Source organism: Cannabis sativa, chromosome 6 (assembly GCF_029168945.1).
Source record: "Cannabis sativa cultivar Pink pepper isolate KNU-18-1 chromosome 6, ASM2916894v1, whole genome shotgun sequence".
Classification (NCBI taxonomy): domain Eukaryota; kingdom Viridiplantae; phylum Streptophyta; class Magnoliopsida; order Rosales; family Cannabaceae; genus Cannabis; species Cannabis sativa.
The window spans coordinates 70,175,667-70,280,184 of record NC_083606.1 but is presented as its reverse complement, the minus strand read 5'-3'; the positions used below and the strand labels follow the sequence as shown (position 1 = coordinate 70,280,184).

The 104,518-nt window shown below is 33.1% G+C and overlaps 3 protein-coding genes and 1 long non-coding RNA gene across 5 annotated transcripts; 2 read left to right on the top strand and 2 right to left on the bottom strand.

Annotated features, from left to right (window-relative positions):
- Nucleotides 1-4,242: 4,242 nt before the first annotated feature.
- On the bottom strand, nucleotides 4,243-4,584 carry LOC133039385 (uncharacterized mitochondrial protein AtMg00810-like). Its single transcript, XM_061118271.1, has one exon. It carries the CDS (start codon nucleotides 4,582-4,584, stop codon nucleotides 4,243-4,245), a length of 342 nt encoding a protein of 113 aa, XP_060974254.1.
- A 9,615-nt stretch (nucleotides 4,585-14,199) lies between these two features.
- Nucleotides 14,200-37,692, top strand: LOC115724676 (S-adenosyl-L-methionine:benzoic acid/salicylic acid carboxyl methyltransferase 1-like). Its single transcript, XM_030654016.2, has 4 exons — nucleotides 14,200-14,346; nucleotides 14,940-15,344; nucleotides 36,312-36,578; nucleotides 37,201-37,692. Exons 1-4 carry the CDS (start codon nucleotides 14,272-14,274, stop codon nucleotides 37,564-37,566), a joined length of 1,113 nt encoding a protein of 370 aa, XP_030509876.2. The 5' UTR covers nucleotides 14,200-14,271; the 3' UTR covers nucleotides 37,567-37,692.
- Nucleotides 37,693-58,055: 20,363 nt separating this feature from the next.
- On the top strand, nucleotides 58,056-90,450 carry LOC115724674 (probable caffeine synthase MTL2). Of its 2 annotated transcripts, none has more exons than XM_030654014.2 (4): nucleotides 58,056-58,219; nucleotides 58,341-58,748; nucleotides 78,924-79,079; nucleotides 89,964-90,450. In XM_030654014.2, exons 1-4 carry the CDS (start codon nucleotides 58,145-58,147, stop codon nucleotides 90,318-90,320), a joined length of 996 nt encoding a protein of 331 aa, XP_030509874.2. In that variant the 5' UTR covers nucleotides 58,056-58,144; the 3' UTR covers nucleotides 90,321-90,450. The 2 variants fall into 2 exon arrangements, with proteins under 2 accessions (XP_030509874.2, XP_030509873.2); XM_030654013.2 differs by having other exon boundaries at nucleotides 78,924-79,187.
- LOC133038908 (uncharacterized) lies at nucleotides 88,514-89,590 on the bottom strand. The gene is made up of 2 exons (XR_009688502.1): nucleotides 88,853-89,590; nucleotides 88,514-88,708 (listed from the first exon to the last, which is right to left on the bottom strand). It is a non-coding gene; the product is annotated as an uncharacterized LOC133038908 (long non-coding RNA).
- Nucleotides 90,451-104,518: the final 14,068 nt, after the last annotated feature.

Sequence of the window (104,518 nt, the reverse complement as noted above, 5' to 3'; positions counted from 1 at the left end):
ATATATGACTTAAAAAAAATCAATATACGGAATTGTGGTAGCTAGTCCACTCAACAACAATTAAGAAAATCAATTGAGACGTTTAAGGAAAACATGTCTACATGATCGGCTGGGGTTTATACTAAAAAATATATCGGCATGTAAGCTGGTAGAGAGAGAACATGCAGTGGCGGAACTATGTTATTGTATGGGGTGGCCATGGCCCCCCCTAATATTTTGGGGAATCATTTTTTATATATTTATAATTTATAAAAATTAAATTTAGTTATTAAAGAAATACAATTAGTTTAGTTTACCTCAATGTACATAAATAGATGGTGTATTATTATATAGGGTTGTATAGATGTATTTTATTTCTTATATTAATTTAAAGGCTATGTGTAGAATTTGTCCCTCGAATTAATACGGTTATCAAATCGTCTTTTAAATTTATTTACTATTCCCTTTGAACTATGTCACAATGCTGAAATATAAGTCTTCTAATAAGTTTTATCCAATGTTGCTAATAAAATAGTAATGAGAATTGTGTGTTATTGTCACATAAGTGCCACAAGTATAATTTAAATAAAAAATAATTTAAAATTTAAGAAATTTATTTTCTTATCAATAATTTTTAAGAAAATTTAAGATTAATTTATTTTTATTCATATAATTTAGGGTAAATACTATTTTGGATCTTGTATTTTGTAAAAAGTTACTAATTGGACTTTCTATTTTATTAAATGATAAAATGGACCCTATATTTTTTGAAAAATGTACAAATAGAACCCTGAATTGATTTTTTGTCAAAATAAAACTTAATAATAATCTAATCTAAATATGTTATAACAAATCTAGTTACATTTTTTGTATCTGTTTGTGTTAGAAATTATCTTAAAGTTAATTATATTAAAAAATAAAATTGTTAAAAGAGTTCAGGTCCTATTTTACCATTTTAGAAAATATAGGGTCTATTTTGTCATTTAACAAACATAGGGTCCGAAATAGTATTTATCCTATAATTTATAGGTAATAAGAAAATATTTTTTAAAATTTTAAATTAAATATGTGACACTGACAATAATATATCAAATACATTGACATGTTTTAGTAGAAAATTTTTTAAGGGGTATGATACGATCATTGATCATTGTAATAATTCAAGGTTATAAAATTTTTAAATAGCCTAATTTTATTATTATTTTCTAAAAAGAAAAAAGGTAAAATTACAATTTTCTTGACCTTCATGTTTGGCCCCTCCTTGGGTCTTTGTCTAGTTCCGCCACTGAGAACATGTGAACATTCGGTTAGGTTTTTCAACGCAAATCCGAGAGGTACAATTACGACGTAACACGTAAAAATATGTGCATAAGCCTAGCATAGTACGAAAAAAATATAAGTTTAGGCACGACACGAAAAGTATGAATTTAAATATGACATGACACAAGATAAGCTCGAAGACAAACACGAAAACTACACGAATATAAAAATCACGAATTAAATATAATTTTTTGTATCTAAATTAATTATTTATTTAGTTAAAAAAAAATAAATCTATTTTTTCAAGGATAACTAAATTATTTTTTAATATATATTGTGTGGTCATTTAATATAATTTTTTTAAAGAAAAAATAATAGTAATGTACTAATTATGATTAACATACTAAATTATGTATATCCTATTTAAATTTAAACATCTATTGCAAAAGAGAAAATACACTTGTATAAACAATTACTCGTATTTCATCCTGTATTCAGACCCTCACAACTTTTAGGGCTCGTTTGGAACGCCGTATTAGGTCGTATTGTATTGTATTGTATTATATTGAATTGGATTATATATCATATTTTTATATAAAACTATGTTAAACTTTAATTTATACTAAAATATTATATATTTAGGTGTACATAAAAGTTAATACCACATATAGTTTTACATAAAAATATTACATAAAATACAATTCAATATAATACAATACAATACAATACAATACGACCTAATACGGCATACCAAACGAGCCCCTAATAGTTTGTTCTACCTAATTTGATCGTTCGCACAATTTAAATGAAGTATTAATTTATAATACGAGTGTTCATGATTTAATCCAATCCATTAAATATTTTTTACTACTAAAAAATAGTATATATATCTTCAATTTTTTACCAATAAAATAATTAAAATTCGAAGACAAAAGTAAAGAGAAAAAGAAAGAAAATAATTGTGAATCTTTGTCTAATGGTTTTCAAAATAACTAAAGACATAAACCCTAAAGACATAAATAACCGAAAATAAAAGTCTTCAATAGTCTAACCCCATATCAAATACTGAAAATCCTAAAACATAATCTATAAATCCTTATAATCTCATATCTGACACCCTCATTTTTTTTTCCTCATATCTCTCAACGAAAAAATGTACACTATTATTTTTTCTCATTTTTATTTGAAATATTCTACTACTTTTCTCACCTAAAAACACATACATACATTATAATATTAATTTATTAATTTTGAGGGACATTACTTATTATTAGTTTTCTGAAAAGGCCCAACGTTATTCATATGATACTTATAAAAAAATGTTTTATTAATTTGTCTGCGTAGACGTGAAACATGCATGGTATGGTTATATAATTTGAATTAATTTTTTTAGTCTGCGTAGTGAATTATTATTATTATTCTTGAATAAATGATCAACTAATTAAAAATTAAGAAATCACCAAATTAATATACTATTTTTTTCATTTTTTTTTTAAATTTACTGTTTGGGTTGGTCCGGTAGTTTTTTCGGTGCTTTTTATGTGGATTTATTATGTGAATTTTAGTTACGATTTAGATTGCATTGTTTAGTTGCTGAGGATTTCTATGTAGAATTCTGTAAAAGTAAAAAAAATAGAAAAAAAAAAAAAAAAAAAACTATTTTAAAGTGTAAAAATAAAAAAAAAAAAAAAAAAACTCTTAAAATTTATAATTTATAGTCATGCATGACTTTGAAGACAACAAGAGGAGTGCTATATATATTAATCAAGTCAATTAAATATTGTTTTATTTGCTTTAAGTATAATTATTATTTAAGTAGTTTGGAGAATATCCTGTTTATATGGAATGATGTGATTTATTGGAATAAAAAACAAATGAATTACATTTGTATATATATATATATAAGAAATTAAGATTAATATATATGCGCATGTCAAGAGTACGTACGTAGTAAGATTTTAACATTTTTTTTTTCATGGGAATAAATAAAGCCCGATCGAAGATATATTTATATAACTTTTGGAGCATTAATGTGTAGGTTACATTAGAAAACGATATTATTGATCAGCTGTGAGTAAAGAAACAAGAGGAAAAGAGTGTACTGCTGTATATTGCAGGTAGGTGGCTCAATTAGGCCTACTGTTCTATATTGATATATTTATAACAAGAGGTTAATACAAAGAAATATTACAGCTGAGGGAAAAACCCTTGGGACCACAACAGGTGTCAATCAATTACAAGGAATATATCCGTTACACTAACAGAATAGACTAGGACAAAATAGCAAAACGGAAATGAGAATCTCTTGGCCATTAGCACCTGATTAGAGTGCAGCTAATAGTACCATTACTCTGTTATTAGTTTCTTAACACCACCCCTCAAACGCAGGGGTGAGTTTGTCACTCCTAGTTTGTCAATGAGAAACTTGAATCTTGAATGTGTAAGACCTTTAGTCAGACAATCGGCAATTTGTTCATGTGAAGGAACATATCTGATCTCAACTTTCTTTTGTAGTACTTTATCTCTAATGAAGTGAATATCTAGCTCAATGTGCTTTGTCCGAGCATGATACACAGGGTTTGAGGCAAGTGCGCTTGCACTCATGTTGTCGCACCATATAACAGGGACAGCTGATGGTGTAAATTTCATCTCTTGTAATAAAGACTCAAGCCAAGCAATTTCAGAGGCCACTTGAACAAGAGATCTATATTCCGATTCTGTGCTCCATCGTTCAACAACGGATTGTTTCTTTGAAGACCATGTGACCAATGTTTCCCCATAGTATACACAGTAGCCTCCAACTGATTTTTTGTCATCCGGACAGCATGCCCAATCGACATCACAATAAGCAATGATAGGCAGTCTGTCACTATATTTAATATGAATACCGTGATGCATTGTACCTTTTAAGCACCTTAGGACCCTCTTTTTTGCACTCCAGTGTACAGATGTTGGACACTTTAGAAATTGACTGAGTTTATTTACAGCAAAAGCAATGTCCGGTCAAGTGTGAGTAACATATGGCATTGCTCCAATTACACTTTGATAGGCTGAGGGGTCTGGTAGTTCTTCACCATCATGAATGGACATCGGTTTCCCACCTGTTATGGGTGTCGGGCTTGCCTTGATGTTGGTCATCTCAACACGTTTGAGTAAATCAGCAGCAAACTTTCCTGGGGATAGATAGATACCAGTAGCATCAAGAAAAACCTCAATGCCAAGGAAATAATGTAGTTCCCCCAAGTCATTGAGTTCAAAAGCTGTGTTGAGTTTGGTGATGAACAACATCAATTCCTTAGAGTCATTCCCAGTAATTATGATATCATCTACGTAGATTAATACCATGATCACATATTTGGGTGTTTGTAGCATGAAAAATGAAGTGTCTACCCGAGAATTGATAATCTTCCAGCTAAGAAGTGTGTTTTTGAGTCAGTCATACCAAGGGGACTATTTTTATACAATGATTTCAGGAGCTTGCACATATGGTCTGGTTTCTGTTTGTCTTCGAACCCTTATGGTTGATTCATATAGACATCTTCTTCAATCTTCCCATTTAGGAAAGCATTGTTAATGTCAAGCTATCTCACTTCCCATCCCTTTGCAATAGAAACTGTATGGACAACTCTGATTGTTGAGGACCTAATAACAAGGCTAAAAGTCTCTCCGAAATCAAGCCCAAGCCTTTGATGGAACCCCTTGGCTACCAACCTTGCTTTTAGTCTTTCAACGAAGCCATCTGTGTTGTATTTAATCTTGTACACCCACTTGTTTCCAACTATATACTGACCTTCTCGTCTTGGAACTAAGACCCAAGTTTTATTTTTGATCAAGGCTTTATTCACTTCTCCCATAGCTCCAGTTCCATCCCTTATGTGCGAGAGCTTCAAAGACATTTATGGGTTCTTCAAGATGCGTATTCCATCTGGTGTGAGTTAAGTACGTTTTAGGCTTGAACACCCCTGCCTTTGATCTTGTTACCATGGGATGGCTCGGCTGTAAGGCAAGTTGTTCAGTCTGTGGTGAAAAATGTTGTTGAGATGCACTAGAACTGACCGTTGTTGCTGGTGAAATGGGATTAGTAGCAGTAAAATCTAAATCAACAAATAGATTATTTGTGAGATCTACCTGATCTGGTTGTGACTGATTTGACAATACTGGAGTTGGTGCTACTTGAGAAGCTTCAAATTCTTGTGTTGTACCAGCCCTGGATTCATTGATAGGGTCACTGTTGGAGAGTATTGGCTAATCTTGTGGTCTTGGCTGGAAGATAGAAATTAAGTTGAAACCAGGCAGTTGGTGTTTAGACCGTAGTTTCTTTTTCTTTCTGGTAATTGTTTAGAAAGCCAGTTTGGAAAGGGAAATCCTGCTCATTAAAAACAACATTCCTAGATATGTATAACCTACAATTTGAGCTTAGACACTTATAGCCTTTGTGAAATTCAGTGTACCCAAGGTTGACACATTTAGTAGAGTGGTATTGGAATTTATGAGACTGATAAGGCCTTAAGCATGGGTAGCAAGCTGAGCAAAAAACTTTAAGAAATTAATAATCAGGTTTCTTTCCAAAAAGGACTTCAAGAGGGGTTTTTCCATATCAAAACCGGTGTTGGTAGTCTATTAATCAGGAAGACAGTAGTTTGGAATGCATTTACCCAATATCTCAGAGGCATGATAGCTTGAGCTAAGAGGGTTAAGCACATTTCGACAATATGTCTATGCTTTCACTCTACTCTACCATTTTGAACAGATGTATGTGGGCAAGAGTGAACAAAAAGGATACCATTTTGTTCCACCAAATTACTAAATGATTGATACTCTCCCCCCAATTAGTTTGTAATTTCTTAATCTTCCTTTCAAATAGATTTTCTACCATGTTTTTGAACTAGGGTTGTACATCGATCGGTTTGGGCGGTTTATCCTATATATTTTCCAACCCAATCTAAAGTTTGGGCTGTTAAAATTTAAGTGCAACTCGTCCAATTTTAAAAAAAAAATTGTAAACCGACCAACGGTTTGAGCGGTTAGGTCGGGTTAACCCGCCCAAACCGGGCAAACTTTTTTTTTTGTTTCAAAGTCAATAAAAATTAAAAGGATAAATTTAAAATATTAAATTCCACCAAAGCACAACACAATATATATATATGACTTTGAAACTAACACTTAAGTATATAATTTTATATTATTATATATTTAATCATTTATGTTATATATAATAAAAACTAAAAAGTAAAAAATAAAACATAAAAGCTAAAGTTAGGTTGGTCGGGTTATTCAGTTTAATTGGGCGGGAATTTTTTCAGGTTATTTTGGTTTGTAATTTTTATCGGTTTTTTCGGTTCGATTGGGGCGGTTTACAAATTTTTTTGTACAGCCCTATTTTGAACTGAATGAAAGCTTGTAATGCATCAGATTTAGCCTTAAGTGGGTATATGTTGTGATAAATCCAACACGCAAGTATACGTATCGTTTTAACAAGTAATACTCAGGTAAGTGAGATCGTTCCCACGAAGACTGTAGCTAAGTACCAATCAATTGAATTCTTGTTTCTATTTGGTAGAATCAATAATTGTTGGGTTTTATGCCCTAAATAAAACTCATTTCAATATAATCAGATTTACTTATTAATATAGATCAGAAATAACATTTAATGTTGCATGGTTCACATGATTTATTTCATGATTATATGTACACAATGTATAAATTCATCTGAAATCCTTTTCACATACCTGATCCTGTTTATTGTGCTGTCAACACATTGGAAAGTAAACATGACTATGTGAATAAAGTTTCCTAGATTTATCAGACACAGGGTTTTACTGATATGATAATCTACAACAGAGTTTACTTGCATTTGGGGAAATGTTATGTTCTTTCCAGAGCATTGGTTAAAGTAAAGCTCAGGTTGGATGCATGGAGTATGCATCGGAAGGGACCGATATTGAACTTTGACTTAGATTTATTAAACTTACCGTAATATCTATTCAAGTCAATATCGCCTAGTTGATCCTAGATCAAATGATCTTAATCCTGTTATGTTTAGGCTCAATCTCAAGAGGCTATTCGTTTTCTTTGATTTGTTAGTTAAGCCTACTTTTAGGTCAGGGTGATACGTACATTTTGGGAACACGGTAGTGCAATTGAGTGGGAGCGCTAACATAAACATGGAATCTATAGCTTCTATCTGGCGAATAGTAAGTAAAGGATGATCTCCTTCGAGCTTAACCAAACGAAAAGAAATGGTGGAGATCTCATTTCACATAAGCTGAAATATCATTTATACGGGGTTAAGTATTTTAAGGATTAAATACATTGTAGGGTGTAACGGTAATCTAATCCCTTTACAGTGTAGATCATTCATATAGAGGATCATTGATGAAATTAGGATTATAACAATTGATAACTAATGATGTGTCTATATGGTGGAACATATAGAGCATTCTATATACTGAGAGTGCAATTCTAAGCTCTATGCGTGGATTCAACGAAGAATTAATAAGTTAGTGAATTTTAGTAATAAATTCTTGATCTGCTTATTGGAAGCTCGGTTATATAGACTCATGGTCCCCGCACTAGTTGAGATAATATTGCTTGTAAGACTCATATAATTGGTTTTGATTAATCAATTATAGTTGTCAAATTAGACTATGTCTATTTGTGAATTTTTCACTAAGTAAGGGCGAAATTGTAAAGAAAGAGTTTTAGGGGCATATTTGTTAATTATGATACTTTGTATAGTTCAATTAATAAATATGATCAATGACAATATTATTTAATAATTATTTATAGTTATTAAATAGTTAGAATTGGCATTTAAATGGTTGAATTAGAAAATTGGCTTTTTGAGAAAATCAGATGCAGAAAATATAAAACTGTAAAATTGCAAAAAGTGAGGCCCAAATCCACTTTGCATGGCCGGCCACTTTTGTAGGGAATTTAAACTGATATTTTCATTATTTTAATGCCAAATAATTCAAACCTAACCCTAGTGGAATGCTATAAATAGATAGTGAAGGCTTCAGGAAAATTACACTTGAATTTTCTATTTTTCCTTCAGAGAAAAACCTGAGCCTTCTCTCTCCCTATCTGGCCGACTACTCCCTCTCTCTTTCTTCCCTCTTAAATTTCGAAATTCTTAGTGTGAGAGTAGTGCCCACACACAGCAAGTGATACATCAACCATAGTGAGGAAGATCGTGAAGAAAGACTTTCAGCAAGAAGGAGTTTCAGCACTAAAGAATCAGAGAAAGAGATCCAGGTTCAGATATTGATAATGCTCTGCTACAGAAAGGAATCAAGGGCTAGATATCTGAATGGAAGGAGTCATATTATTCCGTTGCACCCAATGTAAGGTTTCCTAAACTTTATATGTGTTTATTTCATCGTTTTAGAAAGTTTATATTTAGGGTGTTAATCAACATACTTGTGAGCAGTGGCGGACCTAGAATTTAAAGTGAGGGGGGACGTAATTTTTTATTGTAAAAGGAGGGAGGGCATAAATAAATTTAAAAAGAAAAATATAAAGTGTAGTTAGTGGGATTTGAACCTTTACCCTCTAACCTATTTGCCATCTACCTTAACCATTACACCAAGCTTACTATTATGCCTATAAATATCATCTTTTAATACAAATATATGTTGTAACTAATTTAAATACATATACATTTTTTTCCCGATTTTTTTTTCAGGGGGGGCGACTGCCCCCCCTCGCTACAATGTGGGTCCGCCCCTGCTTGTGAGTAGATCTAAGATCCTGGTAAAATAATTTCCAACAATAATAAGGTTGAATAATTAAATAACTAAAAATTAAAAAAGCAGGATAATAATAATAAAAAGTGTAATTAATTATGGAGGAATATTTAGGGAAAAGAATCATGTTGATTTAATTACCCCATTATTAATGCTAATTACTATTCTCTTTCTCAATGTGAATGACAGATTATAAAATTTAACCTAACTTATTGTTAATCGATCGAGAATAAATTGCTGAATGTATGTAAAGAGCCTCATTACTATTAAGAGATCCAATTTCTCAGTTTTAAGCCAAGACACTATTGAAATACATTACTACTACAAAATTGGACTTAGAGGTAATTTTTAAGGTCTTTCAGCGTCGGTTTTGGCTAAATTCGCTACCGACGCTGTTCCAGGCGACGTTGTAGGTTAAGAATAACCGATGCTGTAGGGACCCTATAGAGTCAGTTATTATGAAATAACCGATACCGTAGGGTCCCTATGTTAGTCAAAACATGAATTGAGTATGTTTGAAAATAAGGTCTTAGCTTCCTTGAGACTTGAATTAGACTAAGTGCGAGTTTTTCGAGAGGTGGGTATCTATATACTGCCTCCAATAAATGATTACATACGTAATATACTGGTAATTTGGTCTTTCCTTCTTCTCGCACTAATACTGCGCTTATTGCACTTTCTAATATTGACAAATACACAAACAGGATCTCGCCAGTCACTGGCTTTGAAAGTAATGTCGGATTTGATAACTGTTCTTCAATCTCTTGAAATGCCTTCTCACACTATTCTGTCTATTCAAATCTTTCGTTGTCTCGCAATACGTTAAAAAATAGTAGACACTTATTTGTTGATTTTAAAATGAATCTATTTAATGCTGCCATTTTTCCAGTCAATGATTGGACTTCTTTTGATTTTTTTAGTGAAGGCATGTCGAGTAGAACTTTTATCTTTTCTGGATTTGTTTCAATTCCTCTCGCATTCACTATGAAGCTAAGAAATTTTCTAGAAGAAACTCCAAATGATCACTTTTTTGGATTTAACTTCATTTTGTATTTTCTTAGGACTGAAAAACATTCTACGAGATCGACTGTTATATTATTTAATAATATAATATGTAGATTAAATTGTGGTGATATATATTATTATGTGAATGATATATATTAGGTGTTTGGTAAATAAATTGTGTAACATATAATTTATTTAACCTAAAATTATAAGCTACACACTTTGTAATATGGAGAGGAGTTAGAAGATTAATTATTTTTGTAACTTCTTTTGGTTGATCATATTTTGTGTAATAAAAGAGATGTTACACAATTGATGATGGAATTCAAATGTTATGAAATATAGTTGTTACAAACTATATTAAAACTCATTTATATGAGAGAAATGAGGTGTTGTGTATTTAAATTCTAAATGATCACCTATACATTATAAAAAGGAGGTTTTTGGTGCTCATTTGAGAGTGAGCTGAGATCAAGTTTTCTATCAAAAAAGCACATTGTTAGAAAACCTTAAGGCTTGATAATTTCAAAGCTATTTCCATGAGAGTTCCCTTAGTGCTTAGAGATAGGGGAAATAAGCTTTTGGACAAAGGTGTAATACCTTGTTCAAGTCATGGTGATTCCCACTATTCTACATTCAAGGTTGTAAGTGAGTGTATTCATATATTTATATATATATATATCTTCTTCTACTTTTTTTATATATAATATATATAGTGTATATATATTGTATATTATGTATTGTAACATTTATTTAATCTCTTTGTTGATCCTTCTATTATTTTATAATTGAGTTGTACTTATTTTGATTTATCTTTCATTGTAATAATATCTCTAACATCGACTACATATAGTCTTGGCTTTTTGCCGACTTAACCAACATGTTGTCCAGATAAACGTTTATGTTTACTCTAATTTGGTGCTCGAACATTTCATTCACGAGGTGTTGGTACTAGATTCTTTTGTCCGAACGACATGACTTTATAATAATACAACCCCATATTAGTAATAAAGCTTGTATGCTCGTGATCAATAACATACATTTTTATCTAGTTGTATCTAAAATATGCATCCATAAAAAATATGAGTTCATGGCCTGCAGTGGCGTCGACTATATGACCAATCCTAAACAATGAAAATAATCTTTCGGACATACTTTTTTTTGAATTAAGTGTTTATATATTACAATGCATAACTTAGGACTCGAACCCAGGACCTCCAACACACACACCCTCCTATAGCCACTTGACCTAGCCTCAAGTGATTCTTTCAGACATACCTTAGTAGTTGAAATATATAACTTTTTAGATGTGAACTGAAAATCAATAATAATTTATTATTATTATTATTATTATTAATTATCACATAAATATGAATTTGGACCACTTCAATTGATAACCATTAATGGAGCTATATATGTTAGGCTAATTATTTCTAGCTAGATACCGCTTAATTAGTTAGCCATAAATTTTAGTAAAGACATGTATCTATTATAATCACCACAAAATTTGTGATTAAAATAATAATAATAATAATAATAATAATAATAATAATAATAATAATAATAATAATAAAAAAAAAAGGTTAGAGCTAAAAAAATAATATTAGGTTTATAGGTAGTAAAAAAAAAGAACTAGTCACATTTTTAAGGTAGGAGGAAGGTCCACGTGAAATCTTAGGATAGTTAAAAGATCATAAAATAAATCATGACAATATTAAAAATGCATGTTAATTTAACGTCTGTTTGTCTTAATTTTTTATTCTTGTTGGTTTAATCATATGAAGAAAAATAAATTAATTAACATTATATTGATCATATAAATAAATCACATGAAAAAAATATTAATCCAACATAATTATTATTATTTACAATATATTTATTGGTAGAAGATATTTACGAGAATCGATTAACATATATAATATTTACAAATAAACATATATAAGTTGTAAAAATTGTAAATATATAACAGTTAGGCTGATTCGACAATGTAGCCCTATAAAAAAAGTACACTAATACATTTCTGTCTGTTTCGGTATTCAGAATAATTTTTTAATCGATTTTTTTTTTTCATATCACGTATGTTATAGTTATTTATTTAAAATATGTTACAAAATTTTAAAAATTTTAAATAGCTTATAAAATACAAAGCAATGTTCAAATTATTTATTTCATACGAGCATAACTAAAAGAGTTTGTTTTCAACGTGTTAAATTTTTCTAAAGTTTTCAAAAAATTTAAAGGAAATCTTAAATAACTGCAACGTACACGATCATGAAAAAAAATTAGATTAAAAAATTCTGCTGGATGCCGAAACAGATTAGGTACAACAGTGTATTACTTTTAAACGGTGCATTGTAGAACTAAAAAATAAACCACACTTCGCATACGGTTGTATTTTATTTTAAAATAATTAAGTCATAAAATTATACTAAATTTAAAATTTTTTATATTTTAATATAATTTTTCATTAGGATTTTACTAAATTGTTTATTTTTCTGAACTCAGACTAATATATTAATATCTTCGCACGTTATAGGAAAAGAAAATTAAAGATTGAAGAATAAATCATCACACAAAATAAAAATTTAAAGGAAGAAAAATAATTTGTAAAAAAACTTATCATATGATTTTACAACCATTGTCATGACCAAATCTTATTTATATTCACCACTATATTCAAATTCTTGTATCTTATTTGTCATCATTAGATCACTCGTAGTCATCGATACATTAAAAATCATTGTCATCTTCGCATCTTATTTATAGTTATCACTATTCTTATCAATAAATTTGCTTTGTACATGAAACAAATCGGCAAATAAAATTACCACTCACTTTTTCTACTAATTTAATTGTTCTGTTATAGATTAACCCTAAAAAAATTTGGAGATAAAAGATTGTCAATAAAATATGCTAGCATTTAATATATATTAATAAAAAATAATTACTTTTCTTTTCTTAAAAAATAAAATAAAATAAATGCTTCATATTGTTGACACAATTAAATATACTAGAGGCAACCTACGTGCAATGCACGTTTTGTTTTATTGTTCTTTTCTGATTTTTATTTAGGCTAATTGTGTATAAAATCATGATTTTAAAAAAAAAAAACTATTAAATTAAATTAGAAAGTCTAGAATAATAATTTGAAAACATCCCATAAAAAAAAATAAGTTACTCTTGTTTTAATAAACGGCTTCGGTTTCAAAATATATATATATATATTATGTATGCTATGATTTAATCGATAGTAAAGAAGAGATAGATATTTTTTAGGTTTAATTATTTTTAAATTTTAATGAAAAAAAAATATCAAAAATTGGGGATATGCGGTTTGTTAGAGAGATATGAGGCTAAGAGAAGTTTTTTAAATTTTAAAAAAGAATTATTTAATATTTTAACATTTTGAAATTTGAAATCTTACACGATTAACAAAAGATTGTTTTATTTAAAAAAAGATTGTTTAATTTTTTGGGTTAATTATTGGGTTTATTTGTTAACGTTTAACGTTAACAGTCTGTTAAGTTAATCGTGTAAAGCTAAATAAAAAAAAAAAAGAATCGTTAAAAAAAATCGTTAAACCAACAAATGACGTTAGATAGGCACTTTTTATATATAAAGATATAATAAATTATTGTAATATATGAGTTTTTTTTTTTTAAAAAAAAAAAAAGAAATTAATTATCAATATTGGTACCAAAAATATTTTTTGGCAACGGTTTTTTTTATAATTAAAAAAAGTAGAAAAAATATTTTGATTTTGAAAGGTATGCTTGGATGATAAATACTTATGAGAAACAATAATAAAATAATTTAAAAAATTATATACATACACACTTTGTATTTTTGTAAGTGTTCATTACACATAATTTATATTATTATTTAAAATATATATTTGTTTATTTTGATATTTAAATTATTATGAAAAAAAATATTACTTGCATTACTTTTAAATGGGTGGAGTGTAGAATTTTCCTAACAATTATTATGTCTACTACTTTGGCTATGCAATGAAATGGTGGCCGGCTTTAATTACCAGATTCCCATTTATATGGAAATATCTCTTCTTTCATTTTTTTTTTTAAAAAAAAATATATGTATGAAAGCATTAGGTATGATCCTCTAACTATCACATAATTTATTACTATTTTTTTAAAAAAAATGAAAAAAATAAAGCTACCACTATAAATAGAAGGTCCTCAACACATGTGTGGGTACTAATAGTAAAGCAAATGCTATATATAGTATTATAACATTACAATATTGTTAAATATTAACAATGGAATTGGAGCAAGTCCTCCACATGAATTCTGGTGTCGGCCAAACTAGCTACGCAACCAACTCCTCTCTTCAAGTATGTTCTTTCAATCTTTCTATATAATTCTGTTGTTTCGGGTGATCATTTAAGGTGTCGTTTGGTAATTTTTTTATTTTCTAATATTTTAATCATAAAATAAAAGTAAAATTTTTGTTTTTGAAAATTTTGTTTTTAAGAAACAAAAATGCGTTTTGTAACCACTTTTATTTTTCAATTTTAAAAACAGAAAATAAAAGTGTGTTCTGTAAGGTTTATTTTTCATTTTTATTTTTTGATTTTATTTAAGTCAGGTCTAGGTCGAGGATTGGATTCGGGTTTGGGTTAGAGGCCAGGTTCAGCGCCAGGGCCGTGAGGGGATCTGGGTCCGGGTCTGATCGGAGAGTCCAAAATATTGATTAAGAAAAAAAATCTATTTAAAAATAATTGAAAGTGATTTTTTTTTGTTTTTAAATTTTGATTCGCATAAAAAATGAAAAAAGTTTTATAGAACATGTTTTTGAAAAATATTTTTACTTACACAATTTTAAAAACATAAAACTAATTAAAAAAGTGTTATCAAACGTCGCCTAAGTAATGTAATTTTTTTATTTTGTGGTTTTTTAACTTTTACATTATTAATGAATATTTAGAAAGAGGTGATGTCAATTGTGAGACCAATACTTGAAGAAAGCATTAAAGTGTATTGCAAGAAAGTGTTGCCAAAGTGTTTGAGAATAGCAGATTTGGGCTGCTCCTCAGGCCCCAACACACTCACTGCGGTCTCCACCATTTTTGACATCATTGAAGCCTCTTGCCAATCTTTGAACATCAACACACCAACTTTCCAAGTTTTCCTTAACGATCTTCCTGGGAACGATTTTAATGCCGTCTTCCAATCTTTATCGAGCTTCTATGAAAAGCTTAAGAAAGAAAAGGGTGACAAGTTTGGACCATGCTTCATCACAGCTATGCCAGGGAGTTTCTATGAAAGGCTTTTTCCAGACAATTCTATACATATTGTTCACTCTTCTTATAGCTTGCAGTGGTTGTCTAAGGTTAGTTTATTTTAAATTTAATCAAATTTATTATTTTTATCATATTATAGAGTCGGTCTTAAACATAAGTAGGGTCGGTTATGAGTTAAGGTAGGACAAGTTTGTGCCTAAAGTCCACGCAGTCCAAAAGTAAAAGAAATATCTTTTAAAAAAATACACAATTTTATTCGTTAATAATTTTTTTTAAAAAAACATCTTCATATCCTCTGAACAGAAGTCTATTACTTACTTATTTTCCTAAGGTTCAATTACTCTGCTTTCAATTTTATGAAAATGCTATATTTTTTTTTTTTGAGAAATGCTAAAGGGCACTATCAGTGGCTAATATTTTCCTACGTGTCAATATCGCTATTACTGCAATTAAGTATTGTGTCCCATATAATTTAATATAATAATTTTTATGGAGTATCGCTAACGAATCACAAAGTAATATATTAAAAAATTGCTAAGCACCACTAATACCTAATAATAATACTCTCTTCTATTCTATCCACAAGTCTCAAAACTTTCAAATACTATTTAAGTGGCTTGTTAATGTGATAGTTGTAGACTAATTTGCCTCACAAATTTATATGTTTTTTCTTCACTCTAACACGTTTAAAAGTCAAACTTTTAAAGACTATACTAATCCTTTTCTTTAAGTCTCTATTTTTGAATTACACAAATGTCCTTCAGTTATCTATTAATTTTGAATGGTTACAATATTTTTATATAACTTGTTATAATGGAATGTTATATTAAATATTTAACCATAATTGTTATATTTATTAGACGGTTGTAATTAATTTAAAATTTATTAAAAATAATTATTAAATTATTTGTAACTTTATATTAACTTAATTTTATTTATTTACTTAAAATAAAAAAAAATTATAAATTTTGATTTCTAAAAAGGTTTTAGTTATATTTTAATTAAAAAATTAATTTATTTTAAATATATAATTATTAATTTAAGTCTAAAACTAAAAATTTGATCCGTTAGTGATATGTTATAGTAAGTCATAAAATAATTTAACCATCATAGTTATATTTTTATTGTAACTATTAAATACACAACCCTCCATATACTAATACATGGATATATAATAGTTGTATAGCATGACCAACGATAATGGTATGAAAGGTGGGCTACTGCACAGGATCCAAAAAAAAAAAAATAAAAGGTCAAATATATATTTTTTTAATGCCTAATAATTTTTATTATAAACCTAAATTTTGAAGGGGCTAACAATTTATCATTAGTCACTTCCATCCCAATTTCCAAAGTCCATTTTCAATTCTATTGATGCTTTTAAGTAAAAAAATAAAATATATTACTGCTATATATTTATTATTTTTTTCAAACTTTTTATATTTTTTGTGTTCTATTAGAATTAATAATAATTTTTATAATAGCTGAAGTTTTTTTTGTGTTTTATAAAATATATAACCGAATGATAATATTTAAAAATATTATTTATAAATTATATTTTTTTTGTAGGGGTCAAATTTTAAATTAGAATAGGGCCTCCAGAATGTTTAAGGCGGCCCTAGTTTATAGCAAATATTATTAATATAGGATCTTTCATATTATATTTTAAGATTCATAGCAAAAAAATATTAAATTTATTTTAGTTCAAATCTTTATTTGAGAGAAGTTGCTGAAAAAGTGATTATGAAAATCATATTAAAAAAAATATTGATATATAGCCTTACAATAAAAAAAATGATAAATAAGATTATATGTAATACTAAAATTTGAGATATTGCTAACTTCAGCATAATAAATAAATAAATATTATTGGCACAATATTTACATTAAAACTTTGGATGAAAATTATTTATAAAAAGGAAAATAAAGAGTAAAATATTAGTTGTTAATAAATTAAATATGTTATTATGTTATGTGGTGTGATTTTATAAAAAAAGAAAAATAATAATAATAAATTAAATATGATAATATTGTGATAAAAATATTGTGTATTAAAGCTAATTGATGATTCATAAGAAATTTGTAATTAAAAAAGTTATATTTATTGATGTGTAAATTTTGATACAATTTTTAATATTTGTCAAATTTGACACAAGTTTCCAGAGGTAGGCTATGAAGAATCTTTTTTTTTTTTTGATCAATAAGAAAACTTCATTAATCACACCAAAACCAAACACTCTCACGGCTCTCCAAAGGAGACCAACCTCACCCCTCACTTAATTACAAATCAATCTCTTTAGTAGATCTATCTCCACTTTGGATCCATTCCTATTCTTGAGAAGATACAATCTATATTTCACATCTTTTTTAATTTTGCTAGCTATACAAGTATTTGACATCTATATAGGATCTATCTCTTGTGGCAGGTATCCCACTTTAACCTGCTCACAAGAGACAAACTCACTATCTTTCACATACCAGTAACTGATACTTGTTGTGCTGTTTGTGGTTATGATAGTGACTATGAAGAATCTTACTATAATAGAAATGTGCTAATTAATGTGATTAGTATATGGCAAGTTAGTTGATTAGTAAGTGGAGGGATATTTGAGTGTAGTAGTTAGGTGTAGATTATGTGGGATAGGAATGTGTGAAAATGACGTGAAGAAATTGGTAAGAGTTGCAACCTAAAGTGGAAGAGAACCTAACTCTCCAATTCCAAAGTATCCAATACAAAATATTTTCTCTATGTTTTTTTTTTTTGGACTCTATTGCTCTTAATGTTCTTTTAGATAATTGATAGGAAATTCCTATCATAATGGTGTGATATTTGTATGCCACTTTTATCCCCACAACATTATAAAATTACATTGATTAAAAACAATTTAGAAACAAGTTTTTTTTTTTTTTTTTAATTTTATTTTATTTAAAATTATTACTGATTTAATAGTAGTATACATCATAAGAAGCTTGTACGGTGCACCTAGGAGGGTGCACCAATGTACCTTATACTGTTTCGACATTTAGGGTTTAAGACATCTTACAACATTTTGAGAAATTCTGAATCATTCACAATATAAAAAGTAGTATTAATAAAATAAGTCTATATAATGTTCAATTTAAAGGTTTGTGCTATATAATAATAAATAGGTATTTATAATTTGCACTATAATTAAGATGTAAAATTTAAATTATATAAAATTTTGTTAAATTATTTTTGAAATAAAAATTAATAAAACAAAAGTAAAAATAAATTGAAACAAAGAGAACTAGTCACGTGCATAATCTAGTATTTTATAAAAATATCATATTTTGCATATACAACACCAATCAAATTTCAAGCGGTGTATTTAAAAGTGCAGTATTAGAGAGTTTCATATTGCTAATGTGTGAAAAGATAATATAATATATAAGATTCATGAGCTACTCCTTTTATGTTGGATTTTTTGCCAATTAGTTCCGAGATGGAACCCCTAACGACTATCCGATCCAAAATAAAATAAGAAAAGTCGATCCAAAAAGTAGAGCCAAAAGTAAAAAAGAATCACTTATATATAATTCGGGGATAGTGAGCCAAAAAGAGCCACCAACAATCCAAAAAAAAAAAACGATCCAAAAATTAGAGCAAAGAGAGCTACTTGTGATTCAGGGATAGTGAGCCAAAAAAAAAATCACTTGTGATCGAGCTGTCCATGAGAAAATTAGAGAGTCACACATTACTGATGTGTAAAAAGATAATAGATTAATATATAAGATTCATAAATAACTCTTCTCATTGTCAATTGGTTTGTTTTTTTTTACCAATTATTAGTTTTAAGATGAAACTACATACATCTTACAATTCTAACATTCAGCTCAATAGTGTGTTGAGAAAAATACAAATTATTAAAATAACACTACTACAAAAAAGGGTATTTTTGTCAGTTTTCAAGTGACTAAACACAATTTTTATGAAAATAATAATTGCTTAAGTTTTTATATAGGAGACCTGCAACGTCCCCGCTTCAAGCCTCCATTGGGCCCTTACACCCACGGAATGAATGGCTCTTATACACGAGTACGCCACTCTGGCTGCTTCCTGGACTGATGACTAACCCTACAGACCAACACGAGTGTTTTCAGCGTGCTTTGTCCTCACTCACACGCATCCTGGGAAAACTTCCCAGGAGGTCACCCATCCTTGAAATTGCTCCAGGCCAAGCACGCTTAACTGTGGAGTTCTTTCGAGATGGGCTACCGAAAAACAAGATGCACCTTGTTGATATAGGTAGTACCAATCAATCCATTTAAGCTCTCTTTAACTGTGTAGTCCCATACCTACACAGTCTCAGAATCATCCCACTTGACCTTCCCCAGGCGATGTGGGATTGCACAGCTTACCCTGTATTTCCCCTTACGGATCACGGGACTACTGACTGTCACAATCACCCCCCCTTACGGGGTCCGACGTCCTCGTCGACCACACTTCCAGCTGGGTTAAGGCTCTGATACCATTTGTAACGTCCCCGCTTCAAGCCTCCATTGGGTCCTTCCACCCACGGAATAATAGCTCTTATACACGAGTACGCCACTCTGGCTGCTTCCTGGACTGATGACTAACCCTACAGACCAACACGAGTGTTTTCAGCGTGCTTTGTCCTCACTCACACGCATCCTGGGAAAACTTCCCAGGAGGTCACCCATCCTTGAAATTGCTCCAGGCCAAGCACGCTTAACTGTGGAGTTCTTTCGAGATGGGCTACCGAAAAACAAGATGCACCTTGTTGATATAGGTAGTACCAATCAATCCATTTAAGCTCTCTTTAACTGTGTAGTCCCATACCTACACAGTCTCAGAATCATCCCACTTGTCCTTCCCCAGGCGATGTGGGATTGCACAGCTTACCCTGTATTTCCCCTTACGGATCACGGGACTACTGACTGTCACAATCACCCCCCCTTACGGGGTCCGACGTCCTCGTCGACCACACTTCCAGCTGGGTTAAGGCTCTGATACCAACTGTAACGCCCCGATATTTTGCCTTATTTTACAAAAATACTATTTTCATGCATAATTTGAAAAGATAAAAAAAAAAAATTAAATACAACAGTGGATTTTTTTAAAAAAAAATCAAAATGCAACAGAGAAGGATCCTTCATTTGTAAAACAAGATACAGTAAGTAAATAATTTTAAATAATGCATTTCCACTGTGTTAGATTTATCAACTGCTTAAAATAAAACTAAGGCACCACCGGCGTTCTAGATCGTTTGTCCGCCCGTAGCCGCTCACAGTATACGTACAGGCCGACCACCTGCTCACTATACATACTTCCCTGTCTAATACCTGTAGGGGGAAAGTAAGGGGGGTGAGCTAAAAGCTCAGTAAGGAAATGCTTATCAAACAATACCATATAATATCACACATACCATTAATGTATTTATTAAGTTTTAGCAATATCACACATGCTCTTTTATAACTATAACCAAATAACTGTACATATGGAAACCTTTATCATACAAGTCTATATTATTTGTTCACACCGTACACATATACAGAGATCATAACTCCAATATCATACTCATAACATAATCATATCAATACTATAAATAATAATGTCATTATCACAACATTGGCATATCATAGCCATTACTTACATAACCCGGGCCTAGCCTGACCCTACAATATCCTGGGCCTAATCTGCCCATATAATAACATGGGCCTATGCAGCCCTACCATTGTTATAGGATAGGGTATCTCTATATTCAACAGTAACATCACTGTATCATACCCACCATAACAATGTCATACACGAATCAGACAAATGTAGGGTAGGGTATCTCTACATTCAACGGCCTTATCCCGTATCATACCCCACCATGGCCCCTCATTTGTACCTGAGACGTTAGCATACAACATACAACATACAACATACAACATACAACACACCACATACATCATACAACATACAACACACAAATCGTACCAACCATAACATATATCGATTCACAAACTCATATTGTGTCCATACCACACATTCTCAGTACTATATACACATTCATAATAATACATCACAAATAATATTTCAATAGACAAATAATTTAAATTATGCAGTTCAACCCATAAAAACTACTTAATTTTCTTACCTCAAATCCCGCTGCTTAAGAGTTGTTATCTCGTCACTACTACCTATAATAAGACATGGGTCAAGGCCCTAATATTAAAATTCGTACTCTTACAGTACAGCAGAAAGATTACTATTTTTGACCAACAACTACACTAATTCAGTAAAAGTTGTCTTCATAAAAATTATAGAAAATTCCATTTTCTTTCCAATGATATAAAGATCATTAAAAATGGATTAAAACTCAGAGAGTTATGATTGTTTTACTGAAACTATTTCTGAGAAGGAATATGGAGTAACGAATTATACGACTTAGCAAAAATACAAACTTTTTGCATTGAAAGGTTCAGAACTAGAAGATAACATCTTCATGAAAGTTTTAGGAAATTAAATTCCCTTTCCAATGATACCAAAATCTCTGAAATTGGAATTATATTCAAAGAGATATTACAATTTTACCAAAACAGTTTTGGAAGAACAAGATTCAAGAAACGAATTACATGATACAGAAGGAAACTAACTTTTCGACATAGTATAAGTCCGAATTTACGAAATGTTTCTTCATGAAACTTATGGAAAATTGAATAAGCTTTGAAACCATATATAGATCATTAAAAATGGACAAGAATTGAGAGAGTTATGGTATTTTAAGTGAAAGTACTTTTTCTGGGAATATGAAAAAAACGATTTACAATAATATCAGAAAGATGATAATTTTCGGCATAGAATATCACCGAAATGGTGAATAGTTTCTTCATAAAAATTTTAGATCATCGAATAAGCTTTCTAACAATATAAAAATTGCTGGAAACGGATCAATATTGAGAGAGATATGACTATTTTACTAAGACAATAATTTTCAGAAAAAAAATAAAAAACGAGATTTCATAGTTTAACCTAAAAGTTCACAACAATAAGTGGAAGAACTCTCTTACCTCTTGATGAATCTTCTTAATCAGTGCTAGATCTTGAAATCTCAAATTATTAGAATGGTGATGATGATCTCAATGTTATGTTGATGAAAATCATGAGTTGTTTGGCGAAGAGAATGAAACAAGAAGGAAAATTATAAATCTTTGATAGATAGCGAGATGGATAACTTGTAGGGTATAGGATTTTATGAGTGTCTTCTCTAAGAATTGTATTCAGGCTGAAAGAAAGAGATTGAGATTGAGTTTTATTTTTCTCAGGTTAGAGGCTCTGCATATTACGTATCAAGAATGTGATAGATTTAGGTTTTATAATCTAATTAAACCCATAAAAGAAAATAATAAAATAACCCCTGTAATCTAATACTAATTTAACTCTAAATAAAATAATTAAATAAAAATCTTATTTGTTAGATATTTGTTAGATATAAGTTTTAAATTTGAATTTTAAAACTTAGGGTTTCTATACTAAACTTAACTGGTCGTCACTTTGTACCTTAATTTTGACCCCAATAAAGTTAAAATTACGATAAATCTATTTCTACATAATTGATAGATCTTTGAATTATCTTTCCAACGCCACTAAAATCACCTCAATCCGAGCTCTAGAACTCCAGATATGATCGTTTTAGTAAAACAGTTTTTAATCCTGCGAATTTATCCAAACCTACGAATTTTTAACATTAATTCTATAATAATGTTATTTAATATCACTTATACCATTAATTAAAATCCACTAAATAATTTATAAAACCCTAATAAACTTTCATATTGGGCTTTAATTAAATGATTACCTACCTTGTAAAAATACCATAATATGGAGTTCTAGCCTAATATATGGACTGTATTAATTGAATTGTTCTCTTGACTGTAACGTCCCCGCTTCAAGCCTCCATTGGGCCCTTACACCCACGGACTAATGGCTCTTATACACGAGTACTCCACTCTGGCTGCTTCCTGGATTGATGACTGACCCTACAGACCAACACAAGTGTTTCCAGCGTGCTTTGTCCTCACTCACACGCATCCTGGGAAAACTTCCCAGGAGGTCACCCATCCTTGAAATTGCTCCAAGCCAAGCACGCTTAACTGTGGAGTTCTTTCAAGATGGGCTACCGAAAAACAAGATGCACCTTGTTGACATAGGTAGTACCAATCAATCCATTTAAGCCCTCTTCAACTGTGTAGTCCCATACCTACACAGTCTCAGAATCATCCCACTTAACCTTCCCCAGGCGATGTGGGATTGCACAGCTTACCCGGTATTTCCCCTTACGGATCACGGGACTACTGACTGTCACAATCACCCCCCTTACGGGGTCCGACGTCCTCGTCGACCACACTTCCGGCTGGGTCAAGGCTCTGATACCATTTGTAACGCCCCGATATTTTGCCTTATTTTACAAAAATACTATTTTCATGCATAATTTGAAAAGATAAAAAAAAAAATTTAAATACAACAGTGGATTTTAAAAAAAATCAAAATGCAACAGAGAAGGATCCTTCATTTGTAAAACAAGATGCAGTAAGTAAATAATTTTAAATAATGCATTTCCACTGTGTTAGATTTATCAACTGCTTAAAATAAAACTAAGGCACCACCGGCGTTCTAGATCGTTTGTCCGCCCGTAGCCGCTCACAGTATACGTACCAGAACTGACCCTGCTCACTATACATACTTCCCTGTCTAATACCTGTAGGGGGAAAGTAAGGGGGGTGAGCTAAAAGCTCAGTAAGGAAATGCTTATCAAACAATACCATATAATATCACACATACCATTAATGTATTTATTAAGTTTTAGCAATATCATGCATGCTCTTTTATAACTATAACCAAATAACTGTACATATGGAAACCTTTATCATACAAGTCTATACTATTTGTTTACACCGTACACATATACAGAGATCATAACTCCAATATCATACTCATAACATAATCATATCAATACTATAAATAATAATAACATTATCACAATATTGGCATATCATAGCCATTACTTACATAACCCGGGCCTAGCCTGACCCTACAATATCCTGGGCCTAATCTGCCCATATAATAACATGGGCCTATGCAGCCCTACCATTGTTATAGGATAGGGTATCTCTATATTCAACAGTAACATCACTGTATCATACCCACCATAACAATCTCATACACGACTCAGTAAAATGCAGGGTAGGGTATCTCTACATTCAACGGCCTTATCCCGTATCATACCCCACCATGGTCCCCCACTTTACCTGAGACGTTAGCATACAACATACAACATATAACATGCAACATACAAATACATCATACAACACACAACCTGAAACATACAAATACAACATACAACATATACAAGTCATACAACCATAATTTATGTATCAATTCACAAAGTCATATTGTGTCCATACCACACATTCTCAGTACCATATACATATTCAAAAAAACAAATCATAAGTCATATTTCAATACATAAAGAATTTAAATTTATGCAGATAAACACATACAAAACTATCTAATTTCCTTACCTCAAATCCCGCTACTTAAGAGTTGTTATCTTGTCACTACTACCTATAATAAGACATGGGTCAAGGCCCTAATATTAAAATTCGTACTCTTACAGTACAGCAGAAAGATTTACTATTTTTGACCAACAACTACACTAATTCAGTAAAAGTTGTATTCATAAAAATTATAGGAAATTCCATTATCTTTCCAATGATATAAAGATCATTACAAATGGATTAAAACTGAGAGAGTTATGATTGTTTTACTGAAACTATTTCTGAGAAGGAATATGGAGTAACGAATTATACGACTTAGCAAAAATACAAACTTTTTGTATTGAAAAGTTCAGAACTAGAAGATAACATCTCCATGAAAGTTTTAGGAAATTAAATTCCCTTTCCAATGATACCAAAATCTCTGAAATTGGAATTATATTCAAAGAGATATTACAATTTTACCAAAACAGTTTTGGAAGAACAAGATTCAAGAAACGAATTACATGATACAGAAGGAAACTAACTTTTCGACATAGTATAACTTCGAATTCACGAAATATTTCTTCATGAAACTTATGGAAAATTGAATAAGCTTTGAAACCATATATAGATCATTAAAAATGGACAAGAATTGAGAGAGTTATGGTATTTTAAGTGAAAGTATTTTTTCTGGGAATATGAAAAAAACGATTTACAACAAAATCAGAAAGATGATAATTTTCGACATAGAATATCACCGAACTGATGAATAATTTCTTGATAAAAATTTTAGATCATCGAATAAGCTTTCTAACGATATAAAAATCGCTGGAAACGGATCAATATTGAGAGAGATATGACTATTTTACTAAGACAATAATTTTCAGAAAAAAATAAAAACGAGATTTTATAGTTTAACCTAAAAGTTCACAACAATAAGTGGAAGAACTCTCTTACCTCTTGATGACTCTTCTTAATCAGTGCTAGATCTTGAAATCTCAAATTATTAGAATGGTGATGATGATCTCAATGTTATGTTGATGAAAATCATGAGTGTTGTTTGGCGAAGAGAATGAAACAAGAAGGAAAATTATAAATCTTTGATAGGTAGCGAGATGGATAACTTGTAGGATATAGGATTTTATGAGTGTCCTCTCTAAGAATTGTATTCAGGCTGAAAGAAAGAGATTGAGATTGAGTTTTATTTTTCTTGGGTTAGAGACTCTGCATATTACGTATCAAAATGTGATAGATTTAGGTTTTATAATCTAATTAAATTTATAAAAGAAAATAATAAAATAACCCCTATAATCTGATGCTAATTTAACTCTAAATAGAATAATTAAATAAAAATCTTATTTGTTAGATATAAGTTTTAAATTTAAATTTTAAAACTTAGGGTTTCTATACTAAACTTAACAGGTCGTCACTTTGTAACCTAATTTTGACCCCAATAAAGTTAAAATTACGATAAATCTATTTCTACATAATTGATAGATCTTTGAATTATCTTTCCAACGCCACTGAAATCACCTCAATCCGAGCTCTAGAACTCCAGATATGATCGTTTTAGTAAAACAGTTTTTAATCCTGCGAATTTATCCAAACCTACGAATTTTTAACATTAATTAATTAAACTCACTAAATATATTATAAAACCCTAATGGACCTTCATATTGGGCTTTAATTAAACGATTACTTACTCTGTAAAAATACCATAATATTTTACTTTCGTAGTTAATACAACTTTAACTCTCTCTAAAAAATTGGTACAACTACTCTAAGCAATAATATCAACTCACTAACAACACAAAGAAACAAGATAATTATCCTCGCTCAATTATTATCCAAAAAAAAAAAAGAAAATTAAATACTATTTTAATCTGGATATTACAGAGGGAGAGGAAGAGTTTTTTTAAATTTTTTTATAACTTTTTTAGATGTTAAAATATTTTAAATTATTTTTTAAAATATTTATATCATTAATATTATGTAGACCAATAAAATTTTACTACGTGTATACTTGTACATAGAGTGATAGTCTACTTTGGCACTTAGTAAGCCAAAGTGGACGGAATGAGTACAAAACAAAACGATTTAGCAAATTAGGGAACTAAATCCCCAAAATATTAGTAAAAAGAATTGATCGTATCAAACTTGTGGTTGGATAAATTCAATATTATGGTATTTTTACAAGTCTAATATATAGCTTTTAGTGTAGAATACTACACCAATACAAGAAAACAATTCAATTAATACAGTCAAGAGAATGAGAATGACCAAACTAAACAATAAAACTAAAATCAATATCAGAACTAGAACTTCAGAAGAGAGCAAGAGAGACATGATCTGATAAAACAACCTTTAACAATGGTTGCTTTCTTTATTGAATCTCCAAAGAGATTTTACATTTCGAGACAAGAGAGATTAGCCTAACATCATTACAATTTAGCTCACATGAGAGGCATTGATCAAATACACAATGCACTCTTTAACACCCCTCCCACTCTCTCATAATACACTTTTAAGTTCAGTACAAAAATCAATAGTGGTGATAGGCCTCAGACTAACACAAAGAAAACTAACTTTTAAGATGCAATTACTAACTGCCTAGACATGTCAGCAAGACATGTGGACAAATCTATTTGAGTAGCTGAATCACACAACAAATTCACCTTGATTTTGTTTGGAGTAGTTGTGACAGCTGTTCTTATGAATTTTCAACAACACTTATCAATATTTGGGAGTTTGAAATAATGTCTAAACTTCTGTAAGATCACATTCTTGGTCAGTATATCATCAGCATTTAATGCTGAACTCACTACTATAAAAATCAGAAGTCGCAACGGTCCTATAAATTCTTTTTTTAGGGGACCGTTGCTAAAAAATTTAAGTAACTGTTTAAAATCGTCGGGAAAAATTAGTATTCCCGACGGTTTATAATAGTAATTACAGGTATAGACAACAGTTTTGATTGGAATTCATAAATTTATTGGGCCCTTATACCTGCCGTTTTAAAAAACTGTTGCCTATACTATAGGCGACGATTTTAAACCGTCGGGTATAAGGGCCCCAATAGAAAATCGTTACCTACTTCTCGCCACATTTCTCACGTGTCCACCTACTTATTTTCTATTTCTCACATGCCCATCTACTTTTTCTCACCTATTTCTTCTCCTTTTCTCACTCCCTAAAACAAAAATCTTAACTCTCCAAAATCCCACCCACGCCTCCGCACCATCGCCCTCCTCTCTCGTTGTCTTCCTCCCTCTCTCGATCTCCCTTTCTTCTTGACTCTCTCGTACCCATCGATCTCCACCCACTCATCCTCCCGTCAGTCTCCCTCTCCTCTCCGTCGCATATGTCGGACCACCACCACCTCCCGTCGGTGTCCCTTTCATCTCCGTCTCATGTGTCGGACCACCACCACCTCCCGTCTGTCTCCCTCTCTCTCCAAGCTCGGTATAAATACATTTATTTATTTATATACTTTTTTATTTATTATATATATTTATTTTGCTATTGTATAAATTTAATGTGTTTAAAGTTAGTTGTTATTGTAATAAAATTAATTAGTTGTTTTATTTTAATTTAGGTAAAATTATAAAACTAATGCAGGAAAAAAATAGGGGAAAATATAGATTTTTACATTCCCAAACGGTTTTAAACTGTGTCCTATACTATAGGCGACGATTTTAAACCGGTTTTAAACCGTTGCCTATAGAATATGGCACGGTTTAAAACCGTCGCCTATACCCTGTTATAGGAGACGGTTGTAAACCATCGGGAAGTCCACATTAGCGATGGTTTTTAATCGTCGCCTATTTTGCATGTTTTGCGACGGTCGTATAGGCGACGATTATAGAAACTGACGGAAATACTTTAAATGGTTGTTTATAGTCGTGTCTTTTTGGCTTGAACTTGACCTGGGCAACAATGTCTCTTATAAAATGGTACTTAATGTCTATATGTTTTGATCTTTCATGGAGCATAGGATTCTTAATCAAGTGCAGAGCACTTTGATTATCCCAAAAGATATCCACAATTTTTGCCTTGAAACTAATCTCTTGAGTCAAACCCTTCAACTAGAGAGCTTCCTTGTAGGCCTCAGTTGTTGCCATGTGCTCAACTTCAGTAATTGAGAGAGAAACTACCCTTTTCATGTTAGACTTCCAACTCACTGTGTTTCAACACACTCAAAATACAAAACCAGTAAGTGATTTACTTGTGTTTATATTGGTTGCATAATCATTGTCAACATAGCCATACACTTCAGCTTGTTGACCTGATTTTCTTCTAAAAACATGTCCCAAATCTGTTGTCCTTTGGACATATCTTAGAATCTATTTGATAGCTTTCCAATGAGCCTCTCCAAGATCAGCCAAGTACCTAATAACAACACTTAAGGCTTGTGCTAGATCTGGTATAGTACAAACCATATAGAATACATCAAGTTGCATACAATATTAGTATAGGGTACCTTTTCAATTGCCATCTTTTTCGGTTTGTGGACACTAAGTTTGAGACAATTTGACATGTGCTGCCAGAGGAGTGGCTAAATCTTTGACCTTGTCCATCTTTAATTTTTATAGTACTTTCTCCAAGTAATTCTTCTGATGCAGCTTGATTATACCTTATTTCGGTCTTTCAATCTCAACTCCCAGTATTCTCTTGGCCCTGCTAAGGTCTTTCATCTCAAATTAACTGTTCAACTGCAACTTTAGCTTGTTAATCTTTATTTTTTTTCCCACTATCAAGATGTCATCAACATATAACAACAAGAATATGTTGTTGGTAAAATAGACACTTGGATTGAAATTGCTTTTGACAAAACCAATTTGAGTAATGAATTGGTCAAATATTTTGTTCCCTTTTCTGGGAGCTTGCTTGAGGAGGCAAAATTCATCTTGGTTTTCCATTTTCAAATCCTTTAGGTTGTATCATATAAATTTCCTCTTCAAGTGAGCCATGTAGAAATGTAATTTTTACATTCATTTGTTCCACCTCAAGCCTATCCACGATTGCCTAAGCCAAAATTACTCTAATTGAGGTTTTCTTGACTGTTGGAGAGAAGATTTTAGTGTAGTCTATGCCCTCTTTTTGAGTGAATCCATTTGCTATAAGCTTGGCCTTGTACTTGTCCTTCTCTACCCAAGGATTCCCTCTTTCCATTTCAAAATCCATTTGCAACTGACTAGCTTCTTGCCTTTTGGGGTCTATATCAATTTCTTGTTTTGTAACAATTTGGGCATATGCTATAAAATTAGTATATCCAAGTCTTTTTGGTGCTTCGATTTCTCTTCTTTCCCTATCTCTAGCTAGTTAATAACTCATAAGATTTCCAGTCTCATCTATGGCTTCAAAAATTTCACCTTCATTTGTTTGTAGCATTGGTTCAGGTATTACACCAGATTGATCATTCCTTCCCTTTGTTCCTTCTTACCACCTGAATCTGTGCAACATGATCAGTGGTGACATGTTGAGTTATAGGGGTTATTCTCATTGGCATTTCTTCGTCTGTAAAGAGAACATCCCTTCTGATTATGAATCTTTTGAAACCAAATTCTAGGCAACATAGCTTATAGCCTTTGACACTAGTAGGGTAACATGAATTTGATGGCTCTTGGCTCCAATTTGTCTTGCCTAATATGGGCATAGGCAGTACATCCAAACACTTTCAAGTGTTCATAGGACTGTTTTCTTTCTGTCCAAATCTCTTGGGGAGCTTTAAGTCTAAGGCTACTATAAGACATCTATTGATTAAGTAACCTTCTGTAGTAACAACTTTTCCCCAAAATTTCTTCTTAAGCCCAACTCCTTTGAGCATGCATCAAACTCTTTCAATGAGTGGTATATTCATTCTCTCAGCTAATCCATTTTGTTGAAGTGTTTTCCTTAATTTCTTATGCCTAGCAATGCTTTCTTGTGGACAGAATTTGGTGAACTCATTGGAACAATACTCAATACCATTATCTGTCATCAGATTTTTCACTTTCCAAATTTTATTTTATATCAACTTTCTCCAATTGATGAATATTTCTAATGCCTGATCTTTTAATTTCATAAGAGGAACCCAGATCTTTCTTGAGTAGTCATCTACAATGCTCAAGAAATAGTTTGTTCCACCTAGGTTTGGGTGTATGTAGGCTAGAGGTTCTATTGCGATATGCATTCCCTTGCCAAATTTTACCCTAAAACTCTCTCCCAGAACACATTCCTCACAGAAGTCTAATCTCCCACTTAATTTCCTTTGAGTAGACCTTGCTTTATGAATTCTTCAATTCCTCTCTCACTTACATGCCTAAGCCTTTTGTTCCAAAGTTGAGTCATATCATCATTGCTCTAAGCAACTGAGGTAGTACCACTTACTGATTTTCCAGCAAAGAAGTAAAGATCACCTTTAAATTCTCCTTTCATAACCAATAATGAACCATTCATAACTTTCATTATGTTGCTCTCAATCTTGATGACACAACCATTCTTAGCTAGGACTCCAACGGATAACAAATTTCATCTTAGATCAGGAACATACTTGACATTTTGTATTGTTCTGATCACACCACTATGCATCTTTATTGTGACAAAACCAATTCCTTTCACTTGACATGCTTTATTAGCTCCAAGTAATACAAAATCACCTAAGCATTCTTTGAAGTCTTGAAACAACAATTTGTTATTACACATATGAAATGAGCAACTAGGGTCAAGATTTCATTCATTACTTGAACTTTCACTTGCCTCCAAGAGATCTGTCGAATCATATCCATTAGAAACCACACTAGTTTCTCTTCTTTCTTGACTTTTATCTTGGGTTTACTTGTTCTTTAAGTAGTAGCATTTAGACTTGTAATGCCCTTCTCTTTGACAATAATTGCAAAACTTCCCTAGTTTGAATTTAGACTTTGGTTTATGGCTGTTGTGACCCTTGGTGCCATTGTTTCTTTTATTATGTCTTTGATCTCTATGATTAGTTTCACCTCAAAAAATCAGAAGTAGTCCTTCACCTCCTAGATCAAATCTCTCTTTTGATCTTTTCTAAATTTTTTTCAAGCTCAAGGTTTTACTTCTGCCATTGGAAGAGTATCTTTTCCTACAAGATCGTGTCTACAAAGTGTTCATAAAATGTAGGCAAAGAACTGAGTAGGATTATGCCATGGTCCTCTTCTTCAAGCTTTACTCCTATGTTGTGTAATTCCAAGATTTTGTTAAAATCATCAAGATGCTTTATGAGTTCTTTAGCATCATCCATTCGTAGAGTATACATCTTTATCTTCAAATATAATTTGTTTGCCCAGAATTCTTCAAGTAGATTGCAGCACGCTTTTCCTCACTACTAAAAAAAGGAGTTTAGGCGACCGCTATTAATAGTCGAATATTGTATTATTGTCAATTCATAAGATCGACGCCTATGCTACCATTGCAAAACCTGATGGAATAGACATAGATTCCAAACAATCGCTAAAGAGAAATAAGCAACCATTTTAAAAGGTCTCTAAGGAATGCTACTATTTTAAACAGTCGCTACACCTTTACTTTTGGATTTTGAATCGACACACCCAGAAAAAAATAACAGTAACCGATCTGGTTCCCTTGCTGCAACACCAAAAAAATGACAACAATCAAACAACCCATACAAATCTCATCCTCTCTCACCATATACATTAGATCTAGAATATACATATATATATAAATATATATTTATAAATTTAATTACAAATTCAAAATATAGATACAGTAAAACCTCTATTTAAGAATACTCTATTCAAGAATAACCTCTAATTTGTTATAAAAAAATTAAGTCCCAATTTGAACCAGTTATAAATAAGAATAACCTCTATATAAGAATAATTACATCTTTACATATATTTTGTAAATTTATTTACATAAAATTAATAATTTTATTCCAAATTGTAATATATATATTAACATTATATTTACTTTAAAATAATTCTATTATAATATAGTATTAATAATTATTTATTGTTATTATTGTTACATTGATATTTTTGTCTTAATTGTATTCTTGAATAGAGGTTCTATTGTATATAATTAAATATATATACATAAAGAGAGATGGGAGAGAACTTAGATTGTCGAAGACGGAACCACCGACGACGAAGGGAGTTGAAACTGTCATATTTATTATGCCCAATAATCGCCACCAATGAGAGTAGATCATCGAAAAGCCACCTGTCACTACAAAAAAATTGCTATTTTTAGTGACAACCTTTTAGTCACAACATAAATTTTTTGTGACTAAATATAACTTTTAGTCACAACAAAAAGTTACTTGTGACTAAAATATATCATTTAGTTACAAGTTGTCACTAATTTAGTTTTAGTCACAATAAATATTGTGACTAAAAACACATTTAGTCACAACAAATTATAATTTTTGTGACTAATACTGTTAGCCACGGATCTTTTAGTCACAACACAATAATGATAATTTATAATTAGCCACAATTTTTTTATTTTTAATCACAAATTTTAGTGTGACTAAAAATGAGATTTTTTGTAGTGTGTGAGAAAAGGGAAACAACAGAGAGAGAGAGAGAGAGAGAGAGAGAGAGAGAGAGAGAGAGAGAGAGAGAGAGAGAGAGAGAGAGAGATACCTATTATTGTCTCTTAAGCTTCTGTTTAGGAGGAGATCACCGTGAGAAGTCACATTGAGGTTGAATTTGGAATTGAGCTGAGAATTAGGAGAAGTGAGTTTAAGTGAGATTGAGAGTGAGAATGAGGGTTAGAAAAAGATAACATAAGAAGGAGGCTAATGTGAAGAGGGATATTATTAAAGTTAGGGTTATATTCTTTTAAGGTTTTATTTTATAAGGGCCAACCCATCTCTCTCTCTCTCTCTAATATAACTAAGTTAGCATTCGTTTATAAATGATGTTAATGCCTAGCGTCGATTTATAACCAACGCTAATGAGGGTCTTTTGTCGTTAGTTTATACCACACTCTATTTTAATAGTGTCGGTTCTAAAAAAAACTGACATTCAAACTGACAGGAATTCCGATTTTTCTATTAGTTCCTACAAACCAATTGTTGTTTCTTTATTTGACACTAGCTTCTTGAAAAACTTCACCCTCAAGACTAAGTAAGATTGCACTGTGAAACTTTTACTGCATGTAGCTTTCAGATCAATGGCTTCAGCAAGTCCTTCATGCACTAAGAGTGCTTTCATTTTGATTCTTCAGAGACTGAAGTCATTGTGGCCTATGAATTTATCAACTTCGAACTTTACACAAGCCATTCTTGAAGCTTTCTTGAATTCCTGCACCAGGTTCTTGATGATTTGAGCACCGAGCCCACTTGTGGTGTAGAGCACTATACCAATACAAGAACATAATTCAATCAATGCACTCACGAGAATGAGACAAAACTAAACAATAAAACTAAAATATAAAAGTTAGAGAGAGAGAAAGAGATTGAGATGATAAAACAACCTTCAACAATGACTAGTTTCTTTATTTAATCTCCAAAGTGATTTTACAATTTGAGACAATCACTACAAGAAATGTCACTTTTTACCAGCGCATTCCGCAAACTGCACTGGCAAAGAGGTCAAAGTTTTACCAGCGTACATTTGCAGTGGCTAAAATCTAACTTTTACCAGCGCATTTATGCGCTAGGATAAGTCATTTTTACCAACGCTTTTCATTTTATGTTGGCAAAAATTTTAATACCAATATTGATTTGCCAAACCCATTTTGCCAACACATCACAAGTAAATTATATTTTACCAGCGGAATACCAGCTTTTGCCAGCACAAAAATGTGCTGGAAAAAGTGACATTTCTTGTAAGTGAAGAGAGATTAGTGTTGGGACTCGTTCTTCTATTTTATTGGGCCGCTACCTCACCTTGACTCTCACATTAGTATGATATTGTCCGCTTTGGGCCTAAGCCCTTACGGTTTTATTTTTGGACACCTTTCCAAAAGGCCTCATACTAATGAGAAGGTGTAATACTTATATCCAAGACAGCTCTTGTATATTCTTCCAATATGGGACTTGGGTTGATCCCCAACATTCCTCCCCTCAAACCAAGGACCACATACTCGTGGCCTCCCTTTCAGAAAAACCACCTTATGTCGTCATTATCACCAAGAGAACTCATCGCATGACCATCACCTTTGTCAGGAAGACTTTTGACACATGTCCTAACACCGATCAACCACTACAAAAAACTGTTACTTTTAGTGACAATTTTTTAGTCACAACATAATTTTTTTGTGACTAAATGTGACTTTTAGTCACAACAAAATGTTACTTGTGACTAAAACATAGTATTTAGTTACAAGTTGTCACTCATTTAGTTTTAGTCACAACAAGTATTGTTACTAAAAATACATTTAGTCACAATAAATTGTAATTTTTGTGACTAATACTTTTATCCACTGACCTTTTAATCACAACATAGGAATCATGATTTATAATTAGTCACAATTTTTTCACTTTTAGTCACAAGTTTTGTTGTGACTAAAAGTAAAATTTTTTGAATTGTCCATCTTGTACAGTCGTAATCATCAACGGAATACACCACTTAACTACCTCAATATCAGATAGACTTTCAATACAAGACACCATATAGATCTTCAATCGCGAGGTCGTCACGCATTGAGGGCTTCTCCGACACATAGCAAATGCAGCCCACTATCCCAGTGCTCCTAAACTTTTGGCTCTAATACCACTTGTCGGGCCTCGCTCTTCCACCTTGTCGGGCCGCTATCACCAAGGGAATGCGCCGCCTAACCATCACCTTTGTTAGGAAGACTTTTGACACAGGTCCTAATACCGACTCCATCTTGTACTGCCGTAATCATTAACGATACACGCCACCTGACTACCTCAATATCAGATAGACTTAATTTCGATACAATGCACCATATAGATCTTCAATCGCGATGTCATCATATTGAGGGCTTCTCCCATACATCGCAAATGCAGCCCACTATCCCAACACTCCTAAACCTTCGACTCTGATACCACTTGTTGGGACTCGTTCTTCCACCTTATCGGGCCGCTACCTCACCTTGACTCTCACATTTGTATGATATTGTTTATTTTGGGCTTAAGCCTTCACGGTTTTATTTTTAGGCACCTTCTCAAAAGGTAACACTTATATCTAAAATAACTCTTGTATATTCTTCTAATGTGGGACTTGGGTTGATACCTCAATTAGTCTAGCGCCATTACAATTCAGGTCACATGAGAGGCATTGATCAAATATATAATGCACTCTTTAACACCCCTCCAATTCTCTCATTTTACACTTTTAAGTTTAGTACAAAAAATGAATAGTGATTACAGGCCTCTATATATAGTACCCGATTAACACTAGGAAACATGTACAAAAAAAAAAACTAACTTTAAGATGCAATTACTAAATTCCTAGACATGTCAGCAGAAAACATGCATGTGGACAAATTAATCTGTCCGAGTAGTTGAATGATATTATTTTGACATGATATTTATTTATTTAATTTCAATAGTAATACTAATTATTAATTTATATATATATATATATATTCTACTATAAATTTTTAAGGTTCCAAAAGGGTTAGTTGATGATGAAACTGGAGAAGCACATAACAAAGGAAATATTTACATTTGGAAGACAAGTTCTGCTGTGGTGTTCAAATCATATTTGGATCAATTCCAAATTGATTTCACAAATTTCTTAAGATATCGTTCAGAGGAAATGGTGAGTGGTGGTATCATGATATTAACTTTCATTGGAAGTATTGATCAAAGTAATTCTCCTAAGAGTATTTATGAAATACTGGGAAGGACACTGAATGACATGGTCAAAGAGGTAATACATGTATTCTTAGATTTATTTATTTAGTAATTTAAATTAATATCTTATTAAAAAAAATTAAAATATATATAGGAAAAATTGTTAATAGTATAACCTGTTACATTCTATGAAAATCGGTTTACTTTATACTATTTTTCACATATTTTTTTTTTTATAATTTTATCCATAACACAACTGTTTTGAAAAAAAAAAAAAAAACTATGTTTTTACACACATAAACACACACTATAAGAAATAAGATTTTTGCTAGAATAATATTTTTATGTTGGCAAAAGTTGGGTATTGTGCTGGCAAAACAGATTTTACTTTTACCAGCATATTTTAATTTGCACTGACAAAAAGGGTTGGCAAATCCGTATTGGTATTGAAACTTTTGCTAATACAAAACGAAGTGCTGAAAGTAATATTTCTTGTAGTAACATATAAAATGAATATACATATATTTCTTGTAGTGACTTTCATTAATTTATTGTTTTAGTGAAATGTGATCTACCAAACAATTGAATATATCTACACATATTAACTAAATATTATATATTAATTGTGATTTGTAAAATTATTAAATTTAATTAAATGAATATACATATACATATGACCCCCCCTATTATATTTTCAGAATATAATTGAAGCAAAATGCCTGGATAATTACAACGTGCCATCATATTTTCCAAGTGCAATAGAAGTGAAAGGTGTGATTGAGAAAGAAGGATCTTTCTGTATACAGAAGCTTAATACTTTCGAAATAGCTTGGGATGCAGGCTTCACTACTATTGAACATACTATTAATAATAATGAAAAACACAAAAGTGGGAAATATGTTTCTGATTACATAAGAGCAGTTATGGAGCCTATTTTGGTGAAACAATTTGGAGAAACTATAATGGATGAATTATTTAATAGATTTGCTAATAAGGTTACTGAGTCTATGGCCAATGAAAATTGGAATTATGTGAACTTAGTCATTATCTTGACAAAGAATTAGTAGTCATGTTTAGCCCTAGAATAATTAATCTAGCTTCATTTTGGAGAACTTTATTACTTCAAGAATAAATAGTTGGATGTACTTTTTTTTCTACTATTACTACTTAATAAATTAGTTACTTGAAGTTATGACAACTTCGCAAATTTTTCTTTAAATGGTTTTTGTTTAAAATATTTTCATCAATTCTTATAATTTTTTATTACACATATTCTGTCAACTTATGTACTAGGTACACCTAAGGTACGGTGTAATTTTAAATGAAGAAGATGAATATGATTGTATGATATATATTTTTATATACATACCATCCGATCTAATTTAATTAATTTAGTCATCCTATTGATTCAACATCTATTGGATGTTGGATTGGATTGATTATATCTGTTGGATGTATTTCATATATATTTATTAGTTTAATTTGAGTTTATTCAATATTTTAGACCTCTCGTACTTTTTAGATCGGATCGGATCCATCTAATATTTTAAATCTAGTATGTATAGGCCGGATTAGATTGGATCCATCCAATCCAAGAAAAAAGGGTAAATTTTAATGTTAATTTTTATATATACACATATATATTTTACGTATAACAATATAAAATTTAATTACTCATCCAACTAAATAAAAATATTATTTAGTTCAATTGGATGTTCGATATATTGGATTTTTGGACACTCTATCCAACGTCCGATCCGATCCAATTAAATATTCAAAAATAACATCCAATACTGTAATATCTAGATTAAAATAGTATTTAATTTGTTTTCTTGGGATATTAATTGTGAGAGAATAATTGTCTCATTTATTTGTATTGTTAGTGAGTAGATTATTGCTTAGAGTAGTTGCACCAATTTTCTAGAGATAATTAAAGTTGCATTGAATACGACAATAAAATATTATGATATTTTCATAAGTAGATAATCATTTAATTAAAACTCTCAATATGAAGGTCCATTAGGGTTTTATAATATATTTATTAGATTTAATTAATTATATAAGTGGTATTAAATAACATATATTATCTAATTAATGTTAGAAAATTCATAAGTTTAGAAAAATTTGCAGGTTTAGAAATTGTTTTACTAAAACAACTATATTTCAAGTTTTATAACTCCGATTGAGGTGATTCCAGTGGCGTTGGAAAGATAATTTAAAAATATATAAATTTTGTAGAAATAGCTGTATCATAATTCAAAATTTTGTTAGGTCAAAATTAATCCCTAAAGTTACGAGATGAAGAGCTTACAATTTAAATATAAAAGTTAGATATTTGTTTGTTTAATAATTTGTCATATTATTGTTATAATTATTATTATTATTTATAAAACTAAATCTAGGAGTGAGTATAGTATATATTTTATTCAACCCTAAAATTATATTGTTCTATTCTTTCCACCCGTATGAGCAAGACTAACCTTAAAAGTTTTCAAGTCATCACCTTTCCATTACATCCTTTAGCCAAATCTATAGACCCCTTTACTCTCATCTTTTATCACCATCATCTCATGTCTATTGATCTAAGCAGCTTGAAGTATTTTAGGTAAGAAACTTTAAATTTACTCATTTATTAATCAGAATAGGAGAATATTTGTAAGTCTCATTTTCTTATTTTTTTTTTCAGAATGAAACATGTCTTAGTAAAAGTGGCATATCTCTTTAAATACTTATTTGATTCTCGCAATCTTGGTGCCTATAGAAAGCTTATTGAATTTCTCATAATTCTTATGACGAAAGGGTTTACTGAATCGAAATTTATCTATGTCAAAAATTAGTATTTCTACGTTGTTTGTTGTAAATCATTTTCTTTTTATATTTTCTATAAAAGTTGTCTCAGTAAAACCTAAATATCTCTCTGAATACTGATTCGATTCTAGCGATTTTGGTATCGTTGAAAAGATAATTTGATTTTCTAAATGTTTTATGAAGAAACCATTTACCAATTATTTATTATTTTAAGTCAAAATTGTCATTTTTTCTAACGCAGATTTTCGTTAACTAAAATTTGAGCCTAATAGTGATAATCGCACACAGAAAAATAAAAACAATAAAGTAAAAAGTATGGACACAAGGGATTTTTAACGTGGTTTTGTAGTTAAAATTCAGCATAGTCCACGAGTCAATCTTATTAGATTTCTAATAGTTTTTCTTTTTAGGGCCTCTTTCGTATGATTTTTTCATCCATTTTTTGATCTTACTTGCCACTATTTATAATCACATAGTATGCAGTTAATTACAAAGTTGACTGTAATCTTTACAATATTTTTCCCCTGAAATCATGGAGTTTGATTACATATCACGTAGTATAAATGCGGTTATTATTTGAAAATCACAGAGCTGTGATTTTTGCGCTTTTACTGGGTCAAAATGATCGTGTGTTTAAACACGCCTTTAATTATATTTTTCTGGGTTGTCTCGACGGGAACTTGGTTCAAATAATGACCTTGACAGGGAGCTAGAATTTTTCTTCTCTATCTTTCCGAGGTCGATTATGTACACCTTGCTACCTCTTTGTATGAAGACTTAATGATTCATCCTGACTCGGTTTATCTCGTCAAGATTAGAAGTCTCGCTGAAAGATGTTTGAAGTTAACTGGTGGGAGTTATACGAATGCGCCTTCCTATAGCGAGTTAGGTCTCGAGTCCACCTGACTGTTATACTTAGTTTGTGCATTATATGCTAAGTGTTTTCACAGTCGATATGCGTCGCTTTAGCCTTCCCAGATGTAATGAGGTTGATGCATCGCTTAAAGCATCCAATGACATATGGTTTCTCGTTAATATGCTAAACAACAGTTTGTATATCTTTTCCTCGCATAAGACCTTATAGTCAGTGAGTTGCAAGTATACTCTACTACTTATGCGATTAACGAGTTATTCCATTAAAAGTGATTTTGTCGATCCATATTCCCTTTATCTTGACATGTGTCCTCTACTGAAATGGTAGCTGAATTTCGGGTATAATAATTTATTGTTGTAGTCTAAAATTGGCCGTTTGCTTTAGGATTTCTAAAAAACTGTTTTGGTAAAATATATGTATCTCTTACGTTATAAGTCCAATTCTAAGGATTTTAGTGTCATTTGAAAGGAAATTCAATTTTCTAAAACTTTTATAAAGAGATTATTCTCTGATTTAGAATATTTCAGTGTCAAAACTTCATATTTCTGATGTCTCCTGTGATTCGTTATTCTATATTCTTTCTCAAAAATTATTTCAGTAAAACTGTGATAACCCTCTCGGTTTTAATCTATTTTCAATAATATTCAACATATCATTAGAAAGATAATTGAATTGTCTATAATTTTTATGAAGGCAACCTTCATTGAATTCATTTAGTTGTTGGTAAAAAATAATATTCTTTCTATTGTATTGAAAGAGTTAGAATTTTAATGTTAGGGCCTTGATCTATGTGTTATTATAGGGAGTAGTGACAGGATAACAATGTCTTAAACAACGGGATTTGAGGTAAGAAAATTAGGTAGTTTTGTATGTATTTACCTGCATAAATTTAGATTCTTTGTATACTGAAATATGAGTTATGATTTGTTATTATAAGTCTGTATATGGTACTGAGAATGTGTGGTATGGACACAATATGAGGTTGTGAATTAATATATATATAGATTATGGTTGTTATGACCTATATATGTTGTATGTTGTGTGTTGTATGTTGTATGCTAACGTCTCAGGTAAAGTGTGGGACCATGGTGGGGTATGATACGGGGTAAGGTCGTTGAATATAGAGATACCCTACCCTGCATTTTACTGTCATGTATGAGATTGTTATGGTGGGGTATGATACAGTGATGTTACTGTTGAATATAGAGATACCTTATCCTATAACAATGGTAGGGCTGCATGGGCCCAGGTTATTATATGGGCAGATTAGGCCAGGATATTGTAGGGCCAAGTTAGGCCCAGGTTATGTAAGTAATAGCTATGATATGCCAATGCTATGGTAATGACATTATTTTTTTATAGTATTGATATGATTATGTTATGAGTATGATATTGGAGTTATGATCTCTGTATATGTGTATGGTGTGAACAATTAGTATGAATCTATATGATAAAGGTTTCTATGTGTACAGCAATTTGGTTATGGATATAAAATAAGGTGTATGATATTGCTAAAACTTAATAAATATATTAATGATATATGTGATATTGTATGGTATTGTATGATTAACATTTTCTTACTGAGCTTTTAGCTAACCCCCTTACTTTTCCCTACAGGTATTAGACAGGGAAGTATGTATAGTGAGCAAGGTGAGTTCTGGTGGTGCCTTCATTTTATTTTAAGCAGATGATATAGAACGTCAGTGGTGCCTTCATTTTATTTTAAGCAGATGATAAATCTAAACATATTGAAAATGTATTATTTAAAATTATTTACTTTTTCGCATTTTATTTTACAAACGATGGATCCTTTCTCTATTGCATGTTGATTTCTAAAACCTATTGTATTTTAAAGATTTATCTTTTCAATTCATGCATTTAAAATAATATTTTTGTAAAGTAAGGTAAAATATCGGGACGTTATACATACGATCCGACCACAATTGGACATCTAATGTTTGGCAATTAATTTTAATTTGATCTGTTGGTTGCCATTAGATTGGATGATTTATGCACACCCTTATTTATTGGTGTATATGTGGAGAATGTGAAGATTTAGAGTATTGAAGACCTTTATTTTTGGTTATTTATGTCTCTAGGGTTTATGTCTTTGGTTATTTCGAAATAACTAAAGACATAGGTCCACCATTATTTTATTTTTTTCTCTTTACTTTTGTCTTTGGATTTTATTTTTTTTATTGTAAAAAATTAAAGATATACACTATTTTTCTTGTAATAAGAAGTATTGAATGGATTGAATTAAATAAACACTCATATTATAAATTAATACTATATTTAGATTCTGAGATAAAGTTCGAACGATTATAATTAGGTAGAACAAACTATTAGGTGTTGTGAGGGTCTGAATACGGGATGAAAATAGGTTTATATATTTTTAACTAATAAATAATTAATTCAAATACAAAAATAATTAAAGTGTATTGTAATAAAGTGTTGCCAAAGTGTTTGAGAATAGCAGACTTGGGCTGCTCCTCTGGCCCCAACACACTCACTATGGTGCCCAACATTTTTGACATCATTGAAGCCTAAAAAACTGTGTTTTTGCAAATGTCAGTTGTATATAAGAAAATATAAAAACTGTAAACGTTTGCGACGAGAAAGTAATTGCACTACGGCAAAAGAACGGACGGGAATATAAAATATTTGCAGAAAAATAAATAACTTAACACAAGAGATTTATACGTGGTATCAGTGTTCTCACGAACACTCCTAGTCCACGGGGCCACGCCCAGAGAATGAAATCAATTAATAAAGTATCAAAATTACAAAGACAATTGACTTAAACAAGTTTAGACTCCCTCTAAAGTATTGCCGCAATCATTTGTAATCCACTTTATGAATCTAACTTCTTGAAACACCTTCAAGCCCGAACTCCCTTCGTCTTTGAAGTGTGAGTGCTTACTTCCTCCCGAAGTAAGGCTTTAGCAAGTCTTCTCCCGAAGACCAAGTGCTTACTTCCTCCCAAAGTAAGGCTTTATCAAGTCTTCTCCCGAAGACCAATCTCTTGTTCAGTCAAGTAGTTCTTCACAACCTCTAGGATAGAGTAAGAACAGAAATAGAACAACTAGAACCTAGGTGAACAACTAGGCTCTCACAAAACAAAAAAACACTCTCTTCTCACAAATGATAAATGCAAAAAATGAATAATGGAAGAGGTAATTCGAATGGTTGCTCTCTAGGCTCTATTTATAGATCATAGAAACCAAAGAGGCAACCACAAGATCGAATTAGCAGCTGTACAAAGACTTTCCAAAAACAAACACGATCTGCTACATCAGATTCGGTTCTTGTGACGAAGCGGATACGCAGAAACGGAAACTTACTAAAATCGGGTCCGATCTTCTTTCAAAGCTTGATTCCCGCCAAAAAGCATTAGATATTCTGATTGTATCAAGATACAATCGAAATTAATAAGGAAAAGGCAATAATCAAAGTTTCCCTTAAAAGGACAACTTTCCAAAAGAGAATTCCTTCTCTTTTGAGAAGTTTTCAACAAAGGAAAGTTCAGCTGAAAGTGCAACTTTCCAAACAAGGAAAATGGCAACTAAAAACCGAATAAGAGAGGTAAGATTTCGAAAATGAATGCATAGCACTCTTACCATAAAAAGGAAAAATTATTTTGTCACCTAACTTGCCAAAAAAGGACTTTACAATCTCCCCCTTTGGCACTTTAGATGAACAAAATAATTTTTACCATAAAGTACCTGCAATGCAAAGTTAGCAAGAGCAAACGATACTACTCCCCCTGAGTAACACAATCGAATATTACAATAAAAACAAAGAACATGCTAACTTTAAACATTAAGGTCACAAGTACTAACAAACCACAACTCCCCCTGAAAAAAGGGTCCAGAGTTGGGCAACAAAAACCAAAAAATAAATATCTCTCCCCCTTTTTGTTTATCGGAGTGCCAAAGTAAACAAAGAACAAAAATAGACCAAAGTGTAATTAAAAAGAAACAAACTATAACACTTTAATTTTTGTAGAGTTTAATCAAGGTGGACAGTTGCCTGGACATGTCATGCTGGACATCAGCCATTGCTTCAAGACGAGTGTACACATTCTGAAGTTCAGACTTGACTTCCAGGAGCTGCGGCGGCGAGCCTGAACTTGCACCGGCGAAGCGGCGACGGCACCAGCCTTTGGCCGTTTTTGGAACACACCATCAAAATATTCAGAAGGTTGGAATGTAGGGCCAGTGATGGGAGGCTCAAGTGTTTCATGTGCTTGGGCCACATTCTTCTGAGAGGATAAAACCTTGTAGATTAGATTTGGAAATACAAGTTTGAAGGTTGGCTTTTTACCTCTTCGAAAGGAGACAATCTGGTTGAGTATATGAGAGGCTAGATCAATGGAAGTTCCAGAGGTGATGCGGTATAGGAGTGTAGCCACTTCTTGAGACACCACGGTCTTGTTCGAATTTGGAACCCAATTGCTTAGTGCAAACCGCATAAGGGAAGCATGAGCAAAAGTGAGGTGAGTAATTCGAAGACTCTCCCCTGGTTTCAATTCTGAACGAGCACCAGTGAGTTCAGAGTGCATCAAGTCACGATCCATGGACATCACAGCATTGGATACATTCTCAGGCAATTGCAGAGCCTGAGCAATGTCCTTTTCAGAAAATGAGAACCAGTGACCCCTAACATACACTCTTCTATACAGTCTAGAGTTCTCATCAAGGAAATCATCAGTAAGATTAGCATAAAATTCTTTAATAATGTTAGCAATGAATCCAATAAAACCAGTAAGAGTGTGTTCCCATTGATGAAATTGAATGAACTTTACAATACCATAAACACGATGGGCATGCAAATCATAATTCCTCTCACTTTCAAACTTACGAGTTGCATAAAGATTCCAGTCACGCTCATTGTCTCGATAGTAAAAAGTTGGACAGCCAGAGATAGAGGAAGGGATATTACCAGATGGAGGATCTTCCATGGGCTGCTTGCCTTTGGCGACGGCGAGAGGCCTTTCTTTGCGAAGCGGTTTTGAACGAGGAGGCTCAGGCTCGAGTTCTGTGTCTTCACTGTCCTTCTCAGTATGCAGAGATACTGATTTGTCTGAAGAGACTTCCATTGGATCCTCTTCTTCTGAACTGGAACTCGAGGAAGCCGAGGGAGGATTAGTCTTGAGTTTCTTCTTGGCTGGAGGAGCAGTCTTCTCTCGAGATTGAGAGGCTTGAAGTTCTTTCTTAGCCGAGGCTTGCTGGGCTCGAGTTCGAGTGGAAGGGCTTGTTGGAGTGGTGCCAGCCATTGATGCAGCAGGAGGAGGAACAGCCAATGGAGGAGGAGATTCCTTCGAGGATTCAGAAGAGGAAGTCCAGGTGCGATAGGGCCTTACCGATTTGCGAGCTACTTGCTTGGGTGGACGTTTTGGCTTCACGGCTTGAGATTCACGCTGGGGAAGCGATGAATCTCCAGGCTTTGCAATAGCAGGAGGAGGAACTGAGGCAGCAGGGGGAGCACTAGAAGGAGTTGGAACGGTTTCTTCTAATTTTTTAGAGTGCCCTAGATTCTTGGTTCTCACCATTTTGAAACTGAAAGAGAAGATGAATAGTGTCTGATAGAGAAACAAGAAAGAGGGTTCGGGTAGGTGGTGAAATAAGTGACAAAATTTGGTTTATATAACCTTGGAATCAAAACAAGAAAGAGGAAACCAATTTTGAAAATTCAAATGGTAACCGCCAGCCCATGAACCAAAAAAGGAAACCGCCCACTTCTCAACTCCTTTTCCCTTTTTTTTTAAAAAAAATAAAAGGAAACTAGAAATGCCAACAATTTTTTCCAAAAATAAATCAATCTTTCAAGAATAAAGACACATTACCATATAAAGATTAATCTTTACTTGGAAAAATATCATAATAAATCAAAGAAAGAATGAATGTTGATACTTACCATTTATGCACAAGATTTTCCTTAACCCAAGAAGCAAGTCACACGCCTCCCTCATTTTATTATTATTATTTTTTTATTTTTTATTTTTTATTTTTTTAAAATAAAAACCGAAAATAAAGACAAAGTGTACAATAACTATATGTGATTCGAATTAAGCAAGTAAATCAAATATCATTGACAATTGACAAAATAAAATACATGTTATGCTTTTAAGGAAAATAACTAATTAGTATCTCATGGAATAATCATACTTAATTGATGTTGATGAAAAAGATATGCATGTTACTGAAAGTTGTGAACCAGGATTTATCAATTTTAATTTTAATAGAGGAGACTTACAGATTTGAACACACTTGTCAGGCATAAGTGTGTGCAGTGTAAATAGGATCATTGTCCTTGGCAAGATTTTTCATTTTCGCCTTTTTCATATTGATCCCGCAACTGGATGCTTTCACACCATACTGAAGGTAGCCCTTTTCTATGGTAGTGCATCCTCATCATACTTGCTAATTACAATGTTCCAGCTTACTCATCAGATGACTTTCACACTTCAGTATGGGTAGCTCTATTCCAGCAAGGGGCCTGACAAGCATGAAACAAAAATTGCTCAACTCTGTATGAGAACATTATTTAATCCCAGACACAAATAAAGAGTAACATGAATCTTTTAACACAACATCACAAAGTATGATCAGACTGAGATCCTAACTAATTATATTCCAAAAGCATAAACATGATTTGTCAAAAACAATGATAGAAGATTAAGAGCTAGAGAAGAATCACACAACACTATTGTACACGAATGATGAACAGATAAAATTAAACAATGCAAACTCCCAAAGACTTTCTGAGGGAGTCAAAACGACTTGCATCTAGGGCCTTTGTGAAAATATCAGCTAATTGTTTTTCAGTATCAACATATTCTAATTGCAATGATTTATTTTCAACAAGTTCCCTAATAAAGTGGTGTCTTATATCAATGTGCTTTGTTCTAGAGTGTTGAACAGGATTTTTGGAAATATTTATGGCACTAGTATTGTCACAAAAAATAGTTAAAACACCCAAATCAAACCCATAATCAATCAACATTTGTTTCAACCACAATAGTTGAGTGCAACAACTGCCAGCAGCTATGTACTCAGCTTCGGCAGTGGATAAGGAGATGGAATTCTGTTTCTTGCTATGCCAAGATACAAGATTATTCCCAAGAAAGAAGCACCCTCCACTTGTGCTCTTTCGATCATCAGCATTTCTGCCCAATACGCATCACTAAAACAAGCACGATTTGAATTGGTATCTTTCGAGTACCAAATTCCATAATCAGGAGTGCTATTAACATATCTAATAATCCTTTTTACGTGATACATGAGATTCCATAGGATTACTTTGATATCTAGCACACACTCCCACACTGTAACATATATCAGGACGACTAGCAGTTAAATACAAGAGACTTCCAATCATGCTACGATAGAGTGTAGTGTCTACCTTTACTCCATTCTCATCTTTTGTTAATTTCAGAGTGGTGCTCATAGGAGTACTTACCTGCTTAGCCGATTCAAGGCCAAATTTCTTGACAAGGTTCTTAGCATACTTGCTTTGAGATACAAATGTACCTCCTTCCATTTGTCTCAACTTGAAGACCCAGAAAGAAATTAAGCTCACCAACCATGCTCATTTCAAATTCACTTTTCATTTGATCAACAAATACCTGCACTTCATGGTTAGATGTAGAACCAAAAACTATATCATCAACATAAATTTGAGCAATGATAAAATCAGATTTTATATGTTTGATGAAAAGAGTTGTATCCACACTACCTCTGTGATAGCCATGAGAAAGTAAAAATTGAGTCAACCTTTCATACCAAGCTCGAGGAGCTTGTTTCAGACCATACAAAGCTTTTTCAAGTTTGTATACATGGTCTGGAAATTGAGGATCTTCGAATCCTTTTGGTTGCTCAACATAAACTTCCTCATTCAAAATACCATTTAGGAAGGCAGATTTCACATCCATTTGAAACAATTTAATATTGAGAATACAAGCAATACATAAAAGTAAACGTATTGATTCTAATCTTGCAACAGGAGCAAAAGTTTCATCAAAATCAATACCTTCTACCTGAGTGTACCCTTGTGCCACCAAACGAGCCTTGTTTCTTACAATTGTACCGAACTCATCACTTTTATTTTTAAACAACCACTTTGTTCCAATAACATTTATACCTTTTGGTCTTCGGACCAAAATCCATACCTTGTTGCGAACAAATTGGTTGAGTTCCTCTTGCATTGCATTGAGCCATTCCTCAAAGGTCATGGCTTCCTTCACATTTTTCGGTTCATATTGAGAAACAAAGCAAAGAAAGCTGATTAAATTAATATACCTTCTGCGAGTTACCATGCTTTCTTCAGGATTTCCAAGGATGAGATCTTTTGGATGATTCAGTTTGACTCTGGTGCTTGGTTCTTTCTGAATAGAGTCTGTGATGATGTTTGGATGAGTCAAGATAGACGGTTCTGGTTCTCCAGTTTCAGTTGCAGCAGCAGATTCGTCATTTGCAGCATCAGCAATAGGTTCTGCTGCATCAGGATCTGCTGTTACAGCTTTTGGAGGAGTATCCATGAGACTATCTATCTTGGCTTCTGTGGAAAATTCTGAAAAATCTCTAAAATCATCAACAACCACATTAGCTGATTCCAAAACAGTTTGAGTCCTCATGTTATAAACACGATAAGCTCTACTGTTTAAGGAATATCCAATAAATACACCAACATCACTCTTAGCATCAAATTTACCAATATGCTCACGATCTCTATAGACATAACACACACATCCAAAAACATGAAAATGACTTACATTGGGGCGCTTACCTTTCCAGATTTCATAAGATGTTTTTGAGGTACCTGGACGAATAAACACTCTGTTTATTATGTAGCAAGCTGTGTTAATAGCTTCTGCCCATAATCGCTTTGTAAACTTCTTGCTATTTAACATCACTCTTGCCATTTCCTGCAAAGTTCGATTCTTCCTCTCAACGACTCCATTTTGTTGAGGAGTTTTGGGAGCTGAAAATTCATGAGTTATACCTGTAGACTTGCAAAAATCATCATACACAGAATTTTCAAACTCCTTACCATGATCACTTCGAATTCGAACAATTTTCCCTATATTACAACCTTTCTCAACTCTTAATCTCAGACAAAGAGTTTTAAAGGCATCAAAAGTGTCAGATTTTTCTCTTAAGAAATCTACCCAAGTAAAACGAGAGAAATCATCAACACACACAAAGATATATCGTTTACCATTCAAACTTTCAACTTGGATTGGACCCATAAGATCCATGTGAAGCAATTCCAATACCTTTGAGGTATTGATATCGACACTGAGCTTGTGAGTGATGTTTAATTGCTTTCCAAGTTGACACGGTTCACACTGACCGTCACTTTCCTTACCAAGCTTGGGAAGACCTCGAACAATACTGCATTTGACAAGCTTTTTTCGTGTTTTTAAAATTAATATGCCCAAGCTTGGCATGCCACGTATCCGTGGTGTTGTTGATAGCTGAGTGACAAGTAAACACAGGGGTTAGAGTGTAACAGTTATCATTGGATCGAAATCCTTGCAAGATACATTCATTGTCATCATTCAGAACATAACAATGATCACTATCAAAAGAAACAGTAAACCCTTGATCACAGATTTGACTAATGCTAAGTAAATTAGCCCTCAGTCCTTCAACTAACATCACATTTTTCAGTCTAGGTAACCCTTCAAAATTTAGAGTTCCCATACCAACAACTTTTCCAGATAAGCCATTACCAAAAGTGACTTCTCCACATTGCATAGGCCGAATGTTAGTCAAAAAATCCTTGTCACTGTCATATGTCTAGAGCAACCACCGTCAAAATACCACATTTGAGATGCAAATAGCTTTATCGAAAAACCAAACTAGACACTTCTTTTTCACCCATATTTGTTTCAAACCTTTATGTTTCTTTTGAGATTTTTTCAAATTATCAAAATAATTTGTTTTAAACAGGTTGTTCAATGTGAAACATTTAGGTCTGATATGTCCTTTTCTACCACAAAAATGACAAATGGGAACAAATCTTTTTACCTGAGATCTTACCCTTTTCGAAAATCCTGGAGATTTTGCAGCATCAGAAGCTGTTCTTGCTGCCACAGGCTGTGAAATTGTTACGACAGAGTTTGTAGCCTCACGGTGATTCGTTGGAACACTAGATTTTACAAACTTCGTGACTCCAGAGCTTTCCATTCCATTAGAACCAAGGCCTGCAAAACCTCTCTGACCTGCATTCTGAGCTTTTTCAAAAATAGAAGATCCAGGATTAAGCATTTGAACATTTTTCTTAAAGTTTTCAAGTTCCTTCTTCAATAGAGAGATTTTTTCATCTTTATCACAAACACTTGTCTCATATTCTTTTATTTTCAACTCACACATTTCAATCTGATGAGACAATTTTTTATTCAATTTATTCAACTCTCTATTTTCAGAAGCAACCTGAATCCATTTTTCATACAAGACTTTGTATGATTCAGCAAGAGATTCTTCATAGATTTCAGACTCATCTGAATCTGATTCCTCTTGTTTGGTGGTATTATTCAGACATACCAATCTATCTTTCACCTGTGAATCACACAACACATTAGTCATAACAGAGGTTAGGGCAACATTTTCAGTAATATCTTCATCACTTTCGGTTTCATCATCACTCCAAGTGACATTGAAACTTTTCTTATTCTTTTTCAAAGAGTTTGCACACTCAGATTGAATATGCCCAAAACCTTCACATTCCCTGCACTGAATTCCCTTTTTGTTAGAGACATATGGTTTAATGAAAGTATTACCTTTTGAACCTTTCGAAATATTCTTTTTATTTCCCATCTTTTTCATATATTTCTGAAAATTCTTAGTTAATAAAGCAATCTCATCATCACATTCACTATCAGAATTTTCATTATCAGCAACTTTCAAAGCAATACTTTTACCTTTATCAGCAATGGATTTGGGTTTGTCCTTTTGTTTAATCTGTTGATTTAATTCAAAAGTACGTAAGGAACCCATCAATTCTTCCACTTTCATAGTGCTAAAATCTTTAGCTTCCTCCATTGCCAAAAGTTTCGTATCAAACCTTTACGGAAGAACTCTAACAATTTTTCTCACAAGAACGAGTCATCGAAGCTTTTCTCCAAGAGCAAAATATTCATTAGCAATGTCAGATAATTTTTCATAGAATTCAGTTAAAGTTTCATTATCAGACATTCTAAGCTCATCAAATTTAGTTTGAAGCATGATAAATCTAGATCTTTTCACATCAGAAGTTCCTTCAAACTGAGTTTGAAGAATCTCCCAAGCTCCTTAGCAGAAACACAAGATGATATAAGTTTAATGTAACGCTCACCTACACCATTAAAGATAGCATGCAAGGCTTTGCTATTGTAGGCAGATAGTTTATCATCTTCAATAGACCATTCCAGTTCAGATTTTATAATAGTATTACTGAAGAATGTCTCAACTGGAGGAGACCAGCCTGATAGAACCATTCTCCACGCCTTCTCATCTTGAGATTTGATGAAGGCTCTCATTCTAACTTTCCAGTAAGGATAGTTAGAGTCATTAAGCAATGGTGGTCTAGAAATAGAACTTCCTTCTGCAAAAAATGACATTCTAACAAAAACGTTATAGGACCACACTAAGAGTTTAGTGTCCCGCTCTGATACCAATTGAAAAGCGTGTTTTTGCAAATGTCGATTGTATATAAGAAAATATAAAAGCGTAAACGTTTGCGGCGGCGAAAAGTAATTTCTTACAAAAGGCGAACGGGCGAGAATATAAAATATTTGCAGAAAAATAAATAACTTGACACAAGAGATTTATACGTGGTATCAGTGTTCTCACGAACACTCCTAGTCCACGGGGCCACGCCCAGAGAATGAAATCAATTAATAAAGTATCAAAATTACAAAGACAATTGACTTAAACAAGTTTAGACTCCCTCTAAAGTATTGCCGCAATCCTTTGTAATCCACTTTATGAATCTGACTTCTTGAAACACCTTCAAGCCCGAACTCCCTTCGTCTTTGAAGTGTGAGTGCTTACTTCCTCCCGAAGTAAGGCTTTAGCAAGTCTTCTCCCGAAGACCAAGTGCTTACTTCCTCCCGAAGTAAGGCTTTATCAAGTCTTCTCCCGAAGACCAATCTCTTGTTCAGTCAAGTAGTTCTTCACAACCTCTAGGATAGAGTAAGAACAGAAATAGAACAACTAGAACCTAGGTGAACAACTAGGCTCTCACAAAACAAAAAAACACTCTCTTCTCACAAATGATAACTGCAAAAAATGAATAATGGAAGAGGTAATTCGAATGGTTGCTCTCTAGGCTCTATTTATAGATCATAGAAACCAAAGAGGCAACCACAAGATCGAATTAGCAGCTGTACAAAGACTTTCCAAAAACAAACACGATCTGCTACATCAGATTCGGTTGCTGACGAAACGGATACGCCTGAAACGGAAACTTACTAAAATCGGGTCCGATCTTCTTTCAAAGCTTGATTCCTGCCAAAAACAGATTAGATATTCTGATTGTATCAAGATACAATCGAAATTAATAAGGAAAAGGCAATAATCAAAGTTTCCCTTAAAAGGACAACTTTCCAAAAGAGAATTCCTTCTCTTTTGAGAAGTTTTCAACAAAGGAAAGTTCAGCTGAAAGTGCAACTTTCCAAACAAGGAAAATGGCAACTAAAAACCGAATAAGAGAGGTAAGATTTCGAAAATGAATGCATAGCACTCTTACCATAAAAAGGAAAAATTATTTTGTCACCTAACTTGCCAAAAAAGGACTTTACAAAGCCTCTTGCCAATCTTTGAACATCAACACACCAACTTTCCAAGTTTTCCTTAACGATCTTCCTAGGAACGATTTTAATGCCGTCTTCCAATCTTTATCGAGCTTCTATGAAAAGCTTAAGGAAGAAAAGGGTGACAAGTTTGGACCATGCTTCATCACAGCCATGCCAGGGAGCTTCTATGGAAGGCTTTTTCCAGACAATTCCATGCATATTGTTCACTCTTCTTACAGCTTGCAGTGGTTGTCCAAGGTTAGTTTATTTTAAATTAAATCAAATTTATTACTTTTATCAGAGTTTGTCCTAAGCATTGGTGGGCCAAGTAAGACTTTTCTCAGCGCATTTATGTGTTGGCAAGAGTAACACTTTTCTTAGGGCATATTTGTGCTGGCAAAAGTTAAACTTTTTCTAGCGCAAAAATGTGTTGGAAAAAGTCATTTTTGCTAGCATTTTTCATTTTGTGATGACAAAAGTTTCAATACTAACATGGATTTGCCAACTCTTTTTACCCGCGCAAAAATATGCTGACAAAAGTATATTATATTTTACCAGCATAATACCTAACTTTCGCCAGCACATTTTTGTTCTGGCAAAAGTCTCATTTCTTGTAGTGACAAAAAGCTGAATACTTTCGAAAGAGATTGGGATGCAAGCTTCATCACTATAGTGATAATATTGATAATAATAAGCATAACAGTTAGAAATATGTGTCTGATTACATAAGAGCTGTTGCAGAGCCTATTTTGGTGACACAATTTGGAGAAACTATAATCCATGAATTGTTTAATAGGTTTGCTGATAAGGTCAATGAGTCTATGTCCAATGAAAATTGGAAGTATGTTAATTTGGTCATTTCTTTGACAAAGAATTAGTACTCATATGTCTAGCCTTAGAATAATCTACCTGTATCATTTTGATCAACAACTTATTGTTAATCGATCGAGAATAAATTGCTGAATGTATGTAAAGAGCCTCATTCTTATTAAGAGATCCAATTTCTCAATTTTAAGCCAAGACACTATTGAAATACTACTATTATATAATTGGGCTTTAGATGCAATTTTTAAGGTCTTTCAGTGTCGGTTTTGGTAAAATTCGCTACCGACGTTGTTCTAAGTGACACTATAGGGTTAAAAATAATCGATGATGTAGGGACCCTATAGAGTCAGTTATAATAAAATAACCGACTCCGTGGGGTCCCTATGATTAGTCAAAACATGAATTGAGAGTGCTTGAAAATAAGATCCTTAACTTCCTTGAGACATTAATTAGACTAAATGCGAGTTTTTCAAGAGGTGGTTATCTAGATATTGGCCCCAGTAAACAATTACATACGTAATATATTGGCAATTTGGCATTTCCTTCTTCTTGCACTACTTATTGCACTTTCTAATACTGACAAATACAAAAACAGGATCTCGCTAGTCACTGGCTTTGAAAGTACGGGTGGATTTGATGTGTTCTTTAATCTCTTGAAATGCCTTCTCACACTTTTCTGTCCATTCAAATTTTTTGTTGCCTCGCAATACGTTAAAAAATAGTAGATACTTATCTGTTGATTTTGAAATGAATCTATTTAGTCCTGCTATTTTTTCAGTCAATGATTGGACTTCTTATGATTTTTTAGTGAAGGCATGATCATCGAGCTGAGATTTTATATATCTTTTTTGGATTGGATTCAATTCCTCTAACATTCATGAAGCCAAGAATTTTTTTAGAAGAAACTCTAAATGATCACTTTTTTGGATTTAACTTCATTTTGTATTTTTTAGGACTGAAAAACATTCTGCGAGATCGTGCGACTATATATAGTCTTGTCTTTTTACTGACTTAACCAACGTGTTGTCCACATAAATTTTGATATTTACACTAATTTGGTGCTCGAGAACATTTCATTCATGGGGTGACTTTTTAACAATACAATTCCATATTAGTAATAAAGTTTGTATGCTCCTGATCAACGACATGCATTTTTATCTGGTTGTATCTAAAATATACGTTCATAAAAGACATGAGTTCATATCATGCAGTGGCACTGACTAAACAATGGAAAGTAATATTATTATTATTATTATTATCAAATATCTAGAATATAAATTTGGACCACTTCATTGATAACCATTAATGGAGCTATATATGTTAGGCTAATTAATTTCTAGCTAGACAATGCCGCTTAATTTGTTAGCCCATAAATTTTAGTAAAGACATGTGCCCTATTATAATGACCACATGTTTGTGACTAAAATTAAAAAATAATAATAAAAAAAAATTAAGGTAGGAGGAAGGACCTCTTGAAATCTTAGGATAGTAAAAAGATCATAAAATAAATCATGACAATATTAAAAATAACGTCTGTTTGTCTTAATTTTTATTCTTGTTGGTTTAATATCATATGAAGAAAAATAAATTTAACATTATATGGATCATATAAATAAATCATTATGAAAAAATATATTAATCCAACACAATTATTATTTACCATAAATATATTTATTGTTAGAAGATATTAACGAGAATCGATCAACATATATAATTACAAATAAATATATATAAGTTGTAAAAACTGTTAATATAACAATTAGTGATTTTACTATGTAAGTGTACTGATACATTTCTGTTTGTTTGAGTATTTAGGAAAAAAAATTAGTCGAATTTTTCATATCATGTATATTATAGTTATATATATATATTTAAAATATTTTGTAAAATTTAGAAAAATTAGAATAATTTATAATATACAAAGTAATGTTCAAATAATTTATTTTATATGTGTATAAATAAAAGAGTTTGTTTTCGACGTATTAAATTTTTTTAATTGTTTCAAAATTTTCAAAGAAATCTTAAATAACTGCAACGTACACGATCATGAAAAAAAAAAAATAGATTAAAAATTTCTGTTGGATGCTGAAACAGATAAGATACATCAGTGCATTACTTTTAAAGGGGTGCATTGTAGAACTAGGAAACAAACTACACTTCCCATGCGGTTGTATTTTATTTTGAAATAATTAAGTCATAAATTATACTAAATTTAAATTTTTTTATATTTTAACATAATTTTTTTATTAGGATTTTACTAAATTTTTTATTGGGAAATTTGATTTTTTTATGCATTTTTAAAGGCATAATTGGTTAGGAGTACAAATAGTATGGGTAATTGTTAAAATAGAACCCTTTTGCATAAATCCCAAAATACCCCTCTCAAAACTTTAAACCATTTCTCTCTCCTTCCCTCAAACTCTCTCTGCCAATTCGCCACACCCCATCGCTGCAACCCGAAACCCCATCAGAGAAACATCACCACTCCGACCCACGCCAGTCGCCCACACCCGACCGCCCCCACCGTCCACCAGGCCGCCCACACCCGATCGCCCCAACCCTCAATTTTTTTTTTTCAATTTTTGATGCTTGAATTCATTAAATACATTAATATATTGCAATTTTGTGTGAAATTTGTTAGTTAGGATTAGATTTAGGAAAAGATTTGTTAGTTAATAGGGTTGAAAATGGTATGAGTTTTCTGTCAAATGTCAAATTTTTTTGGGTTTTTAAAGGGTTGTGTCCGATGAGGCCCGATGCTAGTCCGATTCCCATCCGATGGCACAAAACACTTAAATTTTTGGTTTTTAAGGTCGGGTCCGATGGGCTCGATTCCTATCCGATGCTGTCTGATGGGCCCATCGGAGCCGACCTTAAAAACCCAAAAATTTAAATAGTTTTTTTGTGCAATCGGACGGCTTCGGACGGGTATCGGGTCCATCGGACCCGAACTTGAAATCCTAAAATTTAAGTGTGGGGCTTCGCGAGACAAAGAGAGAAAGAGAGAAAGAGGGGAAAGAGAGGGGTTTGAATGAGGGGGTAGTGTGGGAATTAGTAAAATATTGTCCCACTTTAGCAATATAGGGTATTTAGGGTTTAGGGAAACAATTTCCCCCTAATGTAAGCATAAAATTTAAAATTTGTTTTTTTTATTTTTTGAACTCAGACTAATAATTAATATCTTCACACGTTATTGGAAAAGAAAATTAAAAATTGAAGAATTAATTGTCACACAAAATAAAAATCTAAAGAAAGAAAAAAATAATTTGTAAAAAAACTAATCATATGATTTTACAACCATTGTCATGACTAAATTTTACTTGTATTAACTATTACATTCAAAACTATTGTCATTCTCGTATCTTATTTGTAGTCATCACTAAATTTAAAGTTGTTGTTATCATTATATATATCTCACTCGTAATGACTGATATATTAAATATTTGTCATTATCGCATCCCATTTATAGTTATCATTGGCCTTATCAATAAATTTTCTTTGTACATAAAACAAATCGGCAAATAAAGTTACCACTCACTTTTTATACTAATTTAATTATTCTGTTATAGATTAATCCTAAAAGAATTGGAGACTAAAGATTGTCAATAAAATATGCTAGCATTTAATATATATATTAATAAAAAGTAAACACTTTTCTTTTCTTAAAAAAATAAAATAAAATAAATGCTTCATAGTTGTTGACACAATCATATTGTTATATTTTTTTTTTTTTTTAAAAAAAGAAATTAATTATCAAGGTACCAAAAAAATATTTGGCAGCGATTTTTATAATTAATAAAAGTTAGAAAAAATATTTTAATTTTGGAAGGTACGTTTGGATGATAAATACTTATGAGAAAAAATAATAAGAAAATTAAAAAATTAGAAAAAATTAAAAAAAAAATTAAAAATAATAATTTAATAAATTATGTACATGTATACTTTGTATTTTTTTTAAGTGTTCATTGTACATAACTTATATTATTATTTAAAATATATATTTATCTATTTTTATATATATTGTAGTTATTATGAAATAAAAAAAAAATTGTTACTCGCATTACTTTTAAATGGGTGTGTAGAATTTTCCTAACAATTATTATGTCTACTATTTTGGCTTTCTATAGAAATATCTCTTATTTCAATTTTTCTTTATCGAGAAAATATGTATAAAAAACATACCTAATCCTGATCTAACTACCACTATAATTAATTACTATTAAAAAAAAAAAAAAAACCTACCACTATAAATAGAAGGTGTCCGACTCCAACACATGATATGGTTACTAATAATTAATAAAGCAAAAGCTATATATAATATAACATTACAATATTGTTAATAATATTAACAATGGAATTAGAGCAAGTCCTCCACATGAATTGTGGTGTGGGCCAAACTAGCTACGCAACCAACTCCTCTCTTCAAGTATGTTCTTTCTATATAATCCTGTTGATTTAAGTAATTTAATTTTCTTATTTTATAGTTTTTTTTTAACTTTTACATTATTAATTAATATTTGTGTTGTTTTGTAATAAAAATTTAATAGAGAGAGGTGATGTCAATTGTGAGACCAATACTAGAAGAAAGTATTGAAGTTTATTGTAATAATAAAGTGTTGCCAAAGTGTTTGAGAATAGCAGACTTGGGCTGCTCCTCAGGCCCCAACACACTCACTGCGGTCTCCAACATTTTTGACATCATTGAAGCCTCTTCCCAATCCTTGAACATCAACTCACCAACTTTTCAAGTTTTCCTTAACGATCTTCCTGGGAACGATTTCAATGCCGTCTTCCGATCTTTACCGAGCTTCTATGAAAAGCTTAAGAAAGAAAAAGGTGACAAGTTTGGACCATGCTTCATCACAGCTATGCCAGGGAGTTTCTATGGAAGGCTTTTTCCAGACAATTCCATGCATATTGTTCACTCTTCTTACAGCTTGCAGTGGTTGTCCAAGGTTAGTTTATTTTGAATTAAATCAAATTTATTATTTTTATCATATTATAGAGTCGGTCCTAAACATAGGTCTGGTCGGTTATGAGTTAAGGTAGGACAGGCCTGCGCCTAAAGTCCACCCAATCCAAAAGTAAAATTATCTTATAAAAAATACACAATTTTATTTGTTGATAATCTTAAAAAATACCTACACAAGTCTAATTAATACTTATTTTTCTAAGGTTCAATTACTCTGAGTGTCGGCCTTGCTTTCAATTTTATGAAAATGCTATTTTTCTTTTGACAAATGCTAAATGACATTATTGGTGTCTAACATCCTCCTACATATCAATATCGCTTCGCTATTGGTGCAATTGAGTCTCATATAGTTTAATATAATAATTTTTATAAAGTATCACTAACTCATCACTATTTTAATATGGGGAATTATATTTACACCCAAAAAAATACATAATTACACCCCATATCTAAGTTCACCCCTTTTTATTTTTAAAATTCTTATTATTTATAAAAGCACCCCACTTTTATTACAAAATTAGGTCTTCTTTAAATGGAGAAGTACACCCCGTATTTTTTTTTATGGAGACCATCTTCTTCTTTCAATCTTAATTGGAAAATCTCTAACCTCCATTTTAATCTCTATTTGTTACTGCTCAAATAATTTTTTTTTTATAAGGTAATCACGATTTTTTTTTTAAGAAAGGAAATCACCATTTTGATTTTTCTATATATGATCTCTATTTTTTTTTTTGTGATGAATAATCTTTAATTATTTAGAAACATGTTTTAATACCATGACACAGTATTATTTTTATTATTTTTGGCACAATAAAAGAAAAAAGTTATATATATATGTGTAGAGAGCAGTATAAAGTAGTACAAAAAAAGTGAATACTGTATTTATATATAATCCTATTTTGTAAATAAATCATACAATAAAACTTTCATACTGTGTTGCTATTTATTTTTCTATATGTAATCTCTAATTTTTTTTAGTGATGAATAATCTTTTCTATACTGTGTTGCTATTTTTTTTTTTACTATTTAAAGTTACTCAATTTAATTAAAGAAATGGGGTCTTGTTCAAAAAGAAAAAGAGAAAGTAAATGGGTTGTATTTATTAAAAATAACTGATTTAATTTATATATTTCTTAAAAAATAATTTAATTTAATTTTAAAATGTCTATTTTTGTCATTTTAAGTAAGGTTAAAAATGTATACAAAATTTTGGGGTGTACTTAATAATATTAGGGGTGTAAATATAACTACTCTTTTAATATATAAAGGGGAGTGATATTTGCACTCCTCAAATTTATAAATACACCCCATTATTAAAAAAAAATATGAACTTAAATAATTTTTTAAAATTAATCTTAATATTTTTTTAAAAATTTTTCTTCACATTATTTTATGTTAATTTCAATACTTATTTTGATTTTATTTTTATAATTTTTTCTAACTCGTGTGTTTTTTTTATTTTTTTCTTAAAAAATTTCACATAATTTTTTATTTTAATTTTTTTGTCATAATATTTAAAATACATTTTATTTTTGTTGGATAGGTATATTTTTTAAGAATATGAATTAAAAGAAAAAAGTTAAAAGAAATTAGTACAATTAAAAATATAAATTTTATATAAAATAAAAAAATATCAAAATGGGGTGCCTTTAAAACTTTTTGAGGTGTAAATAAAATTTTCCTATATAAATTAGTCCCATATAGTCTAGATTAATTTGCCCTCACAAGCTTAATATTATTACAAATTTATGTTTTTTTTCTTCACCCTAACACGTTGAAAAGTCAAACTTTTAAAGACTATACTAATCCTTTTCTTTGAGTCTCTATTTTTGAATTACATAAATGTCCTTCAGTTATCTATTAACATCATTGATGTTGAAAAGATAAGTAATATATATAGGTTGAATATTCAATAGTTACAACATTCTTATATCACTTGCTATAATAAATAGTTATATTAAATATGTAACCATAATTTTTATATAACTTGTTATGATAAATAGTTATATTAAATATATAATCATAATTATTATATAACTTGCTATAATAGATGGTTATATTTTTAGCCATTTATTAAAAATAAAAAAATTTTAACTAATTATAAATTATTATTCTTATGTTGTGACTAAAAGATCCGTGGCTAAAGGTATTAGTCACAAAAATTACAATTTGATGTGATAAAATATGTTTTTAGTCACAAAAAGTACTAAAACTAAATTAGTGACAACTTGTATCTAAATACTATGTTTTAATCACAAGTAAGTTTTTGTCGTAACTAAAAGTCGCTTTTAGTCACAAAAAATTTATATTATGACTAAAAAATTATCACTGAAAGTAGTAGTTTTTTGTAGTGATTAAATCATTATTAGATGGTTGTAATTAATTTAAAAATTTACTAAAAATAATTATTAAATTACTTATAACTTTATATTAACTTGATTTTATTTATTTACTTAAAATAATAAAAATAAAAAAAATATATAAATAGAAATTTTAAGTATATAATTATTAATATAAGTCTAAAAATTGAAATTTAACCTGTTAGTGATATGTTATAGTAGATCATAAAATAATTTAACCATCATAGTTATATTTTTATTGTAACTATTGAATACACAACCCTCCATATACTAATTCATGGATATATAATAACTTTATAGCCAGTATTATTAATATAGGATCTTTCTTTAAAAAGAAATGAAAATAAAAACCAAATAATATATTTTAAGATTCATAGCAAAAAAAATTAAATTTATTTAATTTCAAATCTTTATGTGAGAGAAGTTGCTCAAAAGTGATTATTAAAATCATATTAAGAAAAATTATTGATATATAGCCTTACAATAAAAAAGAAATTGTTAAACAAGATTATAAATAATACTAAAATTTGAGATATTGCTAACTTGAGCATAATAAATAAATAAATATTATTTGCACAACATTTACATTAAAACTTTGGATGAAAATTATTTATAAAAAAGAAAATAATAAGAGTAAAATATTAGTTGTTAATAAATAATCAAATACCTTAATATTATGTATAGTGTGATTTTATTAAAAATAATAATAATAAATTAAATATGATAATATTGTGATAAAAATATTGTGTATTAAAGCTTATCATTGATGATTCATAAAAAATTTGTAATAAAAAAATTGTGTTTATTATTGTGCAAATTTTGACACAACTATGAAGAATCTTACTATTATAAAAGAGCATTGCTATTAGGTACCAGTAGTATCTACCACCTTCGACATGTCGCGTTGCGATTAGATACTCCCTAAAAGCTATTATATTAAATTATATGAGACTCGATACTTAGTTGAACTAATAGCGATATTGACACATAAGAGGGTGTTAGGCACACTGGTACCCTTTAACATTTCTCATTATAAAAATGTGCTAATTAATGTGATAAGTATATGGCAAGTTAGTTGGTTAGTAAGGGGAGGGATTTGAGTGTAGTAATTAGGTGTAGATTATGTGGGATAGGAGTGTGTGAAAATGACGTGAAGAAATTGGTAAGAGTTGCAACCTAAAGTGGAAACCTAACTCTCCAACTCCAAGGTATCCAATACAAAATATTTTCTCTATGTTTTTTTTTATTTGGACTCTATTGCTCTTAATGTTCTTTCTTAAATAATTGATAGGAAATTCCTATCAAATGTGTGATATTTGTACGTATGCCACTTTTACCCCCACAACATTATAAAATTACATTGATCAAAAACAAATTTGAAAAAAGTTTTTATTTTAATTTTATTTTATTTGAAATTATTACTGATTTAATAGTAGTATATATCATAGGAAGCTTGTACGGTGCACCCCCTAACAGTGACGAAGCCAGAAATTTGGCTGAGTGAGGGCTTGAATAAATATTAAGTCAAAACTAATAAAAATAACTGATAAATTTTTTCAAATTTTCATCTTTAACAAAATAAAATAAAACATTGTCAATAGTATTATTATTTTATTTTTAATAAAGTGTTATTTCCTTTATTATTTGTATTGGGCTACTTTTAAAATGGGTTTGATTAGAATGAGGGTAGGCTCATGAATCATGATTAAGATATTGAATGGGGGCTTTTGTGAATATTGGGCTTTTATAAATTAAGTGAAATGAATTAATATATGTATATATCTACATGTGAAAATTTTGATGTATATATTTGAGTGAAGCCTTAATCCTACATATGGACTAAAGTCCCTCCGTCCCTGCCCCCTAAAAAAGATGCACCAATGTACCTCATACTGTTCGACATCTAGAAAAAAAATTCATTTAATTTTTTTTATGATTGTGTACGTTGTTATTTAAGACATTTGATAAAATTTTAAAAAATTCAAAATAATTTACAATATAGAAATTAGTGTTAAAAAAAATTCTATACTATTCAATTTAAAATTTGTGTGTCTCCAATATAGTAATAAATAGGTATTTATAATTTGCACAATTAAAATGTAAAATTTAAATTATATAAATTTTTGTTAGAGTTATTTATGAAATAAAAATTAATAAAACAAAAGCATAAATAAAATAGAACAAAGAGAATTAGGCACATGCATAACCTAGTATTTTATAATAAAAATATCATATTTTGCATATACAACACCAATCAAATTTCAAGCTAGCGGTATATTTATAAAAAGTGCAGCATTAGAAAGTCTCACATTGCTAATATGTGAAAAGATAATATAATATATAAGATCTATAAACTACTCTTCTCATTACCAGTTGGATTTTTTGCCAATTGGTTTTGAGATAGTACCCCTAACGACTATCCGATCCAAAATAAAATAAGAAAAGCCGATCCAAAAAGTAGAGCCAAAAGTCAAAAAGAACCACTTGTAATTCGCGGATAGTGAACCACTAACAATCCAAAAAAAACTGATCCAAAAATTAGAGCCAAAAGAGCCACTTATGATTCAAGGATGGTAAAAAAATAATAGAATATATAAGATCCATAAGCAACTCCTCTCATTGTCAATTGTTTACCACAAACATGGAGTTCAATAGTGTGTTGAAAAAAATACAAATTATTAAAAAATATATATATTTATATGCATATATTCTTAAAATATATATATTATCACTAATTACTTTTCTATTCTAATAGAAGCTAAATACAATTTTATGAAAATAATAATTGCTTAAGTTTTTATATAGGAGACCAAATTACTAGTCGAATATATAGCTTTTGGTCATGTAGAATACTAAACAAATACAAGAAAACAATTTAATCAATACAGTCAAGAGAATGAAAATATTCAAACTAAACAATAAAACTAAAATCAATACCAGAAGAGAGTGTGAGAGATTGATCTGATAAAACAACCCTTTAACAATGGTTGGTTTCTTTATTGAATCTCCAAAGAGATTTTACAATTCGAGACAAAGAGAGATTAGCCTAGCACCATTACAATTTAGCTCACATGAGAAGCATTGATCAAATACACAATGCACTCTTTAACACCCCTCCAACTCTCTCATATTACACTTTTAAGTTCAGTACAAAAACCAATAGTAGTGATAGGCTTCTATATATAGTACTCGGACTAACACTAAGAAGCATAACAGAAAACTAACTTTTAAGATGCAATAACTACTATAACTACCTAAACATGTCAGCAAAACATGTGGACAAATCTCTCTAAGTAGCTGAATCACACAACAAATCCACCTTGATTTAGTTACTAAGACAGTTTGCAGTAGTTGTGACAGCTGAATTCATAAGAACTATGAATATCAGCAACACTTATCAATGTTTAGGAGTTTGAGACAATGTTTAAACTTCTGTAAGATCACACTCTTGGTCAGCATATCATCAGCATTACCTTCAATGCTGAACTTTTTGGCTTGAACTTGACCTTTGACAATAATGTCTCTTATAAAATGGTACTTGATGTCTAGGGACGGACCCACTTTTATTAATGTGGGGGCTATAGCCTTCACTAAGAAAAATACTGCCTTTTTTAAAAAATTAAATACAATTTTTTTTAATTTGATAATTATAGATCAAAATAGTAAAAAAAAAGCCCCCATAGAATTAAATAGATCTAGTAAGAGTAATTATAATATAGGTATAATATTTTTTTAATGATAAATAAGCCCCCACAAAGTAAAAATTCTAGGTCTGTCACTGATCTATATGCTTTGATCTTTCATGGAGGATAGGGTTCTTTAATCAAGTGCAGAGCACTTTGATTATCCCAAAAGATGTCCACAATTTCTGCCTTAAAACCAATCTCTTGAGTTAAACCCTTCAACCAGAGAGCTTCCTTGAAGGCCTCAGTTGTTGCCATGTACTGAGCTTCAGTAATTGAGAGAGAAACTACCTTTTTCATATTATACTTCCAACTCACTATGTTTCGACACACACAAAATACCAAACCAGCGAGTGATTATCTTGTGTCTATATTGGCTGCATAATCATTGTCAACATAAACATACACTTCAGCTTGTTGACCTAATTTTCTTCGAAAAACATTTCCCAAATCTATTGTCCCTAGGACATATCCTAGAATCCATTTGAGAGCTTTCCAATGATCCTCTCTAGGATCAGCCATGTACCTACTAACAACACTTAAGGCTTCTGCTAGATCTGGTCTAGTACAAACCATAGAATACATCAAGTTGCCTATAATATTAATATAGGGTACCTTTTCCATTCTTATCTTTCTCGGTTTGTAGACATTGAGTTTGAGACAATTTGACATGTGCAGCCAGAAGATTAGCTAAATCTTTGACCTTGTCCATCTTGAATTTTTATAGTACTTTCTCCAATTAATTCTTCTGACGCAGCTTGATTATACCTGATTTTGGTCTTTCAACCTTAATTCTTAGTATTTTCTTGGCCTACCAAGGTCTTTCATCTCAAATTAACTATTTAGCTGCAACTTTAGCTTGTTAATCTCTATTTTATTCCCCCACATCAAGATGTCATCAACATATAACAATAAGTATATGTTGTTGGTAAAATAGACACTTGGATTGAAATTGCTTTTGACAAAACCAATTTGAGTAATGAATTGGTCAAATATTTTATTCTGTTGTCTAGGAGCTTGCTTGAGGAGGCAAACTTCATCTTGGTTTTCCATTTTCAAATCCTTTAGGTTGGGTCATTTGAATTTCCTCCTCAAGTGAGTCATGTAGAAATGCAGTTTCCACTTGTTCCACCTCAACCCTATCCATAACTGCCTAAGCCAAAATTACTCAAATTGATGTTTGCTTGACTATTAGAGAGAAGATTTCAGTGTTGTCTATGCCCTCTTTTTAAGTGAATCCCTTTGCTACAAGCCTGGCCTTGTACTTGTCCTTCTTTACCCTAAGGATTCCTTCTTTCCATTTCAAAATCCATTTACAACTGACGAGCTTCTTGCCTTCTGGTTTCTTAACTATCACCTAAGTTTAGTTTTTCTTTAGAGATGACATCTCTTCTTGTTGTGCTCTCTTCCAAATTTTACTTTTGCTACTCCTCATAGCCTTTCATAGGTCATGGGGTCTGTATCAATTTCTCATCTGTGGGTTCAACAGTTTCACCTGCATTTATTTGTAGCACTGGTTCAGGTATTACACCAGATTGATCATTCCTCCCCTTTGTTCCATCTTCCACTTGAATCTGTGCAACATGACTAGTGGTGGCAGGTTGAGTTATAGGGGTTGTTCTCATTGGAATTTCTTCTTCTCTAAAGAAAACATCCCTTCTGATTATGCATCTTTTGAAACTAAATTCTAGGCAACATAGCTTATAGTCTTTGACACAAGTAGGGTACCCAATGAACATGAATTTGATGGATCTTGACTCCAATTTGTCTTGCCTAATGTGGGCAGAGGCAGTACATCCAAATACTTTCAAGTGTTCATATGATTGGTTTCTTCCGGACCAAATCTCTTATGGAGTTTTATGTCTAAGGCTACTGAGGGACATTTATTGATTAAGTAACATGTTGTAGTAACAACGATCTCCCCAAAATTTCTTCTCAAGCCCAACTCCTTTGAGCATGCATCGAACTCTTTCAATGAGTGTTATATTTATTCTCTCAGCTAATCTATTTTGTTGAAGTGTTTTCCTTAATTTCTTGTGCCTACCAATGCCTTCTTTCATATATAGTAATGAACCTTTCATAATTTCATTGTGTTGCTCTCAATCTTGATGACATAACCATTCTTAGCTAGGACTCCAATAGATAACAAATTTCATCTTAGATAAGGAACATACTTGACATTTTGTATTGTTTTGATCACACTGTAAACAGCATTAAATGAAATTCTGTTACAGTTAGTTTTCTGTTAATTCTGTTAAGGTAGTTATAGGTTGTTTCTTTCCTTTATTCCACTGTACTCTGTATATAAAGGCTTTGTCCTTAATCAATAATAATTCAAGCTTTTGTTCTCTCTCTCTGCTTTGTATTGCTTTGGTTTCTCTACATGGTATCAGGAGTCTGGACTCGACCATGTCATCGTCCACTTCCGATCTTCAGGCCACTGCCGTGAACAACGCTGTTCCTACAGCTCAGGCTCCTGCCCCACCAGCCGCTGCTCATGGATCTTGGAATCCATTCTCAAATTCCTTGTCTTTATCTCTTACTGTAAAACTCGATCGTGCTAACTTTCTTTCATGGAAATCTCAGGTCACACCCACTGTCATCGGCCATGATCTCGATCAGATCTTGTTCACCGGGGTTCCACCGCCTTCAAACCCCGTCGATAACACTCCAAACCCAGAATACGCTTTATGGCGCAAGAAAGATCAGCTTCTGTTATCATGGTTACGCTCCTCCATGTCCGAATCTGTGCTTGCATCTGTTGCAAACTATGCCACTTCTCATTCTGTCTGGCGTGCTCTTGAACAGAAATTCGCCTCTCAGACAAAAGCTCGTCGTCTCCAACTTAAAGGACAGTTCTCTCATGTTCAGAAAGGTGGTCAATCCATCTCTGAGTTCATAGATAAAGTTCAAAGCATTGCTGATTCGCTTGCCATTGCTGGCTCCCCAGTGGATGATCAAGATCTGGTGCTACAAGTCTTGAATGGCCTTGGGCCTGAGTTCGATCCCGTAGTCTCTGGAATTACTTCAAGAAGTGATATCCTCACCATTGAAGAAGTTCAAGCTCTTCTTCTTTCTCATGAAAGCAGGATTGAACACCATGTTGCCATGAGTGATTTATCTTCCAAGCTGCAGGCCAATTTAACTTTTGGCAATGGAAGATCTGGAGGTGTTCGACCATATGCCCACCCCAACTCTGGAAATTCTCACACCAACTCCTCCTCTACTGGTCGTGGCAGGGGTTTCCCCAAGTACTCAAATCAACGAGTAATTTGCCAAGTGTGTATGCGCATTGGTCACACTGCAGCCATCTGTCATTATCGATTTGATAAAAACTGGAGTACTCCCAAACCAGGTACCTCTGTCAATCGTGCATTTCTTACTGATCTTGAATTTGACTGTGATCCCCAGGCTTATTCCACCACCATGGTCCAAGATTTTGGCGAAGATAGCTCCTGGTATGTCGATTCAGGTGCTACCACTCTTGTTACAAATGACAATGCCAATCTTGACACCTCTACTCCTTTCACAGGGACAGATGCCTTAGCCATTGGAGATGGTAAGAGACTCTTAATCTCCCATGTTGATTCTGTGTCCATTCCCTCTTTTCACCAAAACTGTCCATTAAATATGCAGTCTGTCTTAAGTGTCCCTCGCATTACCAAAAATTTAGTTAGTGTTTCAAAACTAACTGAAGATAATAACATTTTCTTTGAATTTCACAAGAACTGCTGCTTTGTCAAAGACAAGACAACAGGAACAATTCTTCTCAAAGGCAGACTTAAAGATGGCCTATATCTCCTTGGTGATGTCTCCAAAGTGTCTCAATCTTCCCTGCCAAGTTCCAAAGCCAACAATGTTAGATCTAATAATGTGTACACTTGTACTACTGAATGTAATTGTAACTCTGAGTGTTATCACTCAACACACAGTTGTAATCACCCATCAATCAATAAAAATGCTTTTCTTCCTTCTGTGTCTACTCAATCTGCATTTCATGTTTCTCAACCTACTAATCTTGATTTATGGCACCAAAAATTGGGACATCCTGCTCAGTCTACACTGCAGCAGCTGTTACCAATCATCCCTCACATAGGTTCCATTAAAAACATGCAATTTTGCAGTGCCTGTCAATTAGGCAAGAGTCATCGACTCCCCTTCTCTGTTTCTCAATATAGAGCCAGTCAACCATTAGAATTAATACATACAGACCTCTGGGGTCCTAGCCATGAACCATCCATGGATGGATTCCGCTACTATATTCATTTCTTAGACGATTACAGTCGGTTTACATGGATCTATCCCCTCACAGTCAAATCTCAAGCCTTTGACAAGTTCATTATTTTTAAAAGCATGGTTGAAAAGCAATTTGGATTGCCTATTAAAAGTGTGCAGGCTGATGGTGGTGGTGAATACAAACCCTTTGCTAGGTTCTTGGCTGATCAGGGAATTCTATTCTCTCATCCTTGTCCTCACACTCACCAACAAAATGGCAGAGCAGAGAGGAAGCATAGGCATATAACAGAGACTGGCCTTACCTTGCTTGCTCAAGCAAATCTTGGCTTAAAATACTGGTGGCATGCTTTTCACTCTGCTACCTTCATCATTAATAGGCTTCCTACTCCAGTGTTACAAGGCATTAGTCCATATGAGTGTTTATTCAGAGATAAACCTGACTACACCATCTTAAAGAGCTTTGGTTGTGCATGTTTTCCTCACTTACGACCATACAACTCTCACAAGATTGATTTCAGATCTCAGCAATGCCTTTTTCTTGGCTATTCTGCTGCACACAAGGGTTACATCTGTGAAAATAGTCAAGGTCGTATTTACATTGCCCGAAATGTGGTTTTTAATGAAAACCATTATCCAGGCCCCTCTCACAACAGCACCAACACTCAGGTACACTCTGAACACACTACTCAATTTTTTCCTACTGCATCCTATTCAACCTCTAATACAAATGTTGTTCCTGTGTCATCTGGTGTCTCAACTGATGTCTCAAATGGTGGCTTCACTGGTGTTTCTGAGCCAATTGCTCCTTCCCCACAACCTGATCCTGTCCCAAACACTATCCCAAATACATTACCCTCTGCCTCCTTCCCACACAATTTCCCAGATACCAATCTGCATCTATTCCCTCTCAACAACAAAACACCACAGATATTGCCCCTGTTCCATTAATCCCAACTGTTACTGTTCCATTCATCCCATCTTCTATCCCTTCTAACCAAAATAATATCTCAGAAATACCACAATCCTCAACCAACTCACACCAGATGGTCACTCGATCCAAAAATGGCATTGTCAAACGAAAAGCTTACTTGGCAACAAAACATCCATTGCCTGAATCCTTATTGCCATCTGAACCGAGGTCATTACAAGCTGCTCTAAAAGACCCTAGATGGCTTAACTCAATGCAAACTGAATTCTATGCCTTAAAAAAGGCTGGTACATGGACACTAGTACCTTTCCAACAGGGTATGCACATCATTGGAAATAAATGGGTGCATAGGATCAAGCTTAATGCGGATGGTTCATTAGATCGATTCAAATCCAGGCTTGTTGCTAAGGGATACTTACAAGCTCCTGGAATTGACTATGAGGAAACGTTTTCCCCAGTTGTGAAACCAGTTACTGTCAGGACTGTTTTAACTCTTGCTGTAACTGAGAATTGGATAGTTAATCAGCTAGATGTAAGTAATGCTTTCCTCAATGGCCATTTATCTGAAACTGTCTTCATGCAGCAACCACCAGGATTTGTTGATGAATCCAAGCCAACTCATGTCTGTCTTCTCCACAAAGCTCTTTACGGATTGAAACAGGCACCAAGAGCTTGGAATGACAGGTTGAGAACTTATTTACTAAAATGGGGTTTCCAGTCATCTCGATCTGACATGTCTTTATTTGTTCATGGCACTGGCAGCAATCTACTTATACTACTAGTATATGTAGATGATATATTGGTCACTGGACCAAATAAAGTTCTCATCTCTAAGTTGATTACTGATCTTAATCATGAGTTTGCTCTCAAGGATCTAGGTGAAGTGCATTACTTTTTGGGAGTTGAAATACATCGTGACAGTCAAGGAATGTTCCTCTCCCAAACAAAGTACATCACAGATATCTTGTCCAAAATTCACATGGAAGGAGCCAAGATTTGTTCTACTCCTCTCAGTAGCACCTCCAAGTTGTCTCTAACTGATAGTGTCTCATTTGAAGATCCTACATTGTACAGAAGTACAATCGGTGCTCTTCAATATCTCACCCTCACAAGGCCAGATGTCGCGTTTGCAATCAACAAACTGAGCCAATTTTTGAAAGCCCCCACTGTCTCTCACTGGGAAGCCTGCAAACGTTTGTTACGATATCTCAAGGGGACTATTTCAGAGGGGTTACTTATCAAACCAGCACCATCACTATCCCTAACAAGTTACTCTGATACTGATTGGGCTTCATGTATCGATGATAGACGGTCCACTGGAGGTTATCTGGTTTACTTGGGTGGAAACTTAATCAGTTGGTCTGCTAAAAAGCAACCAGTGGTTGCTCGATCAAGCACTGAGAGTGAATTTCGTGCATTGGCCAACACAGCTGCCGAGTTAAATTGGATTATCTCACTGCTATCTGAATTGCATATCAATCTCTTTCAATGCCCTGTTATTTGGGTTGATAACCAGAGTTCTGCTGCTCTTGCAGCTAATCCGGTTTTTCATGCCCGATCCAAACATATTGAGATCGATTTGCATTTTGTGCGAGATCAAATCCTGGCCAAACAGTTATCTGTGCGTTTTGTTCCCAGCATTGATCAAACTGCTGATCTACTTACAAAGCCTTTGTCCAAAGATAGATTCATCTACCTTAAATCCAAACTCAAAATGGCAAATACCCCTTTTCGTTTGAGGGGGGATGTAAACAGCATTAACTGAAATTCTGTTACAGTTAGTTTTCTGTTAATTCTGTTAAGGTAGTTATAGGTTGTCTCTTTCCTTTATTCCACTGTACTCTGTATATAAAGGCTTTGTCCTGAATCAATAATAATTCAAGCTTTTGTTCTCTCTCTCTGCTTTGTATTGCTTTGGTTTCTCTACACACACCACTATATGCAATTATTCTGACAAAACAAATTCTTTTCACTTGACATGCTTTATTATCTCCAAGTAATACAGAACCACCTGAGAATTCTTTAAAGTCCTGAAACAATAATTTTGTTACGACACATATGAAATGAGCAGCCAGGGTCAAGATTCCATTCATTACGTGAACTTTCACTTGCCTCCAAGAGATATGTCGAATCATATCCATCAAAAACCACACTAGCTTCTCCTCTTTCTTAACTTTTATCTCGAGTTTACTTGTTCTTTAAGTAGTAGCATTTAGACTTGTAATACCCTTCTCTTTTATAGTAATTGCAAAACTTTCCTGGTTTGAATTTAGACTTTGGTTTATGGCTGTTGTGACCCGTGTTGCCATTGTTTCCTTTCCATGTCTTTGATCTTTGTGATCAGTTCTACCTTAAAAACTTAGAAGTCATTCACCTCCTGGATTATATCTCTCTTTTGATCTTTTTTGAATTTCTTTTGAGCTCAATGCTGCTTTTACTTCAGCCATTAGGAGAGTATTTTTTCCATACAAGATTGTGTCTACAAAATGTTCATAAGATGTAGGCAAAGAATTGAGTTGGATTATTCCATGGTCCTCTTCTTCAAGCTTTACTCCTGTGTTATTTAATTCCAAGATATTTGTTGAAATCATCAAGATGCTTTCTGAGTTCTTTAGCATCACCCATTCGTAGAGTATACATCTTTATCTTTAAATATAATTTGTTTGCCGAGAAATCTTCAAGTAGATTACAACACGCTTTTCTCCACTACTAAGAAAAGGAGGGAGTCAAAACTGTCATATCTATTATGCCCAAGAATCGCCACCATGCAAGAGCAGATCATCGAAAAGCCACTTGCGAGAAAAGGGAAACAAGGTGAGAAGAGTGAAGAGAGAGAGAGAGAGAAACGTACCTATCGCCGTCTCTTGAGCTTCTGCTTAGGAGGTGGTCACCGTGAGAAGTCACATTGAGGCTGATTTTGGAGTTAAGCTGAGAATTAGGAGAAGTGAGTTTAAGTGAGATTGAGAGTGAGAAGGAGGGTTAGAGCAAGATAACATAAGAGGGAGGCTGATGTGAAGAGGGATAGTATTAAAGTTAGGGTTATATTCTTTTATAAGGGCCAGCCCATTTTCTGTCTCTCTCTCTCTCTCTAATATAACTATGTTAAGCGTTGGTTAATGAAGGTCATTTGTCGTCAGTTTATAATCCACACTCCTTTTTTTTTTTTTTTTTTTATGAAGAAGAATCATTATATTGCTCAACCTCCAATTACATACACCAATTTCATACATCAACTACACCTCAAACATTTACATAACCCCTGAATTTCCTACCTATTGTGTACATCTTCCCATGAACCATTCTCTATCTATAGCTTTAGCCTTTTTTGGCATTACATGACATATTCTATATTGCAAATCTACTTTAATTTTCTGTACAGTATTACGGATACACCATACCTTTTGATTCTAAAGAGCATCATTTTGGACCCGCCATATATGGTAAGCCGTGGCAGCAAGAGCAGCATGAAAAATACTCTTCCGGGTTGCAGATAACTTCAATTTATCTGTCCATTTAGCTAGCTGCAGTAAACTGTTTGCCGATGTTTTCCATTCCAGCCAATCTTTAATGCCTTGTACACACATGTTGCTGTAATGACAAGTAAAGAAGAGGTGTTCCAATGTTTCGGATCCATTACTACACAATAACCAAGTCTCATCTACCAAGGGATTGAACTTTTGTATTTGCTCTTTTGTTCTGCGTTTTTGCAACATTATCAACCATAAAATCACCCTGTGTTTCGGTATAGTCTGCCTATTCCAAACTATCTTACTCCAGTTTACATCCACAGGTTTGTTAAACAATAGATCAATACTAGTGTTGATATCATACCTCAAAGCCGCAAAGGTTTGTTGATCAATCTTGGTTGTGAGGGTGTTCTTGACTGCTACAATTCTCTTCCAGTACTAACTGCAATCGGTTGGTGGCTGGTACTCCCACCAATTCTTTCCCATCAAATATACTTCATTGATCCATTTGACAAATAAATTGTCTTTTTTGGTGGCAATTGCCCACACATATTTCCCCATTGCTGCAGTATTCCAATCATGAATGTTTCGAAATCCTAGTCCCCCATCTTTCTTTGGTGCACATATCTGTTGCCATGCTACTAATCCAGGACCTGAGTTGGTTGTCATGCCTTTCCAAAGAAACGCTCTACACATGCTCTCTACATCCTTTAGCAATTTCTTGGGCAATATTGTGATTTGAGCCCAATATGAGTGAATAGTAATTAACACCGAGTTGATGAGTGTTATTCTCCCCATATAGGACAAGTTCCTCGAACTCCAAACTTTAATGCGTGCTACCATCTTCTCAAGGATACTATTACAGTCAGCTGCAGATATTTTCTTGGAGCAAATTGGAATACCAAGGTACCTAAATGGAAGATTGGCCCTTGAATACCCTGACACTTCTAGCACTCTTTTGACCTCTTCATCTTTCATTCCACTACAAAACACTGCTGTTTTTTCTTCATTTGGCTCTAAACCGGAAGTGGAAGAGAAGAGCTTTAACCCTTGTAGCATTAAGAGAATGGATACATAATCACCATGGCAGAATAGTAATAGGTCGTCAGCAAAACACAGATGATTAAGCTTTAAAGTAGTACACCTGTCATGATGTTTAAATCCAGGCCGAGTGCTCACAACTCACATGATTATCGACATATATTCCATGCCATGAACAAATAAGAGAGGAGACATCGGATCTCCCTGTCTCAATCCCCTTTTAGATTCAAAAAATCCATGCAGTTCACCATTAATCAGTAAGGAGAATTTTGGGGTTTTGACACATACCATGATAAGCTCAATGAACTGTTGCAGAAAGTGGAAGGCAGCTAGCATTTCTTCAAGAAAGTTCCAATCAACTGTGTCATACGCTTTCCTCAAGTCGATTTTGATCATGCAGCTTGGTTTACAGTTCTTCCTCCCATAATGTCTCACAATATCTTGGCACACTAGAATATTATGAGCAATGTATCTCCCATGAACAAATCCACTCTGGTTATCGGCTATGATCTCAGGCAGAATTCTTCTCAATCTTGAGCAAATAACCTTTGTAGCAGCCTTATAAATCACATTGCAACATGAAATTGGCCGGTAGTCCTTCACACTATCTGGGCATTTGCTTTTAGGAATTAATGTAATGGTTGTTGCATTAATTTCTTTAAGCAATTTCCCAGTGTTTAGGAAACTAATCACTGCATCCTCCACTTCAGTTCCCACTAAATCCCAGTTATCTTGATAGAATGCACTACCGTATCCATCTGGGCCAGGAGCCTTCAAACTCGGGATAGCAAAAATCGCATCTTTGACCTCAAGTCTAGTATACGGTTGATTCAAGATGTGCTTGTGTTCCTCTGAGAGTAATGGACCAGTCTCCATCACAACTTTGCTCACCCTCTTCCGATTTCTCATTGTGCTCCCCAATAGCTTCTCATAATACTGGAGAAAAGCTTTTTGAACTTCTCTCGGATCTTCTACCCAGGTGCCTTCTTCATTTTTAATTGCATTAATTCTGTTTTGAGCTCTTCTACTTTTCAGTGCAGCATGAAAGAAGCTAGTGTTTTCATCTCCACTTTTAGCCCAATTGAGTTTGGCTTTTTGAGCTAAAAATTGGAGATGAGCCTTGTTGAAATGAGAATGCTTCTCCCTAGCCGATTGCTCTTTGGCTATAAGATCTCCATTGGTTGGATCTTGATGTAAAGCCTCCTGTATTTCCATCAATTCTTGCTTTGTTGTGGCTGCTATTTTTTGTACCTCATTGTACCCTTCTCGGTTGATTACCTTGAATATCCCTTTGAGCTTTTTTAACTTCTGGACCACCTGAAACATTTTTGTACCTGTAGTAGCTTGCTGCCAACAATCCCGAACTTTATTCTTGTAATCTAGAGCCGATTTCCACATACTAAAATACCTGAATGGTTCCTTGCCAGAGCACGCTTCCTTATAAAAGGATATTAGTATGGGACAATGATCAAACTCCCCTTCAGGTAGAAACACCGCTTCTGAGTGTAGATATGCATCCGTCCACTTAGAGTTCACCATAGCTCTATCAATTTTCGAGTACGTTCTGTCTTCAGGATTCTGCTTATTGTTCCAAGTAAAAAAACAACCGGAAGATTTAAGATCCTCCATTCCACAATGCGCCACACATTCTTGAAATTTCTCCGAAGGCCTTCTATGATTCCTCCTTCCAATTCTTTCCTCATAACTCAAAATCTCATTAAAATCACCTACTATCATCCACGGTTTCATAATTCCATCTTGTAGCTCTTTAAGATCTTGCCAAAGCATGTCTTTACCTTTTTCAGCATTAAATCCATACACAAAAGTGATGTTGAATCGTCTGGTATTCTGGTTTGGTTGGGCAATACAATGAATCATCTGTGCTGAACACTTCTTGATATCTAAAGTATACATACTAGGGTCCCATGCAACTATTACTCTTCCTCTATCCATCCAAGAATTATTATTAGTAAAACACCAACCCGAGAAAAGCTTCATATAGAGTTCTCCCATATTTTTATTCTTAACTTTAGTTTCAAGCAGACCAACTAAACCAACTCTTTTTAAGGAAATTAGTTGCTTAATTTCCCTATGTTTAAGCTGGCTATTGATCCCTCGAACATTCCAAACAAGTATTCTATCCATTGGACGTAGAGGGCACCCCCCCCCCCCCTCTCTAGTGTTGTTCCTGTATTCCCCAGTTTCACCTTCATCCATATCTAACACTTCAAACTGATTCGAGACAATCGCAGCAGTTACTTCTGAAGTTATCTAACCTTTGCTACTGCCACTTATAACTTTTTTCTGCATTCCCACAAGCTGAAACCCTTCCTCATCCATGACTAGTCTCTTTTCTTTCTTATCCTCTTTGGCCTTGGGCATCCATACTTGCTTCACTTGGTTCTTTTTCCTACAAACATCAGTTTCATGTCCCATTCCAGAGCAATTCTTACATACAATAGGCAGCCATTCATACTTCACATCTAACTCAATATCATGGTTAAATTCATCTGTAAACGAAATCTTCACAGGAAACTCTTGGGCTAAGCTTACCTCAACTAGAATTCTCGGGAAGAGGAGTCTATCTCGGTGCTTAGTAATATCATCAACTTGAATTGGTTTCCCAATTTGGCCAACAATTTTAAAGAGAGAGGGTTCCCCCCAATATTTGATATCCAGACCTCTAACTTGTATCCATGTAGGAACTGAATCAATGTTCTCCTTAGTAAAATCATCCACAGCATTCCAAGGTCTCATAATGAAAGGCTTCTTATCAAAGAAGATGAATCCTCCATTCAAGACTTTATCTCTCTGTTCCAGACTATTAAATCGTATAATAAAAACACCATGAGACAACATACCCACTTTTACAACCTCCTCCTTCCACATTCGCCTTGCAAAGCCATCTACAATATTCAATGGAGGATTAGCTCCAGCCACATACCCCACCAACGATGGCTTCCAATAATTCACTTCTTCCTCTATATCAGTTAGTTCTATCTTCACTTTCTCCTTACCCTGCTTCGCTGAATCAGTATCATTAATAGAGATGAAGGAGTTGTCGAGATTTCTTACCAGATGTTCGGATCGTAGCACTGGCGGAGTGAGCATTTTCTCCCCCAATTCCACATCACGAGCTGTTCTGTTTGCAACTTCCGGCCATTCTGAAAAGTCATCCTTAGTTCGCTGGCTCCGATCAACAAAACCCGAATCATAAGGGGTCTGCCCATGTTTCGGATCTAAATCCTCATCCTCCTCTGGTTCTTCAAGCACTTCCAATTCTGAAATCCCTAAAATAGCATCCATAGATCTCGTTTTAATGACCCTATCAGACGACGATGGACCAGTCTTCTTCTTCGTCCCCTTTCCTTTAGCTTTCCCTGCCACTCTTGTGCCCTTAGCCATGGCTACCGGCGTTTACCGAGAGAACGAGAATCGAGAGAACTTACAGTCGAGAGAACTTCACTTCCTTTACCTTATAAAAAAATTAATCCACACTCCATTAGTGTTGGTTTTAAAAGAAAACTGTTATTTTTCTATTAGTGGCCACAAACTAATTGTTGTTTCTTCATTTCACACTTCTCAAAGAACTTCACCCTACGACTGAGTAAGATTGCACTATGAATCTTTACTTCGATGGTACTGAACTTGCCATCATCATCTTCTTCATTCTTTATTGCATGTAGCTTTGGATCAATGGCTTCATCAAGCCTTTTGTGCACTAAGAGTGCTTTCATTTTAATTCTCCATAGAGACCGAAGTCATTGTGGCATGTAAATTTATCAACTTTAAACTTTACACCAATCATTCTCGAAGCTTAATTTCTTGAATTCTTGCACCATGTTCTTGATGATTCGAGCACGAGCTCAGAATCCACTTGTGGTGTAGAACACTATATCAATACAAGAACATAATTCAATCAAGAGAATGAGAATCAAACTAAACAATAAAACTAAAATAAAATATATATATATATATATGTATAGATAGATAGATAGAGAGAGAGAGAGAGAGAGAGAGAGAGATAGATATGATAAAACAGCCTTCAACAATGGCTGGTTTCATTATTTAATCTCCAAGAGAGATTAGCCTAGCGCCATTACAAATCAGCTCACATGAGATGCATTGATCAAATACACAATACACTCTTTAATACTCCTCCAACTCGATCTCTCGTATTATTACACTTTTAAGTACAGTACAAAGATGAATAGTGGTTATATATAGGCTTCTACATATAGTACTCGGACTAACACTAGAAAACATGTACAAAAAACTAACTTTAAGATGCAACAACTAATTTCCTAAACATGTCAGCAAAAAACATGTGGACAAATCTGTACGAGTAGTTGAATGATATTATTTTAACAGAATATTTATTTATTTTATTTCAATAGTAATACTAATTATTAATTACATATATGAATTCTACTATAAATTAAGGTTCCAAAAGGGTTAGTAGATGATCAAACTGGAGAAGCACATAACAAGGGAAACATTTACATTTCGAAGACAAGTCCTCCTGTGGTGTTCAAATCATATTTGGATCAATTCCAAATTGATTTCACAAATTTCTTAAGATGTCGTTCAGAGGAAATGGTGAGTGGTGGTATAATGATATTAACATTCATTGGCAGTATTGAAAGTGATTCTCTTAACAATATTTATGAAATACTGGGAAGGACACTGAATGACATGGTCAAAGAGGTAATATATGTATTCTTAGATTTATTTATTTAATTCAAATTAATATTTTATTAAAAAATTAAAAAATATATAGGAAAAGTTGTTAATAGTAACTTGTTACATTTTAGGAAAATCGGTTACTTTTTTCATATATATTTTGTTTTAATAAAATCGGTATCTTTATTAACTAATCAAATCGTTAATAATAATAGGATGTGCTTCAGAGGAATAATCCTCCAACTGAAGCACACGACCTGGAGAGAAACAAGAGTCTCTGGCTAAGCAGTGAGCCAGCTTGTTTGCAGATCGTTTGACAAAACACTAATCAACATTGTCTAAAGATAAAAGCAACGCACGAACATCATGGACTAAAAGACCAAAAGAAGATGACATAGAGATTTCACTTTGAATAGCTTGTATGCATGCAAGCTGTCTGATTCCAAAATCACTTGTCCCCAATTGTGTCGATCAATCCAACTTAAAGCTTCTTTGATGCCAACCATCTCTGCAACTTCAGGTTGAACTCTCCCCAAATGACCCCGATTGAAAGCCTCGACGACATTGCCATGGCAGTCGCGAGCCACACGAGCCCACCCAAACCTGCCTTCATGCTCAAATAAGGCGCCATCAAAATTAACCTTGATATTTCCTGAAGAATGTGCACTCCAATGCTCAACCAAATGGTCTCCGTCGAACAACGAAGACAAAGAAAGACCCTTTCTTTTTTGAGTGTCTTTGAACTGATCAAGTAGCATTCTTGCTAATGTAACCACATTTGCAGCAGTCCAACATTTTTGCTGTCAAACAAAGTCATTTGTAGCACGCCAAATGGCCCAGCTGACCATAGCCTCCTCCTCCAACTCGCCTTCTCTTCCTCAGCATTGCAGCTCCAGCAGCCAATTACTGAAATTGCCATCCATATTACCACCGACATCCACACTTGTCTTGTTCCAGCAGGAACGAGCATGAACACACCCAACTAACGCATGAAAAATAGTTTCAGTTGTAGTGAGACACGAGGGGCATGTTGGGTTAATTGGAACATGTCTTTTTTTCAATTGAACACAAGTTGGTGATGAGCCTAAAGCCACCCTCCATAAGAAGTTGCTGACTTTAGGGGGAACTATTAAACTCAATAAATCCTTCCAAACGCCAGTAGCTCCAGTAACAGGCCAAGCTCCTTTTGCTTCTTGTAAGAACTTGTAGGGACTCTTAACCGAGTAGAGCCCCAATCGTTCGAACCACCAACTCCAATAGTCAGATATTGCAGTAGAACTCAATTGTATAGAAGAAATCAGCTCTTGATCTCTATCATCAAAGAGATCCTTAATTACCTCTTCATCCCACTCTCGTGAATTCATTTTGAAAAGGCTGCTTAAAGTCTGATTAACAAGTACAGAATGTGAAGAAATAACATAGCCATTCGTGTTGTGTGGAAGCCAAGGAAGGGTCACATAAAATTGAAGTATGTTCACCCGTGCCTATCGTACAGGTTACCCCAGCCTGAATCAGACCTTTTGTTTCAAGAATAATCCTCCATACAAATCTTGGATTGTCACCCAATTCAGCTGAAAGAAGAGTTCTGTTGGCATAGTATTTAGCTTTAAAAACTTTAATCACCAAGGACGTATCGTTAACCGACAACCTCCAGCACTGTTTCCCCAATAGGGCCATATTCAAGTCTCGCAGACTTCGAAAACCCAAACCTCCAACATGTTTGTGACAACTCAATCGATCCCAACTCATCCAACTAACATGTCCTGTTCTACGAACAGAGTCCGTTTGCCACCAGAACTTAGCCATGAGACGCTCCAACTCTCTGCAAGTATCCAAAGGTAACAGATTAACACTCATTGCATAGCTAGGAATTGATTGCGCAATAGATTTCCGCAACACCTCCTTCCCCGCACGAGACAATATCCTTCCCATCCTTGAATTTTCTTCTTTATTATATTTTTAAGAAAACCGAGGAGAGCATTTTTATTCTTTCCCACTGAATATGGAAGTCCCGGCCAAATACGACCCATTCTCATCAGCCTCATAAATATCTAACAGCTCACAAATGATATGCCTTTGAGAGGTACTAGTATTGTGACTGTAGAATACTGTCGACTTTGAAAAATTGATCTTTTGGCCAGAAGCAATCTCATACGTATACAGTAACACTTTAACATTATGAGCTTCCTCCTCTGTTGCTTTACAATAGATGTAACTATCGTCAGCAAATAGCATATGTGAAATAATAGGACCTCTTCTAGCAACTTTACACCCTGTAATTAATCCACTCTGCTCATAACTACGCAACAAACTAGAGAAAACCCTCAGCACAGAGAATAAACAAATATGGTGATAAAGGATCACCCTGGCGCAGCCCCTTTTGTGCAACAATAGGGCCCAACTCCTTTCCCCCATGAGAGATCGTGTACGAGACAGTACCCACACAATGTATAATCAAATTAATCTATCTACCATCGAAGCCCATTCTTTCAGGCATAGCCCGAAGATATCCCCATTCAAGTCGGTCGCAATCCTTGGTTATGTCAAGCTTAAGTGCCATAACACCATCCCAGCCTCTTCTCTTCCTCTTCAAATAATGCATTATCTCATAAGAAATCATAATATTATCCAATATTAAATGACCTTGGCGAAACACACTTTGAGTATCCGATATAATTGAAGGCATAACAACTTTGAGCCGATTATAGCAATGACCTTTGAAACAATCTTATAAAGAATGTTACAAAGGGCAATAGGTCTTAAGTCTCTCATGTCCATTGGTTGTTTCTTCTTAGGAATTAACACTAAATTAGTGTTATTTGAACCTCTAGAAAGCTACCCCGTTTGAAAGAAATTTTGAACCAAAGTAATTACATCACTACTCACAACCGACCAGCATTTTTGGAAAAACGATGGTGTCATTTCGTCAGGTCCCGGAGCCTTGTCAGGGTGCATCTGAAAGAAAGCCTTGCGAAACTCTTCATCAGTAACTGGTTGTAACAAGTCGAATTTCGGTCAGCTGAAACTCAACTGTCCACAACACTCGCAACTTTCAGCCAAGAATTAGTTGAAGCAAAAAAAAAAAGTGCAGAAAAATAATCAACCATAACTTGAGGCAAACCCGAACTCCAATCAACCCAATTACCATTATTATCTTTAAGTTTAGCAATAAAGTTATTACGACGTTGATTAGTAGCGTAAGCATGAAAATATTTACCATTATTATCACCTTCTTAGAGCCATAATTGCTTCGATCTTTGACGCTGCAAAAAATTTCTCGTTGTACATAAGCTTCAGCCAACTCCTTCTTAGCTTGTTTATACTTGGCAACCGAAGACTCATCCCATCCCAATTTCCACTGTTGCACTGCATTCTTACACTTCTTTATCCTGTCCTTAAAGTTCCACGTAACCTCCTTCCCCCAAGAACTTAGCTGCTGCCCACAAATCTTGATTTTTTTCTTGCACATCTATTACACCACTTCCATCCCAGCTATCTTTGACTATAATTGGTAACATAGAGGCTCTCGAAGCGACGCATTCTCAAAACAAAAACAGAGTTACTCTCCTTTGCGTAGCAGTATTAACTAGTTCAAGCAATATGAGAGAATCATCCGACGTCGAAAGCTCAAGGTTATATAATTTAACAAATGAAAAAGCTTGCAGCTAAGAAAGATTTGCCAAACATCTATCTAATAGAATTTCAACCCAATGAGAAGTGCCTCTGCCTCTTTCCCATGTAAAAGGATAGCCACAAAGTTCCATATCTTGCAAACCACTGTCATTCAAAGCTTGTTGAAAGCCTTGAATTAAAAACTCAGGATAGCGGTTCCCTTCCCTTTTATCTTCATGAGAGCAAACATTGTTCAAATCTCCCATGACGCACCAAGGCAAGTTTGAATTAGCAGCGAGCGAACGTAGAAGATTCCAGGTAGCAATCCTACGGCTTCTATTTGGCTTCCCATACATACCAGTAAACCTCCATACAGCCATGCCTTCAACTGGAACCTTCACGTCAATGTAATTTGTTGAGAACCCCAGAACCGAAACTTCATCTTCTTCTTTCCATAGTAATGCAATCCCTGCGCTCCTCCCCTGAACATCGACAACCATCATCCCATCGTATCCCAATGAAACACGAGCCTTTTCCATCGGAGAACGATTACTAAGCGTTTCACAAAGGAATATAATTTTGGGTTGATTTTGGATCACAATATCCTTAAGGAATTAAAAAGCCCATGGGTTTCCAAGCCCATAGCAATTCCATGATAATATTTCATAATGGACGGTGGGCCTGGATACCAGAACCCACCAAACTCATATTTTTTGAACCCATTACAGCTTTGTTAATCTCCCCATCTTCATCCAATTCATTCGGCCCATCAAACAAGCCCGATTATGTCCTTCTTCTCTTCGTGTCCACCACCAACAAACAATCATTATCTTTAGCAATATTCTCACTAAATTCCTGAGCAGTAGCTGCCTCCATAAAATCAGTCTCCACATTAATAGGGATATCACATTGACCCATGTTATCTTCGACAATCATAGGAGATTTCAAAAAACCAACTGTACCCGCACCAGCACTGACTAACTATGATCGTTGAACCTCACTGGTGGGCGTGTTTACAGGAGCAGTAGGTACCTCCTCCATAGCCACCATAAATTATTTCAGCCACTTTGTTCCTATGGTGTGATTCTTACACATAGGCCGCACTCTCATCCATTCTCCAAAAGGCTTGACTAGCTTTCCCTCTGGAGCATCAAACCGGCGAGGAAAAAACTTATCGGAGAGTGAGAATATTTGAAGTTAACCCAAAACTCAATCCCATCCGCATTCTGCATTTTCATCCGCCTCTTCAATGGCTTGGTGACATCAATATATATTTACTCGGACACGTAAATAATCTCGCCATAATCCCATAAAATTTCTTTCATCTGATTCGACAAACTTCCCAACATAATTGGCTATATCTTTTACAATCGTAGCCGTTTTGAATCCCGATCGAAGATCATGCAGTTGGACCTACATTTTCAATCTTTTAAAAATCAGCAAGAACTTATTAAAAGTCTTAAGGACTACGATCCATCATACTTTGAAAATCTAATTCGTGATAGAATTGAAATAAGTATCTGTTAGAATACAGTTCTTTAACGAACATACCCTTCCCCAAGCCAACATATGTTGCATCGCGTCAAAATCTATGGATCTCTCAGTCAAGAATCTACCAACAATACACCAGCGATCATCATAATCATTACCAGTAGTGACACTCGCATCATAAGATAATACTACCGCATCTTGCTCCTCAATGATAACAGCAGCCAAATCCTCTTCATCCATCCTATGATTACTGCTAAAAGCCATCCCAAAACAAACGAAAGACAAGACTTGCAAACTCAAACGAGAACCAACAACAATGGCAAACCAGAAAACAAAGGCAAAACTAAGAATAATCTCAAACCAGAGAACTTAAAATCTCAAACCAGAAAAACAATGGCAAAATCAAGAACAATCTCAACCAAGAGAACTTAAACTCTCAAACCAGAAAAACAATGGAAAAAGCAAGAACAATCTCAAACAAGAAAATAATCGCACCATGTCACAAAAGATAAGACTTGCAGACAGTGGTCGTCGTTGATCGGCGATGCTAGTCGATGGCGTACAGACGTGGAGAAGACAACGCTGGATGCCGACAAGAGTTTCTCCTGGACGCCTACAATAGTTTCTCTCTCTATGATAGTATCTCTCTCCTGCGATAGTTTCTCTCTCTACGATAGTTTCTCTTTCAGTTTCTCTCTACGATTACATTTTTTTTTCTAATTTTATCCATAACACAACTGTTTTGGAAAAAAAAACCTTATTTTTACACATAATATAAACACACGCTACAGGAAATAAGACTTTTGCTAGAGTATTTTTATGCTCGCAAAAGTTGGGTATTGCTGTTGGAAACTTTGGGGAGAATACTTGAATGGAAGAAGCTATATTTTTTATCTCAACTTGTGTGATTTGTGACTTGGTACAAAATAATTATGGAATCACATCTCCATTTATAATGGACTAATCTAGAAACATTATTAAATGACTAGCTTCTACATTATTCTACATAATTCCCTATACTAACACAAGTGAAAAATAATTCTAGAAAGTTCAAGAGTACTTAAACAAAAAAGAAGACTCTAGACACTTTAGTAAATATAAGAATAGTCTAGAAACTTAGTAGCAACAAGAAAATTCTAGAAATCAACTATATTAAATCAAGTTTAATATTTCAACCCCTCCCCCCCCCCCTCCCCTTAAACTTGATTTTGACTCAAATAATACTCCGTAGTTTGATGAATGTTTCTCTCTTGAGTGGCTTCGTAAAAATGTATGCGGCTTTATCTTGAGATTTGACATATTCTACTCTTACTTCTTTTCTTCCAATGCATTCTCCACTCCAATCACTATCACTATTTCCAACTATCTCATAATTGTTAGAAGATGAATAAGATAACCCATAATTGGTCGTACCTTTGATGTACCGAAGTATTCTCTTTGCAATTTTCAAATGAGTTATTGTTGGAGCTTCCATAAAGCGGCTAACAATTCCAACAGCATAGAGAATATCTGGCATTGTACAAGTTAGGTAGCGCAAACTTCCAACAAGGCTTTTGAAAAGAGTTGGATCCACTTTTCCTCCTTCATCATGCTTTGATAATTTTGTTCCACATTCTAATGGTGTGCTAACTGGATTAGAATCATCCATCTTGAACTTCTTAAGTACTTCCTTAACATAGCCTTCTTGAGTGATGAAAATGTCTTTGTCTTCTTGCTTTACCTCAATGCCGAGGTAATAAGACATGAGCCTAATATCTGTCATCTCGAACTCTTTTGCCATATCTTTCTTTAACTCCTCAAACATACTTGAGTTACTTCTAGTGAAGATAAAGTCATCCACATACAAGCATACAATCAATATATCTTCATTCTTAATTTTGATATAGAGTGCATGCTCATATGGACGCTTGGTGAAATGCTTGTCGTGAAAGTGCTTGTCAATTTGAGTGTTCCAAGCTTTCGACGCTTGTTTTAGGCCATATAAAGCTTTCTTCAACTTCAAAACTTTTCCTTCATGCCTTTTTACTTCATAGCCCAATGGTTGTTCGATGTAGACTTCTTCCTCAAGGAAACCATTTAAGAACGCAGACTTTACATCCATTTGGTGGATCTTCCATATATTTTGGGCTGCTAAAGAAATTATTAATCTAATAGTTTCAAGATGAGTAACTGGAGCAAATACCTCATCATAGTCGATGCGTTCCCTTTGACTATAGCCTTTTTCTACCAATCTTGCTTTATATCTCTCCACCTCACCTTTAGCATTCTTCTTTTCCTTGTACACCCATTTTACTTTAATTGGATTGTATCTTTGTGGAAGAATAGCTGGCTCCCATGTGTCATTTTTTGTAATTGAATCGATTTTTTTCATCCATCGCATCCATTTCTTGCTTCTTACTGCTTCTTGGTAGTTTAAAGGTTCACAATCACCAAATAGACACATAAGAGAAATATCATTTTGATTCTCAGTTTCCTCGTAAAGTTCTTGCAAGCTTCTAAAACGTGGCATCTTTTCATTTAAGCTCTCACTTGAATCTTCTTGTATATTTCCAGTTAGCGAGATTGGTAGAGTAGTAGGTTCTTAAAATTCTTCTTACATCCTTGGTTGCTCCGCTACATCTTCCTCTTCAAAGTAAGGACGAAAATCATACTCATCTTCTTCTGTGTTTCGATTCTAAGAATCTTCTTCATCAAACTTTACGTCGCGACTGATGATAATTTGGCTAGTATTGTACAACTTGTAGCCTTTGGATCTTGAGTCATAGCCGATGAAGATGTACTTCTCACTTTTGTCATAAAGCTTCGTTCTCTTCTGATCAGGAACATGAACATAAGCAATACTTCCAAAGACTCTGAGGTGAGAAATTCCAGGTTTTCTTCCATCCATGCCTCTTGAGGTGTCTTCTCATGTACACTTCTTGCATGGAGAGCGATTCACCAAGTAGACTGCGCAAGCTATCGCTTCAGCCCAAAACTCCTTTGGCATTCTTTTGCTTTTTAGCATGCTGCGAGCCATGTGTAGTATGGTTCGATTCTTCCTCTCTGCCACTCCATTTTGTTGGGGGCATCTTGGCACTGTTAATGGACGACAAATTCCATGATCCTCACAGTATTTGTTAAACTCATTTAATGTGAACTCTCCTCCTCGGTCAGATCTCATGGCCTTAATTGGAAGACCACTTTCTTTTTCAACTAGAGCTTTGAATTTCTTGAAGTTCTCAAACACTTCTAATTTCTCCTTCAAGAAATAAGCCCATACTTTTCTTGAAAAATCATCAATAAAGAGGAGGAACTATTTACTTTTACCAAATGAGTTTGGTTTAATTGAGCCACAGAGATCAGTGTGTACGAGCTCAAGCGGCTTTGTGGCTCTTGACAGTGACTCCTTTGGAAAAATTCTTCGAGATTGCTTTCCAAGCAAAAATCCTTCACAAAGTTGATCTGGTTGGTTGATGAATGGAAGGCCTCTAACCATCTCCATCTTCTCTAAGAGTTTAAGCCCGCCAAAATTGAGTGTCCGAAGCCATTATGACTCATTGTAGCAGGCTTTAAACACTTCAGAACATCATGTTGATTGTTCAAGAGAAAAATTCTATTCTTTGTCATGGGAACTTTGGCGATCAAATTACTTTTATCATCTCTTAAGAAAAGGTTATTTTCTTATAAATGAATATCATAACCTTTCTCTAGTAATTGACCCAAACTCAAAAAATATTATTTTTCATGTTGGGCACAAAGTAAACATTTAAGATGAATTGATGGCCTCCATTTTTCAAGCGTAAGAGAATCTTACCCTTGCCTTCCACGGGTATTTTTAATTCATCTCCAAAAGAGATATTCCCTTTTACCATTTGATTGAGCTCCACAAACATTCTTCTTTCTTTGCACATGTGATTGCTAGCGTCAGTGTCAAGATACCATTTATTTTCTTGAGCTTCATCTTTGTCTTTCCAGGCAAGCAACAAAGTTCCTTCTTTTCCACCTTTGTCTTCGACAAAATTGGCTCTTTCTTCGACCCTCCTTGATCTACATTCGGAGGCATAGTGACCGTACTTGTTGCAATTCTAGCACTTGATGTGAGATTTGTCACTCCTTGACAATGAGTTGTCTCTTCCGCGCCCTCTTGGTGCTTGTGAATTTTGACTTCGTTCTCCATTGTTGAAATTATTGTTACTATAGCTCCCCCTTCCTTCTCTTCGTTGTGCTCAACCACGTCCACGTTCGCTTCCTTGGTCACGTCCTCTTCATTTTTGATCTTTACTGTTGTTAGAATTTTCTTCTTCCAATGTGAGCTTTAGTAATTGCTCCATCTTCTCCTTTCGCTTGTTTTTTCTTTTTTGTTTCTCCTCGTGTGCTTGTAAAGAACCCAGGAGTTGCTCAATAGTCATGGATTCTTAATCTGTATTCTTTTCAATGATTGTAGCAATGACTCAAAGGTTGGGCTACAATACGAAAAAAAAAATTCTATAACCTTTACTTCACTAATTTCTTCTCCATTTCTTCTTAACTGATTGACAATTAATATGCTCTAGTGAAATAATTAGAAATTGATTCAGTATCTTCCTTAAATAAAGTTTCAAAATCACCTCTAAGAGCTTCAAGACAAATCTTTTTCACTTGCTCCGCTCCTTTGTTGCAAGCTTGAAGCTTCTCCCACGCTTCTTTGGCCGTTGTTGCATTTGAGACCTTCTCGAATGCATCTTCATCCACCGCTTGATAGTTGAGGTAGAGAGCTTTCTTGTCCCTCTTTCTTGAATCCCTTAACGCATCTCGTTGAGCTTGGGAAAGAGCAACACATCGTCTTGCTCCTTATGACCTTTCTCAACAATATCCCATACATCTTGATCTCCTAGTAGCGCCTTCATCTTAATACTCCAATTGTCATAGTTGCTCTTGGTGAGCATTGGAACTTCGAAGGGGATCATTCCTCCACTTGCCATTTTTCTTCACAAACTTGGCTCTGGTATCACTTTGTTGGAAAATAAGAAGAGCTTTGGAGAGAATACTTGAATGGAAGAAGCTATATTTTATATCTCAACTTGTGTGATTTGTGACTTGGTACAAAATGATAGAATTACATCTCTATTTATAGGACTCTATAGACTAATCTAGAAACATTATTAAATGACTAGCTTCTATATTTTTCTACATAATTCCCTCTACTAACACAAGTGAAAAATAATTCTAGAAAGTTCAAGAGTACTTAAACAAACAAGAAGACTCTAGACGCACCTACTTTAGTAAATATAAGAATAGTCTAGAAACTTAGTAGCAACAAGAAAATTCTAGAAAATCAACTATATATATTAAATCAAGTTTAATAAATTTCGTCAACTATATTAAGACTTTTGCTAGAGCATTTTTATGGTGGCAAAGGTTAGTATTGCGCTGGCAAAAAAAAAATTATTTTTACCAACACATTTTTGCATTGACAAAAGAGATTGACAAATCTATGTTGATATTGAAACTTTTGCTAACACAAAACAAAACGTGCTAAAAATGACATTTCTTGTAGTGACATATAAATGTGTAATTTCCACTTTCATTAATGTATTGCTTTAGTGTCAGCTGATGTACCAAACAATTTAATATATCTACATATGTCTACACATATTAACTAAATATTACATATTAATTGTAATTTGTAAAATAATTAAATGAATATACATATACATATGACCTCTGTTATATTTTCAGAATATAATTGAAGCAAAATGCCTGGATAATTACAACGTGCCATCATATTTTCCAAGTGCAAGAGAAGTGAAAGGTGTGATTGAGAAAGATGGATCTTTCTGTATACAGAAGCTTAATACTTTCGAAATAGCTTGGGATGCAGGCTTCACTACTATTAATAATAATAATGAAAAGCACAAAAGTGGGAAATATGTTTCTGATTACATAAGAGCAGTTATGGAGCCTATTTTGGTGAAACAATTTGGAGAAATTATAATGGATGAATTATTTAATAGGTTTGCTAATAAGGTTAATGAGTCTATGGCCAATGAAAAAGGGAATTATGTGAACTTAGTCATCTCCTTGACAAAGAATTAGTAGTCATGTTTAGCCCTAGAATTATTAATCTAGCTTCATTTTGGAGAACTTTGTTACTTCAAGAATAAATAGTTGGATGTACTTTTTTTTTCTAGTGTTATTGCTTAATAAATTAGTAACTTTGTAGTTATGACAACTTTGCAAATTTTTCTTTAAATTGTTTTTGTTCTAAATATTTTCATCAATTCTTATAATTTTTCATTAATTACACATATTCTCTCAACTTATGTACTACACCTAAGGTGTAATTTTAAATGAAGAAGATGAATATGATTATATGATATATATATATACATATATATATATTTATACATATATGGAGGAGATTTCAATGGTTACATTAAATATGTAACCATGATGGTTACATTTTTTTATAATCGTTACATCATTATTAGACAAGTTGTGATTAATAATTGAAAAATTTACTAAAATAATGCAATAAATTACTTGTAACTTAATACTAACTTGATTTTATTTATTTCCTTAAAATTAAAAAATATATATATAACTATTAATTTCTAAAAAAGATTTTATTAAATATTTTAATTAAAAAATTAATTTATTTTAAGTATATAATTAATTTAAGTATAAAAATAGAAATTTTATCCGTCAATGACCTGTTATAGTAAGTCATAAAAAAATGCAACCATCGATCATATTTACATTTCTATTGTAACCATTGAATACTCGCCCATATATTTATATATAACAGATCATGTACTCTATCCTCGGTGGAAGTAATTATTCCCACAATAAAATTACTTTTAAATTTTTAAAACCACAACTGACAAATTAGTTAGGCAAGAAAATTAAAGTCATTTAAATCAACTATGGTGGTTAATACTCTCATGGGAGGTATGACAAATCAGATATGAACATTAAGATTATTTTGCACAATTACCAAAGAAAATATAATTTCATCTTGCAATACAAAATGTCAAACAAACTTAATTCAAGGGTATTTGAGAGACGTCATCAACATTTATCTAAGTATATATGGTAAGAAGTTTGATAAGCCATTCTTCTTCATCAAATCATTTTGGGGAGAGAAACTTAATATTGCAACGTAAATCTTTAAACTGTGGGTATCAAGTAAAGTATTAGTTAAAACTCTTCATGTTTATGCATTTATTTAGATTAATAATCTTAACATAAGGATATATTGTATTTGTGTAGATGTCCAACTAAGGCAATATCTTATAAGTACATAAAGAGAATTTAGTCTCCAAAATAGTAAGAAACTATACTTTACAATATACAATAGTAATTTATATAAAGATTTACAAATTTTCTGATCACACTCTAAGGTCTATGTTTGAGACGAGAAAAAGTTAGTATATTGAGTTTGAGTAGAAATAAGATTATTAGAGATATTGTTTTGGAGGAAAAATTGACGTTAAACTCAATTCCTACTATCACTTTTTACAGTGTTTAGGTTTCTATAACTTCCATTGATGAAGAAGTGAACCCAGAACATTGACAAGAAAATATCGAACAAGTACTTCACATTCAAGATAAGGTAATTTTCTTAGAAAGGAAAGTTAACAACCTCAAAGTGCCATTAAAGAGATTCATGAGAAAAAGGGCATAATGAAAAATCAGAATGAGATAATATATTTAATTACTTTAATCATGTCCTGAATGTTTTATTTTTTAAATTTGAATTTATGTCATAAATAAGGAGTACAAATTGATGTGAGACAATAAAGTTTGAACATTTTTCCTATTGTTAAAAAGTGCAAAACTAATTTGTTATAAATGGATTTTTATAACCAAGAGAAATGCAAATTGCAATATGGAGATGTGCACGTTATGTCTTGTGGCTAAAGAATATGCTCATAAAGAAGACATTTAATTTAAATAGACTTCTATTTGGTTTAATTGAAAGACAATTTTAGGACAAGCATGGCACTGAATACTCATTTTGGTCTTGTCACTACAAGAAATGTCACTTTTACCAACACAGTTTTACCAGCGCACATTTGCAATGGCTAAAATCTAACTTTTACCAGCATATTTACGCGCTGGGAAAAGTCTTTTTTGCCAGCGCTTTTCATTTTATGCTGGCAAAAGTTCTAATACCAACATTGATTTGCCAACCCCCTTTTGCCAACACATCATAGGTAAATTCTATTTTACCAGCGCAATACTAACTTTTGCCAGCACAAAAATATGCTGGCAAAAGTGATATTTCTTGTAGTGTGTGTTATATCAAATAGATTATTAAGTGTCATTTCTCAGTATATTATGGCACAATTTATGTGGTTCAACCAACAAATTTTGTATCCAAAGATCCAAATAATATAGTTTACAAATTAGAAAAATTCATGTATAGAATCAAGTAAGATTCTCGTCAATGATAACACAATTGATATTAAGTATTCTTATTTGTTTATGACATAAAAACTTTTGATGATTGTGTATATATCACAGGTTCAATGGGAGTAGACATATGTTCCCAGTCTCATATATTAGTAAAACATTACCTGCCACTATACTCATATTTTTCGTATTAGGAATTCAAGATATGTTGAGATTGTTCTTGGAATATTCTTTAATTATTACAAAAGAGCTATATCAAAAAATATTTGCCATGGATGACACCGTACCAGGTGACCTTGTAGTTATGGAAAATAAATTGTCTAAGTTATTGTCCTAATTAAAGGCAACCTTAGAAATTCAAGAAATATAAAAAATATATACTTAAATATTTACAATCTAATATATGTTCAAGTATGTATGTGTATTTTTTATTTAGCGCATACATATCAATAATGTTGGATAGAGATATTTAAGTGACCTTATAAGGAATCTTTGGTATGCATCCAAATAGATTATAAAAAAATGAATGGGGAGAACAAAAGACTGCATGTTCTTCTTGGGAATATTTTACTAGGATCTAGATTTACTAACAAGTATGTTGAATTAACATATCCTAAATATGAATATCTCTAAAATAATGAAATTAAACACATAAGAGTTTAGAAAACCTTACATTGATTGCAGGGAAATATAATGACTCATTCCGCTCAGATCTATAGCCCTTGTTCCTTTCTGTCGCAGAGTATTATCAAGATCTAAGCCTAGATCTCTTTCTCTCCTTCAGTTTGGTTACCACCATCTTCCGCACTATGATTGAGTACTTGACTTGCTATGTGTGGGCATAACACTCTATCACTATGGGCCGACTATGAAGAACAATGAAGGAGGGTTCGAAAACTGCATAGAAGGTGTCTCTCATCTACTAGTTATCTGACAGAGAAAACTAGGTTTGATTTGGTTGAAGGTAATAGTTGGATGAGATGAGAGCATCATATTCCTTTTGATAGTGTTTCAAATAGGGCTTAGGTTTGAATTATATGGATTAAAAAAAATAAAATATTGGCAAAAATAACACACTAAGGTCAGCCACATAAGGACCATTCTCTAGTTACAATTTTGCCACTTTATTTTAACCACTTATTTTTCTTTCAATAATACCATATTTTCCAATTATTCAATCATATAAATGCCAAAACTATTTATTTAATAATTATAATTAGTTACCAAATAAAATTACCATTTATGTTATTTATTAATTAGACCATACAAAGTCTCTTAATTTATAAATTAACCCCAAAACCACTTTTCTTCACAATTAAGCATTTGCTTAGCGAAAATTCATAAATAAGACATACTCTAATTTTAGAATTATAATTGATTAATTAAAACCAATTAACTGAGTCTGCAAATAGTATTATCTCAACTAGTGAGGGGACAATGGGCCTATATAACTGAGCTTCTAATAAGTAGATCTAGAATTTACCAAGTAAATTCCCTAACTTATTAATTACTTACGCCACTATAGATTCAGAATTGAATTGCACTCACAATTATATATAGAACGCTCTATATGTACCAAGATATAGATACGTTATAATTATCTATTGTTACAATCCTAATAGTCAAAGATCCTCGATAGATGATCTACATTGAATAAGGAGAAATTTACCGTTCTACCCTTCAATGTATTTTATCCTTAAAATACTTAGCTACCTATAAATGATATTTCAGTAAATTAATATAATTACTAAAATGAGGCCTCAATCATTTATCTCTATCAAGCCAAGCTCGAAGGAAATCATCGTTTCATTTCTAAATACTTATAGAAGCTATAGATATCTATGATTAGAGCTCCCACTCAATTGAACTACCATGTTTCTAAGATGTAAGTATCCGCCAGAACCATTGGTTAGCTTTCACAAACAACTTGAAGAACATAAATAATACAACTAAGCTGAATCTAAGCATATCAGGATTAAGATCCATAGACCTAAGATCAACCAGTGATATTGACTTAGAAAACATAACAGTAAGTTTAATATATCTTATCTAAGATCAATATCGGTCCAATCCAATGTATACTCCATACATTTGATACTGGTAAACTTTGCTAATGCCCTGGAAATGACAATAACACTTATCCAAGGTGTAAGTATACCTTATCACTGATTATCATGTCAGTCTAAATCCAGTGAACTGACAAATCATGGGACTTAAACTTTTGAACATATAATCATGATTATATTCTATTGTGCTGACGACACTATAACCATGAACAAATATATATATGTTCTGAACTTAATAGAATTTATACATTAATTATAATCATAAAATAAATCATGTGAACCATGCAACATAGAATGATTTTTGATCTTTTATTAATTAGTAAATCTGATAATATTAAAATAAGTTTTATTTAGTGCAGACAACCCAACAGTTCTCTTATCATAGATCAAAAAATTATAGAGATCATTAAGATTTATGATTATGGTCTTATAAAGATTTTAGTAAAATTTTTGTCACATGGCTGTAAAATTAGGAATAGCATTAAAAACTATTAAATATATATGTTGTGACAATAAATCAATCATGTTGTATATTAGTAACAATATGAGCTCTACAAGGTCAAAGGCACATTGACTCTGAGTTATTTGTTATTGAAATAAACTTCAAAATAATAAGAGGAAAAACTATATTTTTGGATCTAGATCACTAAGGATATACTACTTCAGGCTTTTCAGGAGCTTATTGCTCAAATATGAATGTGACATTATTTAAGATTGTATTGGTTTAGTGACAGTTTGTATTTTTGATGTTCTATCAAGCTGATATATTTGTGGTTTAATGCTTTGTATTTTCAGTCTTTACTTGCTAAACAGGCAACTCGGTTATTTAATCATCCTAACTCTTTAGATGCTAAAGTTATGAAGGGATTCTATTATGTCAATGGTCCTTTGCTTGATGGCGAAGAGACAAAACATGCTTCTTTTCTTTGGAAGAGCATTTTTTGGGGTCGTGACCTTTAGATAAAAGGTTTTCGTTGGCTTGTATGTGATATTATAAAGATTCGTGACAATGCATGGATTACAAAGGACCACGTTGGTCGAACCTACTCTTTTAAGGCTGGTCTAATCTTCAGTTGGTTAGTGATCTCAAACTTGAGTTTGGTGGATGAAATTCCTCTCTTATTTAGGATATGTTTAATTCCATTCCTTTCTCTTTGTTTGATAGAAAGATAGTCTTATTTGCCACTTTTTTGATAATGGTATGTATATTGTTAAGAGTTGTTATTGGAGTACTGTTTCGAGCTATGGTTGGGGCCAAGAATCAGCTTCTTCTGAAACTTCTCGATTATGGAAGCTTCTTTGGGGCCTTAATATCCCTCCAAAGTTAAAAAATATTATTTGAAAAGCATGCTTGAATTTTTTTTCGTCTTATGGAAACTTGACTCATCATGACCTTAATGCTTCTAAGGTATGTCCCATATGCTTTCAAAATAATGAGACTACTATTCATGCACTTTGGTTATGCTCCCCTGTTAAGGCAATTTGTCTGAATGGGTTGTTAAAGGTTGATTCGTAAACGATATGCTTCTAGCTTCTATGAACTCATGTAATTAGGTTGTATGAATATCTTGAGCAAACAAGAATTAATGGGAGGATTTCATTGTTCATACATAAGTAGTTTATGGTGATACTTAACCGGATAATACTTTAAATTTGATAAAGTTCAGTAGTTTAGAGGATTTTACTGTTAAAATTTAAATTTGGAGAATTAAATGCAAATAAAATAATAATTGGGAAAGTTTAGCCACTAAAAATTCCAAAACAAATTAATAATATGAGTGATCAATGAATGTAATATTCCCTAACGCAAAAAAAAGTAATATTGACAATAAAAGTATCTCTTTAAACTTTTAAAAAGAAAAAATTACTTATTTGATATAAATAACTCAAAATGTTGTGAAGAGTTCATCCATATATAGTAACCAAATATAAATAAAAACATATATACAAAACATATTATTAAAGGTTAAAACACATATATTTGAAAATGATGAGGATTGGGATCTACATTACATTCAGTGTAACGCTCCGATTACCCGAGACGTCACACTAGCTAGTCCGTTTAAAACCATTTAAGATAAAGACAATAAAAGACTTCTTTAATGAAAAATAACTAAGCATGAGATCTCATTATTTTTAAAACAAAACATTTATTTATTCATAACCTTAAAATATAAAGCTTTACAAAAACTATTTGAATCATAATCTTAAATGAAATATTTTTAAACCAAAACATCGTGACAATCCCCTAACATGTAATCCATGCCTCGAGCTCGCCACCCTCACTGTATAGTTTTGCCTTTACCTGCACACAGAGTACCCGTGAGCTAACGCCCAGTAAGAAGAGCTATGTAGGACATAACCCCCCCAACTTGATAACATAGTCATAAGTATAACAATATCACAACATCAAATCAATTCATACCATATTTGCATACATATAACAACATGTCGTATCACACATTATTCTCACATACAATACAACATCATATCACAGTGTAATTATAAAGCATGCTATACTCACACATATAACACATAGTATCTTATCGCACATTGTACTCACATACGATAATCTACTCCCACTCATGTTAATCAGACATGAAGTGTAACTTGCCCTGCCTTGTGCTGTTCTCACACTCGGCATCCAATAGGGCAATCCCTTATCACAAGTTGTACTCACCCATGATAGGATGACCTGCAAGTAAACCCATACAAGCAGCCAAAAATATATCCTGCAGTGCTATGCTCACACCAGCAGCAGAAAACCTATCGTATAAGTGCTATCCTCACACAAACAGTCAAAAGTCTTATCACTATCACACACTAATAACATTAGCATAAAACAACAATCTACCATAAAACATGTAAATACAAACCCATAATACAGTTGTATGTTTCAACATACACCACATGTGCCTGAGATGTCCACTCTTCTTACCTCAGTTATTAAGAACACCTTCTTGCTACTCCAAGCACCTCAATGAATTTTCTTGTTGAGGACGAGATCCTCAAATCCCACTGCTTAAGACTTGTTATCTCGTCACTACTACCTATAACAACACATGGTTCAAGGCCCTAACATTAAAATTCGTACTCTTACAGTACAGCAGAAAGATCACTATTTTTGACCAACAAATATACTAATTCAGTGAAAGTTGTCTTCATAAAAATTATAGAAAATTTCATTATATTTCCAATGATATAAAGATCATTAAAAATGGATTAAAACTGAGGGAGTTATGATTGTTTTACTGAAACTATTTCTGAGAAAGAATATGGAGTAACGAATTACACAACTTAGCAAAAATACAAACTTTTGACATTGAATAGTTCAGAACTAGAAGATAACATCTTCATCAAAGTTTTAGGAAATTAAATTCCCTTTCCAATGATACCAAAATCTTTGAAATTGGAATTATATTCAAAGAGATATTATACTTTTACCAAAACAGTTTTGCAAGAACAAGATTCTAGAAACGAATCACATGATATTGAATAAAACTAACTTTTTGACATAGTATGACTTCGAATTAACAAAAAGTTTCTTCATAAAACTTATGGGAAATCGAATAAGCTTTCCAACGATATAAAAATCTCTAAAAACGGATCAATATCAAGAGAGATATCATCACTTTACTGAAACTTGTTTTTCTGAAAACGAAAAAATATAATAGATCCGAACCCTAGATAACATTTAGCATTATTGAGCAAGAAAATATTTCATACCTCTTCACATATTTCTATTCGATGTCTCAAGCCCGCAAGCCTTGATTATAAATCCAAAACTTTAAGAATGAAGGTAGAAAATAAGAAGAATTGTGGAAGGTTTGAGAGGAGCAAACATGAAGAAGAATGAGGCTTTGACTAATTGGTTTGGAGAGGAAAAATAAAACTATGATAGTTTAGGGTTTGATAAAAAGATTATGAGATATCGTATTCTGATAGGTTTAGGTTAACTAAAAATAATAATATATAATAAAATGCTAAAATATTATTAAATCAACAAATATCTAATTTTTAAATTTTAAAAGTAAGCCCTTTTATCTCGTAACTTTAGGCTCAGTTTTCACCTAGAAAACTTCCGAATTATGATATAACTATTTCTACAAAATTTATAGATCTTTAAATTATCTTTCCAACGCGACTGGAATCACCTCAATCGGAGCTCTAAAACTCTAGATATGATCATTTTAGTAAAACAGTTTTTAATCCTGCGAATTTATCAAAACCTACGAATTTTTGTGACATTAATTCCATTATAATGTTATTTAATGCACTTCATACAATAGATTAAACCCACTAAATAATCTATAAAACTCTAATAGACTTTCATATTAGGCTTTAATTGAGTAATTAACCTAATTCGTAAAAACGCCATAATTTTACCTTGACACTTACTATAATTTCAACTATGTTTAGAAATCTATCAATACTATTCTAAGCAATAGTCTCTATTCACTATTAGTAGAAATAAATAAATACTTATTCTCACACAAATTGTATAACAAATAAAATTTAAAATATATGTATTTTTTTTTATCGGGTATTACATTCAGTGAGGTAGGCACGAGGTGTAGTGAATCTAAGTTTGGGAGTGACCTAATTTTTGTCAAACTTGTAATGACAAACAACTGCTGTGTGACCTGATTTCATGCAAACTTGACAAATTAGCCTTGAATTAGAGTCCACTCTACCTTGAATTCTTTACTGATTGTCATTAGATGCACCTCGGCCATAAGGCTGAGATGGTCAAAAATTCCCGATTCTTGATGCTCCATAGGTAAGATTGGCTTGCATCTCAAGAGTAGTAAGATCAAATACAACATTAATTCACTACAAAAAACTGCACTTTTAGTGACAACTTCTTAGTCATAATATAATTTTTTTTGTGACTAAATGACTTTTAGTCAACAAAATATTACTTGTGACTAAATCATAATATTTAGTTACAAGTTGTCACTAATTTAGTTTTAGTCACAACAAGTATTGTGACTAAAAATACATTTAGTCACAAGAAATTGTAATTTTTGTGACTAATACCTTTAACCACGGATCTTTTAGTCACAACATAAGAATAATAATTTATAATTAGTCACAATGTTTTCACTTTAGTCACAAGTTTTGTTGTGACTAAAAGTAAGATTTTTTGTAGTGATTGTGATGACCAAGATGGCTCTCATGAGCCATGAGCATGGCCTAGACTTCTTCAAGTGTCAAAGCATCACTTCTTGAAGTTATTCTCGAGACTACTGGATCGTATTCTGGAACTAGTCCATTGAGCAGCTGAAGTATAACATCTTGATTTCTAACAGTAGAGCCAGCAATAACGTCTAGACTTAATTTGTCCACATAATCATTGATGGACATGGAGCCTTTCTTTATGTGAGAGAAATTACCTTCGAGTTGAAGAAGTCTAGCTCGCGATTGATTGGTGAATTTTTGCTCAAGAGCTCTCCCCACGAGTAAGAAGTAATATAGTTGGTAATCAAAGCAAGAACTCCTTCTGTCATTGAGGATTGTAACCATGAGAGAAGTAACTGATCTCTTCTTCTATTGCAGGTATTAAGGATTTGGTTCTCTAGTAACAAGAGCTTGAGGAGGGGGAACTCCAATGAAAAGAGTGTCATCAAGATCGTGTCTGATGAATGTGAACTACCTGAGATTTACATGCCAGGAAACTTTTTTGATCTAATTTTACAGTGAGGGAAGTAGAGAGAGAATTGAAAAAGGGTCGGGGTTCCAGTTCAGTGGAGAGTGTGTTTGAGTAGTAGCAGCGGTATCCATTGAGTGTGAAAACTTCTACGAAAATACCCTATAGAGACGGTTTATTCAAAACATAAATTAAAAAGGGAAGCTAATTAAAGCCTCCTAATATTCCTGCTAATTAAAAATTGACATTTAGAAGCGGTTATTTTATAAAAAAAAAATGTAACTATATATGTAACACCCTAACTAACATAGGCGTATTACGTGATTTTTAAACATGCTGTGCAGCTCGTTGCTAATCAACGAGGTTTATGGAAAACGTGATTAATTAAAATTTTTGCTTTTTAATTAAACTTATAAAATAATATTACAAAAGACTCGGGATCCCGATTACAAAATCATTTACAAAAGATTTAACTGTTTATACAAAATAATGTCGCCTAGCGACTAGTTACAAAATCAGCCTCGCTGTCCCGATGATCGTACGCTCCAGGCCTAACCGCCCCGACATGTACAACCTTCATAAGCTCACTCACGGTCCATCAGCTTTAGCCTTGCCTTTACCTACACATAAACGTAGAACTGTGAGTCGACAGACTCAGTAAGAAAAGCATAATAATACTCATATATAAACTCGGTCATGATCAGACGCCCATACCCCTGATCACAACCCTAACTGTCGTGTCCAACACGATACTGAGTCCCGCTACTGCCGTGTCCAACACGGTACTGAGCCACTACTGCCATGTCCAACATGGTACTGAGTTCTGAACGTTCATAGGGACGATACTATTGACACGTAACAACCTGATCGGTCGAACCGGTCATACTCCGGCTGTTGGTCATACTCCAGCCTGTACCGACGTGTTACTATATCCTCCTGATCGGTCGAACCGGTCATACTCCGGCTGTTGGTCATACTCCAGCCTGTACCAGACGGGATACGTCAATAGTACGGAACCACCAACCAAGTGTCGGCTGATCGGTCGAGCCGGTCATACTCATTCTTGGTCATACTCCAGCCTGTACCGACGTGACAGGGTTGGATGGTTCGAAGCCAACATACATAACTAATGTAATCTAACAGGCTTCCTACATGCACGCTAAACATGTAATCTACATATGCATACTGTTATACTAATCTTACCTGGATTCCAAATTCAGGTGTGCCGGTCAACCTGACTGGAACTTTAGCTGAGCGGCGGATTACAGGCTCCTAAACCATAAAAATCACAACACTATAAGTGACACGCTAAATTACTTCCCGGGGACTTAAACTAGGAACTAAAAGTTTCCCTATCGATAAAAAGCATGGCAATACCCCCTAAAACATAAAAACGAGGAAAACTAGGGTCCCTGAATTTTCCCCAACCGGTACACCGGTTGCCCAACCGGAATTCCGGTTCTGGGAAAATTCAGAACCCTCATCCGGAATTTTGGATGCACAACCGGAATTCCGGTTCCTCGCAGGCAACAAACATAAAAATTCATAACTTGCACAATTCAACCCCAAATCACATGAAACCTTCCAGACCTGTTCTATACCTCCCCTAGAACATTTCTAAGGCGCCAAAACTACCCAGATATCACAGATACGAAAAACACCATTAAAGCTCAAGCTTTGAGTTCTAAACTCAAAATTGAGCAAACCCCTCTAACATGCATTCAAACCTGGTTAAATCTACTTAAATATGCATAACTAAGCTTCTGAAAACAACTAAAAACATCAAGCAACATCCCAGCAACAGATTATACAAATTCCTTCAAAAGTCACATTTTTGCATAGAAAAATCATAACTTTAAATAATCTAACAATCAAGCATTACAAGAAGCTTAATTAAACTCTAATCAACATGCTTACATCTCAGAAAACAACAACAAAATCACAGCAGCAACAATATTACAAATTCATGCATGCATCACCATTTTCATCATTTTTTTCAACAAATTAAGGAATGAAATAACAAGAACTAACCATATCAGGAGATGAATTCACAAGCAAAACTTCAAGGGAGAAGACCAACTCCTTGCTGCTTCAAGGTGGCCGAAAGTGAGAGGAAAGAAAGAGAGAGTTTGTTTTGAAAGCTTTTCTCTAATTTTTTTCTAAGTGTAGGAAATGAGGTTTGAAGAGTAAAATGGAGTAAAAAGAATTCTTTTCAGCCAAATAATAACAATTAAACATTTATTTTTCAATTAATAAATTCACTAAAAGACAAAAAGTCATTGGAGCAAAAACACCATTTTGCCCTTCCACACTAAAACCACATAATTAACACTAAAGGGGTATTTTTGGGAAATTGTAAATTCCCGGCCATTCCCGACATTCCCAATGTCTAATAACCCGTCCCAAACTACTAACATACCAAGTTGTGATTTCTACTGAGCCAAACGCCGGGTTCCAAAATACCGGGCACCGGAAATGCAAAATATGTAAACTACTAAATGACATAAAAAATGCATTTCTGAATTCCATAAATAACAGTATAATAGATTATTTAAATGGCTATAAATAATTTCATAATTAATCATAATTAACTGCTAATTTCCAAATTAAACTAAGCGGGCTTTACAACTATCCCCCCCTTAAAAGGATTTCGTCCCCGAAATCTAACCTGAATAACTCTGGATATTGAGCTCTCATATCTGACTCTAGCTCCCAGGTGGCTTCCTCCACCTTGCTGTTTCTCCAGAGAACCTTGACCAACGCTATGGTCTTATTTCGAAGGACTTTATCCTTTTTATCCAGGATCTGCACTGGCTGTTCCTCATAAGTCATGTCTGGCTGTAGCTCAAGACTCTCATAACTGAGTATATGAGAGGGATCTGAAACGTATTTTCTCAACATCGAGACATGGAATACGTTGTGAGCTGCTGATAAGGCTGGAGGCAATGCTAACCGATATGCCACTTGACCTATCTTCTCGAGAATCTCGAAAGGTCCTGTAAATCTAGGGCATAACTTGCCTCTTTTCCCGAAATGTTTGATCCCCTTCATCGGAGATACCCGTAAGAACACATGTTCCCCTACTTGGAACTCAACATCTCTGCGTTTCGGATCTGCGTAACTCTTCTGTCTGCTCTGTGAGGCAAGCATTCTAGCTTTTATCTTCTTTATCGCCTCATTGGTCCGTTGCACTGACTCTGGACCTAAGTATTTTCTCTCCCCTGTCTCATCCCAATGGATGGGAGTGTTGGAAATTATTTTACCAGGATCTAGATTTACTAACAAGTATGTTGGATTAACAACCTAATATGAATTCTAAAATAATGAAAATAAACACATATAAAGTTAGAAAACCTTACAGTGGGTGCAGCGGAATATTATGACTCATTCCGTTAAGATCTCTAGCCCTCGATTCCTTTCTGTAGCAGAGCATCACCAAGATCTGAACCTGGATCTTCTTTTCTCCTTCTTTGATGCAGAAATTCCATAGTCTTCCATACTATGATTGAGATACCACTTGATGTGTGTGGGCACTACTCATCTCACAAGGATTTCGAAATTTCTCTCTATTTTTCTCTCTTAATTTCGTGGCTTTTCATCCATATGATGTGCAAGAGAAGAAAACAAGGGCTGCTATATATAGGGAGAAGGGAGAGCACAACTTTCCAAATAAAACAGTTTCCTTAATTACTGTGTAATCAATCAACTGCCTTATTTAGTGTGATCCACCACTTTCCTATTTTTGCTAGGCTTTGATTAGCAATTACATGACAATTAAAAAAAATAAAAATAATAATTGGGAAACACAAAGGGAGTGCTCGGCCATAGAGGGAAATGGGCCTCACTTGGATTTTGCAGTTTCCTCAATTTTATTTCTATTTCTCCAAAAATGCCATTTTTCCAATTCTAATCATTTAAATGCCAAAACTAATTATTTAATAACTAAAATAGATTATTAAATAATATTGTCATTTATAATAATTATTAATTAGACATACAAAGTCTCTTAATTAATAATTAAACCTAGAAACTCTTTTCTTTACGATTTCATCCTTAAACTGTGAGAATTCATAAAGTAGACATAGTCTAACTTCTAGAATTATAATTGATTAATTAAAATCAATTAACTGAGTCTTACAAGCAGTATGACCTCAAATAGT

Excerpts from the sequence above, each read along its gene's own strand:
- LOC133039385 (XM_061118271.1), bottom strand. The coding sequence starts at position 4,584 with ATGGTATTAATCTACGTAGATGATATCATAATTACTGGGAATGACTCT.
- LOC115724676 (XM_030654016.2), top strand. The coding sequence starts at position 14,272 with ATGGAATTGGAGCAAGTCCTCCACATGAATTCTGGTGTCGGCCAAACT. Across the intron at positions 14,347-14,939 it reads CAACCAACTCCTCTCTTCAA|AAAGAGGTGATGTCAATTGT; the intron begins GTATGTTCTTTC and ends ATGAATATTTAG. Across the intron at positions 36,579-37,200 it reads TGAATGACATGGTCAAAGAG|AATATAATTGAAGCAAAATG; the intron begins GTAATACATGTA and ends TTATATTTTCAG.
- LOC115724674 (XM_030654013.2), top strand. The coding sequence starts at position 58,145 with ATGGAATTAGAGCAAGTCCTCCACATGAATTGTGGTGTGGGCCAAACT. Across the intron at positions 58,220-58,340 it reads CAACCAACTCCTCTCTTCAA|AGAGAGGTGATGTCAATTGT; the intron begins GTATGTTCTTTC and ends AAAATTTAATAG. Across the intron at positions 79,188-89,963 it reads TGAATGACATGGTCAAAGAG|AATATAATTGAAGCAAAATG; the intron begins GTAATATATGTA and ends TTATATTTTCAG.